This window comes from Chelonoidis abingdonii, chromosome 3, assembly GCF_003597395.2.
Source record: "Chelonoidis abingdonii isolate Lonesome George chromosome 3, CheloAbing_2.0, whole genome shotgun sequence".
NCBI lineage: Eukaryota > Metazoa > Chordata > Testudines > Testudinidae > Chelonoidis > Chelonoidis abingdonii.
The window spans coordinates 48,230,531-48,364,259 of NC_133771.1; the positions used below are offsets into that span (position 1 = coordinate 48,230,531).

General features: G+C 40.8%; 1 protein-coding gene across 2 annotated transcripts; it reads left to right on the forward strand.

Annotated features, from left to right (window-relative positions):
- Positions 1–41,874: 41,874 nt before the first annotated feature.
- On the forward strand, positions 41,875–109,642 carry FAM83B (family with sequence similarity 83 member B). 2 transcript variants are annotated; one of them, XM_075063424.1, is made up of 6 exons: positions 41,875–42,349; positions 87,128–87,292; positions 103,145–103,269; positions 107,099–108,955; positions 108,995–109,157; positions 109,194–109,642. In XM_075063424.1, exons 1-6 carry the CDS (start codon positions 41,906–41,908, stop codon positions 109,473–109,475), a joined length of 3,036 nt encoding a protein of 1,011 aa, XP_074919525.1. In that variant the 5' UTR covers positions 41,875–41,905; the 3' UTR covers positions 109,476–109,642. The 2 variants fall into 2 exon arrangements, with proteins under 2 accessions (XP_074919525.1, XP_032627011.1); XM_032771120.2 differs by having other exon boundaries at positions 107,099–109,642.
- Positions 109,643–133,729: the final 24,087 nt, after the last annotated feature.

Consider the following 133,729-nt stretch of genomic DNA (forward strand, 5'->3'; position numbering starts at 1 on the left):
ACATTACTGGAAGACCTAGACAGTGATCTTTCTGCTATCAAAGAGAAGCTCTGATATTTCTAATAGACAAAGAGAAAGATGTGAGATTTTCCCTTTTTTGATAAGGTGGATGATGGAGATGGAAACAGTAACTCTGGGACTGTTTATCCAAGGCAAAGGAGCATTAAAGTCAAAGACCAGCTTGGTGGAGTTTTGGGTTTTTTGGTGGTGCAGTTTGTCTTTATGTTCATTGTGAAAATGTTTAAGTAGGAAGGAGAAAATATATGCTGTAGCTCATTGCTTGCTTAGATTTCTCCAGAAAAACACCTTGCAGTTGCAGAAACACTTGATTAAAAGAATATTTGAAATTTATTTATTCTCTCACTTTAAAAAGCTGGAGAATACAGAGAAATGTGCTCCCTGATAAAGCTGTTTGAAGTAAATCAGAAGATTCCAATGACTGCAAGAGGGTTTGGACGGGGCCCATAGAATGTAGAATATTTGCTTGCAGTGGTCACAAGGATTTTTTTTTAATTACAGAGATAGAAAAAGAAGTTATGCATACTTGTACACAAAACACTAATGACACAGAATGAAGAGGATTTCCCAGTGACACAAAGATGGTCAGTTACTGCATGGATTAGCTCCTGAATAAGTGTCAACTCGGCATGATATAAAGTTCCTCAGGAGGCCAATGCCACCTCCCCTGTCCTTCTCCCCTCCCCCCCCCCCCCCCCCAGAGTCAGGGATAGAACCCAGGAGTCCTGGCTTCCAGGCCCCCCCCCCCCCCCCCCGCAGACTCAACCTTTCATTTGACTTGAAGTTTCTTGCACATTCATCTGCTTTGTCACTACTATGCTGAAACACTGTTTCTTACGTTACATGAAAGAAACTGCTTTGTGAAAGTTGCAGGATATTTGGCTTCTCTATAGTGTATGAAATTTGATATTCTCTGTGCCATAAAAAGTAGCCATGTAATTTAGGTGTGATATGTCACATCAGCAGTCTTGGACTGATCTAACTTAGACAGTGATGGAATTAATATTTGCAGAACATTCCAGGTGCAGGATAAAGGTACGAAAATTCTGAAATTTAACGATGCACACTTTCATGGTTGCTCTGAGCTGTAATAAAGAGTCCCTAGCATTGATTTAATATTTACAATGTTAATTTAAATGCAAAATATTGAACCCTTATTTAGTGAGCATGTGAGGCTCAAGAGATTAATGCTAGAATGATAAACCTTTGTTTACCTGTATCATCATCTTCATTATTTCTTTTGCAATTGAACTCAAAGATCTCAGTCAGAACTGGGGACCCACTGTGTTAGGCATTATATTTAAGTCATATTTTCTATTTGTTTTTCCTATACATATATTACTGTGTGTCATAAAACATACGCCATAAAATAATTCTTTGTTGTTCTACCTCTAGAATTTCTTGACTTTTAAACTGATTGCACTGAAATGAATGGAAATTTTCCCATTATCTTCAGTGCAGGTAGGATTAGGTGCCATTTTAATATGAACTGTGTAATCTTGACTTGCATTAACTGTCTTTGAACATTGTACTTTAATATTAAAGTTATATCATTTTGTTAATAATGTTCTCTTTATTTCCTTCTAAAAGGCTTCAGGTTAAAGTATAATTCTACATAAAATTATGTAAAACATCATAAACTGCATACTATGAAAACAGCCATATTTTTAAATGAATTTGTTGTGCAAAATATCATGAGGGGAGGGAACCAAGTTAGCACTACATTCAGATCTTTTGTGGTACATTTATAAATATTCAAAGTTACTCAGCCCTGTGTTTCTACATGATTGTTAAGTGCATTCTTTTTTCCTCACATGGCTCGATGTGTGGATGTTGTGATCCTAACATATGATATTACATTTCTATTACAGCTCCAACTGATAGATATTACAGGCCTATTTATAAATATGATGTGTCTGGAATTCAAATGTGCTCAACTAAATTAATGTGCTCAGATAAAGCTCACTCTGGCAACGTACTGAACACTCTAGGCTGAACATAAAAAACAAAAGAAAAAATTGAGCACATGCTGAACTTTAAGCATGTGAGTATTCCTAGTGAAAATAAGATGAATTGACTTCAAGCAGACTGTTCATATGCTTAGATTTAAACTAATGTGTAAGTGGCTTGCTGTATCGGGCCAAAGGACCCATATCCTTAGAGGCATTTAGGAACCTAACTCCCACTAAATCAACTTTAACATAGGCATGTACATTTAGTACCTGGGCCTAATTACCATGAAGGATTGAGCCAACTGGCACTTTGGTACTCAGTATCCATTCTGTGCCAGCTGAGAGCCCACATGTGTAATTGGGAATTCTTTATCTAATCAACTTTAGTATAACTTTGTCTGCCAGATTTGTAAACTGGGTTCTCCATCTTTATATACTAATGGCAGGTGAGTTTTTTATCTTGGCATTGTTTTACCTGGGAAATGTTTAAAATAAACGTTATAGAATTCTAAACACATCACAGTTTAAAAAGCCAAGCCAAAAATCCCACTTGCCATTGTTATATGAAGATGGAGAATGCAGTTTACAAATCTGGCAAACAAAAGTTCTATTAAAGGAGATATCCAGTCCACCCCATTTCAAGAAGTGCCTTTGGATAGTTATTTGATGCCACTGGGCAAATGATGTCTATTAAAATACAAAAACAAAGAACAACAAAAACTGTAAGCACATATTTTTGAATCACTGTAAAAGCTCAGAAGCATTTTCTTACTTATTGAGTGGGTTCACTCCTTTGTCAAAACCAAGCCTTCAGTTTTAAAGGTATGTACTTTCAGAGACGATCTGTTGAAACATGTTCACTGCAGGGTAAACCACACCCTAGTGCAGCGAAACTTACAGCATGCCTCATTCACCAGGCAATAAGAGGAGGAAAGAACAGCTCTAAGGTTTAACCTATTCTGTAGAGGAAATATTTATGCACTGATGTTCCCAAATATTTAGAAGAATTTTCTGTGAATTTTACTCAAAGGCAGCACATAAGGCTATTTTCTTCCCTCCTTTAAGGTTTTCCTCCAGAACCAGTTTTTCGCATCTGTAGTTGCCAGGACAGAGGTACAGCTTCTTGAAGTGCTTATTAAGCAGTCTACCAAGGGAAAAGAAGAGCAGGAGATTTGTGATCAACAAGAGCAGAGGATGGAGAGATGATCTGAGAGAATAACTAGAACATTAATCAGTGAGCTCTCCAGCACCTTACCTTCCCAGAAGGATTTTGACTGCTACACAGTTTGAGGTTTTGTGAGCACCCTGTGTATATTTGGTGAAAAATACTCCATTTTGTGCTTGAAGTTCTGAAACCTCAACTAATATAAAAAGAAACCAAATCCTTTCTCCCTACATGGTCCATTGCATAAAATTTACATTCAGGGCTTAGCAATACATGGAAATATTCAGGACAATTTTCTGCAATAATTCCATGTGTGGACACTTACTCCATAATAAGAGTGCCGTACTCCTTCTTAGTTTAACCTAGTGGTACAAGTCACTCTTATTCCAGAATAGGAATTTTCACTGCCACACACCCACACATAGTTATTCAGGAACAGCTGTTCCTAAATAGCTCCTTGTGTTGACAAGCCCTCAGTTCCACTCAAGCCATCATGACATCTCATGTCCATGTTCCTGCTCTGGAAACCTAGTAAATGTTTTCTCTTCCTTCTTTCCACTTTTGAAAGGAACAGCATTTGGTATAGCAGTTGATCTGAATCTGTGGCACAGAAGTGAGGGCAGCAGAAAGTAGCCCAGGGAGTCTGACACACACTTTCTCTTATGATGGCATTGGAAAGTGTCCAGTCATACCTGCTTTCTTCTGCAGACCTCAAAGACTCATACAAAAGAAAGTAAGTGTAATTAATCACATTTTAAAGATTGGAAAACTGAAGCAAAAAGAGACTTGCCCCTGGTCACACCATCACAGTTCCCAAAGTAACTGCATCTCTGACCCCTTTGTAGTCTCCATGAGGGCACCCCAGTTAGGGCTCAGGTCTTTTCCCATCACCTTTATCAGGGCAGAGTCCTGTGATACTCTCTCTTGACAAAGGAGGCTTAGAGGCAGACTCCTGTAATTCACAGTAATGGTCTCAACAGGTCCGATTTTAGTGCAGTCCTCTTCTCACAGAGGCAATGACAGGGTTAACCAATGACCAGACAGCTTTCATAAAACAAAGTACTATTTATTCAGAACAATAGCATTACAGAGAAAACACATCTTAAACAATAAACAGCTTAAATGTGGATCCAGCTTACCGAAGAGTCACCCATATTCCATATGGAGACCTTGGTAGGATTTAAAGTACTTTCCTCTGTAGTACCTGTCCCTCTTGGTCATGTCTCATGTCCGTTCCTGCATTAAGAGTGAGTGACCTTTCTACCACGTGAGGGTGGTCAATTTTATAGAGTTTAGTTCTCAGTTTCTCGGGCCTCTTGAACTGCATCAAACCTGCAAATGTTATCTCCCCAAAGGGTGAAACTATGCCAGAGCTGCTATTTGAATTAGGGTTTTTATTAATTATACCCCAATTATTAGAGGGGTGTTAGTCTGGATCTGTTAAAGCAGCAAAGAGTCCTGTGGCACCTTATAGACTAACAGACGTTTTGGAGCATGAGCTTTCGTGGGTGAATACCCACTTCATTGGACGTGCCTCCGATGAAGTGGGTATTCACCCATGAAAACTCATGCTCCAAAACGTCTGTTAGTCTATAAGGTGCCACAGGACTCTTTGCTGCTTTTACCCCAATTATTTTAGTTCCTGCAGAAAACCCTTTCGATCTTGCATTGAGCCAGGAATACAATCACTAGCCAGCCCATAAAATACATATAATATTTATAAAGTTGATATAATAGTCTTTGAATATTCATGTGTCCATAGTATCTGTCACATCACAATATAACGGTCTGTGAATATTCCATTCTTCCAAAGCATCATACCTGTAACCTGCATAACAGGAGCAAGAATAGTACCCAAGTCTTTTGACTGTATGAGACTACATAAGACAATAATAGTCTGATTCAGACCAGTGTGTAGAGTTGGAGTTATTGCAAATTCATACTCTGGGCAGAGAATCTGGTCCACTGCACTTTTACTGGTTGTGAATATTTAAATTCCAAGTCCTTTTTCCCAACAAACTGCAACAGTGTTAATCTTATTAATGGACATGCTTTATGGACAGTGTCTTCTAAGACTGTATTTTGTACTCACTCTTTAAGAGTGAATTGGAGTGTTGACAATGCATCTAAAAATTTTTGCTCCACTCCTCTGCTAATGATCAGGAAAAGGGAGTCTTTTTTAATGTATGATAGTTAGAAACATGTATAGGAAACCTTCTCTTTTAAATAGTATTGTCTGATTGAAGTAAACCATAAATCAAGACATTTTTATAACCCCTTCATGTCACCTGTTTCACAGTGATAAGCCAAGATCAGCTTTGCCCAATTTTTTAGCTGTTACAGTTCTCAGCCTTTTGAAATTAATTTCTTATTAACAATCTCTTCCTCATAAGTGTAGGGAATACATTATTCTTTGACTGTGTTACAGAGCACTGTAATATCCAATTACAGAATGCACTAGCCTTATTTAAACCTCATCATGGTACCGAAATAGTACTGTTTGGAATAATAAAAAAGCATTGCTCTAGTCTATAGGCATTCAGAGATGGTGCTAGCCCATTGGGGGCACTAAGCAGGAATATTTTTGGGACATCCCCCCACAATAATAATAATAATAAAAAGTAAATAAGAGGCCACCCTTGAGCTGCTCAGGACCCTAAGCAATTGTTTAGTCTGCTTACGCCTAGCGCCAGCACTTTAGGCACTGTTATAGGAGAGCTGAGTGAATGATTTTTCAATTCAGTGGCCAAAACAAACAACCCAAATCAAATGCGTACAAAAATGCAGGCTGAACAAAGCAAAGGTTGATGTCAGAATTGCCTCATTGTGCAGTTTAGACTCTTATTTCAAGGCAATAGTTGCTTTGTGGATAACATGAATGTATTGTGATAGGAGTAAGTCCCATGATTTGGCAAAATCAGTAGGTTTTTGTTTTGTTTTTTGTTTTTGTTTTACAGAATAGTGAAGTCCATTTTTAGAAAGACTCCTTTTATTTGCCAGACGTGGATTTCTTGAATCTTCAGTTTGTGCATTTCTGTGGTAAGACTGGTATTGTTCAAGCATTCTGTTTCAAACAACCGCTGTAGTAATCCACAACAATGATATAGTGCATATTGTTCTGCATACACAGTGAAAGACTTTACTGTTGCAGATCTACTAAACTGCACTCGGCTCTCATAACTGAACCCAACAACAAACCATTGACTTCTGTTACTCTTGTGACCTGAATAAGAATACCACCTTTATCGAATGGCTTGTATGAAAGTAGCAGCTTATTGTCTGAACAGGGACTCCATCTGCCATGTGATTATATTCTGGTGCCTGCACTTAGCAAGAGGGCTATATAGGGTTTAGGGTGCGGGCTCTGCCCCAGTGCCACTTACCTGGAGCAGCTCTGGGGTGGCTGCAGCTCTGGGGTGGCTTCATGCCTGCCCTAGCCTCATGCCACTCCAGCACCATGTCCCTGGGGGTAGGGCAGGCAGAGAGCTCCACACACTGCCCTCACTTGTGGGTACTTCCCCCGAAGCTCCCATTGGCCATGGTTTCCCATACCCGGCCAATGGGAGCTGCAAGGAACTGTGCCTGCAGGTGAGGGCAGTGCACGGAGCCCTCTGCCTCTGCCCTGGGGCCACAGGGCCATGGTGCCAGCTGCTTCCAGGAGCGGCATAGGGTCTGTGGCAAGACAGGGGTGGCAATCCCACAGTATTCTACAACTATAGATAAAATACAAATTATTATACATCCTATATACACAGTGGCTATTTTAAATGTTGGCAAATAAGTAATGAACTTTTTTTGCCAATAAATATTTAGGATCCTAACCATCAGATAACCGTTTTTAAGATAGTTAAATTTGAGCCTAAATTATTTGACAGTGCCTCTTTGTATATGATTTTTAAAGTTACACTCACTGGGGAGAAATATGACTCCGTTGTCCCTCTATCACAGTAACATCAGACGGCCATTCTAGGTCTGCACATTTTTGCACATACATTCCCTGAATTGGGAATGGCAACTATATCTCCTCTCCTCTCCAGTCGTTCCCCAGGAACAAGCTTTGGAGGATGGAGAGGTGTTTGTGGCTATAATTGTCTGTGGAGTGTGGCTGAGGGAGGCCATTACAGATCAGAACAAATATTCACATTTTTATAGGCTTGAACACATGGTTTTGAACAATTTAAACCAGATTTTAGCCCTTGAAATTTTGGGGTTTAAAACTAGATTATTTACCTGTTGAATGTGCAGCATTCTGTACAGGAAAATATGCTTAAGTGTTCTTGCCACTAAATCAGAAATATAGGATATTATAGGCTCCCATCAAAGCAATGAAATGTAAATCAAAGGAAACTTTAATCCACGTTGTCACAGAGGTCTGTGATATCATTTTGATAGATGGCCAGAATGGTAGGTTGCTCTTCGCATCTTTTAGGAAATGAGCCTGGGAGGGGTGAAATAAAGGTTACACAGGAACAATGTTCTCTCTAATTTTTTACATCCATGTGTGGAATGAATTTTATGTGCACCAATACGGAGATGTGTGGTGGGGGTGGGGCTGAGGAGTCGGAGGTGTTGGGGGGCTCAGGGCTAGGGTTGGGGGGGCTCAGGGCTAGGGTTAGGGTATGTGGGAGGCTGAGGGCTCTGGCTGGGGGTGCGGGCTCTCGGGTGGGCCTGGGGATGAGGGGTTTGGGGTGCAGGCTGCCTCAGGGCTGAAGTGGGGAGAAAGAACTCTCCCCAGCCCTCTCTCACCACAGCAGCCCCGGGGCTGGGGGAGAGGTGCCTTTCCCTGGCTGCAGCAGCTCTGGAGCTAGGGTTGGAGGAAAGGCATCTCTCCCCACCACAGCCTTGCACACCCCGTACCTCTCTCCTCTTCACTCCAGACCCCTGTGGCTGCGCACCTTTTTGGAGAGTACAATGTATGTGAGTATCAGGATCTAGCTCCTAGTTAGATGCATTCTGGTAACTGGGTTTGCAAGTGTGTCTGCAAGGTAATATTGTGTTCAGGTCAACTTCATTTCTCTTATGAAGATTCCTCTGTAAAATAGAGATAATGATATTTACCTCTTTTGTAAACGGTTTTCAGACCTACTAATCTATATATAGGAGCTAGATATTATATTAATTATTATTATAATAAACTGGAAGCCATTCAGAGAGGAACACCAGAAACAGTAGGGAAACAGAGGGATGACTTTACAAGGAAATATTGAAGCATAAGACTGAAGTGGGGGCATAGTGGCCTGCATGTATTCAAAGGGCACAGATAACGGGGAGGAAGAAGAATTATTCAGCATAATAAAAGGAGGTAAAACTTAGATTAATGGGATGTAATGAAGAAAGGGCAAATTAGATTGACTATCAAGGGAAACTGCCTGAGCTTGCGATATATTATGCTGTGTGAGCAGGGGATTGGACTCGATGATCTCCTGAGGTCTTTTTTTCAACCCTAATATTCTATGTATAATAACCTCCCAAGGGAAGTTGTGGAAGTGTCAGTTCTTGACACATTGAAAAGCAGACTTGTCAAGAGATTAAGTAGTATACAATAGGGAGCATTCCTCCACTGCAGGGAGATGAGCAAGATGATCTAATAATTCCTCTCCAGCTAGAGATTCTCTGCGCCTGATTCTGAACTTACTTACACTAGTATTATAGTTCAGTGTCGAGTGAGATCAGAATTAGGCTCGTCCACTTTTTGATACAGAGCTGTGCAGGTCTTAATTGCTGATTTTTTTTTATTTTTTTTTTAAACATTTGGTTTAAAGGTAAACAGTTGTTGGCAGTTCACATCAGATTGTCTCAGGTGTGGGTCTTTCCTCACAAAAAATTAAAAATTCTTCAACAGACCACAATGGAGGAGAGCAGTTAAGACTTATATCATGAAAACAGGATCTTAATTTCAGAACTAGCAATAGCATACAAGAAGTAATTTCTGACTAGTACTTATACAATGACGTGCCTAAAATGTCTGAAAATGCAGCTAAAACATAACTAATTGGCTCCCTTGATATGTACTTGAGCAAATCTAAAAGACAAAAAAAGCTTGAATGTTCATCTGTTATAAGTTTTTGGAGCTGATTATTGCTTAAAGTCTGCCAAATCAGCATGAAGAGAAGATGATGGTTTTCAACTTATTGTTTTGTGTCATAGTAGCTGTAGAAGACGAGATGTCACAATCAAATCACAGAAAGTCTGGATAAACTGAGTTTGATTACCTACTAGAAAGGAGACTAGCATTGTCTGTTCATGATGGACACATTGAGCTCTCTTTTATCTATGGACCATTTAAGAGGTGATTTAGGGAATAAACAACCAAGTTTGCAATTATTCCAATAGAGTTACAAAATTTTTGCCAGATATTTAAAAGAATGTTTAGTTTACAAGTTGATGTAATCACTGAAATCCATGGGGCTATTTACAATACAAAAATTAAGTATATGTGTAAGGATATGTCTATACTGCTATAAAACACCCAAGGCTGGCCCATGTTAGGTGATTCAGACTCCAGCAGCAAGGCTATAAAACTGCAGTGTAGACTTCCAAGGTTGGGCTGGAGCAGAGTCCCAGAGCCCAAACCTGAATGTCTACACCAAACTTTTATGGCCCCACAGTTCAAGTCCCGCGAGCTCGAGTCACCTCACATGGGCCAGCCTCGGGTATTTTATTGCAGTGTTGACATATCTTAAGTGGTTACAGAAGTGGGGCCACAGCAGGCATCTATATACAAAGTTCTTTTTTAACGGGCAGGTAATTTATTGCTAATGATAGTGGTATTTCCCATCAGTAATACCATATCTGCAATGAAAAACTAAAAGAAAATGTATTCATTGTTCCCAGTGTAACTCAACAAGTAAAGATGTCATCACATGAAAGGTTGGGTGTATGATAAAATAAGCAAAGTGAGGGATCAGCCCTTGGGAGACCATTTTTTGTCAAGTTCACTCAGGGTTGCAATTGTTTTTATCATGTTACTGTTTAATGCTTTAGGTTTTTTTCTTTTGTTTAAGTTTACTTTGTTTTGTAATCAAATCTTGACTCAGGAATGGCAATGGGTAGCATCCAAATGTAGAGCTGAGGTAGAATGCTAGTTGAAAGAAGTAAGATTTAAGAAGGGATTTCAAAAACTATAGGAATATATAAAGTAACACTGGATGGGTGTTTGCACATGGGTGTGAAAGCCTACGTACATATGGGTGTGGGTATCTCTGTAGATATACACAGACATGCACACGTGTATAATAGCTGAAACAGGGAGTGACTGCTATGGTTAAGTTGCATTTCCATTGTAAAGAAGAACATTTATAAGTTCTCTTAACTTTGTAAAGCTTTCATTTTTGCAGTTTATAGTTTCCAGGTTTGATCTCTGCACAAAGATGAATTTTGCTTTGCAAATCTGCCAGCATTACCGCTGCCCCAGTGTATGTGCTCATTACAATACAGTCTTCAATTCCATGAGAACACACTCTCATTTCCTCAGGACACTTGCCTCATTTACTGTGCAGAGAGTGGGGAAGACAAAGGGATATATAGGTAGACACATGGGTCCTACAGACTGGTTCCTCATTTGGGGCACACAACTTTTTGCAGTTACAACACTAAATCTGGAGTAAATCCAGTAAAGTCAAAGTGCTTACTCCTAATTTACACCAGTGAAACTGAGCAGCTCTGGTCCCTCAGTGCTAGGATGGATGATGTGTAGTGAATGTGACAGGTGGCTGTACTCACTCAGTGCACCAGTGGGACAATAGTCAATAATATAGGGCTCCACTTAATGGAGGATAAAAATAAATATTGCAGAGCTGCCTTATTCACTGAGCATTATACAGCATGTGTACAGAGGATGAAAGTCACCCCTGTGCAGAGAGTGTGCACTACTCTATTCCCATTTTAGTCCTCAAAACAGAACTTAAGCCTTTGTCCCCCCAGCCAAATCTACTGCTGGGTGCAATCTTGTCCTAGCTAGCAGTCTTTATACCATAATATACACAAACTAAACCATGCCTATTGCTTTCACCTTATTCACAGCTCATATCATGTATGTGAAATCATTGCTCCTTTATGTACTTCATCCTTGGCCTGTGCTTCATTTCCCCAAGTGTCCCAAGATAAATCTAGATGATGATAATTCTGGGGCAGCGCAATCTGTGACTTATGTGAGCTAGCCATTTTGGAGTTTTGCTCATGCTTTCGGTCACTGGCTGAGAATGGAAGTAGATTGTTTCTGTTGCTGAAAGCCCCCAGCAGTGACTTGCGAATGCTTTAGACAATCACTCCTCAAAATGAGCTTATTAAAAACATGAAGATCTCCTTATATAAATTCTCTAGAAATCCTGATCACTGTATAGACAATAACTCTGTCTCTGTAGCAAGTGAAGAAGAGGAGAACATTTGAGAACTTTAATCAGAAATATAGACTGCATATGTCATAACGCAGAGGGATTTTCTTGTGCCTCTAATATTGCTGTCAAACAGCTAGCACAATGGTGGAACCCGCTTTTTGTCTGTCAAAGCCCCGAGCTCAGCTGCCTTTGCTATTTACTAGTTAGGGTGGATTTATAGAAGTGTCTCTGAACTGCCTATGTCGGGGAGGATATAAGAGGAGAGGCAGTGTGGGGGAAAGGTGGAGCCAGAGAGCCAGCTGGGGACTGAGCTGTTCTCAAGATTTGTTTTCAAGATTAAAGGTTTGCAACTGCTGCTGGAAAACAGCAACACTTTCATTTACACAGCAGGTAAGGGAGGACAATCAGCATGTGCCATCCTTGCTGCCCTTAGATCCATCAGTTGACTAGTTGGCTCCAGTCTGGCTTAATTAGTAGCAACCAAGCTGCTTACCTGGGTAATGGAAATGAGCATTCAGTGACTCTGGTGCTATGTATGGTTGCAATAATTTCTGCAGTTTCAGAGTTTGGCTAAATATTACAGGTCAATACCCAGGACTCTGAAGGGTCAAACAAAATAACCAACACTGTCACATGCTACTTCCCTTCATTAAATGTTTTGACTATGTTGTTCCCATCACCAATGACAAAGAAGGCAACTTCGCTCTTTCACTACCTATCCTATCACCGCATAACTAGGTCTCTTGCAAACTATTCAATATGCTTAGCAGAGTGTGTGAAATCTTTTGTCTAAGATGACCACATTAAGAAATGTTGATGCATATGTTCTGGTGGTAGCAGCCCAGAATAGAAGAGGGATCAAGAGGACAACAACAAAACACGGAGGGCCATTATTTTAATAACAAAATCAGTTTTATACTTTAACATAAATTTGCATTTAGGGGCCAATATTGGATTAATGATTAGCCCATGTCTACTTTCATGGATAATACCAACATTCTGTGTTGGTATGCTGTGATGCCAACATTTTTTTTCTGCTATTACATAGCCCATACATAGGCAATAGGCATATAAGACTCTCTACTCCCTCGTCCCCATCCTAGCCCATGAATGTGACTGTGAGTGTGCTCATCACTCCTCCCCCCACATTGGTGCCATGGCAAGAATTCCTTCATACGCTGGCCCAAAGTGGGGGGAGGAGAGTTGACCCAAGTAAGAATCAAACCCATAGGGAATTCCTATTGTCAGCCTCACTGAGCTTGTTTGGACTCTTGCCTATACCTAGAATTTTCTGGAGGATAAAGAGGATGGTGTGGTAGAGAGAGGGTGCAGGTGCATGGGTTGTCCCTTCTAGAAGCAACAAGGCTGCTCTCTTGGGTGAACACAGTGCATGAGGAAGGTGTCATCAGAGTAGCAGTTAGTGCATCAATCACATCACCATGCATGAAAAATAGTTACTTTCTGACAAATATTACAAGTTCAGGACTGAGTTTGGATTAAGATTGGCAGGGTAAGTTTGAGCCAGCTGCTGTTCTTCTAGGAGCTGATCTCTTGTAGGCATTGTGACCATCTTAGTAGTGGCAGCTGGTGGTATCTGTGGAAAATAAGAAATGCAAAGGGAATTATTATTTTATTTATTTATTATTTGTTTTACCATAGTACCTAGGTTCACTAGCCATAAGTCAGGACCTCACTGTGCTAGGTGCTGCACAAACACACAACAAAAAGTTGGTCCCTGCTCCAAGGATCTTACAATCCAAGTATAAGACAACAAATGGGAACAGATGGAGTACAAGTAAACAGAGTGACAGTTGTGTCAGAATGATAGGTTGTATTCTCAACACACCAGCAATCTATCCCTTGCCCAATTTTTGATAGGCATCATGGCAAAGGAGAGTTTTAAGGAGGGATGTTTATGTGGAGTACATCCAAGTGTATGGGGCAGATTAGGGAAAAGCACAACTGTGTTTGTCTGAAAATTTTACAAGTGGGCAGTTGGCATCATGGGCCAATAGGAGAAGAGCACAGACAACTCTATAGCAAATAAGAGATGATGGGTAGGGTGGGGATTGACTATGAAGAAATGTGAAAGTGGATGCCTTCAGCCTGCTATTGGCAACGCATACTGTAGCGTCTCACTGTCCCTCTAAGTGGTTTCATGTAGATGTTGAAGAGAAAAAAGGAGGTATTATGGCTCTCTGTGGGACTGTGCAAGTAGTACTCAAATCCTAAATCATCAACACTCTGAGTTTTGCTGGAAAGGGACAACCCATTGTAATATTGCATCATTTACTCCAGCGAGGTCATGCTGGTGGATGAGGAACACTTGAAGACACCTCTGTAAAAACCTGCAAAGAAGTCTAGTCAGGTGAGAATAGCAATATTGCCTGAATCCATAGTTATGTAAAGGGCATCTTTTTTTGGTATCAGAATGCTCTTTTTCCTGTAACAATATTTGAAACCCAAGTGCAAGTCACCTGGGAAATCCAGGATGTTGGCAGAGGTTACAAGTTTTTAGAGCCTGAAAGTCTTTGCTTTCTCTTTGTTCTTGCTTCTGAATGGAAAGTTGGATAGGAGACGATAGTCTGAGAGGTCTTCTGGGTCCAGTGCTATCTTTTTGAAAATGGCATGGACAATTGCATTTATAGGGGAAATAATTGATTATTTGTAAAATGGCTGTGTATATCTTAGCCTGAGTGGGATTGTATAATATGGTTAGGAGTGGGAGAAATTGCATATATCTTTAGTTTAAAATAAAAAAAAGAGCTTGACAAAACCTACTGTGAGTTGCTATGCTTCAGTTCATTCCCACCCACTACGGTGTCAACTTCAGCTGAGCAACAACAAAATGACCTATATTTGTTCTTTACAAACGGTGATCTGATCTGGAGAACCACAAGTTTTTTAGAAGGTAAAGAATACACTTCAGCATTTATACTCAACTATGTTGAGTTTTCTTCTGCTGTTGCATATGGATTATTCTCAATCTGCTTCTCTTCCAAGTTTAGATAGTTTGTGACTGGCAGAGGCCTACCAGGGAGATATTTAACAACTCACTGTAAAATTCCAAATAGAATATGTTGGTGTTAAAACTAAGTCAACACAATACAGTATCTCCAACTGAAAAATACTTTAGTTATGAGTGTACTTTGCTCACCTAGATATGAATGTGTGTAATGTGATAACGATAATGCCTGATGCATGTCTTATAATCAAGCAGGAATCCTCATACTGCTTAATAAAACATTACAGAATAGAACCTTTTAATCTGTAATATGCGAAGGTCCTTACCTGGTATTGCTAACTTGAAATCCAAAATACAGACTGTCTAATAAAGTAATAATTATAATAATGGCTCCTAAGACATGTCATAGACCATTTGTCTGCAGTTAAGTGCTTAATGAATGATTTGACTGAGGTAAGTTATTTACTTAAAGGTGACCTACAAAGCTTTTTCCAGATTGTTCACTTTTACAGCATAAGAGATTCCTGACCCATAAAGATACACATTTGTCAAAATTCCTTTTACTTTTTTAAAAATTGGTGGGCTAGAGAAGAGTCAGAGTCACTATCAACCTCCACTTCACAGAAAAACCAGAGTGAGCCTTAGTTATATTGGTGCTATCTGCATGCCAAACAGATGGAAATATTTCCCCTCTTTATCACACTCTTTATTCATTTCTACCTTATTTGGGTTAAAGCTGCTACATTTTTATGATTTAACTTAGTTCAGTTGCGTTCCTTCCAGCCCAGAGAGTGTGGGAGATGAAATCTCCCAGACCAAGATTAACTGACATGGTAACTAAGTGATTAATACAGTGGTTCTTAAACTTTTGTACTGATGACCCCCCCTTATAAATTTAAACACTTTTAAATATATTTAACACCATTATAAATGCTGGAGACAAATCAGGGTTTGGGGTGGAGGCTGATAGCTCGTGACCTCCCCCCAATGTAATAACCTTGTGACCCCCGGAGGGGTTCCAACCCCCAGTTTGAGAACCCTGGATTAATATGTCTGTGAAGTTTATGATGTTGTTATTTCACAGTAAACAGAGTTAGACACACTGCTGAGGCCAAAGAATGGGATCCAAAAGAAAAACTGCATGGAGGAATTAAAAACAACAAAAAAGGGAGGGGGGTATTTGTAGTAGCCCCCATATTTTGGTGACCTAACATTTTTACTTATAAAGGCTTCTTATGCCTTTTTTTAGCAGCTGTTACTCCTCCATTGCTGGCATCAGGACTTTGAAATTTGGCAATGGAAAGCCCTCTAGTAACAGAAATGCCTTGTCTTTGTCACAATAAAATTATGTTCAATTTTTGCAGAGAGAGAAACTTTTGAGAATCAATAGTTCCCTTCTCTTTCTTGTGTCCTTCAAGAACATTTTTGCACCCTGTCAAAATAATAACTAAACATGTTGCTTATTAAGAGCTTGGCTCAGGCTGTCACAAGTGCATCAGCAGCCAACATACTGGAAAAGCAGTAATGCAAGGGAGAAGAGGCGAAGAGCTTGTCTGGAGTCCCCCTGACCATCTCCCAGACTCAGCATAAGGGTGCAGCTGTGCATTTACTCCTGGCTGCAGCAACCACATGGGGTAGGAACTCTCAAACTCCTATGTGCAGGGAAGAGAGAGAGCCTGGTTGGGCTTCTCTGACCAACCACTCTTCTGAGAACCAGCTCTTTCCTTCAGTACACCCCTCCTCCCACGGATAAAGCCTCATGCTGCTGCTGCCAGCTAATGTAGTTACTCCTGTAGATCAATTAGTAAACCTTATGCTATGGTGCTGAAGGCTGACAGTGGTCAAACCCTCCTGATTTATGACTGAGGAGTTGCTACAGTAGCACACAATAGCAGTTGATTTAATCTTTTTCCCTGAAAAACAAACAAAAACCCAAAGTGGAAATTACATTATTAAAATGATATTAAAAGAATGTTATTTAGGTTATAAAGTCAAGCAGCCGACCTTGATTTGTCTCCCTTGCGTGTATGCATTATGATGCCAACTTTAATGACGTGAGCCCACATAATTCTTTTCCATTGGACGCGATCTCCTTCAGTGCACAGGCTGGATGTACAAGAGAGTGGAAACAAGACTGCACAAGAACCATAATTCTAGAATATCTTAATGTGGGGAGGAATGTTAGAAAATTGTGAAAAAGATGTGCAGGTCAGTTTTAAAACTACAACTCACTGACAAACCTCAAGGAAAATGGTGACCCAAACAACACGGATTATTTCAGATGGGGGTCTGAGAAAGCATTAGTACTTATCAAATTAATTAGGTGATATTTGTCAAGTAGTTTGAAGATGAAGAACACAAATAAGTGCTAAGTATTATTTTTGCTAATACGTATTTTGTTACTATCATCACAAGATACTTAAACATGTGTAACTTTACTCACGTGAATATCCCCATGAGACTTCATTATTTCAGTGGTTGAAGGATCTAGGTCTAAGTGGTGATCATTTATTTAATCACAATCAGCTACTGCAGCTAATACTAACTCTTAGCACTATAAAAGACAATGGGCCAAATTCAGAGGTGATGTAAATCATAGTGAATGTGGATCCAAAGTGAGCCTGATTCTGATTTCATTAACCCTGGCACAAAATAGGGGCAATTCCACTTAAATTAATGGAGCCAACACATTGCAGAATTGGTCTGAGAATAGAATCAGATGATCGGCCATCAACTTAGCAGTTGTGTGTGAAATATTTGTAGTAGAAATAGGAATCAGCATTCTGTGAAGTCTCTTTCCCCCCCACCCTCCTTATTTCTTCATGTTTTCATGCTTCAACAAGTTTAGCGCCTGATCCAAACAATTTTAAAGTGCTTCCATTGACTTCACAGGGTTTTGGATTAGACCTTCTTATTGCTCGCTATCAGCATGGTGAAGTCAACATATGTGATAGTGAATGTTGAATGGTAAAACAAAAAATCTTACAATTGTCCATATGGAACACTTACACACTGGCACTGTGCAGTTTGGACAAAATTGTAAAAAAAAAATAAAAAAAAAATATATAGTTTTCCAGTTTTATCAGCTCTAGTGGATAAAGAGGACCTCTCATGATTTCCTTGCACTAGCGTCCTGTTGCACAGATGGAAGCACACCAAAAGGTCTTGCTGCTCTCACAATGCCCTGAAATAAACAGCAGCTATGAAGAAAACATTATCAGATATTGCTGCCTGCTACTTGGTATTCAAATGATCATGACAATGTCACACTCTTAACCATTAATATCAGATTGTCCATCATGAGAAGAGAGAATGAAGATGTGACCTTTAGGAATATCAGCCACATCAGGAAACAATTGTCAGCTGAATGAAGGTGAGCAGGGAGATGTATGCAACTCTGACACTAAAAAAAATAACTTTTTTTTTTGTATGGGTGAGCAAGTATGGAAGATTATGTGGGATGCTGTTAAACAATCCACCTGTGAAACAATCTTCAAATAGTGCTTTGTTTGTATCACAAGCTGGAATGATCTGTTTTGATATTATTAATGCATCCATTCACCAAAATATCCATGCTCCAATTTGTGTTACTTTTGAGATGAGCAACAAAATTTCCCTAGTTTAAGATAGATTTTGGGAGATTTGTTTATGTAATATATTATTTCTTCATACAAAGCCATTTCTTCTATTAATATATACCAATCTTTGTATAATACTACTAACATTGTAGTAGTTTCTCCTACATATTGGTCAAAGTTCAAATGCTATTGCTCTCCCACATGACATCTCAATTAAAGTTTTATTGCTTCCTACATCTGGTTATAAATAATAGAAACCGGATATGACAATGTACTTGTTTTTTTCCCCAAGTGTAGGCATTTTACATACCTTGTGATAAATAATAACTGATGGTGCAGCTGGTCATCATTATACTTCATTATGTTCCTGAGGCAAGAGGTGGCCTTTCAAGTTCAGAATAGTTTTGCTCTTGTGTGCAACACATCTGAGAAGACATTAAGAGCTCATTCTGAGAGTTGATTTGTATATTAAGGTCCTAAACCAAAAGCCATCAAGACAATGGGAGCTTATTCAAAAAGCTGCTTAGATTTTGAGAAAATTTGCAGGAATACCATTTGCTTTACTTCTGAAATCTCTGTTAAACTTTTTGTTCTTTTTTTATTAGATTTCTATTATATTCTGCCTTATATTGATTTACCATACATTTATAGCTCAGTACAATGGTATACACTGTGCACTTTGTGTCTTTCAAATGCCCTGGCTCACTAGGAGAGATTTTCTTTTATCATTGCTAAAAGGGAACATAATTTAAAAATATGATCATTTTCCATATCTGTAACTCCAACCATTTTACTATGTGACTCCTACATCTCTGGATCTTTGTTTTGTTACAAAGGTGAATTAGCCTATCTTCCTAACTAATCATTGCTATGATTAGGCTTACCATCTTCACATAAATGTGATTGCTTGATCAAACTGATGTATAAAACACACGATGTTTCACATGGTAAATGCAATTTATGTAAATGTCAAATGCAAACTGAGAGTTCTAGGGGATGGTTTGGCTTTTAGGATGCCCATTTAGCAATTCACTATTTCAAACAGCCAAAGGGTAGGGTGAGAATCATAAAATGTTTGGAATTTAGAAATACGTCTGAGTCAGGATACTATACACGAAGAAGACTGGTGCAAGGTAGTTAGGAATGATCCAACCAACAGGTAATGCAGGAGTTTTTAAATGATTCAAAGTTGGTAGATTTTTTTTTTTCTTCCGTGCGGGCACTAATCAGAACACAACAAACTTACCTTTTCACCTTTAAAAACTAAGTTAACAATTTCTCTCAATGCAACTGAAATAGGATCTGAAAGTTGACAGTCCTGGCAGGTTCTGAAATGATGTGAGATGATTAAAGTTGCTATGCAATTGCCAGCCTATATCAATTACTGTACAGTGCTCACACAACAATCAGTGACCTTGGCCTCACAGTTCTGAATCCTAAATGAATGCTTCATCATCCCACATTCTAAGCTTGTCTGCAGTGCTGTTTGAGACTGCACAAGGCATTGCCACTGATCCGACCTCTACTGGCATGGCATGGAGGATTAATGCCTAGTCAATGAGACAGAGTATATCCCCAAATTCCTAAACCTGGCTGGTTGGGAGACAAACCACCATCCCAATTCATCTATAATCCATTGGTATAGGAGGGCTGATCTCGCACATGCTGTGCAGAACAAGCCTTAGATTTTACTTGCATTCACCATCCCAATAGACCCCTGTTAAGTTGCTAGATATGTCAGTTTGGTCACTGTGATAAATATCTCAACTCTATTTAATCATATTTCACCTGGATAGTCAATGTTCCTTAACTAGGTCTTTGCTACCACGATGTACAATCTTTGTAACCAATACTGGTATGAGTCTGCGTGATTTAGCATAGAATGGACAATCCTCCTTAACAGCCATTAAAAACTATGGCTGGTAGCAGCCACCTTAATTGTATCCTCTGTATGAAAACAATATAATAGAAATAATTTGTTGCTGCAAGTAGTGTCTCTTTGCTTGAGTCCATTTATATCCTAAAACTTTATAAATATGAACAGTAGATACAATACTCATAGATAATGGAAAAGAGCTAATCTGATTTCATGCTATGAAACCCATGTCAGGTTAGCTAGATTCTGCCAATGGCAAGTCAAACTGGAAACCATGGTACCTGCTAGAAGCTCTCTTTCTATGTTGGAATTGATCTTACAAACTTTGTTCCTTTACCAATTAATTCAAGGATTTAAATTTCACATGTGGAATAAACTTGCTCCAGTATAGGTTAACAGTACCCAAACATACTTTCAATTATTAGCACAACCTTTATACTAAGAATAGAAATACCATTTTGTTACGGTCACATTAAAAATGAAGGAGCTTTAGACATCTCCTTTTGCACAGCACTATAGCCTGATGTGTCATGCTTTGATCTTCACTGACTTAGCAGTTGATTGTGATTTACTGTTATCAGCATAGTATATGACATCTCAGATTACATTAAGGAGTCCATGGACTGTTTTTTTTATCACCCCTTACAAAAATGCTTATAGGCACTAAAAATCATCTGACTGCCTTTGTATCACCTATTCTTCAGATATTGGTAGGCTTACATAAAAATTCTTGAATGGAAATCCTTTGAGCTGAGACAGGTCACAACACTTGAGATTATTTCCCTATTAAACAGTATGATTTTGTAAAAACAAGCATAAGGGGAATTTGTACCAACTTAATATTTTCAAAGGAGAGAGTAACTAGGGTATAAATGAATTGCACCTGCCGAAAGCTATACCTGTCAGGAGCAACATGGCATTGACTAGAGAATGCAGCTAATATGGAATCCCCAGGGGGGTTCAACTGGATGCAAGTGGTTTCTTGAATCCCCTAACTTTGGGCAGTAATTTGACGAACCCTAGCCACTGAACTGAATTATCTCCATAGAGCACACAATCCACCCACTGATACTGGATTAAGATAATTAATGCTACTATCCTCAAATTCAACTCTGAACTGTTCATAGAATCATAGAACATTAGGGTTGGAAGAGACTTCAGGAGGTCACCTAGTCCAATCCCCATTTTAAAGCAAGAACAACAACAACTAAATCATCCCAGCCAGGGCTTTGTCAAGCCAGGCCTTATAAACCTCTGAGGATGGAGATTCTACCACCTCCCTAGGTAACCCATTCCAGTGCTTCACCACCCTCCTGTTGCATTTTAATGTAGGATATTTTTAATTTTTAGTGTCCTGTGCTGTTCATCCAGTGTTTCTATGGGTCAGCCATGGACAGCTAATGTGGGCTGCTACAGGGCTTGCTGAGGAATCACAGTGTTGTGGGATACTGTGTTTATACTGGGATTTAGGAGCTACTTGGACTGCCTGCTGCTACCTGAGACATGCTTCTCTCAAGTGATCCTGCTTGGAGCACCACCATTTATTTCTCATCCCAACTATTAAGCAGTGGGCAGCTTACCTTTCATTCCCATTTTATTCTTGGTGGGTCCCTCTTTACTGGTGGCTGTTAGAAGAAGCCATCCCAGTGCAACCAAGAGCTCCACATCAGTTTGAGGACAGCTGAGGAGCATGTAGTGACTTGATCTTGATGCTCGGTAGTGTGGCCTGTACTCCAACATGTATCTCACCATCTCTTACTATCTGAGGTGACTCAACATGATTCTAGTACCACGATCTACCCTTGGTACAATCAACTGCTCAGTTGTGGCTGCAGTTACTTTGCACTTATCTTTGGGACCTGTGACTGCTTTTCAGCCAGGTAAACTCCTTAATTTCAGGCATTTGTTTTGAAAATTAATGGAATAAGAATTCACCAGCTGATTTTGGCTTCTGTGCATATATAACTTTGCAAGTTTGTACTTTGAAAATTTAGCCATAATGTCACTTTCAGTCCTTTTCTTTTTCATTTCAATCAATTTCACATGAAGGAACTTTCAAAGGAAGAGTTCCAAAACTTTTTTTTGTAATATTTCTGAAGACAGAAGCTAAGATCCAGAAACCTGGAGGAAGATTTGAGTCTTTATTTAACTGAATATCTCTTCTGCCAAATCATTTATCAGGCCCTATTCACTTTTGCTAGTTTTACTGATCATAATGATTTCTGAATTTGATTTGTAAAATTGAATGAAAAATGAAGGGTGCCATGACAAGTTAACTACCTTCACAGCCATCAGAGCACAAAAACAGCTGCAATATCATTGTGCAATGAAATCAAAATTGAGGATGTTGGGGGGGGGGCAGGGTGAAACACGACTTCATGCAAGTAGAAGTAAACAAATTTACTTTTTCCTACGAAAATAGTAATGATTTTGTGATGGATACATAAACCTCACACTGGCAAGGAAAGAGTTAATGAGCTGCTGTGGGCTCAATCAGCCCCACCCAGCTACACCTGCAGTAGGTGTCAGGCTTGGAGGGAGGGGTTAAAAAGGGAGAGCACAGCTCAACTGGAATCTATCTAGGATGAGGGTAGACCTCTAACTTCCACTCAGTGGGAGAAATCTGGCTGGGGTGAAGAACTGTCAAGAGACTGCTGTCTGTCAAAGCCTCCCCAGGGGAAGGTAGGTCTGACCTTGGACAAGTGGGTGATTTGTTACCAGTGCTTTGCTTGTTGTTGCTGGGTGAAACTGCTGCATGTGGTGTCCTGCCTTAAGGAGGTGACAGCCAAAGAAAGACCTCTTTGTTTTGTACACCCAAGCAGTGGCTTGCTGGGAGCCCAGGAACAATTCTGTCACAGGCTTATGTTAGAACTAATTTGTACATGCTAAATTGATAGCTGTTTATAATAATCATGTTTCTACTGACATGACTGCTACAACTTGGATGAGATTTTAAATTAAGGCAATAGGGTGAAATCCTGGTTCCCTTGAAGTCACTGGCATAACTTCTACTGACTTCCTTTTCCTCCTGAAATCTTGACACCCCCCCACCCGAAGAATTGGATGGACATGGCTAAGAAACAAAAACTGAAAACAACTCTCACCTGCTAACTTTTTGCTAAACTAATTATTATTAGCAGTGCCTAAGGTTCCAGGCAGTGCCCTATTGTTCTAGGCACTGTACACTTGCATAACAAAAAGACTATCCCCTTTCTTTCTTGTCCTTGGCTGTTGGGAAAACATATTGAAGAAAAGCTGTCTTAAGGTTCATTTCATTTTCTGCCAGTTGTTCAGGTGATAGTGCCCAATCCTGAGAAGTGCTAAGTACCCCACAAGTCCAATTAAATTCACTGAGAATTACAAGTGTTTACTATTCCTTTCTCAAATTGAGACTGGCTATTGAAGTTACTTCTATTAGTAAGGCAAGCAGAATTTGGCTCTGTAGGTTGTAGAATAAGCTAAAGTTAAGGCCTGATCCAACACCCACTCGTGTCTATAGGAGTTTTCCACTGACTTCAGTGGAAGGTGGTTCAGGCCTCTAATGCACTACAACAATTGTTTTATTTAAAAAAAAAAACAACAACCTGGTTCACTAAAATAAAGTAAGAGGATAGCTACAAAGTGTGTACAAATTTGGCTCCTAATTGCTTTGAAGACTAATGGTCTATCAAAGGTTACTTATGTTCATTTTTGTGCCATCTTGGTCAGGTATGACCCAATTCTGCAAACCTATTTGGTTGAGAGTAACCCTTTATTCATAATGATTTCAGGTGAAGTTCATGAGACTACTACTCAGATTAAAATTTTGCAGTTTTGAGCTTTGAAGTATGTAACTCTGCAATCAGACCCAAGAAATAAATTCAGTAAGAACTGAGTGGACAAAACTCTTCTGGTGTAAATCTACCATCTATTTTAGGATTTATATTAGCCCCTGTCACTCAAGTAGCTGATCATCTCATATTGTAAAGTTATCAAGAATAAAATTTTAAAATAAATGTAGTAAAACATTGTTACCTATTTGAAACTATTCAAAATAGCACCTCTACTAACTTACCTTTACAGCAGCTATTGCTGAAGTTAAAAGTCAAAGGTCCTGCTAACCTGAACAATGTCATATAGGACCCAGTCCTCGGGGACCTAAGAAATGTTTACAATTAAATAAAAAAAATCACAATTCAATAGCTTTATATTTGATTGGGAATGGGCAGTAAACATGAACAGCAACAAAACTGGTCTGTTCCCAAAAACTCCTGAACCACTTAGGTTTTTGATCCTTTAGCAGCGGTGGTCAACCTGAGCCTGAGAAGGAGCCAGAATTTACCAGTGTACATTTCCAAAGAGCCACAGTAATACATCAGTAGCCCTGTATAAGTACTGCCCCACCCTCCCTCCCACCCACCAGCAGCCCTGTTGATCAGTGCCTCCCCTTCTCTCCCCACACCTCCTGATCAGCTATTTTGTGGCATGCAGGAGGCTCTGGGTTGGAGAGAGGGGAGGGGTGAGGGCAGTGCAGGCTCAAGGGAGGGGGCAGGAAGGGGTGGACTGGGGGTAGGGCCTGGGGCAGAGCCAGGGGTTGAGCAGTGAGCACCCCCTGGCACATTGGAAAGTTGGCACCTGTAGCTCCAGCCCGGAGTCAATGCCTATGCAAAGAGCCGCATGTGGCTTCAGAGCCACAGGCTGGTCACCACTGCTCTGTAGCAAAACAAGCTATATGCATACTAATGGAGTGGTCTTCAACCTTATTACACAGGAGGGTGACAAACTTAAACACAACCTTGTGTGGGCTAAACAGCTTCTACATATTTTAATAAGATTTATAGTCACCGGTATTGATTTATATTTTAAGTTCAGCTTGTTTCATAGGTTATTTCTATCTAAATACATATGTGGAGTATTGTCTGTTTTCTCATCATGTTTGTCTTTTTAGTTTACATAAGTGTGTAAACACTAATGAATTGCCTGTTAGTATATTGTGTTGAAGCAGGCCCCAGGCCTTATGAAATGCTCTGGTGGGCCATATATGGCTTGTGGGCCATAGGTTGGGCACCTCTGTACTAAGGCAAGCCACCAGGGAGTTAGTACAATAGTATAATCAGCTGAGGTCCACTGATGTCTTGAACCAAAACAACCTCCTCCCACCACCCACCTGAGATCACCATGGTTCACAAACAAACTCTGGCATATGAACCACATGGGCAGAACATGAAAACACCGGTGGCATAAAACGTTCCAGATTCATTCACAACAACATAAACAACTTTTAAATGACTACACCACAGCAGTAAAAGAGGCAAAACAGGCCTGCTACTCCTACACAAGCAATCCTGCAGAATGATGACCAGCAGAGCTAGGTCACATAGTGAACCAGATCATCAACCCACACTGCACTGCCTAGACACAAGCACTGAGCACTATAAAGAGCTGACTGCATACTTCACTTCCTGCCTGGTTTGGCCCAATCACACACAGCTCAAGAAGCCCTGAAAAATATTAGTCTCAACATGGATGAATGAAATGGATCCATCGTCCTGCTGGCTACAGAGTGACAATGTCCACTAATGGAAACAGTCCATGCCTCCTTCAGAAAAGTGTATCTGACTTACTTTTTTAAAGAATAAAAAAGTTCTCCAGAAATTAACATTCAACCCTGAAGACCTCTTCAGCTACTGCTCTGTCTCAACCTCCTATTCACAGGAAAAATAGCTTAGAAAGTAGAAGTTCCAACAACAAGTGGTATCAGCTGACATCCTGGATGCCTCACAATTGGCGTAGCTCTAGCATCACTAAATAATGACCTTAAGGGTATGGACATAAGCAAAATTTCTATGCTCATACCGGTATGTGCATACAATGTAGTCACAGACAAAACATTCCCCAGGCTGCAGACTTTATCACTTTTCCTGAGACAAACACCATCAATAGAGGGCAGCTATGCAGCAGGCAAGATCCTATATACATTTTCAACGTGCCACAAACAATAACTCCATATTTGGTATGATGGTTCCTTTTCATGCAGCCACTCGCAGTCTGTTAGGCAGTAAGACAGGGCTGAGAAGGAGTCTCTAGGAAAAATCTTCAGCTGCAGTAAATCAACATAGAGACATTAGACAACAACATAGACCAAAGTCAGCATACTGATATGACTGTTTCCTTACCAGTTGCTGCTAAACAACCAGTTGCCTGCTAATCAACCACTGGGGCCCCTGAACGATCGAGATACAAAAGGAGCACTTAAAGATGACAAAGTCATTGCGGAGAAACTAAATGAATTCTTTGCTTCAGCCTTCACGGCTGAGGATGTTAGGGAGATTCCCAAATCTGAGACGTCCTTTGTAGGTGACAAATCTGAGGAATTGTCACAGATTGAAGTGTCATTAGAGGAGGTTTTAGAATTAATTGATAAACTAAACAGTAACAAGTCACCGGGACCAGATGACATTCACTCAAGAGTTCTGAAAGTTCCTCAATTTCACACTTGAATTCTATTAACTATGGTTTGTAACCTGTCCTTTAAATCAGCTTCCATACCCAATGACTGGAAGATACTTAATGTAATGCCAATATTTTAAAAGGGCTCTAGAGGTGATTCTGGCAATTACAGACGGATAAGTCTAATATCAGTACCTGGTAAATTAGTTGAAACAATAGTAAAGAATAAAATTGTCAGACACATAGAAGAACATAAATTGTTGGACAAAAGTCAACATGGTTTCTGTAAAGGGAAATCATGTCTTACTAATCTATTAGAGTTCTTTGAAGGTGGTCAACAAATGTGGACAAGGGGGATCCAGTGGACATAGTGTACTTAGATTTCCAGAAAGCCTTTGACAAGATCCCTCACCAAAGGCTCCTATGTAAATTAAGTTGTCATGGGATAAGAGGGAAGATCTTTCATGGATTGAGAACTGGTTAAAGACTGGACAGAGGTAGGAATAAATGGTAAATTTTAGAATGGAGAGGGTAACTAGTGGTGTTCCCCAGAGTTAGTCCTAGACCAAATCCTATTCAACTTATTCATAAATGATGGAGAAAGGCAAACAGTGTGGTGGCAAAGTTTGAAGATGATATTAAACTGCTTCAAGATGGTTAAGACCAAGAAAGACTGTGAAGAATTTCAAAAAGATCTCACAAACTAAATGATTGGGCAACAAAATGCAAATAAAATTTAATGTGGATAAATGTAAGGTAATGCACATTGGAAAAATAACCAATCAAACAATATGATGGGGGCAATTAGCTACAACTAATCAGGAAAGAGATCTTGGAGTTATCGTGATAGTTCTCTGAAGACGTCCACGCAGTGTGCAGTGGCAGTCAAAAAGGACAAATGTTAGGAATCATCAAAAAGGATAGAGAATAAAACGGAGAATATCTATTGTCCTTATATAAATCCATAGTATGCCACACCTTGATGCTGCGTACAGATGTGGTCTCTCTCAAAAAAGATATACTGGCATTAGAAAAGGTTCAGAGAAGGGCAACTAAATGATTAGGGTTTTGGAACAGGTCCATATGAAGAGAGATTAAGAGATAGGCTTTTCGCTTGGAAAAGAGGAGACTAAGGGGGAATATGATAGAGGTATATAAAATCATGAGTGGTGTGGAGAAAGTAAATAAGGAAAAATTATTTTCTTGTTCCCATAATGTAAGAACTAAGAGCCACCAAATGAAATTAATGGGCAACAGGTTTAAAACAAAAGTGTTTATATCTGTCACTAAAACTTTGCTCTCCATTACAGAAGAGAGGCTCTTGTAAAGGTCAGTGGAAATTTTGTATTTGCATCTTAGTGTAGAAACTGGTCCTATATGTTTCTACACTTTTGGACCAAAAGAAAGCTCTACCTTACTTACTTTAATAAGGGTGTTACCTAAATCCAGAAATCCATGAGGTGTGGGAGTTTGAAAGGTCCGTGTTTGGGGAATGTGGTTTTAAAATACTTTAAAAAGAAATTTATTTTCTCTCTAAAACCATATTCTTTTGATTTGAGTCTTTAGGCTGACACTGATAAGAACATTTCAGTGCAACTAATGAAATTAATATTTAATCCAATGCAATAGTTTAATCAACTATTTCATACATGGTGCTGGTAGAAACATTAAGAGTAAAGGAAAAAATGTTATCACTTCCATCTTTAGAACAGTGTAGCAGACAACATGGAAGTTTTTGCACTGAAATAATTTCAAGCAAATAAGAACCAGTTAAAGCAAATAGGGTTCTTGGTTATTCAAATTAATAGCCCTATGGTTTGTATACAAATTAATAATAATGTCACCAACCACTCTATCATGAGGGTAAAGATTGTGTTTACAGGTATGATGGGGTGTACAAATCCCACACTGGGCAACAAGAGGTTAAGGGATAATTTTGGGCTCAGCCAGCCTCACCCTACCACACCTGCAGCAAATGCTCTCTGTGCTGGAGGAATTAAAAGGCAGGGAATTAGTTCATTTGGGTGGTGGAGCTGGAAGTGAGCACGCCTCCAGCTTCATCAGAGCAGAGGGAAGTATAAGACTCTGACACAGCTGCCTAAAGGAGCCTGCCCTGAAGGAAGGAGGACCCACCCCAGAGACAGAGGAAAGTATCCTGTGGACTTTGGACTTTAGTAACTCCCCTTACTTATTGTGGTTTAAGTTTCCCCCACCTGGGGAAAGCCTTGGACTAAGCTGACCCCAAGTGGGTGGACAAGAGGATGAGGCCTAGGGAGGATGAGGCCCAGGAAGGACATAGCCCAAAGGGCCCTGGTTTGGAGCCTGGTGGGGTAGGAGGGCTCTGGCTTCCCTCCCCACAACCCCCTTGGCAGGCAGGAGTTGCAGCCATAACCACTAGGCCACACTCCCAAAAGGAGCATATACTCCATTACAAAAGCATATACTCTTTTCCACATGTAGTAGGCCAAAGCTGTGAAATGAACTCCCACAGAGACTATGGATCCTCACAAATCTCACCACCAGCTGCTCAAAGAGCAAGGTGTACTACTTCAAGCTTGCCTTGTCTATTAAAATACATAGTATTTTTTTTTAAATGTATACACTGCTATCCCCCTGCAACACCCCCCCCCCCCCAAAAGAAAAAACCTCCCTACTAAAACAAACTACTAACCACATAATTCTCCCTCTGGAGACAGAATGAACTACCTTAATATATTCATGGAAGGCATGCAGATCCTACAGTGATGGGAAAGATATAAAACCTTTATAGAATAGAACAGAATTTTTTATTTCTTTTACAATTGATAATATGGTACAGTAAATTACCAGACTTGTAACAAATATAGGTCCAGATTCTTAAACTCGTATAAACATTGCCCTTACTCATCAAAGTTTCCCATTTGATGTCAATGGGACAGTCTATGAAGTAAAAAGCTACCCAATGTGAATAAGGATATTATAATACTTCATTACAACCTTTGTTGGAAAACAGTTCTCAAGTCCTAATCTGAAAAAAATAATTTAAAAAGAACACTCGGATATTTTATCAGAAGTGATAATCTAGCCTGTAGCAAGGAGCAGTCTATTACCATGGGGCAGCCTTGGACAGAAACTGCAGTGGGTGACTTGTAATCTTCCCCTGTTCTTGGGAAGGAGTAAATGTGGTGACAGATATAATTCTGTCATGGAACACTTGTGGGCATAAACTATTCTATTGGAGGCATTGGATGAATGGAGTTGAGGCTTACCCTGCTCCCTTCCAGCCAACTGCACAAGGAAGGGCACATATGGGCTCTGTGGTGGCTGCTTTCCCTAAGTGCAGACAATGGTGGCACAGATTTACCTCCTCTGCCCTGCTACCAGTTCTGGCACACTACTACAAAATTATTCATATACACTAAAACAATTAAGTCTCTATTAATTTAAATGAAGCTGGTACAGAATTTCTACATTTGAGTGCAATGGAACCCAGGGATCTTGCTGCTACCAAGTACACCTTGTGTTCTCATTCCGCTTTATTAGTATATTGTCATGGATTTACATGGCATAAGATTGTGAGATGCAACAGTATTCTCCACATTTTCTACCCTACCCTGTCTTATTTGTGCCATCTCTATTTTGTAGTTAACACAGAAACCTGATTTTGAAACTTTCAAAAGCTTGCACTAGTGCAGGTGGCCTCTTGTTTTTTCCAGTGGGGGCTTGGCATATGTTTGGATGCTGATGGGGTTTTCAGTCATTTCCAAGTCACTTGAACCCTTACTGAATGGCTGGCCACTCAATGGGTGCACTGCTTAAGGGTTGGTCACCTCAGGGGCACGACTGTGCCAGCAAACACAAATTCACAAACCCGGGTGCCTGTACTTTAACACACTATGGGGCCACTAGGTCTAGAGACCATCCTTGCTCACATCATTTATGTGGCCTATCCAACTATCTTAGTCCCAGAGAGTTTTAAAAACAATGAAATAGTCAATAGCACTTTTTCCAGCTTGTAATAGAAGCTTAGGGCATAACTGCTTTGGCTGTGCATGGGAAAAATTTGTATATGAAACAGTCACCCTGCTGTCCATAGCAACAGCATTCAGGTCAAAAATACTGATATCATTACAGATGAAAATATTTTTTCACGTTGCAGGTCTGTGTATAAGATTTGATTATTTGAGACAGGTTTCTTCTTTCTCATATTTCTAAAAGGCTTCTTTACCCTTGTATTGCTGCCAGTTAGCACTGACAGCCAGAGCACCTCAAAGCCCTTGGTCCAGTCCCAAATTTAAATTATAAAAATAAAAAATGTACATATACTGACAACAAAATTGAGTTTATAACATTTGGAAGAGGTTGTGGAGAAGAACAACTTGTGCCCCACAAGGCTCATGAGAGGTCTCTGGCAGGGGGGAATAAGTTCAGGCAGTCTCCAGGCCCCCCTAGCCAGTGCTGGGAGCCAAACTGGCCCCAAGAAGTCCCAGGATTGGAAGGGCACAATCCATCTCCTCTCCATCCCTTTGGCAGGCTTATCAGCATCAGGATGAATTCCATGCCAAGAGTTGGTTCCTATATACACCAAAACTGCCCTAGCAGAGACACTGCTGTAACTTTGAAAATGAACCATGTGCAGATCTGGAAGTAGTTTACTTCCCTTCCTCCCCCAGTTTCATCTGGAATGCTATTTTTGCCTACCTATAAAGTTCTTTAGAACATAAGAACAGCCATACTGGTAAGACCAAAGGTCCATCTAGCCCAGTATCCTGTCTTCGGACATTGGCCAATGCCAGGTACCCCAGAAGGAATGAACAGAACAGGTCCACTAGGACCACTGGCAAATTGCAACTGATGTCATTGTTTGTACGTTTGCTCCAAAGTGTTTCATTTCGGGTGTCTGCTGCCAATTCTGTATGAAATCCTTCAACATTATCCCTGGCCAATGACCTTTTTAATCTGCCTGATGTTCAGTAAGGTACCCCTGAGAAGGTAGTCTATAGTAATTGTTTTGTAATAGCATGTACTGAAAGCAGGACTCTTACTAAACATACTGATTTTTTATTTTTCTGCATCAGTCTTTCTCCCTCCCTCTTCATAAAAGGTGCACATCTTGTATTAATACTATTCAAAGCTTTACATAAATGATATGGCACCTTTTAGATTAATATCTGTAACAACATATATTTTCTCTTTAAACATAGCTGGCTAAAGCCTCTTTACTCTTGACAAATTCTTTGACTTCTAAATATTGTACATTTGATATGCTTGGCAATTGTATGATGTTTTTCTTCATCTGTTTTGAGATCTAAAAGTTCAGATCATCAATGTCATGACTTGTATAAATACCTCATCTTTCTTGATCTTCAAAGTTTCCTTTTACTAATCTGATTGAACTCTTCAATATCAGACGTAGCAGTGGAGATGGAAGCTGATTTAGTTTCATTATTATTATTTTATGTATTGCAGTAGCACCTAAGAACCCCAGTGCTGGATCAGAGTCCCATTGTGCTAGGAATTGTACAAATATGTAAGAAAAAGATACTCAACTAAGTGTGCAAATTTTTATTTTTTTTTATAATTTTGACCATTATAAATTGTATATTTTTAAGCTTTTTATTTGTATTGATTTAAATTTTCACAGTTGCAGGAAATTATGGGAGAGGCAGATAATAAAAATTGCTGACAGTAGACATTGAGATTCAAAAGCTAAAGGTTTATAAACACAAATTGTCAATATCACTGTCAAAGTATATAAAATATTTTAAATCCAACTCTAAGGTCCCAAGAAGTATTTTTCTTTCTTTCCCTATCTGTAAATTTTATTGATTATCATCAATAAAGTAATTGTATGTGTAGAGTAAAATCAATATTTACTGATTTAAAAAATCAAATCCTTCCAAACTTACCCCTAACTGATGCTTTAGTAATAGGCCTGTGGCATAAGGCACCTGACCTTTATTTTTTTCTTCTCCAGATCACTTTATCAAGAAAAGTTAATGGACATCTAGAACTGCTTCTTGTTATGCTGTGCCTGTAATCAATGATTAACATCTCTTAAGTGAAGCCTTAGTAATATTTACATGTATAAAGAAAGGGAAGTCCAAGCAATTTAGCTGGTATAGAAGTGTGTTAGTACCCCTCCCCTTCCTATATAAACTTGGAAAATATAGATGGTGTTTAAAAAAATATGCTTGGCACTATATTGCTATTGAAAGATTGTCCAGAGAAAAGCATTCTACCTTCCTGACCACAAATGATCATAAGATCAAAACTGTTGTATAAGGGCTAAATATTAAATAACTTCAATGTTTATCAAGAATGGATGAAACATTCATTCAGGTGTAACTGAGAGCACATATGAGTTCAAGTGGTCCTATGGCTATTAGTAACAGTGCAAGATCTGAAAAAGAGCTCTGTGTAAGACCAACACAACTTGGTCCCATAAAATATATTACTTCACTCACCTTGTCTCTCCAATATCCTGGGACCAACACAGCTATAACAACACTGCATATTCAGCAAAACTTACTGGCTGTTATCCACTTTGGTACCCTATCGTTGATTTTTATTTGGATAAAAATTAGGTTAATATCTTTATCACTTTTACCTCATTACCTTGTCTAGTTTAGAAACTGTCAGCTGAACCTTGCTTAGCTTAGAAGATGTGGCAACCTCACGGCTCATCATGATATGCCTTGTATTTAATACTGGGCGTTACAAGCTTGGAGGGAAACTTGTACTTCAAGGTAGGCAAGATGATATATTGCAGATAAAATATTCTGGTCAAAGTGACATATCAGCTTTACAACCAAGGAAAGGCCTGCTTGTAAGCTATATTACAAAATTATAATGAGGGCAAAGACTTAAGAATTTTTCTTTGTTTTATTTATTTAATGTAATTACAATAAAAATTGGTTTTTATAAACATGCATGTAACTCACTAATACTCATGGATGTTTCTCTCACGCATGCTGAGAATAAAGTCTCACTTATTTTTGAAAGCCTTTCAAACAAGGATCTCAAAATACTTTCTAGACAATAATTAGCCTTGTAACCCAGCTGTATAGGTGTTATATACATCTTCAATATTGTGAATCCCACCCTTTGTGCTTCACTAAGGCCCAGCATTGCAACATACAACTTTTAGGCGCCTAGAAAAATCACAAGAACACCACTGTAATCCATTAGGTTGAGTCAGGTGCTTATCCTCTCAGTCAAATGAATGTCAAGAGATACACATATTAGACTGCAAAAGCAAGCATTTTTTTTAATTAAAAAAATACAGGTTTCATCACTTTTATTAAAGACATTCACTTACAGTTTGTAAAAGAATCTAAACATACATAAAAGTTCTATCCAAGAGATAAGGAATGAAAGTGTCCCACCCCTTGTGACATCACAATACAAACTCAAAATTATACAATTTAAATTGGCTTAATCTTGAAATGTAATCCAATGAGACTGAAGACTAGACACTTAAGGTCCTGCACCAGATAGTCAAACACTTGCACCCCTTCCGGAACCTTGGATTGATTTACATCAATAAGTGATCTGATTTTTGATGTTGTAAAAGAGATGTGTTCATCACCAATTACAATTTCAAGCTCCTGCTGCCCAGCTGTGTCAGGTTGAGGCCATAAGGCATCATCTTCTTTTGTGATTTCAGGCAGGAATCTGCCAAAGGCAGCAGCCCTATGCTAGCTAATGGGATATGCCAATGAAAGGGGACTGGCCTAAGCCACACCTCTCCCTTAGATAGGTGCTTAGTAATCCCCCAGTGGGAAGCAGCTGCTTGGGGTATGGTCTACACAGCAACTAGACATGTAGAGCTGGCTCAAGCCAGCCGACTGAGGCTTGAGGGCTGTAAACTACAGCAATGATACAGCCCCCAAGCCTCAATCAGCTGGGATGAGCTAGCTGCAGGTTTCTTTGCAGTGTAGACATACCCCTGGAGTCAACTGGCTTACCTAATTCTTACAAGAAACCTCTACCTGCCTGGCTCCCCACAAAATAGCTGGTGATGCTGACCACAAAACCCTTCTTGTATACGGAGCTCTTACCTGGGATGTGAGAGATCCAAGTTCAATTTCCACCCCACCCCTCCTTTGCTAGAAGGGCAGAAAGGATTTCAACTGGTGCCTCCCACATCCCAGGTGAGTGCTCTAAACCATGTTCTCTAAACTACTAGCTCCCTTTCCTTAAACCATTCAGCAGAGTACTCCAGCTACAGAGCTATGCAATGTTCTGATGTGGGTCTTCCTCAGTCTTTCCTGATGAAGCTGTTCCACTGTGGCTCAATAATGAAAGTGATAGCAGCAAGGACCTGGGGTCCCCACCTCCCAGGTGGGTGCCCTAACCACTGGATGAGAGTCATTCCCACTCTTTCTGGCCCATTAATTGTTCCACTAAGAATAAATACTTAACTAGCCATTGGGCCAGAGCATGTGAGAATGACTCTATGAAATGGAAATTAGGTGCCTAAAATACTTTTTGAAGATTTGGGTCCAGGTGACTGTCTAGAAAGTCAGGGGCATAGCTAGGAATAGAGACAAGGGCTATGTCAGCCACCAGTCTTTTATTGGAGACACCCAACTGGAGCTGTCATTGTGGGCTAAAAATGCCAGTGTAGACAGCTGGGCTAAGGCTCCATGTCTGCAATGGGAGAAGGTCACACAGCCCAGGATCCAGTCCAAACCTCTCCACTGCTATTTTTAACTCCACAGCCCCAGCCTCCCGGCCCAAACCAGGTGATATGGCCGCTGAGATGAGGTACTCTGTGTTATTTGCAGGCTAGATGTATCCCAGATGTCCTAATGCCTATTCCCTTTCTCTAAACCATTAGCCAACAGCCTCCCAAAACACAACAACAGAGCATTAGAGTGAGCTTCAAAATTAACTTTAAGTAAGTATTTAATTAAAACTATTTACAACTTTCCATCTAGGAATCAGTCTTCCCATGGAAGGCCACATTTCCTTTCATCTTCTTCGAATCTGCTTGAAAACCTCTTTATCCCAGAAACGGACTCTGTGCTTTCAAAGTCTAAAGCAAGCGCTTGATGAATGAAACGTTTACTCAACTCCTTCTAGCTTTGATTTTTTTCCCACGCACCGTTTGAGTTTCCTGAGCACAGGTGCACTAGTAGGTTTTCTTTCCCCTATGTCTCTGTGTGCCTGCTCCTTAAAGCAGGGCTGCATGTGCCCGGGTTCCCCTCGCTCGAGCCTGCAGGCACTTTGGCGCGCGGCGAGCTTTCCGCTTCCTCATTGCCCCCAGCCTGCCCTGTGCAAGGCACCAAATCAGGGGGCTGCCCCCGTCGGGCGCTGCCTTTCCTCAGTGTAGCCGGTGCCAGCGGCCCGGCCCAGTACTGTGCCCAGGGCGGGGTTTGGCCGTTCCCACAGCTCCTCGCCCCGCTCCCGCTTTGGTGTGACTCTCCTGGCATGTCCCAACTTGGTTCCCCACCCAGCGCGCTCCTGAGAGCGCCGGGAAATACCTGCGGCCGGCTGCACTTCGCCGCGCTCCGACGTGACTCTCGCCAGGGAAACAGGCGCTCGGGATCATGCTGGGAAAAGCTCCCTAGACCCTGTTTGAGGCGATTTCCACGCGCGGGGGGGCTCGGCACCGTAAGTGGGGTCTTTCGTCGCTCTCTGCAGGGGCTGGGGGCAGCGGGGCTCGGCTCCCTGCCCCCTGGGGTTGCTCCGCTCGCCGCCAGCCCCTTGCCGGCCTGAGGGGCGGCGGGGACCGTGCCCCACGACCCGGCTAGTTTGTCCGGCTCGCCCCGCCCCTCCCCTTCCCCTGGCAGTCCCCAGCTGCGCCGCTCGGGTTTGAAAGCGGAGCCGCAGGGCCCAGGGGAGCAAAGGAGCGAGGCAGAGGCAGAGGCAGGGGCAGGGGCGGGGGGAAGCAAGGGCCAGAGGGGCGAGTTGCTGGATGATCAGCGGGGATAGGGCAATGGGAGGTGGGCCGTTAGGGGTGTGAAGGGGGCAACTTTGGGGCAGGGCAGTGAGAGCTAGGGGAAGGGGCCAGGGGGTTTTGAGCAGAGCTATAGAAGAGGCTGGGTGCTGCAGGCTTCACCCAGCCCCCTTCAGTCTGAGCTGCAGACTTGTTGGGACAAACATGCCCAGGAGCTGGGCTTTGTCTGAGCAGAAACGGCCAGACCTTGTGGGATCCAAGCTTGGCTGTGGGGGGTGGGACCTGCCTTGCACGCACACCCCACTGTGGGTGCACTCTGTGCTCCTCCAAGCTTGGCCTTGTGTGCCGCAGGGGTGACAGCCCACTCTGGCCTACTCTGAGCCTGTCCCGTTGCCTCACCCACCCAAGTAGTGAACTGGCCAAATAGCTACTAACAGGCTGGGTCACATGGAGTGGAGCCTGCCTGCTTGGCACACCACCACGAACAACACCACAATGGTTTTGGTCATGTCTTGGGGCAGCTCATCATCTCCACTGCCAGGGAGTTCACTCAGCAGGTAATGGCTAAGCCCACTGAAAACAATGTTCTGAAGGGCTCCATGGTCACAACTGCTCTGCTGACCCGGGTATGTGCCATTGGGTCCTTTCCCCCAGGCTTATTGTAGGGCCTGAAATTTCTTGGAGGCAAGGATGCAAGTAGAACTCACTCCAGCTTTTACCACTTCCCACTTGAAGTAAATAGTGGGTTGTTCTGCACTTCTTTGCACCTACTGAGCACCTATATAATTGCTGTTGGTTGGGTCTTTCTCCTATTTGTTTTATAGAAACTTTTCCAGCCTTGGCCATAGCTATCACAGGTTTAGTTTCCTAAAGGTCAATCAGCATTTGGTAGTTTTCATATTTGTGTCAAAGTTTAATTTTCTATCCTACAGAAATAATGATGTTCAACTTTTCCCTATTAAATTCTACTTTTCCTTTGACTGTAATAGAGTATTTTGGATCCTTTGGTAGGAAAGGCACTACATAGGTAGGGAATGCACTGTCATAAAACATCTATTCTGTTAGCAATTGGCTGAGCAAGGCTTTTGTGTATTGTCCACAGCTTTGATAATAGGAATAATTGGTTTAAAGGTGTATTGTTCCAATAACAGTCATAAAATCCACAAGCATCATATGTGATAGAGGTGAGGGATGTAGGGAGATGTTTGTGCATTGTCTCATTGATATATACCCACAGGTAGGTCATTGCCTAGAGTAATGTGCAATGTATAAGGGCCTGAATATGAAGCAGGACTCATTATTTATTTTGCATTTTCTATGTCTGTCATCCATTTTGTCATCTTTTGGAGGCTAACATGTTGTAAGTCCATTTCTATGAAGACACACACTTCCACTTCCTTCCCAAAATACAAGCTTTGTCTTGCTATGTTCCTGGTAGTAACATTGGAGAGAGCGGGGTATGTTAGCGTGAGCAAAAGTGAGCAAGCCTGTGCAGGATGCATGCAGAGTTTACATACTGTACCAACTGATTCAGCTGGAGCACGTGCTCTGAAATGCAAATCCCCTATTCATTCAGTGAAGCACATTTCAACTCTTGGTAGGAAAATTCTTTCTTGACCAACGTTAAGTATCCAGTCCCTATGTCCATAACTGGAAGATGGCTAATACAGTCAGGTGCACGCAACTAAACACAGGGAAAGCACTAGAACTGACAGTTGATGGTATATTTCAGAAGGTACCTGACAACTCTCTCACAGCCAGTCTGTTTTAAAGTATGTACACAAAGTCTGATTAATCAAAGTGCATTTGACATATACAAAGATAGGAAGATGGGTTTGATCCTGCAGATCCTTAGCGGTGTCAGTAATAGGGTTGCTGATGTAAGGATTGATCCTGAGAATGAGTCTTTGAAGACTCAAGCCCACTATAGAGAAACAATATACATGGTGGAAGGGACTTAAAAAAAATCTTTTGAAAGTCAGCACACTTTGTTTCTCAATTTAATCTCTGTGCTGATTTATATTAAAAAGCCCTCAAAAAACCAAAACCATATACTTTTTTAATATAGTGAAATTTTAACTAATTGATACACCATAAAAATATGAAAAGTTTAGTTTGCCTGATAGACCAATTGTCTAAATATCTGTTCTGTAGCGTACCTTTTACAAGTTCTTAACTTTCTATCAAGGTGCCCTTTCTATGCAATAACTCTTATGTTCTGGGGAGGGAAAAGACAATTGCAAGAGAGTTAGAGATGGTACTATCTACTTGATAGAATCATTTCAATTTGAGAGTCTTCTTTTGTCTGTACTTATCCACATACCAGACACTGATGTCCTTAATTCCAGATAATATGTTCCGTGTGTCTCACCTGCCTTGACTGCCTTCTTTTTCCATATGATAAACAGGAAATTTATTTAATTTCTTAAAAGGATGCTGCTTTTGACACTTTTATAAGCAACATTTTTTTCTAAGAAACATAATTACTCTTATGTGGGACAAAATACATTAATGCAGAAGTCTGCAGTCTTTTTTGAGATGGAGAGCCATATTGTATTTATAGCCTGCTACCATATGTCTTAGCCCATGTAATTGCATTTGACCTGTGTGTCATATTTAATAAATACATTTTCTTCAATAAAACAACAAGCAAAAGGCAAAGAACCCCCTGTCCTTATTTAAAAACAAAGGAAAAGGAAAAATATGAAAAATATCAAAAATATCAATGTTGGGCCAAATGCTTGGCTGGAATAAATCTGTAAAGCTCTATTAACTTAAACTGAACTCCAATCTACAACATCTGAGTTTCTAGGCCATTAAAAATAAGAAAATCAAACCATCTTTCCCTTAATCCCCATTGCAGAGACTTGCATGGACTAGTTAGAAGGAATGGAGAGTGGAACAAATGAAGCTTTGCCTCATTCATCCTGCATCAGTCCCCACACCCAATATTTGATATATATTTATTAGGGGTGGAGGTGCACACAGAATAAATTGAATAGCAATGCATACTGAAGAGAATAAAGCAAGAAAGTATCACGACAAAGGATAGAAGGGAAATATATACAGAAAGTAGAAATCCCTGCCTAACCATATTGTATAACACCACCGTTGAAGATTAGACACTGCCATGAGATCTATATAATTTAAAATGTAGTGTTATTTTTTCACTTGTTCTCAAGATGTCAATGTTTTATATTTGCGTGATCCTGTTCCAACTGTTGAAATCAATGGGAATTCCCATTCCCAACAACATTAGATACCACAGTAGTAACCAACTTTAGAAATACCTTAGAGAGAGCGACTTCAGTGGAATCAGGATCAGGCCCTTACCATCAAACTAACAATGCAATGATTAGAGTGATATTAGCCCTGGGAGAGTCCTACAAAAGTGCACTAACTGGTCAATTTAGTAGCTTGCATTAGTGAATTGTCTTCCCATTAATATTCAGTTGAATATCTATGAATTTTGTACTTAGTAACTTTTCACTCTTGATCTTAAATAGCTTTGAAAAAGTGTTGCCCTGTTGTTTGAGTTCACAAAACATTGATTTCAAAGTGAAACTATCTCAACTTCATGAGAGGCCTAATTTTGTCTTTTTAATTTTTTTGCTCCTTTATGCATCACAGACTGATTCTCCACAGCCTTGCACCATGTGTAGTCATTTGCATCTGTACAAAGTGTGTGTAAAGATGTTAATAATCCTATTTTATACCTACTTGTACCCACTGTGCAAGGCAGTGGATAATCAGCCCCTGCATATCTCCCATTGTAACACATCATAATCTCAGTCAGTGGACATGAACCAAGCCTCCTTTAGCTTACTGCTGCTAAGCACTGAAATCCGCCACTACAGTAGCAGCAAAAAAACTCCTCTCCCCTAGGCTCAAAAGCATAATATTTTGGGTGGTGATCTCTCCTTCTGCTGCCCCAGAGACAGAATTCAAATTGAATCCTTCCTGTGTCTGGCAGATGCCAGCCTCAGATTGGCCTTTTCCCATTTCTTTTAAGCTGCAGATTTAGCAATCTCCTCAACAGCAGTCTTGGTTTAATTGTTCACCCCTATTTCATCCTCCTTTATCCAGCTGATCTTTCCTCTCTTAGAAGGAATTTAGTTGTAAGACCAACAAATCTGTAGACACAAACATTACTTGGATTACTATCCAGAACTGAAAATAAATAATATCTGAACATTGGATTTTACAGTTAAGTTCGTACAGTGTGCTATAGGGAGCTTTTAATTTTTATTTCATTAGGCTTAATTTAAGTGGTATTTGGAAGCTATTTTCAGTTGCATTTTTGTATTATTTAGGCTATTTCAAATGTAGATTACTAAAGTAAATGAACACTGCACTTCTTGCAAAAATATTAGGAAGATCTACATATAAATAAAATATTTTATGTGCTCAATAAATAAGTTCAGTATAACATGTACATTTATTATTTACATAAATAATGCATTACTGCAAAATATCGTTAAATAGGCTTCCAACAAGGATTTTCACATTAATTTTCTAGCAACACATTAGGTATCTGCATCCTAAATTACTCTGCACTCAATAGCTGTTCCCCCAACTCCCTCTACTCTCTTTTGGTTATCTTTCTCTGAGTCACATTATGTTGTTACCATTGGGATTGGGAAGGTTCTACCATGTACCTGCTTTCAGTTCTACCTGACCACTTGAATGCTGCTCTCATGGGTTTCCAAGTTATAGCTTGCCTCCCTAGGCCAAAGATTGTAAGTAAACTGTAGAAGTTCAGTGGAGTTGTAGGTCTGTAAATGAGAGGAAAACTTGGCCCTATATTCTTTATGTACTTACTCCCCTTGTATGTACTACCTTTCTCTGTGGCAGCAGCCGCAACCTCCCTTCTGGTTTAATTGAAAAAAGAACATTTATGTGAGCAATAAAAAACTCCTGATTTTTTATTATTATTATTATTATTATTGTTTTTGTTTTAAATTAACAGTAGGATAAAAGCAGCTGCTCCAGAGGCAGAGCAGGGTGGAACTAGAAAACAGATTGCTGAGTCATAGTCTGATTCAAATGTGGGAGGAGAAAACTCTCTTTCAAGTAACTCATGAAAGTGAGATAGGCTGGCTTTGTTTCAAGCAGCAAGAGGATTAGATCTGCATGGTGAATAAAAAGGTAGATGAAGATAAGGACATCAAAGGCTGTGGTTTCAGAGAAGCCTGAGAAAAGGTATGTGTACAAGGGAGGAATATGAGAGACTAGAGCATAAAGAAGCAGGAATCAGAGCTGGGGTTTTAACACTTTTAAGAATGGTCCAACAAGCATAGAGTATTGAAACAATTGACTGGAGGAAATTTACATATTCATTCTCCACACACAGAACACGTGCTGTTTATACTACAAGACTAGGAATCATGAAATCTGGGATGTATTGCCAGCCCTGCCACAGACTCTACATATGAACCTCAGCAAATCACTTAACTCACAAGTGCCTCAGTTTCCCCATCTGAAAAAGGGGAGAATAATACCACTTGGCTTAGGTTTGTAAAGCTTACTTAATGAATTTTTCAAAGCACTTTGAAATCCTTAGATGGTGGGAGAGAAGGTTAAAGTATTATAATTAAAATTGCCAAAAACTGTAACTGTTTTCTTTCAATTTCCTCTCAGGTACATTTCATTGGTGCATGAATGGAAATTTAAAAGGTTTGTCATTAAATATTGGTGAAAATGGAAACATCATCTATGCTTTCATCTTTACATGATGAATGCAGATCAGAAAATTACATTGAACCTCATTACAAGGAATGGTATCGTGTAGCTATTGATGCTTTAATTGAAGGAGGTTTAGAAGCCTACCAAGAATTTCTTTCCAAAGAGAGATGTTCAGAGTTCCTAGCAGAAGAAGAAATTAATTATATTTTGAACACTGTTCAGAAACTTCCTCAAAACACAGTTTATTCCTCTGACAATGCTGTTGATGATACCTCTTCTTCGGGTACTTATTGGCCTATTGAATCTGATGTGGAAGCTCCGAACCTTGACTTGGGCTGGCCCTATCTGATGCCTGGAAAGTCTGGAGGTACAAATATTGACCTACTTTTTCATCCACCACGAGTACAGCCTTTCACAATAAAGGAAACTATTAGGAAGATGATAAGAGAAGCAAGAAAGGTAAACAGTTTAAACAATATTTATATTCAAAGACTGTGGAAATAATTTGATATTTATTGTCTTTTTGTGCATACTGTCAATGGGAAGAAAAATCTGGCTGAAAGAAAAGTGGATGTAAAAAATTATTGGATTGAGGCCTTTGATAGGCACATAAGAAATGCCTAGACAATTGACAGACCTGTTGTTTTTACCTCAGCTTTCCTTATGTTGAATATAAACTGAATCTTCATATGAATGTTATAATAACAAATCTGGAACATTGGACTAGATCCTTAGCTGGTGTCATTCAGTCTAGCTCCAAGATCTATCCAATTTGTTATTTTGCTGTGATTAGGTGTTTGTGTGTGCATGTGAAGTTGTCTCAGTCCAATTCTTGTGAAAATTTTGCTGACTTACATGTACCAGAATCATGTTTCTTGAAGTGCTCAGGAAGCAAGATTTTTGTGACTTTGAATACAACTCCTGCTTACAGTAATAGAACAGAAAAGCACAAAAGAGGGGTAAGAAGAAGTGTTATATAAATAGCAATTGGTCCATGAAGTCTGGTATCCTGCCTTCAGAAATTGCCAATGCCTGACACATGAGGAAAAGGTGAATGTTATCCCACAAATTGTACTTAATTTACTGTGGAATGTTGGATACGTGGGGGGCGGGGGGAATCTTTATGCAGGGATCAGGAATGTATATCAAGAACTTGCATGCACACTCATCTTGCAAAACAAATAGAGGTATTATTTTAAGCCTACTGGCCTTGACGTATTACCTTTTAGCTGTACATTATCATATTTAGCTTAGCCATTGATCACTGTGTATGCTGCTGGAAAGCTATAGAAAAGTATTATCACACTTTAAATTGCTTACAGTTTCAGAAGAGTCTCAATCTTGGATCAATATTTCTTTAAAATGGAAGCAAGACATACAAAGTTTACTAATTTTAAGCTGTGATATATGAGGCACCTATCGGCTTTTTGTAACTGAAAGCTGTATAAGCAAATACTCATCTATCCAAAGAAAATACATGACTTAAAGCCCCACACTTACCTCAGTAATGTGGTATGGAGGGGCACTGGAAGAGTGTAGGCTCAGATTCAGCAGTCCATCCCTATTCACCAAACCACTTACCAAAAAGTTTCACTTTAGGCCCTGTTTCATGTACGATGTGCTAAGTAAAAACATGAAATGACTCCACGTTTCTAACATTAAATTGGCTCTTTATTAAGAGAACTAGTTACAGGCATGCTGCAACTGTAGCTAGGATTTAAGCCAGGGGAATACAAATTGGCTTTGTGGTGCCTCCTCCAAACCCTTCTCTCTTGCAACCTGTGCTCCTCCCTCCAAGTTCCCTGCAGATGGTTGCAGGTCGTGGTTAAGCCTACCAAGGGCACACAAGTATGTACTCAATTTTAAGCTCCTGCTGAAGTGCTTTGCTGAAAAAACATGGGTTTAATCATGTGCTGAAATGCTTTGCTGAATTGGGGCCATAAAGAGGAAGTGGACTGGCAAGGGAATGGTGAGAAAAGGCAGTTATGTGGTGGTATTTTTCTACCACTGTGGTGCTGCCACCAATCCATCGCTACTGTTTGCTTACTGGTACTGCTGCATGTTGGGAAGAAAACAGTCTAGTTGCAAGGGAGGGAGGAATTAGGAAGAGTTGGTCTTCATGGCATATTCCTTTCTGAATGAGTCAGAATACTGTATTTATGTTAATGCTCCTGTTAGCAGCAATAATTCTGCCAATTTATTCTAATCTCCTTTCCCTGTTGGAGAGCCTGATCCATGAAAACCCTCTTCCCCTAGGGAAAGCAACTGACAGCACAGTTAGCCATGCTGCCAGTACTGGCTTCCGCTTGTGGAAGGGGCTTGGAGTACCAAAAAGACATACTGACTTCTCTCTTAAGACCTGAGATTGTGAGGAGTGGCATGTCTTTTCTGTGTACGCGTTTCTTTCTGTCTATAGTCCATGCTGCTTCCACTGGTTCTGCCCTGTGCAGGAGATGCTGCCACATGAATGCTCAAAATTTGGGGCAAATACTCCTCCTCTGTGTGTTGATATGAGAAAGGTTGGATGTGACCCTTACTGTTTTTAAGGAAGGATCTATGTACAGTACTTTAAATAAAGTATTGGAGATCTAAATAACTTGAATGTTAATTAAGAGAATGTTTTGTAGTTGAAGTTACTGATGAATGAGCAATGATAAGACAGAACAAAGACTTGATTAGTTGATCGGTGTAATACAAAACAGGAAAAAAGCCTTGTGGTGATATAGATAAGGTTCTTCAAGTCGTTAACATTCAGTCTTGAAGGGGGAAATGGTATTTATCTGGGTTTTAAAACTCTTTTTCTTTTATCTGCAGGTATGTGATTCATGCATAGTTACACTTAAAGAAAGGTGCACTGTAGGGGAGGTACTTATAATTAGCTGCAGTACAAATGTTTTAAGTCAGTTTGTAAACATTAGAATTCCAGAAAGGACCAGATAACTTGCTTGGCAGAGGTAGGTTATGTTGAGACATTTTCATTAAAAGGTGTTACTTGTTGCATAATGGGGAATGGTCAAATGAGACTGTCCTCAGGAAGGAGAACTTCATTTGTAGTTTGGTGATGAGGCCCCAGATGTTTCATATCTTATCTCACCCACACTGAAGTCAATAAGAATTTCAGCTTTAATGGAATAGAAGCAAACGTTAAGTGTGCAAGGTAAACTAGCTTGAGACTGGTGGTGGTGGTGACTGATCCATAAAATAATCTAGATGCTCTTTAAATTTTGGGAGATTTACAGGGGAAAGATTACCTTAAGGGTGAACTAATTTTTCTTGACCTCTTTCCTCAAGGATGGATGCAACAACATGTGATTTAGTAAAATAATTACGTATCTTAATTTTGTCTGCTGCTTTCTTTACTGAGGCATGTTTTGTAAATATAATCACTGACTAATGATGAATTTACCCTGACATTCTTCCTCTGGCAGACGTAAGGCCAAGCTGTGCCAGGGGAAAAAAATAATAATATCCATAAAAGATGTCAGAAAAGAATTTTGCCAATAATGTTTTCCTTATCAACTTAGCTTATTGTCAATACATTGACTTTAAAAATTAAGTTTAAGTGCTACCATAGTAATATGAAAACTCAGGATGGTGAAATAGTAAGAAAAAGTACAAAGCCACCTTGAAGCAGCTTCATGATTTTGAGCCTCCTCTGAAGAGAAATTGAGGATGGAGCAGGGTAGATAAGGCCTCCAGAAATAAGGCAACTGGCTTGTTATCCTCATCCTTCAGAGATTTTTCAATAACCCTAGGCTGTTTTCCAAATTCCTCTGGAGTTCAAGATGCTATAAAAGGACTGACCCATTGCACCTGGTGGATAATATTTCTCCCCCCAGATAATTACTCTTCTGGGCACTAGTATCAAGAAGACTACTCCTTTGTTTTGGGTCAACACAAAACTTCCTTATCTTACTGTCCAGTATCATGGGTAACTCAATAATAAAATATTCCTTCCATGTGTTCCTTATTGACATATCTTCACAGTTGCCTCCAATATTATCAGGTCTGAGACTTGCATACTGTGGTGTGGCAAAGAAATGAGAAAAATACTACATCAATATATCAGGTGTGACAGTTGTTCAGAGATGTCACGGCAGGGAGGGAAGAGGACAGACAAGTGGGTATGAAGCTGGGAGGTGTACTTCCTGGCAATGTGTCTTCCTCTCATTTTATGAGCTTGGTTTCTATCTCTTCCCTAAATCACTCACATGTTCCTGCCAAGTCTAATAGTGGGCATCCAAATATTGATCAGCACCTCTTGGAAATCATTCAGTTTACTTTCTACAGAATCACCTAGTTCAGATAACACCATGAGGTTTGGTTTCCACCACAAAGGTAGGATGTTTGGAAAACAATTCTCAGTGCTTACTGCAGTACATTTAGAATTTTTGACAGCGTATAAATAAGTTAAGATACACACCAGATGTTGGAAACAATTCTTGAAAATGCCTAAGCATATTTTTTCTGTATTTCAAAAGATGTTTTAAAAATAACAAGCAACCAAAACTCCAAACATGCACTCTTTACACTAAATTGCATTTATTTATGTGAATAGTCCTATGAGCCACAATTTTCAAACATGGTTTTTCTGAAATCGATGTAAGTTGTGGGGCCCAGTCCTTTCATAAGTAAGGCTACTTAATGAATGTATGTGGCCAAACTTGTGCATCAAGTTTGAAAATCTTGGGCATCACCTTCAGTTGGACTATCAATTTGAGAAAAGACTGCAAAACTGGGACCCTAGAAAACATTAAAACTACACTGTAAAATAGACTTTTAGTAAATGTAGTGGGACTCATGGCAGAAACTTACTGACTAAGAAAGAAGTACCAACTCTGTTTGAATTTAACTCAAGAAAGATGCAGGTCCACACAGAAAGTAACTGCTTATGCTGTCTTCCAGTTCACAAGACTTAAAGTGATTCAGTTGCTTGGATCTAGTTATGAACCTAGAAGACGACTGTATGTACAATAAGAAACTAATTCTTCTTTGAGTGATTGCACTTGTCCATTATGGTTGGGAAGGGGAGAGGATGTGCCGCACACCTCGTACACCAGTGCTGGAGAATTTTCCCTAACAGAACCCAGAGGGGCGGCCCCACTATGACCTGGTGTTCCTTGTGCTCTGAGCTAAGGTTATAAAGCAGGGGTCTCAAACTCAAATGACCACAAGGGCCATATGAGGTCTAGTGCATTGGCCCGAGGGCCGCATCACTGACACCCCCACCCTCACTGCCCCGGCCCTGCCTTCACTCCACCCCTTCCATTAGGCCCCGGCTCTTCCCACCCCTGCCCTGCCTCTTTCCACCGCCTTCCCTAAAGGCCCCACCCCAATGCTGCCCCTTCCCTGTCATCAGGGGGTGCAGGAGGGGTGCAGGGTGTGGCAGGGGCTCAGGGCAGGGAGTTGGGGTGTAGGAGGGTGTGGGGTGCGGCAGAGGGCTCAGGGCAGGGAGTTGGTGTGTAGGGTGCAAGAGGGGTGAGGGGTCCGGCAGGGGGTCAGGGTGGAGCAGGTGGCTCAGGGCAGGGAGTTGAGGTGCAGGAGGGGTGTGAGGCAATGGAAGAGCCCTCTCCCTCCTCTCTGTCCCCCTCCGTCCCGAAGGGATGTGCTGCCAGCAGCTTAAGGGAGCGATGCGGGCCTTGTGGTGCCACGGGGGGCAATCCCGCGGGCCAGATTTGGGCCACGGGCTGTAGTTTGCCCATCCCTGGCCTGGAGGTAGGCAGAAGGGTGGGGGGGCGCGGGGAACTTGGCGGGGAGCTTGGCAGGCCGTGTGTTTGAGCCCCGCGGGCCGCGTGTTTGAGACCCCTGTTATAAAGGGTAGAGCCACCATGCCCATCCTACAGTTCCTTCTTATCAGTGGTCAGAACATGCTCTCTGATCTTTCCTTTAGAGAACTTGCTGGGTTTAGTTAATGGTACTCATTTTTGGGTCCTTAGACCTCTTTTTCTTCTTTTTTTAATCAGTAGTTCACAATTAATTGTCAGTGGACTCCAGATTCTGCCTTGTACTGGAGGAACCTATGCCAAGGTCCCTTGTCTTCAAACCCTGCTTTGGGTGTCACAAACCAGTGTTTGTGAGTAACTCGCACTCACTGCCTGAAGTGCCTCGGTGAGGATGAAGTCAGGGACAGGCGTTTGATTTTTTTTCAGGGGCTTCAAGATAAGAACCAAGAAGCAGAGAGAAGAACGTCTCCAGTACATCCTTGTGGATGCCACTGCTGGCCTAACATCAATATCAGTTCAGTTGACTAGAGGGAGTTCCTCACCATGCGCGAGTGTTCCCTGGTCTTACCTGCAGACAGAGGGAGGAGGATATCCTCCTCACTAGAGCACTCCTCCAAGAGGTACAAGTGCTTGGAGCACCCTCACCCTCCAAAGCCAAAGAAGAGAATGGCCTCCACGTTGTTAAAGTCCTCGTTGCGGAACTCTGCAACTGCAGAAGCTGCTAGCCAATCTGGTATTGAAGATAAAATGTGCCTTTCAGCCCACTGCTCCCTGTTGTTGCATCCTAGTGGCTCGACCAACCTAGAGCTGATGTGTCTGATTCCCATACTGGGACTGGTGAGGCTGTCTGCTTCTTCAGTGCAGATGCTGGAGGTGCTGCCTTTGCTCAAAGAAGGTCATTTTGGTACTGAGTACTCCGGAGCCTTATGCAGATGTAAAGGATCTGCTGAGCTTCTCAGTACCACCCTGACCAATTATTCAGTCTGACAATGCCTTGCCAGGCCTGTTGTGACAATAGGAGTTACAAATTTACCCAAATTGTGAGTTCAACTGTAAAAAAGTATGTAAAAATTCATAAGAGGTTATAATAACCTATAATAAATGTCAATGGGAAAAGGTTTGAAAGAAAGACAGAATAACTGAATTAGTCTAGACCAAAAGGCCAAGTTGATATGATTTCAACACAATCCTTGAGTTATGCTAGTAGTCTAAATAATAAGATGGGTGAACTAGAATGCCTTGTATAAAATGAGGCTATTGATATAACAGGCATCACAGAATCTTGGTGAATTATGAAAATCAATAGGACACAGTAATATCAGGGTACAAAATATATAGGAATGACTGAGTAGCTTGTGCTGGTGGAGGAGTGGCACTATATGTGAAAGAACATAGAATCAAATGAAGTAAAAATCTTAAATGAACCAAACTGTACCATAGAATTTTTATGGATAATAATTCCAGGCTCAAATAATAAGAATATAGCAGTAGGAATATATTACAGACCACCTGACCAGGATGGTGATAATGACTGTGAAATGCTCAGGGAGATTAGAGAGGCTATTAAAATAAACTCAGTAATAATGGGGGATTTCAGCTATATCCATATTGACTGGGTACATATCCCCTTGGAACGGGATGCAGAGATAAAGTTTCTTGACACTTTAAATGACTGCTTCTTGGAGCAACTAGTCCTGGAATCCACAAGAGGAGAGGCAATTCTTGATTTAGTCCTAAGTGGAGCACAGGGTCAGGTCCAAGAGGTGATTATAGGTGGACCGCTTGGTAATAGTGACCATAATATAATTAAATTTAAACATCTCTGTGGTGGGGAAAACACCACAGCAGCCCAACAGCGTAGCATTTAATTTCAGAAAGGAGAACGACACAAAAATGAGGAAGCTAGTTAAACAGAAATTAAAAGGTACAGCATCAAAAGTAAAATCCCTGCAAGCTGCATGGAAACTTTTTAAAGGAACCATAATAGAGGCTCAACTTAAATGTATACCCCAAATTAATATACGTAGTAAGAGAACCAAAAAAGCGCCACCCTGGCTAAACATCAGAGTAAAAGAAGCAGTGACAGGCAAAAAGGCATCCTTTGAAAAAATGAAAGTTAAATCCTAGTGAGGAAAATAGAAAGGAGCATAAACTCTGGCAAATGAAGTGTAAAAATATAATTAGGAAGGCCAAAAAAGAATTTGAAGAACAGCTAGCCAAAGACTCAAAAAGTATTAGCAAAAAAATTAAGTACATCAGAAGCAGGAAGCCTGCTAAACAACCAATGGGGTCACTGGATGATCAAGGTGCTAAAGGAGCACTCAAGGATGATAAGGTCATTGTGGAGACAGTAAATTAATTGTTTGCATCAGTCTTCACGGTTGAGGATGTGACGGAGATCCCCAAACCTGAGCCATTCTTTTTAGGTGACAAATTGAGGAGCTGTCCCAGATTGAGGTGTCATTAGAAGAGGTTTTGGAACAAATTGATAAACTAAACAGTAATTAGTCACCAGGACCAGATGGTATTCATCCAAGAGTTTTGAAGGAACTCAAATGTGAAATTGCAGAACTACTAACTGTGGTTTGTAACCTATCATTTAAATCAGCTTCTGAACCAAATGACTGGAGGATAGCTAATGTGACACCAATTTTTAAAAAGAGCTCCAGAGGTGACCTTGGCAATTATAGACAGGTAAGCCTGACTTAAGTACCAAGCAAACTGGTTGAAACTGTAGTAAAAAACAAAATTGTCAGACACATAGATGAACATCTTATGTTTGTCTGTCTGTTTTGTTTGAAGGACTGTGTGCTGTGGCTGGCAGTTGGAAGCTGTGAGCTTCTAAACAAGGTTTGAAATCTAGAAGCCTCTGTTCATTGGCTGAGCCTTAGTCAGAGGATGGGGCTATCAGGAAGTCCAAGGCTTTATAAAGCAGTGAGTCAGCGACCAGGGGCTGCTAATAGGGATTTTCGAGAGGGAGTTTGGAAGGGGAGTGGGAAGGGGGTGAGGTACGCTTGCCATTCTTTAAAACCTTTAAACTAAACTATAATCAGAACTTCTTGATTTAAACAAAATCCCTGTCAGTAACCTATGTAGATGTAGGGGAGAATGCAGGCAGAAGCCCAGTAGGAGAGTGGGGGCTATCCTGTTTATTGCACTCAGTGTACCATGTATGATTATCTACCCTGTGGGCGGGTGGCATGTGTGTGCATTTGGTGCAAGGAGCACCTGGCTCTCAGAGACCAGGGTGGTGGAACTGGAGGAGCTAAGGGAGGCAGAGAGGTATATTGATGAGACTTTCCGGGACACTGTAGAATTGTCCTACCTGTGGTCAGATAGCCCCTGTGCTGTTAAGGAGGATGAAAGGCTCAGGGAAGGAAAGCAGTCAATGGGAGCAGAGGAAAACCTTCCCATAGTTGAGACCCTCCTTCCAGATGATGTTGGGGTATGCTCTCGCACTGAGGTTCTCTCCAGTGGAGGGAACTCCAGTCATTAGGAAAAAGCAGGTGTTAGTAATGGGAGATAGCTGGGTTTGTGATGACCGGGAGAACCGTATGGTGACTTGCCTGCCTAGTGCGATGGTTGCGGATCTCTTGAGGCATCTAGATAGATTTATGTGTAGTGCTGGGGAGGAGCCAGTGGTCATGGTACGTGTAGGTACCAATGACATAGGGAAGGATATAAGAGACATCCTGGAAGCCAAATTTAGGCTGCTAGGAAAGAGACTGAAATCCAGGACCTCTATGGTGGCATTCTCAGAAAAGCTTCCAGTTCTACATGCAGGGCCAGGTAGGCAGGCAGAGCTTCAGAGTCTCAATGCGTGGATGAGACGATGGCGTAGGGAGGAGGGGTTTAGATTTATTGGGAACTGGGGAAATTTGGGATGGGGGGAGCCTGTACAGGAGAGATGGGCTCCACCTAAACCAAAGTGGATCCAGACTGCTGGCACTTAACATAAAAAAGGTTGCAGAGCAGTTTTTAATCTAAGAGATGGCAGGGGGTGCGGAGGGTGGGAGCCGATTTCTGCATACGAGCAAGTGGATTGGACAAAGACTTCTCTTAGAGATTTTCTAGGGTTTAGTCAGAAGGAGAGGATGGAAGAGGATAAAGTATGGGCCAGATCAGATGAGAAACATTCACGTAAAAAAGAATCTGACACATCAGAAAAGGGAAGACAAATAAACAGTGACAAGTATTTGAAGTGCTTGTACACAAATGCTAGAAGTCTAAATAATAAGATGGGTGAACTAGAGTGTCTCGTGTTAAAGGAGGATACTGATATAATTGGCATCACAGAAACCTGGTTGAGTGAGGACAATCAATGGGACACACTCATTCCGGGGTACAAAATATATCAGAAGGACAGAACAGGTCGTGGCGGGGTGGTGGGGGGGCGGGGTGGCGGCACTATATGTGAAAGAAAATGTAGAATCAAATGAAGTAAAATCTTAAATGAATCCACATTTCCATAGAATCTCTATGATAGTAATTGCATGCTTATTAAGAATATAACAGTAGGGATCTTATGCCACCTGACCAGGAGAGTGATAGTGAAGATGAATGCTAAGGACATTAGAGAGCTATCAAAATAAAGACTCATAAAATTGGGATATTTCAATTATCCCATGTGATGGTACATGTACCCTCAGGATGAAATGAAGAGCACAATTTCTTGATACCTTAAATGATGCTTCTTGGAGAAAACTGGTACCGGAGCCACAAGGGAGAGCAATTCCTCGATTTAGTCCTGATGGAGCCAGGATCTGGTAATATAATAGGACCACTGGAAATAGTGACATGAAATCATGATGGTGGTGAGAAAGTGAATAAGAAAGTTATTACTTGTTCCATGATATAAGAACTAGGGTCAGGCAAGTTTAAAACAATGAAATTAATGGGCAGCAGGTTTAAAAAATAAATCGCACAGTCAACCATGGAACTCCTTGCCCTGAGGAGGTGTGAAGTCTAGGCCTGTTCTCACTAGCGATAATATCGAATTAGCTAAAATCGGTTTAATAAAACTGATATTATAAATTCAATTTCACGTGGCACACTAGACAGTAATTCGGCGTTGTGCGTCATGTCCGATGCTAGCGTCGATTCTGAGGTTGCATGTGGTAGCTATTCCATAGCTATCCATAGTTCCGCAGTTCTCCCCCCCCCTTGGAATTTGGTGAATCATTGTCGTGGTGTGGTCTGGGTAAATGTCGTCGTTATTCCTTCCTCGGGAAAACAACAGCTGACATCCTTTCGCCGCGTTTTCCCTGGTTGCCCTGGCAGACGCCATAGCACGGCAACCGTGGAGCCCGTTCAGCTCTTTTTTTTTCCGCACCGTAGTGTACTGGATGCCGGGACAGAGCGATATCCAGCGCTACACGAGACAGCATTCATTTGCTTTTGCATGATGCCGAGATGTTACCGTCTTCTGTACCATCTATTGCCGGAGTAAACTGGCAATGATGACGGTTATCTCTCTCCCTCTGTACGTCGCTGCTATCAGGAGTGCCCTGGCTGAGATTGGCCGTGGGCGCAAAAGCAAATTGGGAATGACTCCCTGAGTCAATCCCTCTTATGGTTTCTAAAAATAGAGTCAGTCCTGCTAGAATAGGGGCAAGTGTACTAGAGGACCATGTGATCAGAGCACAGCTGTCCATGTCAGTATTCACAGGGGTGCCCCGCAACAACACCATCCATTGCTTTCCCTCCTCCCCAACCTTCCTGGGCTACCATGCAGTGTCCCCCCCCCCCATTTGTGTCTGAAGTTATAAGAATGCAGAAATAAAAACAGGACTGTTAGTGAGATAAAATGAGGGGAGGCAGCCTCCCGGCTATGACAGTCCAGGCAGAACATTAAGCGGTGCGGGGGAGAGAGCCCAGGATGCTGCTGCTATGACAGTCCAAGGTACAGAATCTTTTCTTTCCATGAAAGGGAGGGGACTGATTTAATTCACCCAATTGCTATGATGAAGATGGTACTAGCCTTACTGTCCTATTACTGGAGTGACAGGAATCATCCCTGTTTAGTACCCAGGCGCCCCATATTCAGTTAAAAGCATTGGAGCACTCGGGGTTATGAGGACAGTTACCATCCTATTGCACTGTCTACCACGGGGGGAGAGAAGCGGATACTGCTCTTCACTGCTGCAGCATGTGTCTACCAGCAGCATTCAGTAACATAGGTGACATTGAAAGAAGTCAAGAAATATTCTTCCCTTTTCTTTCACGTGGGGTGGGGGGAGAAAACTGAGGAGTATTCCCTGAACCACGCCAGACACTGTGTTGAACCTACAACATGGGAGCTCAGCAAGATGCAAATACTTTTCAGAGACTGCTTGACTGTCGGATAGCTGGAGTCCTCAGTACCCCTCCCTCCTCATGAGCGTCCATTTGATTCTTTGGCTTCCTTACATTGTCATGCAGCACTGTGTATCCTGGAATTTTTTTCAAACGCTTTGCATTTTGTCTTCTGTAATGGAGCTCTGATACAACAATTTGTCTCTCCCATAAAGCGATCATCCAGTATCTCCCGTATGTGCTGCTGGAGCTCTTTTGGATTGGACTGCATCGCCACCGTGTGATCAGAGTCCACGCTGGGCAAACAGGAATGTAATTCAAAAGTTCGTGGGGCTTTTCCTGTTTTCCTGCCGCTGCATCTGAGTCAGATTGTCCAGAGCGGTCAGTGGTGCACTGTGGGATACCGCCGGAGGCCAATAACTCAATTTCCGTCCACACTACCCTAATCCATTAGTTTATATCGATTTTAGCGCTACTCCTCTCGTCTGAGAGTACAAAATCGATATATAATGCGTTTAATCAATAAAGAGCTGTATTAGTGTGGGCGGTTACAGCGTAAATCGATTTAAACGCGTAGTGTATAGACAGGCTAGGACTATAATGGGTTTAAAAGAGAACTAGTAAATTCAAGGAGGTTAAGTCTATTATGGCTATTAGCCAGGTTGGGTAAGGAAGGTGTCCTAGCCTCTGTTGTCAGAGGTGAGATGGATGGCAGGAGACAGATCACTAGATCATATCTGTTAGTTTCACCTCCTTGGGCACCTGACATTGGCACTGTCAACAGACATGATCTTGGCTGGATGGACCTTTGGTGTCACCCAGTATGGCCATTCTTATGTTTCTATGTAACATATTTTTTGGGGAGATGTCAAAATGTTTTTTGTAAGGGAAATCATGCCTCACCAATCTACTAGAATTCTTTGAGGGGTCAACAAGCATGTGAGAAGACCATCTGGATAGACATGTATTTACAATTCAGAAAGCCTGTGACAAGATCCTCATCAAAGGCTCTTAACAAAGTACAGTCATGGTTATAAAAGGGAAAGTTCTCTCATGGATTTGGTAACTGTTAAAAGATAGAAACAAAGATAGAATAAATGTCAGTTTTAAAATGAGAGGGTAAATGTTGTCCCCCAGAGGTCTGGTAATGGGCTCGGTCCTATTACCCTTTTTCCAGATTATTTATGAATATGTTAAACAGTGAGGCCAAAATTGCAGATATACAAAACTACTCAAGATAATGAAGCACCAGGAACTGCAAAGGCTACAAAAGAATTCTCAAAATGGTGACTGGAAAAAATGGCAGATGAATTTCAGTGTTGATAAAATGCAGAGTAATGCACATTGGAAAACATATCCAACTATATAATAAAAATGATGAGTTCTAAATATTCGTACTGCCCAGAAAGAGATCTTGAGTCTTGTGGATAGTTCTCTGAAAACATCCACTCAATTGCAGTTGTCAGTCAGAAACAAACAGAATTTGGGATCATTAGAAAGGGATACATATAAGACAGAAAATATCATTATGCCACTATATAAATCCATGGTACACCCACTCTTGAATACTGCATGCAGATTTGTCCCCCATCTCAAAAAAGATATATGGGAATGAAAGGTTCAGAAAAGAGAACCAAAATGATATGGGTGTGGAACAGCTCCACATAAGAAAGATATAAGACTGACTTTCAGCTTGGAAAAGAGTAATGTGGAGTGGGGATATGATAGGTTATAAATCATGACTGGTATGAGAATAAATAAGGAAGTGTTATTTACTCCTTTTCATAACACAAGAACTAGGGGCCACCAAATGAAATTAATAGTCAGCAGGTTTAAAACAAACAAAAGGAAGTATTTTTTCACACAACACAGAGTCAACCTGTGGAACTCCTTGCCAGAGGCCAAGACAATAACAAGGTTCAAAAAAGAACTAGACAAATTCATGGACGATAGGTCCATCAATGGCTATTAGCCAAGTTGGACAGGGATGGTATCTCTAGCCTATGTTTTCCAGAACCTGGGAATGGGTGACAGGGGATGGATCACTTGATGATTTCCTGTTCTGTTCATTCCCTCTAGGGCACCTGCCGTTGGTCACTGTCGGAAGACAGGATACTGGGCTAGATGGATCTTTGGTCTGACCCAGTATGGCCATTCTTATGTTGTTAAAAACAGGAAATGTGGAGCCTAACTGGTGGACAAAATGATGAGGGGATGGGCTATTCCATCCATCACTCACTTTTTGAATCCTTAAAAAAGAGAGATTCTGTGGGGAAAGTTTAAAAGAACAGCAAGAAAACAAAAGGCTACTGGAATGAATTTTACCATCATGGTTCCCACCCCTACCATTTTTAGGGACCCCAGACCTTCATCATTCTGCTCCTGAGAGGTGTCCTGAACAGAATGGGCCAGAAATAGAGGTACCCAGATGACCTTCCCACCTCTGATGGTTCCAGCTGAATCCCAAACCACACCTGGGTTGACAGTTATTACTCATCTTGAATACTGTCGAAGAGACTGTCAGACAAGGGTTGGGGGGGAGTTCCATCTAAAGGGAAAGGGAACAAAAATGTTGTTTAAATGAAAGCCTTACTTAAAAGATTTGAAATGTATTAACTGTTTTTCCTTCTGTTCTTTATCTTTAATAAAAAGGTTAAAAGGACTTTTAATGGTGTATTTGTCATGTTGCTAAGCAGGCTAAGGACTCTGCATACTAAACCCCGAAGCTTGTTTAACACTGTTTAGTGTTTGACAGTGACTGGGTTATGTTAACACCTTTAGCCCATATAGTCTATCTAAATTAATACATCAGGCGAGTTGCATGCTGATTTCCACATCAGGATTATCTACACTGGCAATAACATCAAGTCTGGTACTGCTTCCAGTAATCTCGATGGCAGCTCCAAAACCAATGACAACCCCTCCACTACAGTGCACAGTGCTGATAACTAGGAAGCCCCTGATGTTATCACTGAAACTACACACTCATCATAGATCACAGGACTGATCTCTTTCAATGCCTGCTGGTACTGTTCCACTCTGGCCTTTGGAGTACTCACACACTTCCTCAGAGTCTGAAGTCTCCCACTTCATGGAATCCAGAGCTTCCCTCAAGGGATCATCCCTGCTCTAGTAGGAATAGTGCTGACAAAAAAAGATTGAGAGAATGCAGTGCCACAATTGGCCTCTGGTACCATACCAACCCTATTATAGGCCCTACTGGGTAATATGCAGGATGCTTCTGGCATCTAGATGCTCATCTACTTCACTACAGAAATCAGTCACTGAGAAGAGAAGTCTCCCCACTCGGTCACAAAAGACCATCCTAAGTCAGTACTGGGCAACTGCTACTTTACAGAAACCTACTCTTGATGGAGGAAGTTTCTCCACATGGAACTGATAGACTACTCAATGTTGGTGTTGAGGATTGGCATTGCCTGTGCTTCAGGCAGGCCTCCAACATCAACAGTGCAAGACCATCCTTAGGAGGGTTCTAATCTGCTTCTTCGAAACACCTTGTCCTCTTCAGCGCATGAGGTACAGAGGTAGTCTTCTGCAGATGGAGTTTATGGAGAAATATCCCCACAAATCAGGCACTTTACACCTAGCTACATCAAGGAAAGTTGCTCTCCCAGGTAGTGGTGGTAGTAATTTTCAACCTGTGGTCTGTGGACACCTGGAGGTCCACAGACTGTCTAAAGGGTTTGTGAAAGGTGACTGTGAAAATAAAGTTTCAGATCACAGAAAAGGCATTCTGTTTTTCTGATTAATCAAAAGTATGTGAATACCCCCACCTACCAGTCAAAACCCAAAGTGGTGATGTGACTCTAGAGGCTCACAATTTAGCGCGCTTTTTCATGCTGTGTCAAATTCTGTGCCGAGCACATGCCATAGTTATGGTTGAATTCTGTTCAGTCAGTTTTCAGTCAAAGACTTCTACGGTAGGGGTCTGCAGACCACAGATTGAATTTCCGAAGGGGTCCACTCCTCCATTTGAAATTTTTTAGGTCTATGTAGTGAGGCAGAGTGGCCTCGCTCTGAACAGCAGAGGGAAGGACCACTATACTCCCCCCTGGAGGGTGGAGCTAAATCCGCCCTGTCCCCCTCATCAGAAGTCCCAAGGTGGGACAGGAAGTATAAAAAGACAGCCCCAGTGCTCACTTGGGGCTGGAGCACCAGAGGGAGCAGATGGCTCTTCCAGGGAGCTGGAATCTCAACAGAATCCCAAACAAGGCCCCAAGTGGAGCTGTGGCTGAAGGAGATAAACCAGTGCCCAGAAGCACTGCCAGGACCACCGTCAGATGGATGCCCTGAGGAGCTGTGGGGACTGCCAGTGACTATGTACCCTGAGGAGATGGAGGACTTTTGGACTGCAGGATCCTACACCCAGACTGTGGTAGGAAGTAGCCTAGGGGAACCAGATTCTGGTCTGGTACTGCTGCCAGAGTGTGAGTCAGTGTGTTGTGGGATACCCCACTGACCCAGTGGTGGAACGCTCTGCCACTGATAGGGCCCTGGGCTAGAACATGGTGGAGTCAGGTGAGCCCACATCTCCCTACCACGCCACCCCTGCAGTGGCAGCCTCCCCACCTGAGGCCCAAGAGGCCTGTATTCATCTACCCAAGTCGTCTACCTGAGTCAGAATGCCAGACTGCTTTGTCTGCTTTGTTTGCTCTGCACCTGCCTAAAGGGCCCAGAGCTCTGCTCTGCCCTGCCCAGGAAGCCACAGCTCCCTTATAGACTGTTAATTACTGTCAGCCCCATCCAGAAGGTGCTGGGCTATAGACTGTTTGTGGCTCCGCCCTGGCCAGAGGACCAGAGTTTCCCCTACAAACTGCCACTTGCAGTCTGCTGGTAGTGAGGCAGAGTGGCCTCCTCCCCCCACTTGATAGCGAGGGACCATTACAGGGTCTGCAAACGGAAAAAGTTTGAAAACCATTGATCTAGTGTAGTGGACATATGCAATCACTCTAGGCAATAAAAAGAGTTACTCACATTGTTGTAGCTGTGGCTGTTTGAGATGTGTTGCATATGTCCATTACACAACCTACCCTTCTTTCCCAGCACATCAGAATCTATCATCTGAGTCTGGTACGAAGGAACTGAAGGAAGGTTGGCTGGCTATGCCTTTTATACCCTTGTCTCAGAGCACAAAGAACACTGTGGTGCACATGTGCCTGCTTCTTTGGTTACTGCCTGGGAAACTTTTCAGCTCTGGTCTTGGTGTGCCCCTCTCTCTCTCTCTCTCTCTCTCTCTCTCACACACACACACACACACACACACACACACACACACACACACACAAATATAACGGACAATTGCAACATTTTTTGAAGAGCAACAGTTATAAGTAGGTGAGAAACCACATTTTAGTCATTGTTGCCTTTTCGGTTCAGTAACGTATATGAATCACAGAGAGAGATGGGCACTTCTCGCATAAAAGCGCTGCCCATTGTATAGGCATCAATCAGAGTAAACATAGACATAGACATAATCTATTAGTGTATTCAACTAGTCATCTTTTAGAGGCTAATAAAATACTTCTTTGAATTAAACAAGGTCAACTTCTGTACATATTTATATAAAAATAAATGTTCATACTGAGAAAGACTTATCACAGACTATGGGTGTGGGAGACTGGGTTGAGCAACCTTTTTCACCCTCTCAGCAATACTCTGTGCCAACTGTTTTGAATATAATTTGAACAGAGACTGAAACAAGGATAAATTGTGCTTGAAGCAATGCTTGTCGTAGCTTATTAATTACAAAAGTCTAACTAGATGAAAGTGATGCCATTTTAATGGTTCATAAAATTTAGAGAAACTTGCTTAGTTTTCCAAAGAACAATACATAAACAAGTTAATCAGCTGACTGACTGAAAAGGCCCCCAAATGGTTTGAACCAGTATTTATTATGTAAGGTAATCTTTTACCATATTGATGATAATAGACACAAATTCTGCCTTCCCTTACAACTGCTACTGATGTCCAGTGCAACTGAAGGGGTGTAAGTGAAGGCAGAATTCAGTCCCATTAAAATGTTTCAGCAAATATTGAGTTTCGGCAAGTGCTCTGTGGAGTCAGCTGCTTTGAAACAAGCATATTAAAAGTTGCATCCATCATTCCTTTCACCTGTTTTCCTGTAAAATGATTTATGATTATTTAAAAACTGGCACAGCAGTCATGCCTGTAGCTTTCAGGCAAAATTTTGTATTCTCACCTTTTGATAAGAGGTTGCGTTACCACCTGCCCTGTAACCCTATGAGCCTTAAATGCTCTGCTGCTGGGGCTCACAGCCTGGACACCAACAGCCAGCGGACAAGGATGCAGTTCCCTGAGTGTCTGTGTGCGCTTTGTTCAGCACTCTGACACTGGCAGCCTTCCTGCAACACAATGGCCCCTCTGTAATCTCCACCTGCCTTGGTTACTACGTGCACAGTGACCCTAGTTCCATGTTTCCCCCAAAACATCTGTCCTGGAGTGTCCAACCCTTTCCTTGAACACTCAGAATCATAGGCACCAACTTTCTTTGGCCCTGGTGGGTGCCTGCGCCCCGCCACTCCTGGCCCCTTCCCCATTCCAACCCCTCCCCCTTCACCCCCCTCCCTGCCTCTATTGGATTCCTTCCCCAAATCCCCACCCCAGCCCTGCCTCTTCCCCCAGCGTGCCCTGTTCCCTTTCCTCCTCTCTCCCCGCAAATCAGCTGTTTTGCGCTGCAAATGCTGGGAGGGAGGGGGGAGAAGCAGGATGCTGCGGCATGATTGTGGAGGAAGCAGAGGTAAGCTGGAGCAGGGGGGCGGAGCAGGGCCACTGGGAGCTGCTGGTGAGTGCTGAGCACCCACCAATTTTTTTCTGTAGGTGCTCCAACTCCAGAACACCCATGGAGTCGGCGCCTATGCTCAGAATTAACAAGGGTTCTGTCTCCTTTAGAGAGACAAAAGGACAGGTTATTACTATAACTGGAGTTAACAATCACTTCTCTCCTAACCCAGCACTGGGTTGGTTTAGATTAAAAATAAAACAAGTTTATTTAATCAAAAAAGAGACATAAAAAGAGAGGTTTTAACTGATTTCATGTACAAGAGACGAAGACAAAGTGGTTACAAGCAAATAAAAGTAAGTATACTTTCTAGTGGCTAATACTTCACTCAACAAGTTACAGCCTTGGTTCAAGGGAGAGTTCTTATCAATCTTTTTTTCTTTCCAGCCATGGCTGACTTTCTTTTGGTCAGGACCTTCCACTGAAGTGCAAGGTGCTGGTCTCCATTCTCTTCTTAAGTGAAAGACTTTTGCCTAGGCAAGGTTTTTCACTTATATTCAGTTCCCAGCAACTTCAACCTCCTCTGTTGAAGGACCCAGCTTTATCACCTTGCAAGAGCTCCTGCCCTTTGTGTCTGTCCAGTAGTGGATGCCAAGATGGCTGCTTCTAATGCTTTTTCACACACTCACTACTTTCGCCCCAGACCATGACCCCATGCTGTTCTTCCCTTCCTGTGAACTTTCTGTCCCCCTGCTGATTTGTATGTTAATAGGGCTTCAATTTTTTTTGTCACATATTGTTTAATTTTGTTGGAGACAGGTAGACAGCTGCCTTCATTCCGGTCTGGGAGAGAACCTCTCTCCCCCTTGTTGGGTCATAGACGTTAAAGCATAATATCAGTGAGCATATATGATTCTGTATATTGTGTTAATACATACATTCTACAATGATTTTCATCACCAGTGTGTCATTAGCTTTCACAGAAGACCTTACCTGATATACTTCTATAATACAGTAATAGTGCATACAATCAATTATTCAGTTATTTATCATTTCAGGTTCAGCTCCACGGTCTACATAGTCCAATAAACCATTTGAAATGTATTCCCAGAGGGAGAAAAGCCATGTGGTCTGTGAAGACTTCATGCTGGTTTCTTCTTCCCTGGTAATAGTTGAGTCATTACCTCTTCCCCTTGTTAGCTTGATGACTTTTTTATCTTTTAATGTAAATGCACTTTCATTGTCTCTGCTTGACAACCAGCCAAGCAAATACACATTCCATTGTCCAGGGCAGATTGCACTTTTGCATTGCTTAACAAGTGCATTTTAAAAATATAATTCTAGCACAAATCCATTACTTTTTGTACACAACTCACACATACACTTCAGAAGAATATTAATAAGTAAGTTATTGGTTGTCCAATGACATGTTACATGCCACCTTTTGGATATATATCATGACAACAGTGTGTTAGGTGTAGTGAGTATGTCAGGCCTGCCAAGAGCTGCTGGCACAGAGTAGTGAACCACCATTGGGGCTCTGTGTCATAGCAGGGACTACACTTTGTCCTATTTTTGCACAGTGCCTAGTACAATGGGGCTATTTTAATAACAGGCCATTGACTTCAGTACTGGTCAGAAAGGGGCCAGGTCTCCACTTGGAACACCTATATGAATCCCAGTGCCAAATTCCACAGGCCCTATTCAGTTTCTGAGAATTTCTCTAGTCTCTCTAGGCATCAGTCTCTCTAGTTTTGTATCCATCGTACAGTATGTTTAACCTTTTGGGGAAAGGTTTTCACTGCTACTCTGTCCTTCAGATGTAAAGTTAGTTTCATTCTACTGTGGAAAGAAAGTATTTTCAGGCATTCAGTCTGCACTGATTTGTTTTGGAAATGTATATTGCATTATCTACTTACCTGACAAAAAATTTACACAGCAATAACAAGATAAAAATGCTGTGTATACAAAGCAAATACTAATGGAGAAATTTAGTAAAATAACTCTATTCTTATAGCTGGCCAGCCAAATGGATTTTTTTCCAATGTGAAATGTGTAGGTCATGCTGACTTGGTTGCAAATATAAGATTTTCTCAAATATCAGCTGAATTAGGTATATGATATGACCATATTGATTCAGCCAGTTTTTTGGGGGAAATTAATGAATGAACCCATTTTGTATGATTTTATTTATTTATTTGGGTTTTTTTAATATGTAATTGTAACCCTGGGTTATTTCCTCCAGAACAGGGTTGAACCACATTAATATCCTGGTAATTCTGTCATTAGGTAGGAGAGATTTGGGGTTGCAAACTGGAGAGGGATTCTGTGGCTTTCCAGTCCCATAGCTCATGGGGATCTCTGGGGAAGGCAAACACCAGATATGTGGAGTCAAGAAGTGGCAAGATGAAAGGGATAGCTGGACTGAAGTGATTTAAATAATTAATTGACATAACGATTTTAAATCACTTGATTTTTTTTTAAGTCACTGCTTTCAGTCAGGTTGAGACTTTGTAAAACTAATTTGAAATTTATGCTATTGCTACTTTAAAATTTTAATGAACTTAATTAGAAATGATGCTATTTTAACTGCCACTTATTAGTAAGGTATCTTATTTCAATTTTACAAAACTATTTTATATATAGAAATTTAAGGCTCTGATCATGAAAACAGCTAAGCAGATATGTTACTTTGTTCATAGTGTCATTAACTGCAATGGCACTACTCATGCTTAAAGTTAAGCATTTGCACAAATATTTGAAGGAGCAAAACTGATTTATTACATTCTCCTACATATGATCCTGCTACAGAGATGTTCTTTACTCCTAATTGTTTTTAGGTAATTTGCTCAAAGCTATAGTCTTCTATGCAGAGAATGCTGTAAGTATGTCAATGGAGATGGTACTTACGTTGGCATCAAATTGCAATTCAGGACTCTGCTCAGTAAAAGAAAAATAGACTTTGCCACTGACTTCAGAAGGGCCAGGATTTCACCCCTCAGTATATTGCTGAAAATAAAATACAATAATAATGATCAATATTAATAAACAGATATGTTACTTTTAAGTAAATATTAAGGGCTATATATTCAAAAATACTCAGCTCCTATCACTCTTAAAATCTTACCCTAAACTACTTACCTTAGAGCAGCAGTTCTCAAACTCTGGAGCGGGCTTCCCAAGGAAGGCGTGGAATGTGGTCAAGGAAGTGCAAGTTGTGGGGTTTTTTTTTTTTTTTTTTTTTTTTTTTTTTTTTTTTTTTTTTTTTTTTTTTTTTTTTTTTTTTTTTTTTTTGTTTTGTTTTTGAGAGCTCTGGCTATCAGCCCTGGGTGACTGGGGCTCATGTAGAACAGGTAGCATACCCAAGAGCTGAGGATAAAGGTGACAGCTGGAGCCCCACCACCGGGCTCAGCTCTCCAGGGCAGTGCAAGGATGTTCGTGCCTTGGCGAAACTTCCACCTTGCGCCCCTCCTAGCCCCGCCCTGAGGTGCCCCCCATGACAGATCCCCCTCCACCCTGAGGCACCCCCCTTGTGGCAGATTCCCACCCCCACCCTCCTCCCTGAGACACCCCCCTCTGCCCCTGCTCCGCGCACGAGCACGAGTACCCGGAGCACGCTATCGCTGCTTCACTTCTCCCACCTCCCAGGCTTGCAGTGCCAGTCAGCTTAGGCGCCGCAAGTCTGGGAGGCGGGAGAAGTGAAGCAGCCATGGCGTGCTTGGGGAGGAGGCGGAGCAGGGGTGAGCTGGGGTGGGGAGTTCCCTCACGTGCTGCCCCCACCCTTACTTGCTGCAGGCGGCCCTCCCTGCGCTCCCCTGCCCCAGCTCCCTCCACCTAAATGCCAGCGGCGACTAGGGCAGCCGAAGATCTGGCCGCCGCGGTCCCTGCCGAAGAAAATGGTGCCCCCCAAATCCCAGCACCCTAGGTGACCGCCTAGGTCGCCTAAATGGTTGCACCAGCCCTGAGGCTCTCTCTTCCTCCCCACAATCCCTCACAGGGTGGCAGCCCGGGCTCGGATTCTCTCTCCAAACACATTGCCTCACCAGCCCTGGGGTGGTAGCAGCAGCGCACAAGTAAGGGTGGCAATGGGATGCTATGTCTGCTGTGAAAAGTGATATTGATGAATATTACTTTTCATGTTGCTGCCTTTACTTATGGGCTGCTACTGGCATGGTGCTGCTTTCGGAGCTGGGCACCCAGCCAGCAGCCATTGCTATCTGCTCTGCCTTCATTGCTGGGCGGAGGTATGTGTACTTGGGGGATGGAGGAGGCATAAATAAATATAGACACAAAGCAGGGGTCCTCGGTCAAATAAATTTGAGAACCACTGCCTTACAGGGGAAAGAAATGATGGCTTTCAGGGCAATCAGATATTGTAACAGGGCCTGATCCTGCAACTCTTACCAGTGTGAGTAATCCCTTTGATTTTAATGGGATTACCTACCGTAGTAAGAGTAATCAAAATAATGATTTCAAGGTCTGGTTCATATATTTTGAGATCACACACATTAGTTCTTTTTCTGTGAAGAGTCAGTAAGTCAGTTTAATTTGCAACAGTAATATTGAACTGAATAATTACAGAAGTGGGACAAACCCAAATGTACTATCATCATCATCCTGATCATTTTTTCTGTACTTTTGCATCCATTTCCCAGTACCATTTTACCTTTTTATACATACATGCAAAAGCTAGTACATTGTGGACTTGATCCTGACTGGGACCTTTAAGTGCTACTGTAATTAGAACAGAACATAAGAACAGCCATACTGGGTTAGACCAATAGTCCATCTAGCCCAGTATTCAGTCTTCCGACAATGGCCAATGCCAGGTGCTTCAGAGGGAATGAACAGAAGAGGTAATCAAGTGATCAACGCCCCCATCACCCATTCCCTGCTTCTGGCAACAGAGGCTAGAGACACTTCAGAGCATGGTTTTGCATCCCTGCTCATCCTGGCTAATAGCTATTGATGGACCTCCATTAACTTAACTAGTTCGTTTATTAACCCTGTTACAATTTTGGCCTTTACAACATCCTCTGGCAAAGAGTTCCACTGGTTGACTGTATGTTGTATGAAGAAATACTTTCTTTTGTTTGTTTTAAGTCTGCTGCCTATTAATTTCATTTGGTGACCCTTAGTTCTTGTGTTATGAGAAGGAGTAAATAACACTTCCTTATTTACTTTCTCCACACCAGTCATGATTTTATAGACCTCTATCATCTCCCCCCTTAGATGTCTCTTTTCCAAGCTGAAAAGTCCCAGTCTTATTAATCTCTCCTTATATGGAAGCTGTTCCATACCCCTAATCGTTTTTGTTGCGCTTTTCTGTACCTTTTCCAATATATCTTTTTTGAGATGGGATCATGAGATCTGCACATAGTATTTAAGAGGTGGACATGATATGGATTTATAGAGAGGCAATATAATAATTTGTTTTATTTATGCCTTCCTGAGTCACAACATTCTGTTGGCTTTTTTGACTGCCGCTGCACATTTAGTGGATGTTCTCAGCGAACTATTCACAATGACTCCAAGATTTCTTTCTTGAGTGGTAATAGCTAATTTAGATCCCATCATTTTATATGTATAGTTGGGATTATGTTTTCCAATGTGCATTACTTTGCATTTATCAATATTGAAATTCATCTGCCATTTTGTTGCCCAGTCACCCAGTTTTGAGAGATTCTTTTGTAGCTCTTCACAGTCTGCCTGGGACTTCACTATTTTGAGTAGTTTTGTATCATCTGCAATTTTTGCCACATTACTGTTTATCCCTTTTTCCAGATCATTTATGAATATGTTGAACACTGCTGATCCCAGTACAGACCCATGGGGGACACCACTATTTCTCTCTCCATTCTGAAAACTGACCATGTATTCTTACACTCCATTTCCTATATTTTAATCAGTTACTGATCCATGAGAGGACTTTCCCTCTTATCCCATGACTTTGCTTAAGAGCCTTTGGTAAATGTATATAAATAATACCTATAGCTAGATTTTTTTTTAAAAAAAGGCATATAGGCATTGTGGCGCTCAACATCGCAATGCTGAACTGATTTAGGCACCTAAAATCATTTTCAACAGGGATTTAGTCACCTCCAAACCTAACTTCTATTGACACTCAAGTGCCTAAATCCTTTTGAGAAGTGTGGTTTAGGTGTCTAAATCAGTTAGGCATTGCAAAGCTGAGTTCATCAATGTCTAAACAGTTTTAAAACTCTGGGCCTTAGTACTTACATAAGAATAGGGATAATGTTTTTCATCTTTGATCTCAAAGTGCATTACTAAAGTGGGTAAGAATTATTATCCCTATTTTACAGCTGAGCCACAGAGAGAGAGTAACTGAATTCCTCTAGCTGCCAATAAGAATAGGTCTACTCTTTGACCTGTGGTGTGTGATTCCCAGCTTGAGGAATACCATGCTTGCAATGATTAAGCTTGTGTGCTAAAAATAACATAGCAGCAGAAGGGGCTAGCCATACTGAGTACTTATCAATCTGAAATCCTAGGCAAGTACCTGGAGTGGCTAGCCACTCCTGCTCTTTGCACTGCTGTGGCTACATTCTATTTTAAGTTTACAATCTCGATCAGAGATAGTGTGGGCATGTCTCCTCAAGCTGAAATTATATTGTGATGGGTTTCATCACAGAAACTCCCTCAAGACTGTCACTAGATGTGCTGGGATACCACTGAGAACAAACCACCCCCTGCCAGAGAAGGCTTCCCTTCACTCCTCTCTTGCTGAGTAAGACACTCCAGTCAACTACAGCACAGACCAAGAGGTTGGGCCATGCCCCCCAGCAGTTCACTGAAACTGAGATCCACTCAGTTTGGGGGCTTCTTAGTTAACAGAGACTTTCCCAGTATTCAGTCTTTCTGGGAGCCTAAACCCGAAATAAATCTGTTCTACTATGTATAAAGCTTATGCAGGGTAAATTCAGAAATTGTTCGCCCTGTATAACAATGATAGAGATGCACAGCCGTTTGCTCCCCCAGGTATTAATTACTTACTCTGGGTTAATAAGCAAAAAGTGATTTTATTAAGTATAAAAAGTAGGATTTAAGTGCTTTCAGGTAATAACAGGCAGAACAAAGTAAATTACCAAGCAAAATAAAATAAAACATGCAAGTCTAAGCCTTATACATTAAGAAACTGATTATAGATGAAATCTCACCCCAGAGATGTTCCAATAAGCTTCTTTCCCAGACTGGACTCCTTCCTAGTCTGGGTCCAGCAATCACTCTCACCCCTGTAGTTACTGTTCTTTGTTCCAGTTTTGTTTTTGTTTGTTTGTTTGTTTGTTTTTGAGGTATCTCTTGAGGGTGGAGAGGCTATCTCTTGAGCCAGCTGAAGACAAAACGGAGAGTTTTCCAGGGCCTTTTATATTCTTTCTCTTGTGGGTGGAAACCCCTTATTTCTCCTGTGCAAAATCACAGCAGCAAGATGGAATTTGTAGCCACCTGGGCAAGTCACATGTCCATGAATGATTCAGCTTTTTGCAGGCCGACGCCATTGTTTACATGTTAGTTTGAACATTCCCAGGAAAGCTCAGATGTGGATTGGCGTCTCCCAAAATCCATTGTCAGTTAAGTATTTCTTGATTGGGCACTTACTGAGAATAGTCCTTTCTCATGGAGCTGACCAAATGCTTCGCTAAGGCTACTTAGAATCAAACACATTGAGATACAAGTACATAGCCTATATTCATAACTTCAAATACAAAAATGATACACACATACAGATGGCATAATCATAACCAGAAAACTACAACCTTTTCATAGACATCCCACTTGACCTCCTCTGTACAAGACCTGGTGCAACCATAGGAGTCTGGTTGCAACAATGATCTATATGGTCACAGTTCCTGTCAATAACATCACATATACCTTCATCTCAGAGTGTAGATTTACCCTAAGAAATGCATAATATAAACCAAAAGTGTAGGAATAATTTAAATTGGCAGCTATTACTCTGGGAGGTTAACTATCATAGAAACAAGTACATGAAGACATAACTTTAGTTAATATAGTTTTTGAGCTATGCAACAAGTATTTATAGTTATAAAAACCTGAGTTCTAGTGGGACATCAGTACTCCTTAAGAAGCATTTCCATTAGTATGTGACTGACTTCATAGAGCTCCCTTTTCAAAGGACAGTAAAAACATAAAGTCCTATCATATCACCAGATAAATAGTGCTTTTCGGGGCATATCTGGAGTGTCCTAATCTTTTAAGTAAGAATGATTAGCTTAAGTGGTCAGTCGGTTGGTTTGGAATGTTTATCTTACTGCCCCAAGAGTGAGGTATAAGGGAGCCAGGGCAAAATTTTCAAAAACAGGCTCTCGCTTCTCATACTCATAAGAAAGGCATCTACAAACCTGGCTTCATTTCAAAAGCATCAAAAGGATCATAAGCACTCCTCTTGTCGAGAAATTTTGCTAATTGCAGCTCCAGATCTGCTCAGACCACTTTCACAACTACAGTGGTAGACTACCTAAAGAATGCACTGTATCACTCTTGAAGATAAAGAGACCTTCAGTATCCTGAGCTTCTATGTGATCATCTAACAGCAGATAGGGATCCAACAAACCCCCACATTGTGAACTTGAGTAACCAAATGGTTTACCTTCACTTCAAGGGGCAGATCTAATCCTGGTCATATTTTCCTGCCGTTTCCTCGATCCTATCAACATCAATCTGTTTTGAAGCTCAGTCAGGTTGAGCCTTATCTATGCCCTGTTCTCTAGCTAAGCACTGGGTGAAATATTGGATGACCCTCAATTCATCTGGTGCTATCTTGGTGCTTCAGCACCATCTCCCTGAAGTGGCAAGTGATTTGGTTAAATGATTTTTCAACTTTTTATCTAATGGCATCAAACAATTATTGTGTATCTCTGCAAACTGAAAGAGCCTGCAGTTCAGCTACATTTATACATGTGCAATAATAGCTAGTGGAAAAGTAACTAGTTGTTCAAACATAAAAATAATAATTTTGTCCCAGAAAGATGTATTGAAAGCAAACTAAGGCCCATATCTCCTAGGAGTTACCACCTATACTTAACTTTATGCACATAAGAAGTCCCATTGACTTCTCCTGCATAAGTCCTGGCAGGATCAGGACCTGAAGGTCTAAGCATGTATCATTAAGGATCAGAGTTTAAATATCATTTAAATAATCTTATTATCTATTATCTATAATCTACAGCAGCATAATTCGCTTGTTTGGTAAACAAGTAAGCATCTTGAGTTGATTACATCCAAGTGTGAAGAGAAGGGGTTGGGAATGAGAAACTTTTCTCCAGACAAATTGCTCCCATCTTCTTTGTGTCTATATCAGATGAGTAAGTTAAATCTTCAAAACTAGGTTGAATATTTTTTCCTATCGCCTAACGTTCTGCCACTCATTACCAATTTACTTACATACACACACGCCCCTCTCATGCATAATTCAACTGTATAAATTTAAAGCATATATAAACATTGTAGAAAATATACAATTTCATTTCACAAACCTCAACTCCAACCTCAAAAGTATAATTTCCCATTTTAATACGCTTGAGCAGGGATCGGCAACCTTTGGCCTGTGGCCCGCTGGAGTAAGTACCCAGGTGGGCTAGGCCTGTTTCTTTATCTGCTGCTCCGCAGGTTTGGCTGATTACAGCTCCCACTGGCTGCAGTTCACCGCTGCAGACCAATGGGGGCTGCGGGAAGCAACAGCCAGCACATTCCTCAGGCTGCACCGCTTCCCACAGCCCCCTTTGGCCTGCAGCGGTGAACCGCGGTCAGTGGGAGCCACGATCGGCCGGACCTGCAGACCCGGCAGGTAAACAAACCAGCCTGGCCTGCCAGGGTACTTACTCTGGCAAGCTTCATGCCAAAGGTTGCTAATCCCTAACCTTGAGAAAAGGCAGGTCATGCTAAGGGAGATGAGCAAATATTCTGATGCCAAATATATTGTTAAAAACATGCAAATGATAAATGTTCTGAACCAAAACCCTGGATCTAGATTCCAGTCCAAATTCACAGCTTGAACAAATCAGAAGGCCAAAAGTCAAGGCCCATCTGTTTGAACAGGCTTTTGGGGAGGGTTGATTTTGTCCAGGTAGATAGGGGTTTTTGGAGTGGAGGTCTCTGGGGGATGGTGATATGTCTTATTTTTTGTTCAGTTTAGGTGTTCTTTATTGTAATAGGGTATAGATGATCTGCTGGAGTTACTGATTCTGCTGGAGTTAGTTACTGATTCTTCTTTCACTTACGTTGGGATAAATCCAATATAACTCTGTCAAAGTCAATGAGGCTGGAGATAGGTACCCTGCTGAGCAGTTTTGGGTTAAAAGCTGCAGACTTTAACCAAATCTGCTCAGCAGGTCACCTATCTCCAGCACCAGATACCCAGTTCCCAATGGGATCCAAACCCCAAATAAATCTGTTTTACTCCGTATAAAGTTTATACAGGGTAAACTCATAAATTGTCTGCCCTCTATAGCACTGATAGAGAGAGATGCACAGCTGTTAGCTCCCCCAGGTATTAATCAATTACTCTGGGTTTATTAATAAACAAAAGTGATTTTATTAAGTATAAAAAGTAAGATGTAAGTGATTTCAAGAAGAAAGCAAGTCACCAATCAAAATAAAGCAAAAACACACAAGTCTAAGCCGAATACATTAAGAAACTGATTACAGGTAAAATGTCACCCTCAGAGTTGTTCCAATAAGCTGCTTTCACAGACTAGACTCATTTCTAGTCTGGGCCCAGTCCTTTCCCTGGTACAGTCCTTGTTAGTTTCAGCAGACATCTTAGGTGGAAAGCAGGGGTGTCAGCCCCCTTTGTTCTATTCCGCCCCCTTTTATAGCTAGGCACAAGGCGGGAATCTTTTGTTTCTCTGGGTCCTCTCCTTCTAAATGGAAAAGCACCAGGTTTAAGATGGATTCCAGTATCAGGTGACATGTTCACATGTCCTGTGAGACACCAGCCTCCATTCTTCCAGGGTTGGCCCACACGTACCCAGGAAGGTTTGCAAGTAAACAGAGCTATTTACAACCACTTGTCCTAGTCAATGGGAGCCATCTAAACCACCATTAGTGGCCCACAATTTGCATAATTACAATAGGACCTCAGAGTTATACTTCATATTTCTAGCTTCAGATACAAGAATGATAAATGCATACAAATAGAATGATCACACTCAGTAGATTATAAGCTTTCTAATGATACCTTACAAGAGACCTTTTGCCTAAAGCATATTCCAGTTACATCATATTCATACTCATGAGCATACTTCCATAAAACATATGGAGTGCAACATCACAGTATTAATAAAAACTTTTTGTGCACCAGAGCATGACTAGCTTTTATTTGTAGAAATTATCTTCAGTGCAGCTATGTTCAATTACACAAGCTTAAGGATCTGACCCAGCACACTTAAATAAATAAATTGGGCTGTCTTAGGGTGTTTGGTGACCAAAAAAGTGGCCTTAATTTAGTAGTTCATTTTATGAATAGTAATATAATTTTATTTTTAGGGTAGCAGATTGAGTGGTTTGACAATTGTCTCTCACAAAACAAGGAAATGTATAGAATTTACAAAAAATGTTACAAGAAGGTTGGATTATTGATATTCCTTATGAAACTACTTTTAATCAAGTATAGGCATACAGTATAATTGATATGGAAACTAGCAATTCCATTCTCAGACACAAAAATATCTGAGGGCATTGCTTTATAATTAGAATGCAATTTGTTTTTAAAACAAAAGGAAAAAAGGAAAAACTTTAACAATCCTCAGTATTTCTAGCAAAGCAGGTCAGTTTGTGTGCTAGAGCAGCTTTGTTATGTAACAGGTAACTAGCAAGTATAGGATAGCCAAATAGGAATAAAATATGCCAAGTGAGAAATGCAGTGTTTTGAAATAAAATAGCATAAAAATGAGATATTTTTAAAGTGGGGCTAATGACTAGAAGTGTAAGAAACAACCTATTCCTGGTTTATAGACATTTCAGCAATGATATTCTGCTTCAGTTCGCATGTGTTCATCCTGATTTTTACTTTGAGTTTCACATTTGAAAAAGCAGAGGAAAAATCAAAGTTGCCTATTTCATGTGGCTTGTATGAGAAGCTAGAAGAGCAGAAGGGGGTTTGCTAAGAACTTGGTCTAGTTGTATTCAAAATTCAGCTTGAGCTTGCTCAGAAAACCTGAAAACTTTGGCAAAGTTTTTGATGGAACTGGGCTGGATTTAAGTTTGTAACAAAAACTGAAACTAGGCAAAAATTGTCTGATTTGGGGTTTGTTGCTTTTTTTTAACATAATATTTGCACTACCTTTCTGCCAAATTGTATTGGGAAGTGCTTAGAACCATTGTGTCATATGCATTTCTCTAAGGAAGTCTGGAAACTGCCCAGACTCGGTTCTGAACTGTGTTTTGCATGGGGGGGATGTATCAGAACACTGAGGAGGTTATTGTAACTTATATATACAACAAATTGCCTGATGATGCAGTCCTTTATGCAGGGAAAACTCCCATTGACTCTAAATTCTGTAGTATAGTCAGATTTTAGGATTCTGCACATTGTAATACATATTTAGTTTTGTTTTCCCACAGGAATGTCTGATCTACATGCTTACTGGGTTTATAGGAAAAAGCTTGTAGTTGATAGAAGTTGCAGCATAAGTAAAGTAGTGTAGATTGTTCCATTTTTGTGTGCAAATTGTTTACTTATGGGAGGAGCCCAGATTGCTTTTTGTGTTACTTTTGGGGACCAGCAATCTGCTTATTTAATCATATTGTGATGCACCATCCCAACAGACAAAATCTGTTTGCTCAGTGAAAAAAGTGCCATTAAATAATTCAATATTATTTCTTTTGCATTTTTTACAGTGCAAATACTTGTAATCAAAATCAGATGTTTTTTTCCTAATAGGAAAGAGAAGATAAGAATTTTAAAAGATGCAGAAGACTTGGCTCCATAAAATCAGTTTGCTCTTAGCATTATTAACTAATATGTATTTTTAGAATGAGGAATATGCTGTTCTGCCATCCATTCGTTTCCCCATTTTTCTCCTGGGGCCCTCAGCCACTCAAAGATTTTGAAGTAGGAACATGTTTGCTCTGCAGAGGAAATGAAAATTCTGATCTTCCCTCTCTTGGCCTTTTCTTGGAATCTTTCTCCACTTCTATAAAGTGGAGTGGGGATATGGGTGCTTATGTGTATATAGTAAAACCTCCAACCATGTAACAGTGGGAGATCTAATGTAGCATTTTACAATTAAATGAAATGTGTGTTTTCTATAAAAAGCTTTTTTCACAGATATTAACATAGCATCAGCACTGAACATTTAATATGGTACTTTTAAAATATGCTGTTCGCTGATATAATATGGAAGTCACATACTGCCCTATGTGATTTAAAAGACTTTTGTTACTTATAAAACCTATTTTTATATTCTCAAAGATGAAAAATAGTATGCAGTTTTTACCTGAGAAATGATGGGAGAAATCAGTCTTCTGAATTTGGAAAACTGGTTCTGTGGAATCATTTTTTTCCCAGCAAAATCTGCTTTTGTACTAAACCACAGGGAATTTGCAATTTATCATGAATCTAATTAGCAAATATCTGTAAAGTTGACTGGTTTAATGGAACTTTGCTTGATTACTGTAACTCATATCCAGTAATGTCCTTTAATACTGTGTTTGTCTACGGATCTTATTTTTCAGTATGGTAATCCAGTGTGATAGATGATAAACGCTGACCATATGTTCATACTGCATTTCTAAAGAAAAAGTAAGGAACAATGAGGTGCATTCACTTAAAAGCTCTATCCAACTTCCACATTGTGGAAACCCCACCAAAATCAATTCTCTTAGAAGAAAGCTGGTAAAGACCATTAATTCCAATCCTCTGCCCTGACTCTCTGTGAGCAGCAGGTTGTTTTTTTTTTTCTTTAAAAAAGAAAATCTTTGAGGAGCTTTGGCCTCACTCACACGCATAGTATTCTTTAGCAGAAACATTTTGGAGTTGATTATTTTAGCACATTTATTTCATTGTTGATATAATGTTGCAGTGATTTTTTCAGAGTTTGAAGGCTGCTGTTTCACATGCTGACTTTTCTTATATATGACAAAATGCATCATTGATTCATCAGTGCAAGGATTTTGAAAAGGCTTTTAAAGCACATTGATAAAATACAGGTTATTTTTTAAATTATTTGATAGGTTTTATAGGGAAAAAATTAGAGTGAAATTCCTGCCTCAGAGCTATGTGGATCTGAAAGGATAACTTTGCATTTAGAGTCCTATTTTCCCCTACTGGGAATAACCAAATAGAGGAGCAGAAACTCCAGGAGTTTCAGTTCCCTGATTATCTTTGAATTCTTGTGTTTGCTCCACTTGTCACTGCCCCATGCACACACACATATACACACGTGTTCTCAGAACGATCTCCTAGTGAGAATTTGTAAATAAAGGCGCCAGACATCCGCACTGCCAATCGTCACTATGCCCACCTCCAATCTGATCTTGAACAGCACAGCTCCAACAGGAGCTGTACTAATATTGGCTACTATAATCACTTCTATCTTTGGATGTGTCTCAACAGGGGTCCAAATTACAGATATGCAAACTACTATAGAATCTCTATTAGGTTATGCAGGTTCTTCTGTGGGTTGAGGGAATCTGATGTAAAATATATGGTTAGAAAACAATATTCAAGATAGATCAGGAAAATAAACCATTGTAAACAACTATATAAATTAAAATAAGGAGCATTCTTACAAAAGAAATTCTATTAAATGAAAGCTCAAATATAAGTCACTTTACTGCTCTTAGCAGTAAATCATAGACTCATAGAAATGTAAGGCTGGAAAGGACCTCGAGAGGTTGTGAAGTCCAGCCCTCTGAGCGGACGCTGAACCAAGTATACCTAGATCATCCTTAACAGGAGTTTGTCGAACTTCTTCTTAAAAAACCTCCAGTGATGGGGATTCCACACCCTCCTTTGGAAGCCTATTACCAGAGCTTAACTACCCTTATAGTTGGAAAATTTTTCCTAATATTTAACTTAAATCTCCCTTGCTGCAGATTTAAGTGCATTATTGCTTGTCCTACTTTCAGTGGACATGGAAAATAACTGATCACCATCTTCTTTGTAACAGCCTTTAACATATTTGAAGACTGTTATCAGGTTCCCCCTCAGTTTTCTTTTCTCAAGACTAAACATGCCCATTTGCTCGTAGGTCAGGTCACGAGTGGCAAGTATCATATAATTTCTTTCACTAAAGTCTGCTTTTTAAAAAAATAACATTAACTGGGAATAGGTAATTTTGAATTAATATGTCAAACTCAAATCTGAAAGGTTAATAACAAGTTCTTCAAAAGAGAACAACAAAGGAATACCTGCAAATTGTATGTAATGACCAACAGATCAACTAGACATGTGAACTGAAGGGGAAGAGGTAAATAAATGCCAAAGCTTTCAATCTTTGTAGCTGAAAAGCACATAATGAACTAAAAATCCCACCTCCCTGTGCTTTTGTATCAGCTGTTGTGGTTGCTTGTTTGTTAGTGGTACAGCTCTAATACTTTTAGCAACTTCAAAGTTGAAATGTGGTAAGAGATTACTGCATAGCATGCTGTAATTACTAGGGATACTTTGAGGAAATTATAAAAATTTATAGTATGGCTGTGTATAATTATGCATTTTGAACAGTCTCTAAATTAAAATACAAAATCTTATGTATAAAAATACAAATTTAAAATAAAATATAAGGTTCTTATAACACTGATTCAAGCACATTACACATCCTATACTTTTTGGTACTGTACACTCATAACACAAATTTTAACATATTTTAGGGGGAGCTGGTAACAATCCATTTATTTATTGTTCCTAACTTGTCTTTGTCCCATCTAATTCCATTTTGGTTTAGCTGAATTATAAACGATTAAAAATTGCGACTTAATTTCTGTTGTTTGTAGGAAAACTTTGGCAGCCTGTCAAAATAGCAACTGAATCAGAACATTCTCAAGAGCTGAATAAATTCTGCTGTCTTCCAGTATCACCAAAGCAGCAGCAGTAACACATGCTGCATTAAGAATATCTAGGAGCTACTTGATCAACTGTAGCAATCGGGGTAAGGGGCTGAGCTTTCCCCATATCTCATCACCTGAACCTAGCATAGGACCTCCACATCCCATCTACCCTTCTGGAAGTGCTGCATGAGACAGGAGTTTCCCTGATTTCTGGGGGCAAAGATACTCAGGCCAGGCCCTTCTTAACCATCCTCCAGATTGAGCACGTGATCCCAGTGACTCATGTACTCTCTGGAATAGCAACCTTCTTGTGCTGCTGGTTTGTGTAGTTAGTCCGGTACCTCCAGTAGCGGCAGTCTGCTGTGGTGTTGAAGGCTCAAGGTTCAGATCCTGCTGATCATTCATGATGGGGGGACTGTTATAGTTGGGCATAATAAATTGGTTTAGTGTTTCCTAAAAAAAAAATTCATAAAGATCCTGCTACATTAAGATAATTTTATTTAGCTTGCAGAGTCAAGCACTCAAAAGTTAGGAAACGTCATATTTACAGTTGCCTGTGCAACCTTAATTTGGCCCCCTTGCCACCTGTGCATTATGATATTCTTTAATTACATGGTCACATTCTATTCTTTCTGTAAGACCTCTGCCTCATTCACGGCACAGGAGGGACAGTGCCCTGGGAATGAATCAAGGTTGTATAGTGAAAGAGACTGTTCTTTGTAGGACTCCTCCCTTATTTGTTGCAGAAGTTGGAGGGTGGATAAGTGAATGAGGAAGGGGTTTGCAGAAAGAAAAAGACATATCCCTGAAACCAGTGCAGTCCCCCCGCAACAATTTCAAATCCCTACTCTACAGCATAGAAGTGGTAGGCTTTTCTGTGAAACAGCTGTACAGTTTTTTTTTAAATATTGCAAAACAGCATATTTTCCCTAGAAAGGGAATAGGCTTGAACAGGTATTTTAAGACATGGTGTGGTCTAATTGAGAGGCTAATTTAGCCTGTAGAACCTTTATTACCATGAATAATGCACAAGTTGGAAAAAAATCTTGCTTAATTTTCAGAGCTGAATTAGCAGGGCTGGCAGCTAAAATAGAACTCCCCTTTTTTTTGTAAACCAAACAGATTTGGTCCAGAATCACAGAGAGATAGTAAACATGGAACTACATAAGGCCATTTTTACAGTCACTATTCAGAATAGAGCTGCACTAGTGAGAATAGAGCTGTAATACCGTAATTACATTTGTGAATGGGCTAATCTTGGTCCTCTCCTCATTTATTGTAATACAGGCCCTAGAAGAGCACAGTTCATTTCAGTAGTGCTTTATTGGCAGGTTGAGCTGCAGAAGTGCTGCCAAAGTGAGAAAATGACAGAGCCTTGTCAGATTTGGCTGGTGCTATTTCTGCTATATCTGCTATATCTTTCCTTTCCATGAGTGGTAATGCAATATTTTTTCTCTATTTTTATAGAAAGTATTTTAGCATTTCTAATAATTCAAGGAAATATCTTTCTCAAGTGTGTCTTGGACAGTAGAGAATTTCTCTACATCTAAATCTTAGTCACATTGGTTGCACAATCATTCCTCTGCACTCTGGGTCTCCCAGTTTTAATCTGTAGTTTATGGTCATGGATTCTGTATTTTGTAAGAGTCAGCCTTAGCTTCACACATTCGGCAGCGATGAGATGTGCGGAGTTGGATGAACAGTCAAAGAGAGTGAAGTCATTGGTTATTTACAGAATGGATCGAGCAGGGCAGTAAAAGCTCCTATGCCAAACCCTACCAATGTGTCTCAACCCCTAACCTTGAATGACTAGCTGAATGACAGGATTTAGTTTCTAAGGCATCTTCAAAATTTTCAATTTTTGCCATTTCAGTGACAGTTTTCGTTAATTTCAATACCTTAAAAAAGGAGAGAGGGGGGAATGCTTACAAATTTTTATCTTGGCTTTTTTTTAACCTATTTTTGAGACTAACAGCTAATTATTATCAGTTGTGCTAGTGGGATCTTTTTTGGTGATATGATTACTTTACACACTAAGAACTGGACTGTGCATCTCATTTCACCTGGACCTCTTAACAGTGTGTACTTAGTAAGGCCTTAACCATTTTCATCAAGTAAGAGGAGTGCAGCTCAGCCCAATGTACCAATCTCCAAGGCTGATCAGAGTGCATGGTAGATCAACTGAATTAGGCCACAGCATGGGTTACAGTCATCAGCTGACTAACAGGGATCAAATGACAGTGCAGAGGAACAATACATATGGGTCAAGTTAGGCAAGGATTGCCTGCCAGGTGTTAAATTCAATTTTGTATGGTTATTTTAATAAAATTCGTTGCTATTTTAACCTTCAAAACATGCACATATCTGTCTTTCTTTATGATTGGCACTTTTCAGAGAGATTTTAAATCTTAACAATGGGAATATATATTATGTAGGAAGACATCATTTCCTATATTCAAACCCTTATCATAGAAATGCATTTTGTTTTTTATTGGGGAGAGCTGTGAATCATTTATTAACATGTTTGAGTATTTTTATGGTACTGAGAGCTTCTCTACATTTACAGCACTGCAGTGGCTCAGGGGGCTCCAATGGTGAGCCTCCCTTGGGAATGACAGCTTAGGCTGTCAGCTCTGGGTGGAGGGCTCAAGCTGTGAACCTGACACAGAGCTGAAAGCCAACAGGCGATGTAAGTAAGCGTGTCTACAGGGACACCGCATTGTCCTAACTACATCAATCTAAGCACTACTCCTCTTGCAGAGGTGGAGTTAGTAGGTTGGTGTAGTAGGTCACATACATCGGCAGGAGCAACCTTGTAGCGTAGGTGCTTATGGAGTTAGGTTGACTTGTAGTGTAGACCAGACCTTCATTTGAAATACTGTGTCCAGATACTGTGTCTCTTTAAAGACATTTATTTTGCTTTAAGCTGATATATTTCATTTCATTACCTAAAACCAAAGCACTATTCAGCAAAAATATTTTTTCTTATAATTGAAAACTTGTTTAAACTTATATAAATTTTTTAAGTAACATGACATTTTACTCAGGTACTGTGAGTCTAATTCTGCTCTGTTTCTTTCACTGATGTAAATGTAGATTATAAAACATGGGTCTGATGGTACTTTCTGTAAAGTCAATGAAAACTGTTTAAATGGGAAAATGTTTGAGCCTATTGACTTCAGTGGAGTTACGTATTTGTAATGGTGTAACTGAGAGCCAGTTTGGCCTTACCTATTGAAAACCCATGCACCATTTAGAAAATATAGAAGACAGTAGCAAATGTGTGGGAGCAGGCACGTTTGTATGCCTAATCTTTGACAAATATAGACTTTTTAATTTGAATACTAGGGGAGAAAATAAACAAAAATTATAGGAGTAATCATCTTCAGCTATTACGATCTAATCCTAAATCAGTGGGAGCAGTTCAATTTTCTGTTTTCTCTGTGAGCAGTTTTGCTTACCGAGTCAACTGCCTTCCTCCTCTGACAGTGAAGAATGCTTGGTTGTTTTCAGTTCAAGGTCACTTTTTATCGCTGAGTGATAACAATTTTGAAAAGGTGTGTAAAGATTTCTGCTGGAGTCATAAGATTCTGGCAGTTTGGCAGGAAAGTATCATTTAAATCATTCAGTATCTATTGTAAAATTTGAATAACCTTTGTACATTTTACAAAATGAACATAACCCTTTGTTTCAGAAGAGACTTCTGTTTTGAAGGATTATAAAGTGTTTCAAAAAGAACAAAGACAGTTTATAGGTAAACACTGCAGTATACTTTTAAGTACTACTCAGATTATGGGGAATTCCTTTACAACAGGATATGTATCAATTAACCGAAAATAACATTGTTCTGTACAGCATTTGAGCAACGAATAATTTTATGACTTGCTGTATATGTTTTGAATTTGTATCACTTCTTCCTCTGCCCTCTCCCTTAGTAGATCTCACTGTTTTGTGACTTCTTGCTACTATGATTAGCATAGAAATTATTTCTGCAGATGAGCCATTCAAAACAATTTAAAACACAACAATAAATTCAGTACTTTGAAACTGATGAAGAATATAAATAAAGCTGCTAATGCTATCAGTAGAGCTTCAAACAAATTAACATACTAATGAAATGTGTAATCCTCAGTGTTTTTGCCAAGTCTTAATCTCTAATTAAATAACAAAACTGCACCTCCTGTGTGGAGGGGGGCTCCTGAGTGCAAAGAACCAGAAATTAAAGGAATATTAATAGATTTGAAGCCAGACAAGACCATTATGTAATGATCTCAAAATGTAATTGTAACTAGTGAATCATCATTGAGCAGGTGTGTTTCTTGTGGGGTGTCTCAGGGATTGGTTCCTGACCCTGTTCTATTTAGCATTTTTATCAATGACCTGGAAGAAAACACAAAATCATCACTGATGAAGTTTTCAGATTACACAAAAACGGAGGGAATGATAAATCATGAAGAGGCCAGGTCACTGACACACAGAAATCTGGATCACTTGGTAAGCTGGGTGCAAGCAAATAATATGCCTTTTAATATATGTAAATGTATACATCTAGGAACAAAGAAAGGAGGCGTTACTTACAGGATGGATGGGGGACCCATCCAGGGAAGCAGTGATTCTGAAAAAGATTTCAGGATTGTGGTGGATAATCAGCTGAACATCAGCTCCCAGTAGGAAGCTGTGGCCAAAAAGAATAATATGATCCTTGGATGGATAAACAGGGTAATCTTGTAGGAGTAGAGAGGTCACTTCACCTCTGTATTTGGAACTTGTGTGACTATTGCTGGAGTACTGTGTCAGTTCTGGTGTTCACAACTGAAGAAGTATGTCGATAAACAGGAGAGGGTTCAAAGAAGAGCCATGAGAATGATTAAAGGATTAGAAATGTGGCTTATAGTGTTAGAGTCAAGGAACTCAGTCTGTTTAGTTTAACAAAGAGACATGATCACAGTCTATGAGTACCGATATGGGGAACATGGGTAGGGGAGTAAATCTTCCCCTCAGGGAGGCTAGGCCCCACCCTGCCTCTTCTGGCGAAGGCCCTGCCTCTTCAGGACGAGGCCACGGCCCCGCTCACTGCTCTGAGGGAGAGGGCTGAGAGCTCAGTCAGGGCCACCAGAGGGGGGTTGCTGGGGGGACATTTTTTCTGGCAGCCACAAATTGGCTGGGGCACCTGGGCACAGGTCCATGGGCCCGTGCAGTAATTCACCACTGCCCTTCCCCACCCCCCACCCTCTCATGATGTGAGGTTTAGCCTCCGCAAGCCTCCATTATGTGCTGCCCATGGTGGGGAATAAATACAGGTGAGTCGCATCATTCACACATTTAACTTACGTGAATTCAACTTTACGTGTTTGGCAAAATAAAAAAAAGAAAAACAACAAGAAACCTGTAAATAGTGCGGGCGTTTCCACTCAATGAGTGTATGCCCTGGAGTGAGTGTGAGATTGGAGTCGTGAATCTGCTGTTCCCTCACTTGTCTCATTCCTGCGTGCCTCTCATAGTGTGAGCATCTCGCTGTGCTGAGTGTGATTCTAGTGTTAAAAGGTATGTATTTTTCATACAACATAGCCCCTAAATGCAAGGCAACTATTTCATCTGGTGTTCAGCGGAAGAAACAGCTATCTGTTTCAATGCTGGAGGAAAAACTGGGCCTGTGGGTTGGACTTATTGAGAGATGGTGTGTTGGTCTCAATGTGGTGCGTAAATATGGCCACAACGAATCTAGCATCCGTGCCATCAAGATTGAGAGACAGAAATTCATCAAGCCGTGGTATCAAGTGCTCCAGTAACTGCTAAGGTGACGAGCCAGGTGCATGATAAATTTAGTGAAGGCTGAAAAGGCATTAAACTTATGGCTGGAAGACATGAACGTAAACATGTGCCTATTGATGCAACACGTTGCGATAAAAGGCTGTTAGCCTCTATGCACTGTTCAAACCCCTGCTGAAGAGGGACAGCCTTCTGATGAGAAGGAATTCAAAGCTAGCCAAGGTTGGTTTAACAGTTTTGAACCTCTTCAACCTCAAAAGTGCAAACTACTGGTGAGAAGGCAGCAAGAGTCTACCCCGAACTATTAAAGAAATCACGGAAGAAAAGGGCTATTTTCTGACAAGTTTTTAATGCTGATGAGACTGGGTCTTATGGAAAAAAATGCCAACTGCACTTACATATTCAAAATCAGAAAGACAAGCCCCTGGCTTCAAAGCAGCTAAAGACTGTGTGACTGTGTTGTTTTGTGGCAATGTGGCTGGGCATTTAATAAAACCGGGCTTGTCGTATGGGGCTCCAAATCCCCATGCCCTAAAAGGCAAGAACAAAAATCTCCTGCTTGTGTTCTAGCAATCAAATAAAAAGACTTGGGTGATGGCAGCATTATTTCTGGACTGGGTCCACAAGTGTTTCATTCTGGAGGTCAAGCGGTACCTCGAAGAGAAAGGACTTGACTTTAAAGTGTTGCTGATCATAGACAATGCTCCTGGCCATCCTGCGGCACTCTGGTTTGCACATAACAACATTGAAGTCATCTTTCTTTCCCTCAATACCACCTCCAACCTCTCGAGTAAGGCATGATTTGCTGTTTCAAGGCTACGTACACGAGGCTTACATTCTCACGTCTACATAGCACTATGGATGCTGATCCCACTCTTAATGTGATGGAGTGTTGGAAGTCCTTCAACAATGCCAATTGCATCACTTATATTAAACAGGCAATGGATGCAATCAAGCCTGAAACAGTCAATGCATGTTGGCGAAACCTATGGAAAGAATGTGTGAATGATTTTAAGGATTTCCCGACCATTGACGAAGAAATTAAATGCATTGTTCAGGTGGCCAGGCAAGTGGGTGGTGACGGCTTCGTCAACATCCTTGAGGAAGAAATCAAAGAATTAATTGAGAGCCATAGAGAAACATTGACTAACGAAGAGTTAGAGGAACTGAAAAAATCATCTACAGAAGATGAAGATGATGATGATGATGAACAGGAAGAGCCAGCAAGTTGGAAATCTTCATAAATTTGGTGAAGTGTTCCAAGCAGCAAAACACTTGAATGATTTAATTTCTGAATATGATCCCTCTATGGAACAAAGCCTCAAAATCACACGTAGTATTATGAAAATTTGAGACCGTATCAAGAAGTGTTTGAGCAGCTCAAGAGACAAAAGCGACAGTTGCCGATCAAGGAAAAACAACCAGCAGCAGATGAGCCTACACAATCAACTTCTTGAGCTGAACCAGAGCCAACCACTTCATCTACGACTCGCTCTCCATCTCCTCTGTCTCCTGGATCGACATCAAGCCCTGATGATCCCCTGTAATTACCCTCTGTAATTAAAAATACAGTACTGTAAAATTATATTTTGCATATGTACTCTTTATTATATACTGTACATTACTGTATACGTTATACATTTATACATATTAATGTTCAGGGTTGTATACACAAAACCATGTGCAGTATATTGTACTTTATGGGAGATTTAAGGGGTTTTCAAGGGTAATTTTGACTATACACGATTTTCGCCTTATGTGCTGACTTTAGAACCTAACCCCCGCGTAAGATGCAACTCCACTGTATTTGCTAATTGGCTCTTCAGTGTGGCAAAGAAAGATATAATCCAATCAAATGTCTAGTTGAGGCTAGACAAATTGAGACTGGAAATAAGGCATACATTTTTAACAGTGAGGGTAATTAACCATTAGAATAGTTTACCAACGGTTGTGGTGGATTTCTCCATCGCTGGCATTTTTAAAATCAAGATTGGATGTTTTACTAACAGAACTGCTCTAGAAATTATTTTGGGGAAGTTCTGTGGCCTGTGTTATACAAGAGGTCAGATTTGATCACAGTGCTCCCTTCTAGCCTTGGAGTCTTTGAATCTATGAATCTCTGCTAGTCTGACCTGCATAACACGGCATAGAATTTCAGCCAGTAATAAATCCTGTGTCAAACCTAATAACCTATGATTGAACAAGAGCATTTTTTTTTTTAGAAGACATCCAATCTTGACTTAAAGATTTCACGTAATGGAGAAACCATGACTTGGTAAGTTGCTCAAATGCTTTATTATCCTCATTGTTAAAAATGAGCTTCTTATTTGCTGTTTGAATTTGGCAAGTTCCGCTTCCAGCCAAGGGATCGTGTTATGCCCCTGGCTGCTAAATTAAAGAGCCATCTGATATCTTCTCCCTACAATAAATAGTTGTGATGTCTTTAGTCACCTTTTATATTTCCCTTCAATAATCTAAGTAGCTCGAGCTCCTTAAGCCTCTTACTGTAAGGAAGGCTTTCCAAACCTCAGATCCTTGTTGTAGGTCTTCTCTAAATTCTCTACATTTCAACATCTTTTTTTTTTTTAAAATGTGGGCACCAGAACTAGACACAGAAGTGCTCTCACAAGTGATGTGTACAGCAGTAATATAACCTCTCTATTCTCTTCAGTATACTCCTGTTTATACTATAATATCTGAAGGATTGCATTCCCATAGTTTGCTGAAGCCTCTGCATGGTTGAGGCTTCATGGGCTTAGCAGGCTGCTGGTCTATAGAGGAGGAGTGATAGGATCCAACAACTCTGTATTGATATATTTTCTTGGGGAAATCCTTGCCCCCTTAACTTCTGTTGTGTGACATTTACCCACTCCAAAATGAGGAAGCTGACAGCCTCATTAGAGGAACCAATGGTGTCTGAGACAGTTATGCTGCCAGGAAGGCATGGGCAGGACAGGGAAGAAGACATGGTAGGGCTGGCTCTTTACCAGGATGTCCCACAATCTACAGAGACTAAAAACATGGATATTGTAAGGCCATGCCCTCTGTTAAACCCTTTCTTCAGTGCACACATTCTCAAAACTAGAGATTGTATGAGTTTTTAGCTGCCAGAAGCTTTAGGCTATCCAAATGCTGTATCACAGTATAGTACAGCTTAGCTTAATATGTTTTGCTTTAATAAAAAAAAAGGAACTAACATTGATTACAAAGAGAATTACAATGGGAATGGTATGAAATCTAAGATTTTTGAAAGAGGTACAGCATGATTCCTGGCTGTTGACCTCCTCTCCATCCCATGTAATTTATAGGGAGCATTTCAACTGCTAAGCACTTACATTACAGGCCAAGTTAACACCCTGTCTTTGTTTCACATCTTCTGGCCTCCCCAAAGCCGTTTGCCGTAATGGTTCTCTCATCTTTCTTGATGACTTGGTTTTGCTTTAGATCATATTTCAGGAAGCCATTAATCTTTCCATTGTTAATTTAGATATTTGCTATGAGTGATTCTTATGGTTCTAAGCAAACTCTTAAAGGTAATGAAGATGGCTCACTGGAGAAATAATTAACTCTGGCCTGGATGTGTATGACATGGCTTCACCAACTTTATGAATAAGCTGAATATCTCACTCCTCCGTTCTAGAATAAGACTAAGGGATGTAATATAGCAATTACAACATTAAAAATCATAAGTAGAGATGGTCCAATAAAATTAGTGACTGTGGTAAAGCAAACTTAGTATCTTTGAGCACTGTGAAAGGTTTCCACACACAAGAGCAGAATTTGATCATTTTTATGAGTGATGTGGTACAACCTTTTTATTAAGAATATAATGGATTTGGGAGATTATCTGTAAAGGTTAAAAGTTTCTCTCACAGCTACTCATATATTCTGTCTCTCTACGTCTCTTTCTCACGTCAATATTATTTTTTCTAAAATCACCAATGATGGCTAAGTGGTCACAGTTGGTCAAATATCTTCAAACCAATAGGGTATTGTATTTCCTTATTCAAAAGTATCTGCTATTTTTCAGTATGGTAAGCCTAATGAGGGTCTCTATTCAGCATTTCTTAGTCCTTACACAACCAGACCCTTACTGAATTATGTGGGAGTTTCATCTGCTAAAAGTGCTGAGTAGGCCCGTCTGATGAAATCTAGAGTCATCCTTATTGCCTCCCACAGTCTTGCGGTGGAGGCATTCTTCCTATATCAGATGGCCAAAACTGAGAACAGTATTACAGATGAAGACTAATGAGAGCCTTTTACAGTAACAATACCATTGTCTTTCTTTCCATAGCCAAACTACAGTAATGGTTTCACTGTTTTTGTTTGTGTTTGTTTTTCTGCACAATCACTGTATCAGCCTTTTGGCAAACTTTGATGTATGTAAATAATGTGTCGTGCAAGTGGTCACCTCCCCAATGAAAACGTAAGGATATAGCCCCTACTGTACTTTCTTAAAGATAGGATCAAAGTATCTTTAAAAATGCACCATGTTAACAATACTGGATGGAAAAAAAAGCAACCTTAGAGCTTTTGGGCATGTAGAGGGTACTAATTCATTAGATGCACTATGCAGAATGTTATATATTTTGAGCTCATGAAGGAATACTATTTATACATTAAATTATTATAATAGTTTCTCTTCTTTTTTTTTTTAAACAGGTCATTGCCATAATTATGGATATTTTTACAGATGTGGATATCTTCAGAGAAACTGTAGAGGCATCTACCAGAGGGATTGCCGTGTATATTCTGCTTGATGAGTTCAACTTCAGTCACTTTCTTAAAATGACAGAAAAACAGGGCTTTCAAGTTCAGAGATTCAGGGTAAGGCTTCATATTTTACAATAAAATACATATTTACTACAATATCTAGCTCTTATGTAGTGCTCTTCAAGAATATTATTTTTGAGGAAGTAAATATCTAATATTGATTTAGTTTATGTAATTTATTTTATGAAAAATTAATTGCTATCAATAGGCTTAAAGCACAACCTTACCCTATTACCTTCAAAAACATTTTATCCTTTTCAGGACTTTTCAAAATAAATATATGCAGTACAATCTATAAAACTACATATTTTTCCTGAGTACTATTATTATTTTAAGTATATTATATTCTGGGAGGACTTAATCATTTTGTTTTTATGTTTGTAAAATCAGCCTGCAAATTGTAAGCATAAAGAAAATATAAATTGTTTAGGAAAACAAAATATGGGCTTTCTTTAAAAAACAAACAAACGGTGATTTCCTTTCAAGAGATTTGATGTTAATATTATATCAAAAGGCACAGGATTCCATTTTTCATCATTTTCCTTTGAACTGCTTTACCATATATTTGTCCTTGTGAATATTCAACATGATTAGATTCACTTTTATTTATGAACTATGTGTCTTTCTCTGGTAAGAAAGATAATGTGTAGAGGGATAGAATCTAAATACTCCAGAAGTCATACTGTATATCCTTAGAGTACCATTGGGAGCACAGTCCGATACAGTGTACTTCTATTGATCTAACACACGTATGTGGGATATTCTTCTTGGTCTGTTGTGCCAAGAATAACACTAAAAAATATTGAAGTGCTCAATGATAACTTTCCACATTTCCTCTGAGATACTATAAGTAGCTTCCTTCATTGAACTTTAGCACTTATTCATTTGCAGTTCTTTGTAAATATACCAAGTGTGTAGTTTATGTTCTCGACTGTTACGAGACTATTTACATTGTTACCGTATCATCAGGGAGTTAATGCAGACATTTTAAGAGTCCTGGAGGAACTGTGATATCACAGCAGTCATCTTGGATTAATTTCTTTTGAGGAATGAGCAGTTGTAGTTACTTCTAAAACTTCATTTTCTATAAGAAGTATTCAAATTTGCTTTTGCAATAGATACCCAAATGTACATAACTGAATTTAAGACTGGTGTTTGAAAATTAATGCATAAAACTAACTTAATTAAAGACATTTAGCAATGTAATGGTTAATTTTTGAAAAAAGTCTTTGGCAACATATGTAGTGTTCTAGTTAGCTTTAAAAAAAAACAACCAAACAAACAAACAGAAACCTTTCATAATGGCATTCATATGAAAGGAGCTTGTGACCAGTATCTTTAAGCCACTTCCTCTGGTGAAAAAAAATGGTTGCAAGCAATGGTTGTCTCTCTCAAAGACATGTATAAAGGGACATTTGTAACAGAAAAGGAAGTTTGAAAAGTGGTTACAGGTCCAGATGATACAAGTTCATAGTTGCTTTTGTAAAGTGATTTGAAAAGATTTAATAGATGAAGGATATAGCATAAGATACAAGTTCTGTACACTTGTACAAAGACCCTTCACTTTGGAGTATCCATGATCTCCTTTGCATGTGTGGAGTAGTGACATTCGGTTGCTTCTTTTCATTTGTATGAAGATCAGGCGTGGTTACTATTGTTTTAATGGACTGTGAATCTGTGTTTTGGGTGGGATTGGGGGGGGGGTTAACCTATAAATAATTTGTATTGGGGTTGATGGGGCTAATGTAATTAAATTAGAGTAGATTAGGGCAGATTAATGTGTATTAGAGAGGTTTGCCATTCATAAACAATTTGGGCAGAAGTAGTGCAGTGACATCACATTTTATGTGGGCCCAAGTAACTTGAATGGGAGTATATGCATTCATTAAGAGGATAGTAGACTCCAAGATCTACCTCAAAGACACAAAACCTATGGTAAATAGTAACAGATACCTTTGCTATTTACTGTCTTCTAGTTTATTTTATAACAAGGGTTCTCAATTTACTTTTCTCTCCCCGCGGCACCTCCTGCTGGCTTTTGCTCAGAAGACCAGGCCCTTACTGCTCCTGTGGTAGTTATTCTATGGCTACCAAAAAACTGATAAGGAATTGGTAGCATCTTTGAAGGGGTTGGCCAGTCTTTAGAGAAGTCACCTCCATCTCTCTGCTTCTCTTCCATTCAAGATTCTTAAGGCTGGGCCACTATCAACTCTTTGTGTTTAGGTACATAAAGTGTCCCTCAGTTCCACCCCCTCATGGTCATTGGATGAGAAAGAGGAGAAGGTAGAGTTGTATGGATATCCTCTTTTCCTTCAACATACAAATCCAGCAGCAGCCATTGTTATTCTCCCATGGCTTGGCTCAACACTACAGGAGCATGGTGGAGTCTGTGTTCATCTTCCTGAAAACAGACATTGTATAAAAAGGGAACTGGGGCTGCCTTTGCCCGACTCTAAGCCTCTTCTGACTCTTCTTCACTCCACTGAAATAAATGAAGTTAAACTGGTATAAACACTGGAGTGATGCAGTGGTGAAACAGGCCCTATGTTTTGAATTACGATGTTTACCATTCATTTGTCTATTTATGGAGAAACAAAGATTTATTCTTAAAACTTCATTTAATAGCCATGCAGAAATCTGCACACATCTATATTCTGACTTCATGTCAGTACCTGTTCATCTGCTTTTCCTGACAGTCATAACCAAGAATAGTGATAGACTGTGTTGTAGAAAAGATTATTGTGGTAATCTGCATCTGGAAGAATATACAAGTCAGATATTTAATTTAACACTTTTTCTGCAACTTTTTATTTTCAAATGGGGAAAGATTTAAAAATTTTAGGAGGGTGAGTTTTTTTGAAGCTATTTGAAAGTATTATCATTAGTTGATTGGTAGCCAAAACAAACTCAAATACAGTTTAAACACTCTGCACCTTTCTATTCCTCAGTCTCTCTCTCTGTCTGCTTTAGATTTCATAAGGTTATCTTAACCCTCTATCTCCTGCATTGTTTTTTCTCTTCCTCCCCACACAAGTTGTTTCATAAATTTCCCCACCCATCTCTTTAAACCTCTCTGACTTCCTGTTTCAGATCCCCAATTCCTTTGTGTAACTAGGGAGGAAGAGAGGAGGAAAGAGTCATCAAAAATCCTCTGGGTTTTTTTGTTTTGTGTTTTAGATGATAAGGGCCATCTATCTAATGAAAACTGGAGAGGCAAATTATTTTCAAAACTTATTAGAAGCGTTAGCCCTCTTTGTTTCTGGGTGATTGACAGATGCTGCAGCAGCAAGATGAATTAGTAGATTTGAACTAGGGTACCTAAGAAAACAACACCTAAGTACCACTGTGCTGCATCTCCGGAATGTGTCCCCTTTTTTAATTTGAGTACTTACTTCTGATTGTAAAATAATGAACAAACGTAAGAGCTACAACATGTTTTATAATACCTGAGACGTGATCCAACTTGTTCAGCTGATGTCAGATCATCATATTTTATGAGATAATAGGTGGGGTATGTGACAGACTTTATAGTTTGCAAACACTTGTATCTACTTCTCATGTGAGAAACAAGAAACAGACTTGCTGCTGCATGATGAGAAAACAAATTTGGCAGGAAGCATTTACACCCTTTACATATTCACTGAAATGGAAGGATAAGGAAATAATGACATTTCTATATTACAGTACGATAAAGAATTATCTTTATTTCCTTTGGGCAAATTCTGCCCTAAGATGCACACACCTAGGCTCACAATGAGAGTTGCATATGTGAACTTGAGAGCTGAATCAGATCCATTACATCTTGCCAATACTGTATTTCAGCAGAAGCTTTCCTGTGCTTCCATAATATAGGACTACCTTGGCCATCAGATAGGCATGCACAGCTCTCATTAACTTCATCGGGGATTAAATCTGGATAAACAAAGACTGTGAATAGCTAGCCAACTACAAAAGCAGTTTCTCCTCCCTTGGTGTTCACACTTCAACTGCTAGAAGAGGGCCCCATCCTCCCTGATTGAACTAACCTTGTTATCTCCAGACTGATTCTGGCCTGTATATTTATACAGTAAATTTCCGTTACATGTGTCTGACGAAGTAGGTATTCACCCATGAGAGCTTATGCTCCAATACATCTGTTAGTCTATAAGGTGCCACAGGACTCTTCGTTGCTTTTTACAGATCCAGACTAACATGGCTACCCCTCTGATACTTGAGTCTGACAATAATATTATTTATTATTTCAAGCTCTTTGTAGCTTGAAAGCTTGTCTCTTTCACCGATAAAAGATATTACCTCACCCATCTTGTCTATCTAATGTCCTGGGACCAACATGGCTACAACAACACTGCAGACAATAAAAAATTAAAACAGAAGGAAAAAAACACACACGAGATGGCAAAGGCACCTCTGGCAATGTACCATACTTTAGCTCAGTGCTGCTTGTATTGGAAGAGTTAGTGTATTCATGTCTTCCTACTTCATCTACTACACCACATTTCACCAACAAATGAATGATGCAAGAATGTCCTAACTACATCTATTTTCACTAGTGGCAGGAAAGGGGTTCCAGTGAGTGATCTGCTGGCTAAAGTGGACATTTATGCTCTAGGTCACAGTGAACAGTGAGTACTAAATAAAAGATTATCCAAAAACACCAATGTACATTTTTTGTAGTGGCTTTATTTAAAGAAAATTTTATCCTAAATAAGAGGATTAGACCATTAGAAAATAACCAAAAGAGATTAATCTTACAGTATGAATCTAGGACAGGGAACGGCAACCTATGGCACGCATGCCAAAGACGGTACACAAGCCAATTTTTAATGGCATGCTGCTGGCTGCCGGGCTCCCACTCAGCCCGCCGTCCAACCCCTGCAGGCAGCAGCATGCCATTAAAAATGCTGCCCGACCGAGCCCGCTGTTCTTCGCCCCCCGCCTACTGCTCTCTCTGGCGGGGCAGGGAGCAGAAGCAAGATTGGTCCTGCCGACGGCTGCTGTATGGCAGGCTCCGCCGGCAGCCAAGCTTCTCCCTTCCCCACCTTTTCCCCCAGCATGCTGTGTCGAACCCTGCCTCCCCTTCCTCCCTGCCGCCGATGGCCCTTGCAAGGGAGGAGAGAAGAGCAGCCCCAGCGCCCTCACTGCTCAGACCAGTAAGGAAGCGGAGAAGGGAGGTAGGAATGGGGCCTTGGGGAAGGGAGGTAGGAGCGGAGCGTATCCCTCCAGCCCACTGCCATGAGCCGCTCAGGGCAGGGAGCTGGGAGCACCCTGCTGCCCCAGCCCACCCCCCCAACCCTCTATCCTGACCCCAGCACCCGCGTTTGCACCCCAGCTCCCTGCATCCTTTTCATGACCCCATCCCTGATTCCTGCACCCTTCACACATACCCAGCCCCCCAACACTCCCTGCCCTGACTCCTGCACCCCCTTACACGCCCCCAGCCCTCTGCCCTGACTTCTGCACCCTCCACACGTACCCAGCCCCCCCACACCGCCTGCCCTGACTCTTGCACTCCCTACACGTACCCAGCCCCCCCACACCCTATACTGACTTTTGCATCCCCAACATCCCCGCCTCCCACCCTGAGCACCAAATAGGAGCTCCTGCTCCCCCCTCCCAACGTTCCCACCTGCACTCTTTGCACCAAATGGGAGCTGCCCAGGTAAGTGCTCAACACCCAAACCTCCTGCCCCAACCCTGAGCCCCTTCCCTCAATCTAGCTCCTGGCCAGACCCTGCACTCCAACCTTCTCCTTCACCCCCAGCCCTGTGCTCAGTGCACCCCCACCCTCAGCTCAGTGCAGAGACAGAGAGGAAGAGAATGGGCCAGAACCAAGGAGAAGGTAGGTACCTACTCTATGTGGGCAGGACCCGGACCCGAGGCTGGCAGCGGGCTGAGTGGGGTCGGCGGCTGAGACCCCAACTGGTAAGGAGCTGGCAGCCAGAACTTCAGACTGGCAATGGGCTGAGTAGGGCCGGCAGCCGGACCCTGGCTGGCAGGAGCCAGTGGACGAAACCCCAGACCAGCAGCGGGATGAGCAGCTCGGCCCGCTGCTGGTCTGCGGTTCCAGCCCTGCTCAGCCCACTGCCAACCTGGGGTTCCGGCCACAGGCCCCGCTCAGCCTGCTGCCGACCTAGGTGAATGGAACCCTAGGCCGAGAGCGGGCTGAGCAGGCCAGCTGCTAAAGATCAGCATTTTAATTTAATTTTAAACGAAACTTCTTAAACATTTTGAAAACCTTGTTTACTTTACCTACAACAGTAATTTAGTTATATTATATGTAGACTTATAGAGAGAAACCTAAAAAATGTTAAAACGTATTACCGGCATGCGAAACCTTAAATTAAAGTGAATCCAATGAAGACTCAGCACACCACTTCTGAAAGGTTGCTGACCCCTGATCTAGGGTATAATTTGACATCCATTGAGGTTGGATGGTGAAATTTTGTTTGGAAATTGATAGTGTCTGTTTAACAGAGAAATTAGTGCCTCTTCTAGAAAGTCATAGAATTCCTGTACTGAAAAGAAAAGTATGAATTTGGCAGTACTTTTCACCTAGAAGAGGTTTGTGAAAATAGTTTAAAATGGAAGAAAATGTTTGGCTTAAAAAATAAAGTCCACTTGTTTGTAGAGCTGGCATCAAATGCTCCAGTGGTGTGGAAAAGGTCCAACTGTTAACAGACTAAATATTAGTCCAAAGTTCGAATCTTGGAGTGGCTAGGGTTTTTTTTCTCTTCAAAATCCTTACTATCCTTGAGAGGTGAAAGCTCACCTATATCGACTGTAATGAAGACAAACATTTATCAGGCCTCGTCTACGCTACCATTTAGGTCAATATAAGTTATGTCACTCAGAGGTGTGGAAAAAAATATCCTCCCCCAAGCGATGTAAATTGCATCAACTTAAAGTCTACACCGTGCTATGTCCATTGAGGTGGAGTAATTGCATTGACAGGAGAGTGCTCTGCCATCGACATCGTGTGTCTTCACCAGACGCACTAAATCAGTGCAACTGCATTGATGGCAACAGCGCTGATTTAGTGGGGTAGAGAAGACAAGCCCTCAAAACCTAAATAACTCACAAAAAGTCCTCTGTGCCTATAGTTAGGCACTAAATCCATGCTTTGGTGCCTATGTCAGTAGTGGCCTGATTTTCATATGTGCTGAGCCCCCGTAGCTCTTCTTGATTTCTGTCACCAAGATAGAAAATGTTAGTCGTTTTTGTCTAATTCTAAGTACTCGAGTTTGAAAGTTTGGCCAAAAAGAACCTTGAAACCTATCAAAGATGAGTTTACAATAAAGCCCTGCTGTTGGGCTCAGTTCCATGGAGAGTGCAGAGTAGATGGAAGCAGGTGTTCTCAGAGCTGCTTTTGAAGAGGGTAACAGAAAAGCTTCGGAGAAAATCTTTCTAATGGCTTCCTCACTCCGTGCAAAGCTGCTATCACTTTCTCTCCATGCCTTACAAGCAGCAAGATGGTTCTCTGGTGTAAAAGTTAGAACTCTGGGTGCAGAAAGAATTGATCAGAGTTCCAAGGAACTTGGCCTCTCCCCCTGGGCAGTAGCAGCACCACAATGAGCAGCTGGGAGAACAGTAATTATAGTAGCCCTTTTTCTTAGAGTCTTTGAAATTTCACGTCCAATGCTATGTGACAATATAGAAATCTTGTTCCACAGGAAGTGTGATGTCACTGGCACTGGTCCTATCACAGCAAAAGCAGAACTTCACTTTTTGTTTACTTCACTGGACATCAACTTTCAATGACAATTGCCAGTTTATCAAAGTGCAGATTAACTAGGTTATATTGTAAACACTCGAGGGATTGTGAGTATTAATTAATGTTTATAAAGATCTTTGGAGATGAAAAGTGTTATGCAAGTGCTCATTACTGAATGACGTTTACCCTACTGGATTTCCAGCCCTTCTGTCTATGGGCAGACAAATGAACATACATAGCAAGCTGTCACCATAACTCGGTGGGTCACAGCTGGGAATACCAGATTCAGGACAAACTGCTGAAAAATGGGGCAGCCCTACCCGAAACTGCTGGTTATTCTTCCATAAGATATACCAAGCCAGTAATAAAAGTAAACTTCAGTCTCATCACACTGGTTAACAGGAAGTCAGAAATGCAGTCTCTTTAGGTATCCCAGCCCTTGTTTCACCACCCAAACACTGTTAATGAGGAGTGGTTATTTAAAACCAATTTAATCAAACAAAGGGTTTTCTTCTAATACCAAGAGATCAGCCACACAGCCAGGTCAATATATAACTCAGATCTTATCCAATAATCAAGCTGTTGCCAATCCTGTAGTAGTTACGTTTATTTATAAGAGAAAAGAAAGAGGAGAGAGTTATAATGGTCAAGGAAAACAAATACATGCACTTATTGTAAGGTCCTTGTATACATTTGTAGCAGTGATGGAATAAACTTCTGGCTTTTTAAGTCTCTGGTAATTTCCAAAAGATTGAACGGTCCTCAGTCCATTGGTTGTAAAGCTACTGTTAGTGTAAGTCCATAGTTCAGAAATCAGAGCAGGAAAGAGGCAAAATGGAGATGCTTTCAGGGGTTTTTTACTTTCTCCCATATGGAGGGACTACTCTCAGTCTTAGTTTGTGGAAAATTACAGCACATGATGGAGTCTAAGGTCACATAAGCTAGTCACATGCCCATTCATGATTTTATGACTCAGGAGCAGCCACTGTCCAGACTTTGGCTAAAACATCTCCAGGCAGCCCCTTCGGGCAGGGACAGGCTTCTTCCAGCATCGATTGTGTCAGCTAAGTGACCTTTAATTGGCCATCAACTTGAATAGTCCATTCACAATGTGTTGACAAGACTGGATGCAAACTACCTTCTGGGTGTTACCCAAGCAGCAAACACATTTGAAATACAAGTATGCAGTAAATATTCCTAATTTCAAACACAAAATGAAACATGCATATAAACAGGATAATCATTTGATAGATTGTAACTTTTGATACATTACATTACATATTTTCCGTAAGATTTGTTGCAGTTGTATAACAGTGGTAGCAACAATGATATAAATAGTCATATTTTAATCATACAACATCACACAAGCTAATGAGCCATGGTATGGTATAACTTGCCAGCAGCAGCAGATGGCAATTTAGCAGGCCCCTGGCCATTAGCAGTTGACTCTGGATATGGTTCCAGATGGCATTATGCTCTTCAAACCACTCATTTGCTATTCATCCTTTACTTTAGGGAGTTTTTCTAAAACTTTTACTGAATTTCTGTTTCCCTAGAAATGTTCTTCAGTGAATTACAATAGGCCATTACACCTTCTATAGTCATAATGTACTATAATTTGCATGCATAGCTAATTATATTGTCTAAAGGAGCACTTCACAGGATAAAAGATTTTGACAAGTTTAAGGTTTAGAATATTGTCAATTTACTGGCAGCTTAGGGAAACAAATGCTGTAGGGTTTGTTTTTAAAGTGAAATGTTTATTTTGATTCCTCTCATTCTGTAGAGTGTAGACCAGGGTTTCTCAAACTGGCGATCGAGACCTCTCAGGGGGTCACAAGGTTATTACATGGGTGGTTGCAAGCTGTCAGCCTCCACCCCAAACCCTTCTTTGCCTCAAGCATTTGTAATCGTGTTAAATATATTTGAGTGCTTTTAATTTATAAGGGGCGTTGCATTCAGAGACTTTCTATGTGAAAGGGGTCACCAGTACAAAAGTTTGAGAACCACTGATGTAGACAATGCCTTGACCTAATGGTTCTGCTACATCCTCCCTCAGATTACATTTTTACAGAGCTAAATTCTACTCTGATTTCCAACCTGTGCATTTAGTCATATGGTATGTCAGGGCAGAATTTAGCCCATTATTGTTTATTTATGAACAGTTAAATTGGGCAAGCTATTGATCCTTATTCAAAAATGTTATATTCCACTATTTCATATATTAATCATATGTAATAATAATGAAGATAGTGCTGTAAATGTGCAAATTCTGTGTAGATATGTATACACAATTACTCGTTGGTTTCATTTCTATTCTTGCGCCTTTCGAGTTACCACGTTAGTGTTTCATTTATTTTAAATAGTAATAAATAACTTATAACACCACAAACTGTAAGGAAAAAAATAAGATCTGCACAGGAATATATATTTAACCCTCTGCTCATTCCCTTTCTTGGTGTTTTTTCATGGCTACCTAAAGCATCCTGTATCACACAGATACTCAGCAGGCAACTTGTTTACAAGCAGCTTCCAGTGTAAAAGCCAGCTGCAAAAGGGGAGTTTATATTGTCCCTTGCCACAGTTAGAGATACGAAGTAACAGTGAGCCTTTTAAGCCTAAAAGGGGCTCTCAGGTGAGAAGTTAGGTCAGGATTTACTATCTATCATGCACAGGGTTTCCCTGTGCAGTAATAATCTTTCTTCGTCAAGTGCTTGCTCATGTCGATTCTATTCTAAGTATATGCACGCCCCGTGCACAGTCATTGGAGACTTTTGACTTAGCAGTATTCAGAGGGTTGGCTGTGGGGCTTCCTTGAATACTGTGCTCATGCGTCAGTATATTAGGCACCACCGACCCAACGCCCTCTCAGTTCCTTACCATCCCTCACTCTTGCTTAGAGTGCTTACAGTCCATTGTTCTGTCTCCTTTGTATTTAGTTGATAGGTACTTAGTTAGACCATTAAGTTTAGTTTTTGAGTAGTAGTTTATGAGTTAGAGTCCCGGCTGGAACTTCACCTTGGAGTGGGCCATACCCCTTCCCTAGGCATTAAACCATGCTCATCTGGAGCTGGCCAATGCCAATTAGTGACCCCATGAGAGCTGTTTGAAGTGTTTGGGGGTGTCTCACAGAAAGGACAAGTGCAGGATCTGCAAAACCTTTTGCCCTGGAACTTAAAAGGAGCAGGATATCTGCTTGAGGGTCCTCCTCATGGAGGTTTCCCTTTGTCCTACCTCAGAGGCCTTTCAATCGGACTCCACGCCTGGCACTTTGGCATTGGTGTAGGGCACTCTGTGCCTGAAGCAGGCCTGGTGGCCAAAGAGCAAATAGGCTGGATGGCACTGCAGATGCCAAGCCAGGCAACTGACTAAGCTAAGGCCCTGGCATCTAAGGGCAAGCTAGTTATGGGACGATCCTCTAAAGAACCAGGGAGCATCCCCAGACTGCAGGCATCAATCCTCATCACTGTGGCCTAGGATTCCGGCACTGCAGCCTCGGTCCCCGGTTAGAAGACTCAGTTCCCTGATGCCAAGATCTCCACCTACAAGGCATGGGACACCTGAGTAACTATGCCGATTCAGTGTACCCATGGTACCATTGGGCCTCCTGCCAGAGATCACCATGGCACAGATCACAGTCGCCTAGGTGGTCTCTCAGGCGTTGATTCCCCCCCAGTGTGGGATCATTCCAGGTCACAATACCGGTCGCTGGCTCCCCAGTATTGCTCTTCAGGCAGGCATTGGTCCTCGCCCTCTCCTTACCGGTTGCCAGCAAGGTCAGTCAGCAGATTCAGGCATCTACAGCTCCTCCCTGGTCACTGGAAGGACAATGGTCTGAGGTGGAAGGGGAGTTCAGCCCCTCTCCAATAAAAGGCAAATTACCACCAGCCCGCAAGACCGGCATGCCTCCTGTGGTGGCAGCACAGAGGCAGGGGCAGTGGCGGGCAGTACTGGAACCCGTGAGGTGTTCATGTTATGCCAGTCCCATACTCCCACCATTCCTCCCAAGCCACATCAGACAAACTTCCCGTGGCACAGCTAGCAGTAGAGTTGGAGCACGATGGTGAATCCAACCTACCTCCAAGAAGGTGGAAAAGAAGTACTATGTCCTGGCAAAGGGATTTGAATATCTCTATATCCACCCTCCAGCGGTGTCTTTGGCCGTGTCTGGCATCAATGAGAGGGATAGGCAGGGCCAGGCAAGTGGCACACTGAAAAATGAAGACACCAAGAGGCTGGACTTGTTTGGCGGAAAATGTATTCAACTGTCAGCCCGCAATTTCATATGTCTAACCATCAGGCCCTACTAGGCAGGTACAACTTCAACCTGTAGGACTCCATCAGCAAGTTCAAGGAGGGCCTTCCACGGGACCGAGCCCAGGAGTTCACCACCTTGGTGGATGAGGGCAAAGTGGTGGTGAGAAGCACCCTCCAGATGGCCTGGAATGCTATGGACTCGGCAGCCAAGGTAATCACCTCTGCGGTGGTCTTGACGCACAGCTCCTGGTGTGTCTCAGGAGATGCAGGCTACTCCGGGCTGTCTCAGGAGATGCAGGCTACTCTTCAGGACCTCCTGTTTGAGGCAGCAGGGATGACTGATGCATGGCTCTATGGCCTTAAAGACTCCTGTGCCAACCTCTATTCCTTGGGCCTATACATCCCTCTGCAGGCTGGAAAGCCGTTCCATCCCCCACCTCCGTTGACGTCCTGGGGTGTCCTCTGGTTCAGCTCCTGAAGGAAGAAGAAGGAAGAGACAAAGGTTTAAGCGGCAGCACCCTTTGTCTTCCCATTCCTCTGCCCAGCCTGGTTCTTCCAGAGGCCAAGGAAGCCAGAAGCAGGTGTTTTGAGGATGTGCCCGAAGACAGCACCCCAGTCACTTCCCAAGATCCATCCCTCTTCCGGTTGGCCTGGTTGCAGCTGACCTTGGACTGTTGGGTGCTCAACATAATATCTTCAAGCTACAGCTGGCAGTTCATGGCTAACCCTCCTTCTCACCCCCTTTCCCCATCCTTCTTCAGGGACCTTTCTCATGTTCATGAGGTTGAGAACCTCCTGTGCCTGGAGGGTCTGGAGGAGGTCCCCCAAGATATGAAAGGGAAAGGGTTCTACTCTCACTATTTCCTAATCCCAAAAGCAAAAGGAGGCCTCAGACCCAAGTCTCTCAAGAAGCTGAAGTTTCACATGGTCTCTCTGGCCTCCATTATTCTCTCCCTGGATCTGGGAGACTGGTATGCCACCCTCGACCTAAAGAACATATATTTGCATTTTACCTTGGCACAGGCATTGCCTCTGTTTTGTGTTGGGCCACTGCCATTTTCAATTCACAGCTCTGCCTTTGAGTCTCTCGTCAGCCCCAAGAGTATTTACACAGTGGCCAGTGGCTGCTTACCTGAGGTGCCGAGCTGTGCAAATATATACAAACCTCGACGACTGCTTAATAAAGGGCCGATACCAGGATCAGGTTCAGTGTCATTTCAACCTGCTTTGCTCCATCTGTCTTGACCTGGGGCTGTTAATAAATGAGAAAAAGTAAACCTTAGTTCCAGCGCAGCACATAGAGTTCATCGGAGCAGTCTTGGACTCTATTCAGGCCAGGGCCTTACTTCCTGAGACCCAGTTCCAGGCCATGGCAGACCTGATCTTGTGCATGCAACCCACCCTCTTACCACTGCTCATATGTGCCTGATGCTGTTTGGCCATGTGGCAGCCTGTACTTACATGGTCCGACATGCATGGCTCCACCCCAGGCCACTACAGGCATGGCTGGCATCGATCTACATCCCCAACAGACACAACATAGGCCATGTGGTCAAGGTCCTGGACCACAATCTGTCATCACGCACACAGTGGCAAAATCCTGCATTGGTGTTGGAGGAAGTTCCTTTGCAGGGGCCCCCTGCCATCGGTTACCCTTGTCTCCGATGCTTCAGACCTGGGATGGGGATTCCACCTTGGCAATCTCAGCATGCACGGTCATTGGTTCCATCTCAATCATTCCCTACACATCAATGTCAGAGAGCTCAGATTGGTCCTCTTGGCCTGCCACACCTTCCTACCTCACCTATATAGCAGGATGGTCCATGTCCTGACAGACAATACAGCGGCTATGTTCTATGTCAACAACAAGGCAGAACTAGGTCGTCTGCCCTTTTCCAGAAAGCCCTCTGGCTATGGGACTTCTGTGTACAACATAACATCCATCTTGTAGCCACACACCTCCCCGGGCCAGGAATGCCTTGGCAGATCACCTTAGCAGGACCTTCTTGTTTCGCCATGAGTGGTTTCTCCATCCATAGGTGGGCTACTCCACAGGTGGACCTGTTCATGTCCAGGCAGAACAGGAAATGCCACATTTTCTGCTCCTTTCAGGCATTCGACAGAGGTTCCTTGTCAGACACTTTCCTGCTTCCGTGGTTGGGGGTTCTAATGTACACCTTCCTCTCAGTTCCATTGATCCACAGAGTCCTGTGAAGTTCAAGCAGAACAGGGCAAAAGTGATCCTCATAGCGCTGGCATGTCCGCACTAACGCTGGTTCAGCACGCTGCTGGACTTCTCGGTGGCTGCTCCATTATGGCTATTGCTCTGGTTGGATCTGCTGTCAAAAAAACAAGGCAGTTTTCTGCATCCAGACCTGACAGTTTGGCTGCTGCATGGTTAAATGCAGAGGAACAGGAGTGCTTAGCGGGTGTCCAACATGTCCTGTTGCGCAGCAGAAAGCCCTCCACCAGGGCAGCCTATCGGGCTAAATGGAAGTGGTTTGCTTGTTGGATCTCAAATAAATGCATTCAGCCCAAGAGGGCCTCACTGCAGTTAATCCTGGACTACCTTTTGCACCTCAAGCTCCAAGGCTGTCCCTTTCAACTATCAAGGTCCACTTGACTGCTTTATTAGCCTTCCATCCACCACTTGAAGGTAAGTTGGTTTTTGCCCAGAACATGACTGCCAGGTTCCTCAAGGGCCTTGAGCACCTCTACCCGCACATCAGGGACCCCATCCCTCCGTGGGACCTGAAACTTGTGCTGTCACAGCTCACAAGACCCCCCACCCCTTCAAGCCTGTGGCTTCCTTCTCTCTCCTTCTCCTTTCCTGGAAGGTCACATTCTTAGTTGCAGTGACATCTGCCCACTAGGTCTCTGAGATTAGAGCGCTTACCTCAGAGCCTCCCTATGCAGTCTTTTACAAAGACAAGGTCTAGTTGCGGTTGAACCTGGCTTTCCTGCCCAAGGTGATCTCACAGTTTCATACGGGGCAGGACATTTACTTACCTGTTTTTGCCCCAAAGCCGCATAACAAGGAGGAGGAGGAGCATAGGTTGCATTCCCTAGACATCAGGAGGGTGCTAGCCTTCTACATTGAAAGGACCAAGCCATTCCATAATTGTTCGTCATGGTGGCTGACAGGATGAAAGGTCATCCAGTGTCTGCTCAAAAAATTTCTTCTTGTATCACTGCCTGCATTCACTGTTGATATGATTAGGCAAGGGTGCCACCTCCGGTGATCGTGAACTCCCACTAAGCCAGAGCGCAAGCCTCTTCGTCAGCTTTTCTAGCTCAGGTGCCTATCCAGGACATCTGTAAGGTAGCCACCAGGTCATCCATCCACACTTTCACGTCCCATTATGCGCTTATCCAGCAGGCTCAGGATGATGCTGGTTTTGGTAGAGCAGTGTGGCAAGCCACAAGACCATGAACTCTGAGCCCACCTCTGAGGATATTGCTTGTGAGTCACCTAGAATGGAATCGACATGAGCAAGCACTCGAAGAATTAAAAATGGTTACCCACCTTTCTGTAACTTGTTGTTCTTCGAGATGTGTTGCTCATGTCCATTCCATTACCTGCCCTCCTGCCCCTTTGTTGGAGTTGCCAGCAAGAAGAAACTAAGGGGGCGCAAGTTCGGTGGCATACTGATGCATGAGTGCAGCACTCAAGGGGACGCCACAGCTGACCCTACAGATACCACTAAGACAAAAGTCTCTGAACACACCTAGAATGGAATGGACATGAGCAACAAATCTTGAAGAATAACAATTATGAAAGGTAGGTAACAGTTTCTCTCTCTCTCCCTCTCTCTCTCTCAGCTTCCAACCCCCTACTTCCCTGATACTTAAAAGTTCAGTATCAGGCCCTGAGATCTTATATATAAATGGCAACATTCATTTTGTTCATTTTAAACATCTTCTATAATCCTTTTCAGAACATGAGAGTGCGGACAGTAAAAGGACAAGATTATTATTCCAAATCAGGGGCAAAATTCCATGGAAAAATGGAACAGAAATTTCTTCTGGTTGATTGTAAGAAGGTCATGTATGGTACTTACAGGTAAGTTCAATACACAAAGCTGTGAATAGAATATGTTTCCTTAAAGGTAAGCAGAATATGACTCTCTGATGATAACTAATTCTGCTATTTCTGAAAATGGTCAGTATACTCTATGGTTAACTTTAATATAATATATATTGTATATTATTTAATAACTCTGACATAGAAGTTTTGTTGGCCAAATTTTGAACTCCTCATTCAGTATTTAGTGAATAACGACTCAAACAGACTCAATTTGGCTTCAGTTCAAAGAAGTCAGTAAAAACAGAGGCCATGTCTACAATGCTGCTGCGATCGATGCAGTGGGGGTCTATTTGGTGGGACTAGTGATGACTGCAGATTGCTCTCCCGTCGACTCCGGTACTCCACTGGAATGAAAAGAGGTAAGTTGATGGGAGGGCTTCTCCCATCGACGCAGTGCAATGTAGACACCTCAGTAAGTCGACCTAAGCTACGTTATTCACACAGCTGGGGTAACATAACTTAGATCGACTTACCCCGGTAGTGTAGACAAGGCCAGAGTGAGGACCCCAGTATTTGTCCCATACCATTTAATTATTCTTATTTAATATTCACCTTAGAAAAGATTATATTGCCTCTGTTTTGTGTTGGGCCACTGCCATTTTCAATTCACAGCTCTGCCTTTGAGTCTCTCGTCAGCCCCAAGAGTGTTTTTCATAAGCTCTCCTGTTAAACTTCTATTTGTAATAGTCCTCCAGATACTTGGATCGTTAATTTGTTCTTTCCTGTTTTGTGTTCTATACTGTGATCCAAATTCAGAAGTGATAATGTATAAGGTAAGATAAGTTAGACTCTCTTACACTTGGTTAGATTTCCTTGGACCAACTTATACCCACTTAACAATACACAGATGTGTGCAAGGGAGTGAAAATTGGCATAACTTACATACTAAGGAGCTGGAAGAGACTATAAAAATGTGGTAAGCTAAAAGGAGGATGGCCAACTTCGTCTTTCACATTATTAGACATTTTTATTTGCTTTTCTTGCAATACTTCTCTCTTTTGGGCTCTCAGATTTATTTGCAGCAACATAGAGATTATGGGCTAGATCCTCAGCTGGTGTCTGATAGAATTCTGCCAGTGTTTACCAGCTGACAATCTGTCCCTCTACGCTTAGTGAGACTCAGCTAACTAAATTCAGATGTGAAGTGTGCAAGGTGATGAGGGAAGTGACAGGTTCAAAAGTGAGTAAGTTTAAGGACACAGAGGGAATTTGACTGGTTTGACATCTTTCACCGATAATACCTTTGAAATGTTAGTGTCTGTGAGAATGTGACTTTGAAAATTATTATGTCTCAAAGAAAAGCATTTTAGAAAATTACAGTTTTCATGACCAGGCGCTTTGGGGCCTAAATCATCCATTTCTGCTGAAATTAAGCTTCTATTAAAAAAAAAGTTTCAAGCATTATAATAGCTAGGACTATCATATTTGAATTTGTCTTCTAAAAATTGGTTAAAACTACAGAACTTTTTAATGTGCAAAAGTACAGTATGCTCATTTAATAACTTAATTGAAAATGAATGAGAAATAGAACTGTTTTACATGAGTCATTAAGTTAATTTTTGATGTAATTCTATTATATTTTCATATTTCTTTCCTGAAAAATACAAAACTAACTGAACAAATAAAATAAAAGAAGTAAGACATTCAAATTAACTCAACAATCCTTACTACAATCCTCAGGACCAACAAATTGTAACATATTGCTTAATACCTTCACTTTCAGTTATCTTTCATTATTTTGACACCAGGAAGAATGGGATCATAAGATAAATGTATATCTGTTACAAATGTAATCTACAAAATATAACATCATGGTGTGGCACTTTACTCCTGGGAGAATTAGATGTCAAAAATTTAAAAATTCTGCACACAATATTTTAAAATTCTGCATATTTTATTTGTCAAAATAATGCAATATAATCACTCTGGTTTCAATTATTTCAGTAATTTATTTAAACTACACTACAGTGGATGGAGAATGGGAGTAGGGAGCATTGGAGGAAATCCCCCAACCTTCTTTCCTACTAGTAATGTAGCTAGGTTTGATTCTATATTTCTTGTTATTAGTCAACAAATAAATGCAGCCATATGCTCAGTGTTACATCATAGGCAACTGAACAGTAAGTGAGGACTGGGAAATTAACTCACAATTTATTTTGGCTACTGACCATCTCCAGAAAGATCAGTAGCAAACAGTTCATGGAGCACATTTTGATAGAAAAATTTTTCAGTCCAAAAATTTAGGCCAGTTCTAATCATTAAAGCACCATAAGCATTTATAAGGCCATAATGTCCTTTACACCACTCTGGCAATGTAAAGGAGCCTTAAACCCTTTCCACCTGTTTTATACTCCTAGAGGAATTCACTAAACAGACAGGCTGCTACATTGTGCTCTGCCTGAGGGGACAGAGCCTGCCCCATGCCTGCTTCCTCAGAAACAGCCCGAAGCCCTGCCCCTCCATGCCGAGCGTGTTGCAATAGCGAACGAGAGGGACAGAGTGTCTCCCTCTCACACATGCACAACTGCCTAGACCCTTCCCACAGCAGTGATTTACTTCTCAACTGGCAGCTCCGTGTGCCTGAACCAACCTGCCTGCGATGCCAGGGGAGGGTGTGTGACCACTCTTTGGGCTTCCCTTTGCTCCCCCGTCAGAAGTCATTTTTTCTGCAAGGAAGCAAAGAAATCTGGGGGACATGAATTCTGTGCAAATGCAGTGATATAGAATTCCCCCCGGAGTAACACTTGTTAATCACAATGGCATTAATGCATTCATGTGACACAACATTTATAGTGGGTTTTTTTTGCATTTTTTGCTGATGTAAAGCTACCTTCTCCATTAATGCTGTGATTGGCATGTCCTTCAAACATTCTGAACACACTACACGAGAGTTAGATTTCCATTATCAAAGTATTATGTATGTATGTTATGAAGAGATTTCACTACCCAATTCTTGAGGTCTAAATTTATTTAACAATTCCAGTGTATATATTTTTGAGGATTTTTTTAGTGCTTGTCAACACACAATTAGTTTGTGGCAAGCTGGGGTGTGAATTTACCCCATTCTAACTGTCTGCATGGACGCTGCTGAATCACATTTAAAGTTTCTTAATGTGCTTTGATCTAGTCCTCTTTAAAATTAGATTGCACTGAAGCACATTAACAAACTACTAATGTATGACAGCAGGGAGCACACAGTTAGTCCACAGCAGGCTAGCTTGGAGTAGATTCACATCCTAGCTTGCAGCAAAGTAAATGTTTGTGTAGACAAGCTCTTATTTATTCAGAATTGTGGAAATACTTTTGCATATATTCCTAATTTACTATTTTCATATAATAATACAAATTACTTATGCATACCATGGGCCTAATTTTCTTATGTTGCCTTTGAATTGCAGGGCTAATTTTGCACCTACAAATAATTGTGTACATACAGTTTTACATACACTATTAATTGCTAGTGAAATTATTTGCACATGTGCACCTATATACCCAGTTTGTGGATGGAAACATTGAAATGTATAGTGTTTGTAAGTACAATTCGATAGTTACAGGCTTAATGCAGCTCCCACTGAAATCAATGGTAAGTCTTCCAGTGAATTCAAATGGAGTTGGGTCAGGCCCTCCATATCCAAGTGCCATGAATCATGCCCATAGTTAACTGCATGAATAAGTATTTGTGCATGAAAAATTATGCTTGCTAAATCAGAGACTGGGAGGAGACGCTCATAATAATGAGGCCTGGTATGATGCATTTGTCCAAAAGTTTTAAAGTATTGCTAATTGTAATTTGTTCTGTTTTCAGCTTTATGTGGTCATTTGAAAAAACCAACCTCAGCATGGTTCAAGTTATCACAGGACAACTGGTTGAATCCTTTGATGAAGAGTTTAGGACACTGTATGCCCGTTCCTCTGTTCCTAGTTCATTTGCCCCAGAATTAGTTAGGGTAAATAGTCACAGCATACTCTGGGAGAATGGCACATGCCAGCATTCACAGTCTTCTTTAGCTTCAGTTTCCAGCCAACGAAACCTTTTTGGTAGGCAAGACAAGATTCACAAACTAGATCCCATTTACTTGAAAACTCGAGGAAGATATGCAGGGAATGAAATAAATACATATGGTTTGAGAAATCAGAACTACAACAAACTACCCTTTCATCCAGGTTTTAATATGCAAAATAAAATTCAGCAGAATCAACCCAGTGAACAAAATGAGCATTGGAAGAGACACAGTTATGCTGGGGAAAACCCAGAAAGGACTCCTTACTTTTTGCTACACAGAGCTATTAATCGGGCCAATAATCCATCAAATACTTGGAAGATGCCATCTGATAGTCTTAGTATTGTATCTTCATTAAAGGGAGGCTATACAAACAACTGCAATGCACCCCAACAAAGTTTTGCTGATCGGTTTTCACAGCCAAAGATAAATATTGCAGAAAGAAATTCAATTGTACGGAGGTCTTTCAATGGAACAGATAATCATATCCGCTATCTGCAGCAAAGGATGCCAACCCTTGAACACACTACAAAATCATTTCTCCGTAACTTGCGAATTGAGTCATACTTAAATGATCAGTCAGATTCTGCTGCAGATTGCAGTGGCTCAGCAGTCGGTGACAGGTATGAGGGGTATGACACAGCGGAAAATATTAAAGCTCATGCCCTTTATTCTCATTCTCGCCTGAGGTCATCATTAGCTTTTAAGCCAACTTTGCCAGAACAGCAGGAAGTAAGCAGCTGTACAAGTTCTTCAAATTCAACTATTGTTGGTTCAGAGGAAAGTGAAACACCTAAAGGGACACCCAATCATATCCCAATTGTGAAAAATGTGACCAACAAAGAATCATCAGAGGTCAGCACTAATGTCCCACCTGATTCAAATGAACCAAAAAAATCTGGAATACAGGTTGCAGAAAACAAAAAACCTATTGTATATCCAAATGCCACTCGGGACCCATCTATCTACTTGTACACAGCCTTCTATGCAAACAGACCAGCGGAAAATGTGAAGAACCACCAAAATGAAAATATACTAAAAAGGCGAAGTTTCCCTATGTTTGACAACTTCAAGTCCACTTTGGATCATGATGTCAACAAACAGGCATCCAGCTATGTGTACAGCACATTGACTAGACAGAGACTTAAGCGGCCAGAAAATCTAAAGCCCCCCGAGGATATAATAAAAAACTCTAAAAGCTTTCACAGTGTGACCAACCACATAGAACATGAAGATACAAATCTTGAAGAAGAATCAAAGAGCCCCACTACCACTAAGGCCATCTCTGTGGCTGCTCTAGCTGAAGATAGCAAAGAGGAACCTAGCAAAGAATGTACTTTAAAGAAAGAAAATAAGAATTCTCCAAGTTTCCTGAAAAAGGGATCCCAGAAACTGAGGTCATTGCTGAATCTCACACAAGACAAGAAGGAAAACTTGTCAAAAAACAAAGCTCCTGTGTTTTATAGAATGTGCAGCAGTTCTGACACGCTGGCTTCTGAAGGCGAAGAGACTCAAAAGCCAAAAATATCTGAGACTAAGGCTGATTCCTCTCCAAGAAAAAAGAGGACCACATCATTCAATTCACAAGGCAGCTTGCATAAAAGTAAAGAGGATGTCACTGTGAGCCCACCAAAGTCTCCCAAGCTTCCAAAGTCTCCCAAGCCTCCAAAGTCTCCCAAGCCTCCATTTGATGAAAGCAGTAAAAAGTGCCCTACTTTATGCCCCCCTGAAAAGTTCTTAGAAACTCTAGGAGATGCATCCACTCCAAGATTTAATACTGAACAGATCCAGTACCACGAGGTGAAAAAAGGTATAACTAATGCTACCCAGGAAACCGCACCTGTTTCTAGTTCTCCACAAAGAGTAAGCACAATGACATTCCAGCCTGGAAACTCAAAGAACAAAGAGGAGTTATTAAGATCTCGTTTGAGTGAAAGACGTGTTTATAGTCGCTTTGAGCCATTCTTGAAGATGGAAAGCTCTGGTCAGCCAGCAAGAAATACTCCCAAGAGCAGTACACACCTCCCAGAAACAGAAAGCAAAACCATAGAGAATAATTGTGCAAGGGCCAATCAGGTGGCTCATTACAACTCGACTGTATACCATCCATTACAGCCAAATGAAAACAAGCTTCGAGGATTTATGCAAAAGTTTGGAAATTTACTGTACAAAAACAAATAACACCCATATAGTATAACACCATGTGAGGACTGTGTGAAAAATAGCAAAGGCAGCAGGACTGTAAGTATTTAACTGACTTAGACTGATGGGCAGGCCTGTAAAGTTTACAAGGGTTTCTGCAGGGGTTAGAACTTTGGAATTGATGTATATGTTTTGAGGTAATAAACCTAGAGGAATTATACTTCAGTCATTACACAAGTTCTGTGTCTAAAAGATGTTTTAAATGAGATGTTTATAATGTTTATACTGTCAAATTAATTTGAGATAGATACTTTCCCTCATGCAGAAAGTATGTAATAATATCTTAGACGTGTGAAAAAGAGGGAGGAGGTTTTTTAAACTCCAACTAATACTTTTTTTTCAAAAACCTATCATTTAAAAATAGAATAATACTGGGATAAGTGGTCTGCTATGTCTTTTCAGCATTTATGTGCTCTTGAAAGTAATAAAAGCAGACGTTAATTCATTGTATGTTACTTAGCCATTTAAACTAATTTTTGAAAGCCTCTTACAGACTTTACCATATTACTGATTGTCCCCATAGACTATATTGAACTTTGAGGGTAACAAATGGAGAATCTCTCTTATTGTACTGAATATTGTATGTAATTACATATCACCCACAAACCTCAAAGTGACCCTCACACCAGGGTGTAGTGTACTTGTTTACAATGTGAAGTGGTTGTAACTGTAGGGTGACATTTTAAAAACTATTGATGCATCAAGATTTATTGAAAGTAGTCTGCAGTTGAGTTAAACCACAAATGTACAGTTAACTTTTTATCATATATGCCAATATTCCATAATGCATCCTTAGAAACATGTGCTTTCCTGTGTTTTTAAATTTGGAGCATCAAGGAAGAAAATTAGTCTATGGATTACCATTTCTCAGGCAAGTCTGTATGTTTCCCATGCAGTACCTAGCTTTAAATGTTAGCAATTGAATTTACAATTCTAACTTAAGTAGTCCAGTTAAAAAAAGTTGTAGGCACTTATTTCATTCAAAACTTGAAGTATTTCCAAAGATTAAAGTAATAGAAGCAACAAAAAACCTTTTAGACAGACTGGGTAAAATTCTGGTTTCATTGGTGTCAGTGGTAAAATACCCATTGACATTAATGGAGCCAAGATTTCACCTATCTTGTTTATAAACTTCTGTTCCTCATTTCTTCCTACTTACTATATGGACCAAAGGACCATGTACAGGAATGCTCTCTGTTCACTTGACCAGCTTGCATTCAAATCATTTTTTTAAAATATGGAAACATTCACAAACTCTTTTCATTTGAATCAGTCAGTGCTAATTTAAGGATTTCTCAAACTGAGATAATCTGTTTGCAAAATTCGGATGTTCTGCCAGTGACTTCAATGGACATTGGATCAGGACCCAACCATTTTATTTAACTGAGACATGAGCAATTCCCATTGAAGTCAATAAGAGTTACTTGTATCAAGCAGTAAGATAATCAGGACCCCACTACTGTGCATAGTAAATATAAGAAGAGTATGAGAGAGACGAGGTTGGTGAAGCATATATTTTATTGGACCGATTTCTCTTGGTGATAGAGACAAGCTTTTGATCTTCTAACTGAGCTGTTCTTTAGAGCTGTTCTTTAGATCTGTGAAACCTTGTCTCTCTAATATCCTGGACCAACATGGGTACAACAACATTTCATATGAGAAGAGTATGACACTGACAATTAATATTTAATGTTAATTCATTCACAAACATTTATTTTTAATGTCTATACCTGAACTGATTGTTGAGATGAGCACAGCAGTGATTTCTGTATGTTATTTCCTTTATTTTAATGGTGTGGGGGGGGGATTTTGAATAAGAATATTGTACTGTTGAGGAGAGCAACTCTCGTCCAAATAACTTTTTTAAATAGCAACCATATTTTCATGCAGCAATTGTTAATATTATGGAAAAAGTTGTCTTGGCCCTGGTTATGATCTCACTTAATTTAGCTTTATCTATATAACTTGGAACAACTCTGGCCCACAGCACCATAGTATCTAAGGGTATGTCTACACTCCGAAATTAGGTCGAATTTATAGAAGTCGATTTTTTAGAAATCGATTTTATACAGTCGATTGTGTGTGTCCCCACTTAAGACCATGAAGACCATTAACTCGGCGGAGTGTGTCCACAGTACCGAGGCTAGCATTGACTTCCAGAGCATTGCATTGTGGGTAGCTATCCCACAGTTCTCACAGTCTCTGCTGCCCATTGGAATTCTGGGTTGAGATCCCAGTGCCTGATGGGTCAAAAACATTGTCATGGGTGGTTCTGGGTACATGTCATCAACCCCCTCCCTCCCCCCGGTGAAAGCAACAGCAAACAATCATTTCTTGCCTTTTTTTCCCGGGTTACCCGTGCAGACGTCATACCACGGCAAGCATGGAGCCTGCTCAGCTCACCATCACTATATGTCTCCTGGGTGCTGGCAGATGTGGGACTGCATTGCTACACAGCAGCAGCTCATTGCCTTTTGGCAGCAGATGGTGCATTACAATTGGTAGCCTTCGTTGTTGTCTCATTGGATGTTCTTTTAGCTGACCTCGGTGAGGTCAGTCAGGGGCACCTGGGCAGACATAGGTGCTCCTTGCAGACCTTGGTGAGGTCTGTCAGGGGCACTTGGACATAAATGGGAGTGACTCCAGGTCATTCTCTTTTTAAGTTTTGTCTCCCGGAGATTCAGTCCTGCCTGCAGTTGTACTGCACTGTCTACTGCCAGCATAAGATGCATGAGAGAGATGGAGTGGATCAAAACAAGAAAGAGACCAGATTTGTTTTGTATTCATTTGCTCCCCCCTCCTTCCCTCCGTGAAATCAACAGCCAACAATCGTTTCAGTGAGGTCTGTCAGGATCACCTTTAAAAGTTTAATAGAGATTCAGTCCTGCCTGGAATAGTGGAGGGAGGGATAGCTCAGTGGTTTGAGTTCAATCCTTGAGGGGGCCATTCTGTGTGACAGTTGTGTATGTTTCTCCTTGATGCAAACCCACCCCCTTTGTTTATTTTAATTCCCTGTAAGCCATGTCATCATTCGACCCTCCCTCAGCACTGCTGCAGGTCCCTGTTATAGCCTCTGTCCTTCATGCCCTTGGAGATTTTTTCAAAAGTTTGGGCATTTCGTCTTTTGGAACAGAGTTCTGATAGCACAGATTTGTCTCCCCATATAACAATCAGAATCCATACCTGCCGTTCGGTCCATGCTGGAGCTCTTTTGTGATTCTTGGACTACATCATGGTCACCTCTGCTGATGAGATCTGCAGTCACCTGCAGATTGGCCATGCTGGCCAACAGGAAATGAGATTCAAAAGTTTGTGGGCCTTTTCCTGTCTACCTGGCCAGTGCATCTGAGTTGAAAGCGCTGTCCAGAGCAGTCACAATGGAGCACTCTGGGATAGCTTCCGGAGGTCAATACCATCAAACTGCATTCACACTACCCCAAATTCGACCTGGCAAGGTTGATTTCAGCGCTAATCCTCTCGTCGGAGGAGGAGTACAGAAATCGATTTTGAGCCCTTTAAATTGAAAAAAATGGCTTCGTCGTGTGGACGGGTGCAGGTTAAATCGATGTAACACTGCTACATTTGACCTAAACTCGTAGTGTAGACCAGGGCTAAGTCTTCTACACTCCTGTCACCCACTGAATTATTCCTGATTTATACTAACATATAGTGATCCGTCCCCTGTTGCCCATTCCGAGCTTCTGGCAAACAGAGGCTAGGGACACAATCTCTTTCCATCCTGGCTAGTAGCCACTGTTGGACCTATCCTCCATGAACCCTGTTACAGGCTTTTTTTAACCCTGTTATAGTCTTGGCCTTTACAACATCCTCTAGAAAAAGAGTTCCACAGGTTGACTGTGAGTTGTGTGAAGAAATACTTCCTTTTGTTTGTTTTAAATCTGCTGCCTATTAATTTCATTTGGTGACCCCCTAGTTCTTATGTTATGAGAAGGAGTATTTACTTTTGCCTCACCAGTCATGATCATATAGACCTCTGTCATACCCCCTTAGAGGTCTATAAAATCATTCCGTTTGAAACCTAAAGGAAATGTGACCCAAAGATAATAGACCCTACCTAGCTGAACTCTGAATTTCCAGATGCTGTTAAGACAGCAGATTGGTCCATGAAATTTGAAAGATAAAGTAAAATGTATAATCAGTGGTTGATGTGAAAGGATTTCCCCCTCCCACAGCACTCCTCAAAAAGTCCAGTGAAGGGATATGCTATTTAATTCTTAAAAATAAATAAATAAATAAAACACACATGCCTAATTCGTTCGTTCATCGGCTACGTCAGAAACCTGCTTGTTCCTCCTCACGTATTGCTGTGATGGGAGTCCTTGAACTATAGTGTGCTGCATTTCACCTAGAACCCTCTCCTGGTCCCATTAAAATCACAATGGTTATTGTCAGTGACTTCTATGATGCGGGTTCAAGACATTTCCCAAAGAACAGTTTTAAGCAAAATGATATCTAGTAACAATAACTATTATATAGTGGGGATGGTATTTACAGTTAGTGGTGATCTCTTGTGTCTCAATTGTATGTTGGGTCTTTCTCTTTCCCTCTACCAAAAGTTTTCCGTTCCTTCTTAGCTGAAATATTTGCAGAAAGTATATGAATTGCTTCACTAATACATGTTTGAGTTTGCCTTTTCCATGCTGAACTGGCATAGCTGGAGTGTTCAGTACAGAAAATGCCTCCTCACAACTCTAAGGGACTGCCCAGTATGGACTCCTGTTACTCTCTAGACCAGTGGTCCCCAACCTTTTTTGTCTGGCGCCGGCCAGATGAAGAACCGCGGCGGTGGTCAAGCATCTGCCGAAATGCTGCCGAAATTCGGCGGCATTTCAGCAGCGACGCCTCTGGATGACGCCGCTTGTGACAAGCTTGCGGCAAGCGGCGTCATCCAGAGGCATCGCTGCCAAAATGCTGCCAAATTTCAGCAGCATTTTGGCGGATGCTTGACTGGCAGCCAGGACATGCGCCCACAGGCACCATGTTGGGGACCCCTGCTCCAGACAGCAGCATTTTTTATTATTACATTTTTTATGATCAGCAAGTTTACAGGAGGATGTCTCAATTAAGAGAACTCCCCTGGAAAACATACAAGCTGCAGAGCTGCTCATGGCCCTATAAGTCAGGATCTGTAAGCAATGGAAGCACATTTATTTGCATTCTCCTGCCCTAGGCAGCTCTCCAGCATACCACCATGGAATGTTCATATTTTTCCTTTTGGGGCTACCATTGCAGGTGCTAAAAATGGCAATTCTGTGTGTGTGTACATACATGTAGTAAATCTTATGAGATATAGTTTGTTACAATTTTTGGAAAATTACTATTTCTTCTATCAAAGACAGATTGCTAATTGAAGAGAAAGACCATATAAACATTTCCAGTAAAATGCACGTAATATACATTTGTTTGCTAATTGGCGTTCTCTCTCTAGATGGGTATGGTTGAGAAAATTGCTAGGGGGTGGGGAAGGGGGAATAGACTGCTCACCTGACATTCTTTCTATACAAGTAGGGTACACAGGGTGTAACATAGGCCAGGAAAAAACCTTCCTGTGCAAGTCTCCTATTAAAATACTGACAGGATACCACTTTATTTACTGATTTAAGTATACACTGGATGTAAAACACCAAATATTTGCATGTGAACATCGTGCATTTAAGTGTCTGTTCTACAATGCCTGTTCTTGTCTCATCTAGCAGTCAAAGAGCTCAAAAACCTGATTGTTTCCCACTGATTTTAATGGCCTTTATATCAAGCTCTTAGAACCCAATTTAGCAAATCATTTAAGCATGTGCTTATCTTTAAGCACTCAAGTAGTCCTAGCATAAAGTTAAAGTATAAAATTAAGCTTGTGCTTAAGTGCTTTCCTTTATCATGGTCTAAAAACTCATAATACTACTTGGGCATCAAATCACATATTCCAATCAATTGTTAATCTAAATATATGTTTTTTTATTTACTTAGAGCAATGTCTGGATTTCACACAGCCAAGCTTCCAAACCCCATGTAAATGGTAGCTATTGCTTCTGCCTTTTGTAATCTAGATGATGCAAAGGAAATAGACAGGATATTATATACAGGTATACAAGCCTCCAGAATTGGTATTCTTGATTGCAAAGCAGAAAACAGAATTTAAAAATGCTTCAAAAGCACCAGGGAATTCCATGAAGCTAGGTTTTGGCCATACCAGATTAATATGTCTGTTTCTACTCTGGATTTAGTTTTGCACTGTTAGTCATTATGTAAACTCTGGTTTCTCAGTGGAAATACTTACATTACATTGTAGTTAATGCTATGCATATACTATATATGTACAAATGCAAACCAAAATTTGTCATGAAATAATTTATTTTTATTATTTTTTACCAAATAAAATGCTTCTTTTAAAGCTTAGTTTCTCTGACATCTTTATTTACATTGATTTCATACTACTAATAATATTTCTAGTTTTGAATGTCTTCAGCAGTTTTTTTAATTTTAAAAAATGTACTGACACAAAGCAAATTAAGCAACGAAAGTTGGTAATGAAAGCTCTAACCCTGCAGTTTAGTGCATGCTATCCCTTCTTGGAGCCTCACTGATTTCCATGGGGCCTCATACAGAATCAGCAGTCTACTGGGAACTGGAGGATGGAAACTTAAATAATTTCCTTGCAGAATATCAATAGTAAAATAGGGGAAGCTATAAAGGAGATAATAGGATTACAAGGATCGGGTCAGTTATGTCAACTTTCTGTGCTTAATTTCAATGTCTTATATCACTCTGCTTCTACATCCATCTCCAGTTTTGTTTCCTTTCATATTACCTCTGCTTTGTTAATGATAATTGATATCCTCGTTTCTTTCTTCTAACACACAGCCACCTCAGGTCCTATTCCACGCTGCCCCTTTCAAAATCTATTTGCCTAGCATCTAACCTCTCCCCATTTAAATGCTTCCTAAAAATTCACTTTTATCAGATTGCTTACAAGAAGTGTCTTCACACACTCCTCTGTGCATCAGCATAGATTTCCAACTTAATGTCTCATGAGGAATGGATTTTCAATATCCAAATATGTGCTAGGTGCTTTAGAGAAATAAGTAGAGAAAAGAAGACCTAAAGAGCTTACAGTCTACGTTTAAACTTAATAAGCTTAAGGGAGGGATAGCTCAGTGGTTTGAGCATTGGCCTGCTAAACCCAGCGTTGTGAGCTCAATCCTTGAGGGGGCCATCTGGGGCAAAAAATCAGTACTTGGTCTTGCTAGTGAAGACAGGGGGCTGGGCTCAACCTTTCAAGGTCCCTTCCAGTTCTAGAAGACAGGATATCTCCATTTTTTTTACAAAAAGAGAGGACAGGAGTTATAGAAATAAGATCAGGTGATTATTTGGTTATGGGGTGTGTGTGTGCACATGTTCAGATAGACATATACATAAAATCACACAGTGTCCTCATATACAGAAATATAAATAAAAGAACATAAAGATTTAACCTACTAAGTAAGATGTGCTCATGCTGTAACTGAGTAACCACCTGATGTCAGCATTACACTCCTGGGTCCCACTTCTTCTCTTTCCCCTCTTTGTTTATTTCCCTCACTTGTGTCAAATCTAAACTTAGACTGTAAGTTCTTCAGGGCAGGGGACTGTTTTCAACTTCTTTCTCTAAAGTGCCTAGCATGTATGTGGGAGCTCAAAAATTAGTATAAATAATAAAACCTATTAAAGTCTCAACTGACTTGACAGACAAGCCTTGCCTATATAACTAAACAAAATCAAGATTTAATTTATGATATAAATGATTGATTTGTTTGAGACTAAGCAATGAAATACTATTCATCAGCAAAAAGTGTAAAGTGTTATTTTTTGATTCAGTATGTACTGTTAAAAAAATAATACATAGGATGAAATCTGCTATAAAAGTGCTTAGATCTCAGAGAACGCTGCATAGTTGAATACACATTATTACCTCCACTTGACAAATTGGAGAAACTGAGGCACGGAGGTCTTGTGTCACTCATCCAAGATTTCATAGTGAGCTGATAGTAAAGCTGAGGATATAATGAGGTCTCCTGACTCCCAGTCCTCAGGCCCCTGCCAGTGGCCTGAACCTTCAAATTTTAAAATGTCAAAGATTACCAGTGATATGGGTTGCCTAAGTTTTTGACTGGCTGAGCTGGAGCCAAATTTTCAGAAATTGCTGACCACTTACCCTCTGAAAATCAAGCCCCATTAAGGAGACTTAAAATGGATCCATACAAAATCACTAGTCCATTTTGAAAATAGGCCTCTGTATAGGTATATAACAGTGTTTCCATACAAGTCTCAAAAAATCACTGACAGTTACCACATTGTGTATTTGAAATACCCACTATTTTCCATTCTAAGTGTAGAGCTATCATTGTGGTAACTGCCTATACATGTTGAATGTTCAATGGCAATACAGGGGTAATCTTTGCTATTTTTATACATCAGTTTCTTCCAAGCCCATCAGGAACAGCTACTGTCTTCATTAATCATTCTTCATTGTGCTTTCCTAAGGTCAGAACATCTCACTACCTGACCATGGGTCAGTTTTCAACTGGGGTAATTCAGGGTGTTTCCACTCAGGCCAATGGAACTAGTGATTTACACCAGCGGAGGATCCAGCCCATAGATGGTAATTTTGGTCTGTCATACTGTCAAAGAACCATCAGTGAGCACACATAGGAACTCAATCCTGACTGTCCGTTCTTCCCCAACTGAATAAACCTTAAAGTGATTGAGAATAGCTACAAGGATGTACAGGCTTGGCTGACTCCAGTAACATGTCTGTCAGGCAAGTGCAGTAAAGAAGCCTCAAAGACTCATGCCCCTTTTCTCCGTCTTTTTATAGCATTACAAGTGTTTTGGGTGAGAAGGGTGGGTTGGTTCACAAAGGACAGAAAGGAAAAAATAAATCAGGAGGATGAGAGTACTGACTGTTATCAGTCTCTGTGTGCATAATCACAGAGAAAAAGTTAGTCTACCCCAGAGTAGGGATAAATTCATTTTGAGGTGCAACTCTATGGAATTTATCAGGCAACATAAATACATGTATGAGCATGAATAAACTGGCATTATGCAGACAGCAAAAATTAAAAGCAGTCACCGAGCAGTACTTTAAAAAGAAAATGGACACAATCACTTAATTTTTTCCTCTTTTGTTTCAGAGAGTTCAAAACACTGGACACTTGGCACTGAAGTCTCCAGTCCTCAGCTTAAAATTAAGCATAATTCTTCTAGGTACAGAAATTCCTCAATAAATTCAGTCAATTGGCCTGGAATGGAGCTGTCTCTGTCATTGTACTTTGAAACTTGAGGTCACCAGGCCCAGCATAACAAATCTCGGATCTAAAGGAATGTTCTGTTCAATTTGTTGGGACAGATTAAACTTTATCTGAGAGAGGTGTGCATTCCCAAATAAAGTGCTACAGATTCTACAGTCTGACTTCTTTTTTTAACTTGAGGATGGTAAAGTTTTATCACCCACAATGTACAGATTCAAAGCAATAACACCGCTTCGAGCAATGAAATATGAACTCTATATGGGATTACTGACAGATTTTCTGTTTTGACTACCCGCTTCTAACCTGCAATTTCACAGATAAGACAAGGGAACAGAAGGTGAGGATGTACCAGATAAAACAATGGGCAATAGAGTAAAAGATAAGGTATCTTACACACTCCTGGTCATTGCTTTTTCTGCTAGCCCTCTCGCCTATACTTTTTTTTACCCACCCTTTGAAATCCATATGGTGGAAGTTACACTATTGTACCATTTATGGGCTGCTTAGACCCACCTTCCAACCCACTTATATCAAACATATAGTTTGTATCACAATTTACTTCACTACTGAATTTGGCCTTCAGAGTTTTTTAAAACAAGCTCTGCGTCAGGACAGCCTTTCTCTGAATAATGTCAACGTTCCATAGAGACAGAGTTAAGCACACTTCCTGGGTTTGACCTGACTAGGAGGGCACATATAGATTCAGCCTCATCAGTCCTAAAGACATCAATCATACTCAAAAGTATTATAAAATTCCAAATGGAGGACTTTTTCTCAGAGAGGAATTCACTTCCTTTAACTGTAGGATTAACAGCCAATATTTCATTCACTACAAAAGGTAAAGCCAATAATTTGGTTGAATTATTTTTAGATCAATTGTTTATAACAATTTAGAACTAATGATCTTGAGAGCTTAGAAGTAAATTAAGGTGGTGTTTGGCAGTAGAAATCCAATCTAGTCAGCTGATTTACATTTACTGGGGCACACAATCACATGAAGAAAGATAAGAGCCAAAATCCAAATGTATAGAGCTTGCTTTATGTTTTCATTAAGCGTAGGACAATCCTAAAAATGTGTGGTATTGGTACAAAAAAAAATCAGCAGGAATTTCAAAACTCTCATTCACATATCTGGGGTAAATAAGCTGAGAAACATAGGGCCAGAATTTGCAGGGTATTTAGGTGCCTAAGTATGCAGGTGGACATCTTGTGGAGTCCTTTGAACACCTATGCTCCTAATTGGAATTTAGGCACTTCAGTACAATACTTTTGAAATGCCTACTAGGTTCTTATATGCATCTTTAGGCATCTAAATACCCATAAAAAACTGGCTCTAAGCTACTTAACTGCTTTTGAAAAATGTTTCACTTTCCTTTATACAAAGATTTCAGTTAACTATGCCAAAGATTCCAGTTATCCAAATTGGGCTTCTCTCTAAAGGCTAGTTACATGCAATATTTTGATTGTAAAGACAGCTCTTTGGGGCCACACACTTTTCTGGTGTAAATTCAGAGTTAATATCATGGATATGTTTGATTCTTGGTTTCTGAGAAAGTGTGAGTAATAAATATTTAACAAATAGCTTAAATTAGAATAGAAGTCAAGGATTACACTTTCTCAAAATAGATCTCCACTCTCACCATGATTCTTTCCCCGAGATTGAAATGTCTTCTATTCATTAGTAAAATCTCTTCTTTTGAATTTTAAATAGTAGCTCTGTCCATCCCCTCCTCTACCACTCTTGAATTAAAGAAGTACATGATGCACAAAAGATATGACAAACCTCATCTGTTTTAGTGCTTCAAAGTGTTAAGAAGTGGCCCATAGAACATACATCACTATTTTCTTTTGTGAGTAACTAAATGCTTTTCCCCCTCTCAATAGAGTGGTGAATGCCACAAACCCCTTGAAATCCTGAGAATATAATTTGAGGAAAATATATGGGTCAGACTATTTATATCTCTCTACTTTAACACACTTCTGTAGATCTCTTAATTAAAGGGAAAAAATCATAGAGGAGAAAATATTAGTCTCTCCAGCTGCCTGAGGCAACCAAAGTGGCATTTTTAATTTTCTGTGAACAACAGACCAAATTTGTAGCACTTTGATGTAGCTAAATAAGATTACAGATGACAAATGAAAAGTATTTTGTACTGAATGTTGACTTATTGTTATTTTTAAAGGAAACAAGCCCCAAGCTCAGACACTTAGAAAAGAGATCTATTCTGAGAAAATAGAAACACCCAATCCTGTAAAATATAAGGTATTTCTGAGCTAAGTTCACCCATGCAGAGCCAACCAGCCCTCCCCACCCCCTGCTCTTCAAGTCAATGGGGCACATCAATCCACCTGTGCATTTATTTTGCAAAATAGGAGCCTCATGCCTCACCTTTAACATCACACAACAACGTGAAGTGCAGTTGCAGCCAGAAAGCTATGTAAGTATGTTAGCCCCTCAACTGATCAAACTGCTCCCTGCCTGTATTTAGTCACACCGGCTTTATTTTTTTTTAATGTCTTTTAGCACAGAAGATCAAATAGAGCTTTGTGTTAAGCTGGTTTCTCTTTAGTCTCATGAACCATCAAGCAAAATCGTTAGATAATTCCAATTCCAAAATCTTTGCTACTGCTGGTGCTGCATGAGCTTGAAAGAACACAGCTTGACTTTCAGATTCGATGGTCCATATCTATTGTTGGCAGATAGATAAGCAGCTTCTTGTAACATGAGAAATTTTGTTACTGAAAGTCACAAAAAGAATAAATACAAATTCCTACCTATTTTTAGAGTCACTTTTCAGAGTAGTAGCAGGCTTTAAGGAGAGAGAGCGATTAGTAATGTGTCCTGTTGAAACTAGAGTGGAGTTTTAGGTAGCTAGAATGTAATTTCTGAAACTGGAATTTGGACTAGACACCTAGGGTAACTAATAGCTTTATTCCTACAAAGAACTCTGTAGATGCTTTAACGATCATGTCCCATATTGTTCCCCTGTCCAATGAGAGTTCTACACGCACACAACCAGGATAGATTATGATCCCAAGAATAACTAAGAGTTTAGTTTTACAGTTCCTAAAGAAATGCTCTACAGCAACTCATTTCTATGCTGGGGTACAACTCAGTAGTAACTCAAACAAGATAACTCTACTGACACTATGATCAGTACCACATTTGCACACTAGTATTTGTGTTTTAACATGACAGCAGTTTTAAGGAAACCACAACAAACTACTCTGTGCAGTGATTAGCAATGAGATGTATATGTTTGAGATTTATAGGTTGTTATTGATCCCTAAACTGTTGTAAGATCCAAACATAATTCACAATACATACAAGAACATCTGTTTTTAAAAGACCTAAAATGTCCTGGGATTAAATATCCACCATTAAACAGTTCAGGGCTTTCAGATGTCCCCTCTCCAGCCTTCAAAATTAAGAATGTGAAGTTTGATTTGAGATTTAATCCTGCAAGCAATCCATTACATAAAATGGAACATTAAAGCAAATTAATTATATGTTTTCTATGTGATTATAATGCAAGGATAAAACTGACAATTATCATAGGCAAAGCTATAGAAAATAGGAACTTGATTATATGCTCTTTCAAATCACTTGTTTTTTTCATGAAGCTGATGCATATTGCTTTTAAAGATGGAGATATAATTATAGAGGAATACTGAAGTAAAAGAAATACTCTGTGAAGGACCTTGATTCTACTTCCTGTGAAGTGCAATTAACACATATTCACTAGTTTCAGCTAATATTAGAACTGCCAGCTGCTACACTGATGTGAACTGAAAGAGGTTCCATGTGTTAAATCCATCCTGAGTTACACACAATAAAAGCCTAACCCTTCTCCTCAGGAGGGATGATATTTTCATTAAGGATAGGCACTCAGGAGATCTGAGTTCAGTTCCCGGTTCTGCCACAGGCTTCCTGTCTGGCCTTAGGCAAGTCACTTAGGGCCAGATATTTGAAGGTATTTGAGTGCCTAAGATACAAATAGGTGTCTCAAGCAATTTTCAGATGTCTCTAAGTGCCTAGCTTCCACTGATTTCAATAGGATTTAGGTGCCTAAGGGCTACTGAAAATCTCACTAGAAGCCTATCTATCTGCCTCTTTAGGCACTGAAATATTATTTTTAAATCTGGCTCATGAATCCTTGTTGTGCCTCAATTTCCCATCTGTAAAATGGGGTTGATAATGCTTCATTTATCCAACTTGTCTATTTAGACTGTAAACTGTTTGGGGCAGGGACTCTTTTCTGTGTTTGACAGTGCTTAGCATCAGGGGTTCCCAGTCTTGGTTGGGTCCTCTTGGTACTACTGTAATTCAAATACAGACTAATGATACTTAATGATTAATAAGTGCTCCCATTGAGGTCAATGGAAAAACTCTCATTAACTTCACTAGATACCTCACTGGGCTCACCTGTAAGGGTGTTGTTAATGACAGAATCTGTCTGTTACTTAGCTTTTTCATGTGCCTGTGCACTACAAAAATAGCCTTGGGTCTTGCTTGTTCCATGGTGATTTTATCTGTAGTTCAAGAAAGATTGCTAAACTTTATGTCAAAGACCATGATTCTGCTCAGAAACAACTCTGCCAATATGTAATGTGAGATCAATACTTGCCACTTGTGCTATTCTTAGAAATCTTTTCTTTCCTGCTAGGTTGCCTCCACCAGACAAAAAAGATCATGTCAGAGTATTTCAAGCTTTATATAACTTCCGCTTCCACTGAGCAAGTTCAGCTGTAGGAAATCCCCACGTATGCAATAAATGTACTCAGAGAAAAGCTTTTTCCAGTGTATTTAGGGTACCCAATAATCACCAGTTTCTGAGGCCAACTCATGGCTTAATCTACAAATACTGCTCAGATCAACTCAGTTTTATGCACTAATAAATAAGGTCCTGTGCACGTTCAAATGGGAATTGAGGGTACTCAGCATCTCTTGACATTAAGCTCTAGTAGATTGGGTCTTTTGATTACTTGTCCTAAGGTGGAAGAATAGAACACACTGAACCTTCTTTTGTAACTACCTGGCCCCATCTAATTGTCCCCAATAGACGGTAGCCCTCTTATAGGAACCTTTTTCTCCACATGCCTTTCTGTGCCCTGGCTCTTTAAATTTTGCAGAGCCAAGCAGGAGTAAGCCTAAGGTGGCCATTTTGCAGGTAGCTTCTGTATGCTCCATTCTCTTCCCTGCTAACTGGTAAGCACTCTTGCATTTTTCCTCTGTTTTCCATATCTTAATCTGCAGAGATGGCACATTCTCATGTCTATGCATTATGACCTTTAGGATAGAAAAAGAAAGAACTGCCTCCAGTTCAAGTAAAAATAAGTCAAATCCTCCTGCTTAGCCATACTACCTATGAAACTTGGACCCAGATTTACTTGAATAAGTTGGGTATAACTTCATGGGCTCAGCAGACAGAAGTGCACATTTGTTCTCTGCAGGTCTCTTCCAGAACTGGCAAGGTATGGTGTTTGTAGCACTAGTGCAGGGCATAACTTTGGATTTCAAGATTCTAGGCTAAGGAGGTTAGTGCATGATTCAGTGGAATATCAAGTTATGTGGCAGCTTTTGAGTTTGCCTTTCATTTAGTGTGTTTAATTTTGTTGTATTGGTGTAAAATACCTGCCACGGAAATGATTTTTTCACAAAGTTATCTCGACAAGCTTGACTTTTGAAGGGTTCGCTCCAATCTGTAGAGTTATTTGATATTTTTCTTCAGTTTCCTTTCTCTTCTTTTGAAATGGAAAAATAGAAAAATGCTTGGAGAGCACAGGGATGCCCCCTCTAAGCATCACTGAGGGAGCATGGCACCCCAAAGGGCACAGACAGGTGGCAGACCCATGGTCCCTCCATATGAGGCCTACTCAAGGGAGCTGGTTTAGGAGTGCGGAGGGGAAGCAGCAGGCTGTACCATCTAAAGGGATGGTGCAGCACACGCATTTCTCTGCACAGCTGGGGAGCTAGGAAAGAGATTGTGTGTCATCCACTCCAGCCAGCCAGATGGTAAATTACACAATATGTACTTGCTGTTAGTCCATTTCCCAGCAGAGAGGCTTCCAAATAACAAGTACCACTATAATGAGCCCTATTTCAAGACTTCCTCATTGGCAACTTTAGCAGAGAGGCCAAGGAGTAAATGGTTATAGAAACTGAATTCCCCCTAGAAATGGCATCACTCCCAAAGAGGGACCATTTGAGTCAGACTTGTGAATTGGCATAGGGCTCTCTGTGCTGCACCTGGAATGTAGATGGAGGAATTAAGGTCTCCAGGGCTATGCAACTGGCATGATTGCAAACACCATGATTTGCACAAAAGTTTACAAACAAGCTTCCGCCACAAAACAAACAAACAAATCCCTTCTGCATATTTGAAGCAGCTTTCTGTTTTGCCCCACTGAGGAAGTGGCTGTTGTTAATTGAAAAGGCAACTGAAATATTTGTTCTAGGCCAGAGGCAAAGCTTGACAGTATAATATATTACACATTCCTGCTAAAAAGGTGTGCACAGATAAATAGTGTATGCGCTTTTGATTCCAGATAAAGGAAATAAGAACTTGTTTCGGCAACATAAAACTTTTTTCCCCCTTTTCTTTCTTCAGTGAAACATTTCCTTCTGGTTGTACTTTTGCTTATTGTAGCCAAGGCTTTCCAAAGTGACTAGTGATTTCAGGCACATAAATATTTGGAAACTCAATAAAAGACACCATAAGGGGAGATGGTTTTCAGAAAGGGCTGAACAATAAATGCTGCAGATAAAGCCCTTTAAAATATTTCAAGCTGAGCGCCTAAATACTGAGGGACCCCAAATCATTAGTCACTTTTGGAAGCCTTGACTTACCCTTATTGCATGTTGTTATTTGCTTCCATTCCCCTGAGCATGTGCCACAAACCTGTTCCAGCATGGCAGTAACCATTTCTAGAAAAAAGTTTTCAGTCTAATTTTTTTTAAAAAGAAAACCATCCAAAGGCCAATTTGAAGTCACACTGCTGATCAGCAGTACTTCTTTTTATTCTGATTCTGCATGTAAGTACAAAGTGAAATCCAGCTATTGTATCACTGTTGTTGATAGAGCACACTTAATGTAGTACATGCAACCAGTTCAACTAGTTTACTATTCTTACATGAAGAATTCTTTTCTTTAGGAGTGTATGCTAGGCTCTTATGAGAGTCTGCCTTGGTGTTTCTGTCATTTAGGCTGATTTGTCTTGACCTTCAAGTTCAGTATAGCAAGACTAAGGGAAGGACAATAGTTATTTATGGTAACCCTTGAGTTTAAGGTGCAAGCTGTAAAATGCCATTTATTACTTAGTTTTATTTCTTTAGTTATGTAAGGCATGACTGCAGGTGCATAGTTCAAGTTGGGGGTCTTATTTTGCTATATTTGAGCTGCCTTGGCTTAGATGGTCTGAGAAATTTTTTGGTATCTTGTTGATTTATTAGCCACAACTGGACTATCCTGTGGGAATGGCTTATTTGAATAAATTCACAGTGATGTCATGCATCACATTTTACAGATAAGGAATATATCAGCTACATGTCATTGTCAAAGTGAACTAGGCGTTAGGATACTAAAAACGTATCATATTAGGCATAAAAATATTGGGTTATAACAGACAGTCAATCTTGTGTGTATGTATGATTTTAATATCCATAATTAAAATATTGCCAGGCAAATATTTTCTATGACTATCTATCAGATGTGCCAGGGTGAGGTTTTAACGTGAGTAGAAACTAAGCCAAAGAAGCCTGGAAGCTTCTGGTGAAATTAACCTAGTGACTTCAAGGATTAAGAAGAGACAGTGGGACAGATTTTCAGCTCCAAGTCCATCCAGGTAATTTGGCTGCAAATGACAAAGTGAGAATTCCCTCAGCAGTTGGGAATGCTGAATGTGCCAGAAGAGCCTGCTCCTTTACCAGCTGGCCCACTCTTCTGGTCTGGGAATGCATTGACTGGAGCTCCACTGTGCCCCTTCTCAGCTGACCTGTGATCCTTCAGGGAATCAGCCAGCTGTGTTAAATTAAAATAGCCATCTCCTCACTCCTCCATCTTGTCACAAAAAGAGAATATGGCCCATTATGTACTACAAATTATTTTATCATTAATTTTACATTGGTTCAGTTAAGACTTGGGAAGTTTTACCAGCATTATTTAATGCCATACTAATGTTTTTAGATACAGATCCGTTTATATAAGTGGTACAGAAGTTCATGTAAAGTCAACCTATTGTTTCTTATGGGGCACTGTGTGCAGATCTCATCTCCAAAGACCACAAAATGGAAAAAGGCCTATCGAAATATTAAAAATGTGCAGGATGAAATATTAAATAAGTGTAAACTGTGCTGAAGTATCATGGACAAATTCTCTTTTAAAGCTAAACCAGCTTTTATTTCCCCAAAGAAATAACCCAGCAGATTTCTTTATGATGATGTCAGGTGGAAAGTAGACCCTGAGGCCTTTTCAGAATAAAACTACTTAGCTTTACAAAGGAAAAATCAAGAATAATGAATTCCATGACTAAAGCATCATTCTGCCTTCAGACTGAAAAAAAAAATGTGAAAATGGCTTTTCATAGAATTACATTCTCACCAGTCTGTTCCAAGTTTTTGTTTTAGAATCACTTCAGTGATACCGCACCCAGTCTGGCTAAGACATCTGTGAATCAAACCTCTTGTTTATAGGTATGACTATACAGTTCAAGGATACTCCCTGCTGACTCATCTGAAACAACAGCTTACAAAATATCAAGAAATGCTTGTATTCACTGGAACAATGTCAGCATGCAAAACTTTTCAAGACAAGCTGGCCTTTTTGTCATGTGAAAAGTCATTCAGAGATTCATGCATTGAAAACATATATCTCCATGGATATAGAAGCTCAGAACAGAACAAAGAACAGATCTTCCATTAAGATATTAGGCGTGAACCTGACCTCAGTTATACATGTGCAGCACTCTTAAGCCATATTCATCCTTGCAGGTATAGGGAGTGGAATTTGTATGTACACACCCATGCCAACAGGGTAACTGTGCTGAAGAAGGGCCTTACCCCCATTCAGGGGATACAGCTGTATATTCTCATGGGCTCCATTAGGGGAGAGGCTTTTAAGATCCAGTCAGTGACTGGGAGTGACCCTTTAAAGTTATTTTCAAAAGGACATTGCTTCCCTCGAGTGGGGTAACATGGGTTTATCTGAGGAAAGAACTGAGCCGAGGAAAACGAGCACATCAGAAATGTGTCTGCTAAGCACGTTAAACATCTAAAACCTCAATTACTCAGATGTACAGCTCTCTAAGAGGGTAAATACAATACATCACAATCTTAAACCCTCTGAGGGAATCTGGGAGACCGCTCTGGATGTGACTTTAGGAAGGGAGGATAATAAACACATTTCTAGCAATAACAGAACAAATTAGCAATAACAGGACAAAGTCCAGTACTTCATGTTTACTTAGTGTTATATCTTTATTATATTCTCATGCACTGAAACCAAGATGTGTCACAACTACTGGATAATGATAACAGATGAACTATTTCTTACATAAGGGAGAACAGAAAAACAAATGACTATAAAAGAGATCATTCAAATAATAAATACTGTATGGGAACAAAGATTCCTTGCAATTCGCTGCATAACTTGTTTGTTAGGCAGTGTGCAGGATGATTTAGATAATTAGTGAATTGGTCACATGACAACATTACCTCATGTATTATTTTCTTGTGACAAACTTTGCATTACCCAGAAGTGGAAATCCCAGAGAGCCGCCAACAAGAGAATAGGTGGGGAAGTGTCATAATACAAACCTATGAGAGAGTGGAGTACAAAATGAAAAACAGACTGAAAACTTAAGGTCTTTTCAGGGATTCCAGATTGTCCTCATGTCCTAAACACAGATTGGCATCGACGACATGGGTTTTAGTCTTGGTTCTGCCACTGATCTGCTCTATGACTTTGAGGCCAGGTCTACACGAAGCGCGAAAATCGATTTTAGATACGCAATTTCAGCTACGAGAATAGCGTAGCTGAAATCGATTATCTAAAATCGATGTACTCACCCGTCTTCACTGCATGGGATCGATGTGCGCGGCTCGCCATGTCGATTCCGGAACTCCGTTGGTTTTGGTGAAGTTTCGGAATTGATGTAAGCGCGCTCAGGGATCAATATATCGCATCTAGATGAGACGCGATATATCGATCCCCGAGCAATCGATTGTAACGCGCCGATACGGCGCGTCGTATAGACGTGGCCTGAGTGTGTCCTTTCTCTTCCCACCCTTTATCTGTCTGATCTGTTTAGGGTGTAACATCTTTGGGGTAGAGATTGCCTCTTTCTGTGTGTTTGTACAATGGCTAGCACCATGGGGCCCTTATCTCTGTTGGGATCTCTAGGCATCTCTATAATACAAATACATACTACTGTAAAAGAGTTTAGTATTAGATATAGTATCACCCCAGGGATATCTCTAACTGCAGTGAACTTACGTGAAAGATTAATTTTGCCCATTCTTTTTTTGTTACAAATCTCCTTTGTTGTCACTGCTTTTGGAAAATACTTGGAAAAACTGATCAATTTTAAAAAAAAAAGACTATAAACTAGAATTTAATTTTATGAGCATTTTAAGGCAGCTCATGGTGCTATAAAATAATATATTAATAGAAGCGTTGAAACAGCATGCAACCAACCTCTGGAAAATGATATGCAAAATAAAGCAATGTTTTTAAATAAGCTGCTGTTATAAGATAGTTTAGGCTTTTATAGGTAGAAGAAAGGCCCCAATAATAGTAGGAGCTATATTTTAAGACAAAGAAGTGCCTTACCAGGTTGGGGTCATGTATTTTTACTTGCATAGCAAATCCTTTGCAGAAAGGTAAACGTTGTGGGTTGGGAGGGAAGCAGGAAATTACGAAAGTTACATTCTAAAAACAGTGCAGGGATCTCATGCAAATTGCAGGCACAAATATTCAGGCTTAATGTGGCATCAGAGGCCAGGCTGAGTTATAAATTTTGTGATTAAAAGGGGAGTTCAAGCGTTACCATGGACAAGATGTAAATAAAACTGTTTCACTGTTACAACTTTGAATAAGGAAGTGTAATTTGGGTTTTCATTTCAAGTTATTGCTGGTGACTCTCATTCTAACAATGTGCATTACAAATATTTAACTTTATATTAGAGATAAAGAAAAAGAAGGAAAAGTAATTAAAGCTTTTAAAATGTAAAGTAAAATAAGGCTTTCAGTGTGACAATTTACCTTATTTGTAAGGTGGGATAAGAAAAATCCTGTTTTACAGTCTTTTAGATGGTATTAAAGCTTCTGGGCCAGGCTGGCTTGTTTACCTGCTGCATCTGTCAGTTCAGCCAATCGCAGCTCCCACTGGCTGCAGTTTGCCACTCCAGGCCAATGGGGGCTGCAGGAAGAGCGGTCAGTGGGAGCGGCGATCGGCTGAACCTGTGGACGCGGCAGGTAAACAAACCATGAGCTTTCCCTGAACAAGTAGCGGACTGGCTTTGAGAACCACTGATGTAGAGTACAACATCTGCATGACAACCAATAATATCAAAAATTATGAAACATGAGAAATACGGACCACAAACAGGTGGTAGCCATTGACAAGGAGGAGAAGGCCCCCAAATGTCACTAAAATTACACCAAAATTATGGCATACCTAATTTTACAACATGACAGATGCCTGCACCAGCTAGCATGAAGTATGTTTTTAATGAGCCCCGTATCAGTAGAGAACCTCCCACAAGTTCCATCTCAACGTCCAAGCATCACCAAAATTGTATGCAGAAACACAGGCACAGCAATCAGCAGATATGTTTGCATGATATCCATATAATAGACTCCTAGGAATGTAGGCTTGAAAAGGACCTCAAGAGGTCATCCAGTCCAGCCCCCTGTACGGAGGCAGGACCAAATATACCTAGACCATCCCTGACAGGTGTCTGTCTAGTCTGTTCTTAAAACCATCCAGTGACAGAGATTCCACAGCCTCCCTTGGAAACCAGTTCTAGTGCTTAACAATCCTTATACAGTAAAAGCTGTGTTGTCCAGCACTTTACCAGACAGAAAACTCTATAAACTGGCATTTCTGATCTTCATTGAAAGTCCAGTTTATAGTCTGGTTGGTGCAGGGCCAGCAGGCTTCCAACCTTGCTCCGCATAGCTTCCTGGAAGCACGACATGTCCCTGCTGCTCCTAGGTGGAGGAATGCCCATGAGAGGTTTGGAGTGTGGGCATGGTGAGGAGCACAGGTTCTGGGAGGGAGTTTGGGTGTGGGAGTGGGCTCGGTGCAAGGTGTTGGGGCGTGGGAGGGCCTCCAGGGTGCCAGATCCAGAGGGCGTTCACCCTGGGCGGCACCCCGCAAGCAGCCACAGGTCCCTGCTGCTCCCAGGCAGAGGTGTGACTAGGCAGCTCTGCACGCTGTCCCCAGCCTGCCCTGAGTGCTGGTTCCACAGCTCCCATTGGCCGAGAATTTGAATACATGTAGCCTATCTAAATATTCTTTAACCTATTCTTTCCCTATCTTTGTTTGCTTCCCTTCCCACTTCTTGTTAATATTTATCGGGTTAAGTAACTGGTCACAATTTACTTTTTAGTGAAGATTGAAGCAGAATAGTCAGTAAACACCTCAGCCTTCTTGATGTCAGCCTTTATTAGCCTTCCTTCCCTGCAAAGTAGTGGACCTTCATTTTCCATTATTTCATCTTTCTTTTGCTCCTAATGTATTTATAGAACCTCTTATTGTCTTTATATCCCTTACCTTTTATGATGCTGATTAATTTAAATAAATGGGGTGCAATGCTGCAACTGGGGCCATACCATTCAATGGCACCCACGATGCCGTATATATTTTAGTACATAATTATCCATATCTGACACTTACTGACTTAGAGACAACTGGAGTGACACACCTTGCATGAGTCTATGTTAGGGTACACCAATGTTTGGAACACTCAGGCACCTAGCAATACGTTCAGAACATCCACATTATTATAAAATGTCTGGAATGTTGATAGATCCCACATTAGAGGTCACAATCTCTAGTACACGTGCCTCTTAATGAGCAGGAAACACCATAACAACTGAGTAACCATTGGATATTTGTTTATCTATGCAGTCTTAAGGGCGCAGACCCACGGACATATCAGTCTGGGCCTGAAACCACTACACTTTAGCAATGCGAAGTTCTGGAGGAGGAGGAACAGTTTTGACATGCTTGAAGACATGGCTTGTATAAAGAGGCATGCTCAGGGTGACAGAAAGGCACATGTCCTGCTGAATAAGGGTCTGTGTCTGATGCTTGAATTAGCAAACCACAGGCTGCTACATACACCATTGAAGCTTAGGGAAACATTTGGTGGAGGTTCCTTCTGGCCAGTGTTTCTCAAGAGCCACCAGAAGCAATTATGGTGCATTATAGTGACTGGATGAAGAGGTAATTCTGAAGAAACCTCTCTGCCATAACAAAGAAGAAAAGAGTCGGAAGGGAAGGAATGATTTTTTTTTTTTTTAAAGGATTTGGGATACATCTGCCTCTTTTATGTGATGTCTTTCTGCACTGTGCTATTTGAATATCTCATGTTCGAATTGCGGTGGAACAAGTCTGTCATTAGATTTCTTACTACATAACGTACTTCTCTTGCTGTCTCTCGCTGACACATATATATGTCACATTCATTTTGCTTCATGAAATTTGCAAGCCAGAGTGTTATCTGCATGATGCCATGCTGTGCTGTCCTACAAATTGCCAGCTATGTCTAGTAGTCAGACTTTTACCTGTTCAGTTCTCACTTACTCTGAAAATTGTGTTCAATTAGTCTCATGCTGACTTTGTGTTTCCTGAGCCTTAGGATATGAGTCAATCTTTAAGTGCCTTTCCCGACTGTAATAACTGTGAACATTTCAGGCTGCTATCTCCCTCCTCCATTAAAGATATTCCAAATCTGATAGCGAGGTTGTGCAATATGTTGAAACTCAGGAATACCGTATCTCCCAGTCTGTGCTGTGTCAATATAATAGGAGGCCACTGCATCTTTCTAATCTGACATTGGAATTACATTTTCAGGATGTTATATGTTCTTTCTGGGGTGGATCTGATGGCTATGTGAGCAGCATTGTAGTTCTTCCTTAGGAGTTTAGTGACAAGAAAATGGGAGTCACTGTCACCTGTAAGAAAGGACAAATACAACTGCTATGTGGGTTTTGCATTATTACAGAAATCAGTATTTGTCTAGAAAATTAGAACATCCATAATCATATCAGGATTTGTTTTAAACCCTGAGTTTAGCAGGGATGTTGTAAATCCTTGTGTGTCAGAGCATAAGCCAATTTATGAGGGTGCTGGGAAGAAACTTTCTCTGAGGGCAAGTTATTCCACAATTGTCCACTGCACAAGGCCTTTGCACCTTTCTCTGAAGTGTCTGGTACTGGCCACTGTGGCAGTATGGGATACTAGACTAGAAGGACCACTGGTCTGATCAGTCTTTCTCTATGTAAATGCACAGTGAGGTTAGTCTTGTACAAACAGCCAAATGCTACCAAGATCATTGGTTCCAAATGCTGTAGCCAAGGCTGAATGTCTGAGGACTAATGAGGTATCACATCACCCTGAGTACCGTGGGTCTTCAATATGGCGAATGAATGGAAAACAGTCCAGCTTCTGTAGATAGCCTCATTCCCTAGAGTAAGGGAGTAGGACCAAGAGAGATATAAGTGCAGTCTATAGCACCAATCCAAGTGATGAGGTTTTGCTATGCCAAAGAACTCTTTTATAGCTTTGTCATAAACAGATAGCTAAGGGTTAATGTTTCTTTTACCTGTAAAGGGTTAACAAAGGGAACCACACACCTGACCAGAGGACCAATCAGGAAACTGGATTTTTCAAAGCTCAGGGAGGGAATTTTGGGGTGTGTGT

Coding starts and splice junctions, on each gene's coding strand:
- FAM83B (XM_032771120.2), top strand. CDS start 41,906: ATGGAAACATCATCTATGCTTTCATCTTTACATGATGAATGCAGATCA. Junction 87,293..103,144: donor TTCAAGTTCAGAGATTCAGG/GTAAGGCTTCAT, acceptor AATCCTTTTCAG/AACATGAGAGTGCGGACAGT. Junction 103,270..107,098: donor GTCATGTATGGTACTTACAG/GTAAGTTCAATA, acceptor TTCTGTTTTCAG/CTTTATGTGGTCATTTGAAA.